Source organism: Podarcis filfolensis, assembly GCF_964270895.1.
Source record: "Podarcis filfolensis genome assembly, chromosome: 3".
NCBI classification, from domain to species: Eukaryota; Metazoa; Chordata; class Lepidosauria; order Squamata; family Lacertidae; genus Podarcis; species Podarcis filfolensis.
The window spans coordinates 50277335-50392291 of NC_139606.1; the positions used below are offsets into that span (position 1 = coordinate 50277335).

At 40.4% G+C, this 114957-nt stretch overlaps 1 protein-coding gene and 1 long non-coding RNA gene across 5 annotated transcripts; one reads left to right on the top strand and one right to left on the bottom strand.

Moving 5' to 3' along the window:
• The first annotated feature begins 19599 nt into the window (after positions 1–19599).
• On the top strand, positions 19600–106712 carry PRDM1 (PR/SET domain 1). Of its 4 annotated transcripts, none has more exons than XM_083608346.1 (9): positions 19600–20310; positions 20993–21104; positions 21712–21751; positions 85135–85384; positions 94864–94983; positions 98679–98928; positions 101501–102546; positions 103176–103304; positions 103543–106712. In XM_083608346.1, the coding sequence occupies exons 4-9, from the start codon at positions 85202–85204 to the stop codon at positions 104116–104118; spliced, it is 2304 nt and encodes a 767-aa protein (XP_083464472.1). In that variant the 5' UTR covers positions 19600–20310; positions 20993–21104; positions 21712–21751; positions 85135–85201; the 3' UTR covers positions 104119–106712. The 4 variants fall into 4 exon arrangements, with proteins under 4 accessions (XP_083464472.1, XP_083464470.1, XP_083464471.1 ...); XM_083608344.1 differs by having other exon boundaries at positions 20214–20310; positions 21688–21751; XM_083608345.1 differs by lacking the exons at positions 19600–20310; positions 20993–21104; positions 21712–21751 and adding an exon at positions 74084–74583.
• Positions 76963–82090, bottom strand: LOC310760268. The gene is made up of 3 exons (XR_014546875.1): positions 81982–82090; positions 78118–78211; positions 76963–77062 (listed from the first exon to the last, which is right to left on the bottom strand). It is a non-coding gene; the product is annotated as an uncharacterized lncRNA (long non-coding RNA).
• Positions 106713–114957: the final 8245 nt, after the last annotated feature.

Consider the following 114957-nt stretch of genomic DNA (forward strand, 5'->3'; position numbering starts at 1 on the left):
AAAATCCTTCAGTGAAATACACCATAAAAAGCTTAAAAATAATTTATGTCTGTGCATTTTAATAAAATATAATGCTTTGAAAAGATTGGTTACATTTTGCCTAGCAGAGAGTGTGGTGCAGTGACCATCAGGTTTTGTTAAATGATTAATGCTATTAAATGATTAAATCTTTTGAAGTACCAATTCCTGCTGAGTATAAACAGAAGGTGAAACACTTTTAAATCAATTACCTGATGATAGTGGAATAATCTTCTTACTTTAATCAAAGCAATTACTGTATGTCAAGGCTATTCATTTAAAAGGTTTCCAGGATCAGACCCTCTCTTCCTCGGGTGCTCAAACTCACACTTTCAGTGATAGAATAAACATTTTCTGTATATTTTCTGCATTATGTCTGAAAATAATAAGTGATATATTCCGGAGAGTGGGATAGCAAATGTATGAGTTCATCTGCCACTAGCCTGGTTGAAAGTATTTTAGCCAGTGTCAAAAGTACTGTGAAATTAGTGCCTTAAGCCCAAAGGGGATTTTGACACGATGACATCCACCCACATGCCACAAGGAAGACTGATTTTGAAACTGAAAGAAGTTTCAAAAGCACTTTTGAATGTGGCATAAGTGGAATAAACTGGTGCACTGAGAAGACTGCAAGGCTGCATACAGCAGCTCACCCACTCATACTTGGGTCAAGTTACCAACAAAATTCTAGCACTGTAGACAGTTTCCTGTGAGCACAATCCAATGAATAAATATCCTAATCAAAATAAGAAAGTTTTTTTTTCTAAAAATCTTTGTGTGAGCCCAAGCAGTTCTTTATTATAGGTATTCCATACATCAGTGCACGTAAAGCAGAGGTGTAGAATCAAGTGGTGCTGCTGATGCAGTTTAAGAGTGAGAGCACAATACAAGAATTACCAGCAATGAATTGCTCATTAGGTGACATGTAGGTGGGAAGCACAAACCAAAATATCATGATGCTCCTACCACTTTTCCATAACTATACATAATGACTTATAATGCAACTGGAAAATTAGCGTAGAGCACTGAACATATTGTGAAGTTCTTATTGCTTGCAATAAATTGCTAACTAACTTTCCCCTGTTGATCTCTTTTTCTTTCTCCCAGGGATCTTGACAAATATTGCCGAGAGTGTTCCTGTTGCAAACTTGTGCTATGGGTTTCTACAGGGCACTGTTTTGCCTCCAAGTATATTTAACAATTTATAAAACAATTTAATCCTCTGTGAAAAGGCTCACCTTGAAAGCATCATCATTAGTGTCTCTTCAATATGACCCCAGTATTTTCTTTAAAAAGCAACTCCTTAAAAAAAAAAATAAAACCATGAAGTGAAGAGATTCGCAAGTGCTGAAACTCCCTGATCTGCCTGCTCTCGCTCATCATCACCTGTTATAGCCTGAAGCATTTGTAACATTCACTAGGATCCCCCCCCCCCCGCGCACACACACACACTGCCAATTACTTACAGCCCAGGCCAGTTTAATAACCACCTGAAAAGAGAAGCGGCCTGCCAGAGAGGCCAGTCACCTTTCACCTGCAGAGCCCTTGTTCCCCTGTCCACCCTGAACCATTAGCTCTCCTTAGCAGAAGAAAACACAGGGGTATATTGTATTCTCCTGAATCCATTCATCAAAGGCAAGGTGGGTTCTCCTCTGTGAAGTGAGGTGATCTATTCTTCTTTCCTATCTCTTACTGTAACCATAGGAACTGCTGAAGAAGTTATTGCAGCAGTAAAATGGCAGGAGGGAAGGACGGGAGTTTCAGTTTCCCAGTTCCTATAATAAGAGACTGAGATCACTGAGAAAAGCAGAGGCCAAACATTTCAAGATCTGTATCTGAACTACCAGTGGTTTCTTGGCTGTTTGCAATTAAAATACTATAAACCTCTTCACTTGCTCCTTCTTCCTTATTTGCAAGCTTGCTTCTGCCGGCACCTGGATTGCTCTTTGTGGCAGATGGCAGGTGGAAGTTCTTGCCTCACTATGTGAGAATGTGATGGCTTTGACAATCTTCTAGTCCCTTCCAACTCTATAAACACCACGCTATACATAGTGTATATAGGCCTGTAGCTTCAGTTTACTGTTTTATCCTTCTGTCCAACCCAGCTTCCTAAAATCATTCCATATTTTATTAACATTCACTCTCTTCCCTTTAATTACTCTGCACATTCGCCCAAACGTATGACAATGCACTGAGAGCAAGATGCAGCACTCTCTGTTTCAAGAGCTGAGACTGACAAGTTGGCTAGCAACATGTAATGCACTTTTACAGCTGAAAATATTTTGGAAGTTAACGATCATATGACAAAAATGTATAAGTTAATGAAGTTGTCTGGAAATTCTTTGGCAGGACACATTAGCAGACATGTCAGAAATTCTTTGGGTTTTCTTTGCCAACGGACTTGCTCACTTAACATGCAAATCAGGCCCTTTTTACACAGGTTTGAGAGGTCTGAACAATTTGGTTTTACCTTGCAATATTCATGCAGGGAAATTGCTATCAGGAATATGCACTCTATTTGCTTAGACTGCTATTTACTACATCGTCCGAAATGAGTTTTTAAAATGGTATAGGCAAACCACTCTTTCTCATAAAAAGTAACGCCCATCAGCTGGATCCAGAGGTTGGAGGGCAGATTCTACATCAGGTATTGACTTGTAAAAAAATATAAACAATCATTTTCTCAATGACAATTTACTTACCAATGGTATGGATGTAGCCATATGGTAAGCCAGACATCTGCAGTCTCCTACAAGTGCTAAGGAACAGCTCACCACACTTCGACCCCTGATTTTAAATTCAGGGAAGCAAGGGAAGTGGCAAGGCAAGGTTTTCTCCCTACTTGGCAGGACAAAACAGTAGTAAAATAGTAGTAATAAAATAGTTAGGCATACACGTGGCTGCATCTGTATGGTTGCCTGTATTCATTCACCCTTCTTTGTGGATGATATATATTCTCCCAGAGCCAATTCACACCACAGAACTGCAGAGAAAAGTACGTGGGCTCAGTAGACTGGGGTGAAGGCAAGCTTGGCAAGGCTGCGAAGTGATGCTCAATAAAGGACCCTCAAAGGTTTGTTATGGATGAAAAACATAACAAAGAAGACTGACTTTCTCTAGCCATAGCTCTGTCGAAAGTGCACATTTGATGTGTGTTTGAGGTTTTTAATAGTGAATTCTGTACTGTATGTTCAAAATGAGTAAAATCCTATGGTTGTGCAACTAATGTGGGGGGAGCTCCTCACGCTCCAGTTAGCGAAAAGGCGCGATCCGAAGACTAAGCTTGGCAATCTCTCCCCTCTCCACCGCCTCCGCTCCCACTAGTCCTTGGGAGGTGACAGCGCGCCTTTTTCCGCCTGATTAAACCAAGCGTCCAACTCGCGTTCTCCTTGATAAGGGGACCCGCGCGCTATTAAGGCCCCTCAAGTCCGATTTCCCGCCCAGGCAGCGAGGCGCCCCTTGATTGGCCGCCCTCGGCCAAGTTTACAAACCTTCAGGCCGCTTAGCAGAGCCGTTCGCTCCGAATCCCTCTCCGCTCTGCCACTTACGTTTCGCGCGAAAAGGTGTAAGGGATTCTCGTCAGCAGCAGGCGGTGAGCGCTATAAACGGCTCTTCCCGCCTCCCACACAAATCGCCCCAGGTCGAGCGGGTCTTTCTTTCCACCCCACGAGCGTAGAATTTTGGCCTCTTCTTGTTTGCTCGCCCCCTCCCTAACACTATTGGTATGAATGACACGGGGCGTGTATTTTCCGTCGCAGGGTTGGACCTTGCTCCGTTTACCAAGCGCTCCTCGCTGTTCGCGCGTCTTTTCCCCGCACGTTCTTAGGAAGGAACGCGGGAAGATTTTCCCGCTTGCCAGGCAATCGCTAGATCAACTTTTCTTTGAAAACAGCAACTGCTACGAGGGGTAGGAATTGCTTCAAGCCGAAAGGCGTTCAAATAAAGCTATTAAAATGATGATGATGATGATGAAGATGATTGGGGGAGGTGCACCGCCCTTTCGAAGCCAGTAAAACACCAGAAGCGCCACTGGGCTGTGGCCCCGTTCAGGCGCTAAACAGGCACCATGTTATGTCAAGGCTGGATTATGATTATACTGTAATTATAATGATGCAACCGAAGGAAATGGACCAGGCCTGGGTGTGCCAGCGGCCCTCGATCATCGTTGTTTCACCCTCCGGTGTCTCTGCCCCGGGTGGGTTGGCCGAAAAAATAGCCCTTGCCACCTCACTGACAGAGGAAGGGCTTGTGTTCAGTCTACCAGACGAGATGACCCTAAAGGCTGCGCCCCACTCGCCCCGGAGCAGCACCCTTGCGATTCCTCTGGCTTGAGACTTGAGGAGATTCCAGACTAGAAACACCGCGTGGCCGGCGCGCAGAGGCGACAGTGGAGATGGGGAGACGGGGGACCAAAGAGGAGGCGGCTTCATCACAGCACTGCCAATAAGCTTGCGGGGGAGGGGGGACCTACCGCGGATGTAAAGCAACTTTCAGGCTTGTTTCCTCATCCCCTGGCGCATCCCGGCCACGAGGCTGAACCAAGGACCACGGAGCCTTGGCGAATCATTGCCACTGAACAATATCGGGGGGGGGGGAGGGCGCAGGCGCGCCCCCTAAATCAAGTAAATAAATAAGTAAATAAATAAAAATACTTAGCTCGGTTCTGCCTCCCCCCCCCTTCCATACCCTGGCTACGCCCATGGATCCGCCGGCGAATCAACTGCGGAGCCGTCCCTTGAAATAGACGGGCTTCTCTCTTCATTTCGGTCCCCTTTAAGAAGTGACATTTTAATGACAACCGCTGGAGTCGTCAGATTGCAAGGGCTTTTGTATTCGCCACATGTTTATCGAGCGCTGTCGTTTCTGTTGCCTTTTAATTAGACGCCAATGAGCAGGCTGATAGAACGGAGGGAGCTCCTTTCCCCCTTCCCCGCCTATTTATTTATCTATTGTATATGGGCGGGGGGAGTAAAGAACGTGATATAAATATCCAGGTTTCACCCATTCTCCTAAAGGCGCCCAAGTTTCTGGTTGATTTCAATGGAAAAGGTTTAAGCAGGTGCCCAGCTCTCTTGTGAATGGGCCGCTGTGCTTGTGCTGTAAACATTTAAGCTTCACGTTGAATAATCCCAAACTGCACCTTGCACATTTCGTAGCCGCGCTATTTAACCCCCACCCTGTATATAAGGCGGAGGGTGATGAGAATAGGATGCACACTTCAGGCATCAGATAAACTGATATATACTGCGAAACTTTTGGCATAATACATTAAGAAGCCACAAAACACTTTCAGTGCAATTCTATATATGTCTACTTAGAAGTAAGCCACAGTGAGTTCCGTGGGAGTTACTCTCAAGTAAGCGCGCGTAGTTAAACAGGTTTAACTCTCACTGAAACTGATGGGACCTTAAAGTGCTTCAGTTTGACAGGATGCCCCAGATGTAATATTTATTATTTTAAATATATATGCCACAACATATGAGAAGGAATAGCCCTAACAATGACTACTCTCCCCGTCCAACTTTCCCGTCTTGCGCCAGACACCTGCAGGCCATGAGGACGTTTTTCAATGTGTTTTTCTATATCGCTGGCAGTGAAATGGCATCCTTTCTGTCCTCTTCGGAGCAAGGCAAGAAGTACAACAGCGCAGCTTTTCTTGATGTTCAACTCCTCATCTGACAGGCAGAATGGGTTTATTCTCGGCTATATCTGGGGAATACTGTAGTTGTCCCCAAGTGAAATATGTTAGCCTGTTACTTGTGTCCATGGAACTATCTAGCAAAAAACGCTGTAATAGTTACATTAAAATACATTTCGCTTGGATTTTCTTTTCCTGATGCAGAGTTCTGTCTGTGCCACTCCGGAGTATGTGTATACCAAATCTTTAAAATTTAAAAGCTGATCCGTGAAAAGATTAACCCTCCCCAGTTCTCTCTCAGCCTGCTTCTGGCGAAATAGGTTTTTTTCCCCTTCCCCACTTGAACCTAAGGCATATTTGTTTTTCTCCTAAAATTGTTTTAGTATAATCAGGGAAGTTTGTAGGATGCGTGGTTCTGCCCTTTCAAAGCATGTTTGCGGGAGAAGGGAGGGTTTTAATCCGGTTTAGCAGGGAAGTGGGATACGTGGGGCTTCTTCTGGGTTATTAAGCAATGCAGAGTTCCAGTAACAGGGATGGAGAATCTCTGAAGAATAAACGCAAACGGCAGAACGATTGTCCGAGTGAAGCGACAGCAGATCCTGCTAGGACGAGATCCAAGCTTGGAAATATGCAAAATAAAAACCAACCCACGCTTTGAAGTTTATCGTATTCCCTCTAAAGTGCTGCCACTCAGCATTCAAGAATGTTAGCAGTTTAAATGGAAACCGTTTCTGCCCGTTATTCTGTTATTAAATCGAGGTGGGGAGACGCTTTGCAATTTCAATAGAAAGGAAGATTGAAATGGCGGGGGTGGGGAGAATCTCGTCATACTGATAAAATTATTAGATAGAATTATTTGTGTGGAGCATCTACTCGCGTTGCAGGGGGTTGGACTAGATGAGTCTTGAGGTCCCTTCCAACTCTGCAGTTCTATGGTTCTATATATTTACCGTAAATTCTATAGCACTTACAGTGCAAAACGGCTACCTAGAATTTGAGGAAAGGGGGTGAGTATTTGTGTAAATTTATACGTACGGTATTGAATTAAGGAATGGAGCTGTGTATGGGTTAAATATATTTAAAATAAATCTTTAAAGAAGGTTAGAAGCTGCAGTATATGTAAACTTTATCGGGAATAAATCCCACGGAAGTAAAGATTAAGATACAGTACTTATGGAACGGGGCAGGGGGAGGTAAATTATGCGGTCGCTTATGGAATTGAGTGTGTCCCTACCTAGTTTAGTAGTAAGATTACCTGCTCAACTTCCTTGGATGGGGTCCCTTTAAGTCATTACATGCTTAATTACAAGTTACGGAGCTGTAAATTTTGAACAGTGTCTGCAGCAAGAGAGAGAATGTGTCAGATCACATGACTGGAAGGAATACCAGAAGATCCTGATGGAGGTCGGAGTCCCGGGAGAAGCCAGGAAAATCCAGTTTTTGGATGCTGTTGCTGCCAGTACCAAGTGGGGGAGGGGGGAGAGACTGCATTCAGCAAATCGAAGGGAAGAAAAGAAAAGAAATCCAAAATCTTATTCCTGTCTGCATAATTAAATAAATAAGATGCACAGGAAATCAAACCAGGCAGCTTCACTGTGCGCGCGACTGCAGCATTGTGAACTGGTTCATAAGCACTTTTTAGGAAAGGCGAACGTGCATCTACGATTACTGTATTACAATCAATGGTGTGTGTGTGTGTGCGCGCGCGCGTATGTTTTGGGTTGTAATTCCCTTTTCAGCCACGGACCTTTGGGACAAAGAATTACATTCTGGCTTCATCTTCTCTGTAAAATGGAAATTTGCTATCGTTAAATAAGAAACAGGTGCGCCGATTAAAATAAATAAATAAAAACCAAGGCACAGTTCGCACAGCTATGTAGGAAGCATTATTAGGAATACTACGCTGGGAGAGAGAGAGAGAGATCGCATTCTTGTGAGATTAAAGATATTGTCCCAGCTAAGTAGAAAGATTAGCCTGAATAGGACGGGAAATGTGGGGAGAGAAAAGGCGTTAAAAGGTGGGAAGTCCCGAACCTCGCCCCTGCCCGTGCGTTGGGTCTTCCTCTAGTCAACTGATCCCTACGAATGGTGCGCGCCATCCCGTCCCCTCTGTCCAGGACACGCGCCGAGCAGCTGTCTGCAGGTTACCTGGGAAGTGGCTAGTGTCGTAGCAGTGACGTCATTCCATTCCTCTCTGGGAGCTCCTTGCCACTCTTTGCAGGCCAGATAAGCTTTTTGCTCAGAGTGAAACGGGGGAGGGGTTGGGGGCAGAGACTTCAGCAGAGGAAGAGAGAGGTTTGCTAAGAATTGCGAGGCTACAGGTTAGCGGTCGCTCTTCTCTTTGGAAAAAGGCCTTTTTATTGCGACTAAAGGAAATGTCACCAACGGGTAAGCAAGCTTTCGAGTCCAGCAGAACTCTTAAACCGTTTGAGTGCTGAGCATCAAGCGGAGCGGGACAGCTGGGTTGGCATTGAAGCCACAAGTTCTACGGTGCCAGATGGGGCCTGGCGATGGAAGTTGCGATGAACTGTACCTGGCAGTTCAGACTTTACGACTGGGAATCTTCCCCACCCCAGCCCCCTGTTAAAACACTCCGTGGGGCTTCACTTTGCCTGGGTTCCCATCAATGGAATGCACAGTCAAGTATTCACTTACACCATTTTAAACCCACTCGTTAGTGTATTATATAATAAACTGCTTGCAGAGTGGCTTACAAAAATCAGCAGTGACATCCCCTGCCCTCTGGCTTGAAATCGAAAAGGCACAAGAAGTGGGGAGGAAACAAGCTGAGGCCACAGTTCTTTAAAAGTTGCAGCTTTTATAAGGACTGGCTGGGGTGGAGACTGCATACTGGACCATCCATCACTGGTCTAGGGGGGTGCATCTGTCAAAGTAATGTGTGAACACTTTCTCTAAGTTACCCGTGACAGTTTCAACAGGGCCAGCCACGCTGCTGCTTTGATCCTGTGCCCTCTCGGATAAGTCTTACAGTGCTCAATGGGGCTTCCTCCCAAGTTCGTGTGCATATGGTGGCAGCTCCGACACTTAAGCTGATTTCATCTGGCACGAAACCGGCTTTAACTCTACGCAGCTTCTGCGATTCGAATCGAGAGAAGAGTCAGGTATAAGAGATCCCCCGCCGTGCCCACCACAGTGGAATTTAGCAGATGCTGCTTCTGCTGCCTGCAGAACACGCTGTTCACGGCATAGTTGTAAAAGCTGAACTGTAACTGGCGCCAATTTCCCATTGTAAAGGCTGTTTCAGGTTATGGCAGTGGCCTTTTTTTTTCTTCCTCCCTCCTCCCTCCCCCCCCCCCCCAATTTACTGGTAGAGGAGCGGAGCTGTCCTGCAAAAGTTTTATGCGTTTATGGTTCTGGAATGGCAGACCGCAAAGAAACTTCTCTCTTGGTCTGGCTGGTGAATCAACCAGTTTCTATTGCAGAAAGAAACAAACCGGCGCTGATGTCGGGAAGGTATATAAGAAGGAATCCCTTTCCTCTCTCCCTTTGAGGTTTTGCTTTAATGATTTTTTAAAAAAAAATCTCTTTAAACTTCTATCAAAAGTGCATTGCTATTAACCGAGAGAAAGAGAAGGAGAGAGGAAGCAATCAAACAATACCATCTTTCAGGGGTAAGTGTGGTAAGTTAAGTAGTCAAATGGAGTTACCCCGGTAAGTAAAATGGAGCTGGAGGAAGAAAGTCCATTCATCGCATTCACTCTGAGTCCATATGACATATTATACAAATCCAATTCCCTGCCCAGGAGCAAAAGTTTTTGAAAGCTATGGATTGTGTTGACCTATTTTTCAAGGCAAGACTTCTTCAGGAAGAACTTCACACAGTTATTTTCCTACAAGTGCTTTCCAAGATTCCTAATACCCTGTGCCACTTTTACTAATGCAACATTAGGGCCTCCTTTATTTAAACGTACAGAATGATAGCAGCATGGGCAAATTACTTTAAAATGCAATGCAGGAGGTGTGAATGGCAGCCAAATGTCTGGAAGCTGACTAGCACCTCTGTCAGTGTACACCTGTGAACTCCTCACCTCAGAAAGGAGCTGCAGAAAAGGGCAGCCCAAATTATCAAGGGGGTGCAGCAACTCCCATATGAGGAAAACGTTTACAGTGTTTGGAACTCTTTGGTTCAAAGAAAAGGCAAGTAAGATGTAACATTATGGAAGTTCATAGAATTATGGCATGGAGAAAATGGATAGAGGAATATTTTCTCATTCTCCTGTCCCACTAGAACCCATGGACAACCAAGGAAATGTTGGAAGACTCAGGACAGACAACAGAATTACTTCTTCACACAGCATGTAGTTAAACCATGGTACTGTGGGACCTCAGGTTACGTACTTAATTCTTCCCAGAAGTCCATACTTAACCTGAAACTGTTCTTAACCTGAAGCACCACTTTAGCTAATGGGGTCTTCCTGCTGCTGCTGCGCCACTGGAGCACGATTTCTGTTCTCATCCTGAAGCAAAGTTCTTAACCTGAAGCATATGTAACCTGAAGCGTATGTAACCCGAGGTACCACTGTACTGTGAAACTATGAGGATTTGTGGAGGACAAGACAATCAATGGCTACTGGTAAGGAAGGCTGTGTTCCACCACGGCAGTGGCGGAGCTTCATGCTCTGGCACCGGGGGGGGGGGGGTGGAGAGCAGGTGGGTGTGGGGCTGGCGCATGTCCTGGGGGTGTGCCGCACCACCCGTAGGGGTGTGGCATGCATCCTGGGGGCGGAGTGCACCGCCTGCGGGGCATGGCACCCAGTGTGGGCAGGGGGGCAGCTGCACCCCACCAGGATCGCGCTGCCAGGGGGAGTGCAATCCCCCCGCACTCCTCTTCCTCTGCCAGTGCACCACTGCTGTTAGCAGTGGTCGAAACTCCCATTGTTCTAGGTGCATTTTGCAACAGGGAATTTAATTAGCGCAAGCAGTTTCTGAGCTCTGGGCGCAGTACTGCGCCTAAGATTTCAGATTAAAACTGGAAGGAAAGGAGGACCTATTTTCTGCCTCCTCACTTCCAGCTACTCTCTGAAGACTGGAGAAGAGGCCCTCCTAAGAATATTAGCGGGGTGGGCTGGGGAAGGACTAGACCATGTGAAAAATGAGCATAATATTTTAGCTGCAGTTCATTCATTTTCAGCTTTGTATTCCTGTTCTAAAAAAGCGTGCCTAGACATTCCGTCGTTGTGCTCGTAACCTAGCTTTAAGGTGCCATTTAGCTCCTAGCTTTCATATCTCTGTTTCTAACACTGGCTGTCAGAGACATTGTGCCTCTGAATGTCAGTTGCTGGGAAGTGCAGATAGACAGAGTGCTGTTGGGCTCATGTCCAGCTTGCAGGCTTCTCAGAGGCAACTGGTTAGCCACTGTGAGAACAGGATGCTGGACTAGATGACATTGGCCTGATCCAGCTCATCTTATGTTCTTCTGCCATGAAGTCACTTGCTTGTTGAATCTAAGAGATTGCACTTCTAAAGGGAACTAAATTGGTTTAAGCAGAGGTATTCTTGTACGATTTAACTTGTTAAAGGTTCTTCTGTGAATCACAGTCATAATTGCTTAGCAGATCTGAAAAGAGAGGCAGTGTTTATACTGTTCTAGTTTTTCTCTTCTCAGACTTTCCCTTAAATTATACAGAACAGGCAGAGCTTCATTTATCACTCCTGAAAATACCATCATCCTTGCCATATGCCCTAAGGGAAGTGTTAAAACAGCAAGTGTGTTTCCTCAGAGTTGAGGTACATGACCTTCTGAGTTGCGAAGCTTAAATGGGCCACTTTTAGCAAAGCAAGATGAAACTTGTTTTGTTTTTTTAAAAACCTACTTGCTCATAGAACCACAATTCCTTAGAGTTGCACCATTTTGTTGCATCCACACTCCTCTGCAGGATAGAGAGCATTTTAACTGCCATAATAAGTGCACACACGAACCTCTGCTCATTCCCTTAAGAGGGGTTTTGCTGAGAGTCCTAGCTTTTTGGAGGGCAGCTGAGATGTCTGTCTTGTTTTATTTCTCCAGATGGGACAAACGCTTTGGAATATTTTGCGAGAACCATTCCCTGTCTTCCCTCACACACAAATATGTATTTTATAACCATTTAATGGCACGTACTCTGGACACTCTGTATGCTGATGCAACATCTTAAATCTGGGAAACAGCTCAGCTAGGCTTGATTACTTTATTGGAGTATTTTCCACTCGTCCCACCTTGATCTGTTTTTGCTCCTCAGCAAAAACCTCCCTCCCCCCACTTTTTACAAGCTGTCAGGTATTACACTAGCAGCTCAGCACTCCATGGGAAACACCATCTTTGCTGAAAAATCACTTTGTATCTGTTATTCAATGATGTTTTGTATTAGCATTTAAACAGTGTTTCCCACTTCAACACTAATCCAGAAGGAAAGTTGTCTTGTGTTTATCAGGAAATCAAATGATGGCGGCAAATAGTATTTAGGGCTACTTCAAATTAATTTCATAATAAGTAAATGGATCATCTTAAAAGAGATGGTGAAGGAACAGAAGCAGACCCTGTCTTTTCCTCTGTGACAAATGGTGACCAGCAGACTATGGTGGAAAAAATATTGGTCAAAACTGAACACTCTGCCCTGAAATTCCACTCATTCAACAATCAGTCTGTTGGCTAGGAGGACCATTTTGCTAATCCACCAGAGCTCTGCCCACTTCAGCACTTAGTCTACTTAATTTTATTTTATTTTTGCTGCAGCCACAAAAATGTTCTGAGAGGCAGAAGCAGGCACCCAAACTGTGGGTTAGCCGCCCCTGGTTTAAAATACTTTAAGGGGTGTAAAACGCCCCTTAGGATATCCTCCTGATATCATAAATTTGTTGCTCACATGATTACTTTTTGAACTGCCCCCCTTCAAGTGTGCACACATGGAAAAGTTATGTCATAGCTGGTTATTCATATGCTGAACAAGAATGCAGAATGATTGTAATCTAGGAACAAAATTCAACAGGATCGTCCAAATCCAACAAAAAATTCTACATGATCCTGTTTATGGTTGGGAGTGATTCGCTGAATTCCAGCTGTTAGTGTAACATCAACATTAGCCTAAAGATTTTTAGAGAAACACAATGATAGTATTTCTTTTTTAAAACAAGGTTTTCTTGCACTCATTGTGATAAAACTAAAAAAGACCCTAGCCATACAAAAAGCAGTGGTTCCACTGCACAACCAGCAATGGAAGTGATTCAGCAAATCTCTTTCTTCCTGTTACACAAAACTCTGAAGCTCACAAACATTCCATTAGCATTCATGCTTTGAAATGGCTATCCACAGAGATAGTTTGTAAATGTATTATAGCAGGGGTCCGCAAACTTTTTCAGCAGAGGGCTGGTTCACTGCCCCTCAGACCTTGTGGGGGGCCAGACTATATTGGGGGGGTGAATGAATTCCTATGCCCCACAAATAACCCTGAGATGCATTTTAAATAAAAGCACATGTTCTACTCATGTAAATACACCAGGCAAGCCCCACAAATAACACAGAGATGCATTTTAAATAAAAGGACACATTCTGCTCATGTAAAAACACGCTGATTCCCGGATAGTCTGCAGGCTGGATTTAGAAGGTGATTGAGCCGGATCCAGCCCCCAGGCCTTATTTTGCCTACCCATTTATTACAGGGGCAGAGCTACCTCTAAGACACTTATTGTTATCAGCATGTGGCAAATTCAGAGTGAACTGGTCCTGAAATGTACCTGAACCGGCAAAGCTTTTTACCTCTGAGGGGATTTCTTAGTTGTAGTGATCCCTGTTCTGGTAACCTGCAGACTGGACTACTGTAAGATATTTTATGTACAGCTTCCCTTGAAGACAATTTGAAAGCTGTAACTGGTGCAGAATGTAGAGGCTGGCATCAATGGACAGACAAATATTACACTAATTGTTAAAGGTCTGTACTGGTTGCCTGTGTGCTCTGAGGCCAATTCAAGGTGCTTACGTTGACATGTAAAGCCCTACATTAAATTAAAAAGATAATGTCATGTCTTAACTTTGCATTGGCATCAGTGCTGACCTTAAGCATCTTTGCAGTTTAAAAGGCAAAATATCAAAAATTAAACACAAATAAATTGTTGAGGTGAGGAAACTTCTGTTCTTTTGAGGTCTGCCTGCAGATGTGTCACTTTTCTCTATGCTGAGAAACTAACCCTGAACCAGTGGAACTGCTTAAGCACGAGGGAAATTTGTTCCAATTAGCAGTCTTGAAACATTATTTTTTTTAAGTCTCTAGTGGTCCTAATTCATCTGCTGTGAATTGCCCTGGAATCTTCAGATGAAGGGCAGAATACAAATTTAATAAATAAAAATAAAATAAAATAAAGAATACCCGAATCAACTAAATATTACTTTCGCTGGGTATTTCCCTCAGTGTGAAAAGTCCATCCAAAATCAATGGTAAGGCAACCTCTTACCAGTGTGAGAGCCAGTGTGGTGTAGTGGTTAAGAGTCTCGTAATCTGGGGAATCGGGTTCGCGTCTCCGCTCCTCCACATGCAGCTGCTGGGTGACCTTGGGCCAGTCACACTTCTTTGAAGTCTCTCGGCCCCACTCACCTCACAGAGTGTTTGTTGTGGGGGAGGAAGGGAAAGGAGATTGTTAGCCGCTTTGAGACTCCTGAAGGGGAGTGAAAGGCGGGATATCAAATCCAAACTCTTCTTCTTCTTCTACTTCTTCTCTGATAAACAACTACATTTCAATTTAATATTTCCAGTCTCCTGCTTTCCTAACTACACACAAACACACACACACACACACAAAGTCAACTGTAAAAGTTAGTCTATAAAGCATTCTGACAAGTATAAAATGATGTGCTCGCCACATCTGAGAGGAGTCAAACTTTCAGTGTGACAGCACCTGTATCTTGGAACTCCCTGCCTATTAATGTTAGACAGGCATTGTCATTGGACTGTTTCAGACACCTGCTAGCCCCCTATTTGTTTCGGTGAGACTATCTGGATATATAATCTAGTTAGGTATAATTATTTTAAAAAGTTGTTTTTATTTGTTTTATATTGTTTTTACGTGCATTGCTAAGGGATTTTTTTTATTAAGTGGTCTAAATAAATAAAAATATTATTATTATTTTCCGGGGGGGGGGGACCTAGAAAAATCCTGTTCTTATCAGTACTGGAGTTTTGGGGGCAAACATAAGGGGTTGTGTTCTGTCTTTTCCTGTCTCAGGCATTACAGAACATGCCTAGACAGCTTCATATACTACGTTATCAAATAATGTAAGCCAAGGTTCTCTATTGTTATAACCAGGTGTCAGTTCTCCTGAAAGTCACTCCTCATTATATTTTGTAGAAAGAAACACTTTTAACTTTTACCATATGGAGAGCTCCCACCGAGACTTTTAAAAGAATATCCTATGTATAATAATCCAGTGTGAATAGTTTTTTTAAAAAAATCTAGCCCTTCTTTCTCCAGTGCTAGAGCCCTAAAATATATTAAACCACCCCCAAACTCTTCACATGATGCCAAACACCCAGCACTTGAAGTTTGGCAGGTTTTGGAAAATAAGGGATTTACTTTCATTCTGCACATCCAGAATCAATGTAACAAGCTGTGAACTGAATAGCCTTCCTTCCACCAACCGTGTGTGTGCACCACAAAAGCTACAGGCTTTCTTTGATGTAATCCCTGCATTACACACTCTTCCTAAAAGACACATGCAGAGAAATCCTGTGTAAGTAAGCAGTGGTGCAGTGGAGTACTGGAGCAGGGAGGAGCAAGTATGAAGAACCACCACTAATTTCAAAGCAGGGACAATGCTATCATCTCCTAGGGCATTTTTTTTGCCAATCTTTCGCATGCAAACTAAACCCTTCTCACCAGATAAGCTAAGCAGAGAGAGAGGCAGGGTTAACATGCCACTTTTATTTTGAAAAATTCTGAAGTCCCTTTATTATGACCAACCCAAAAGTCAGAAAATAGGAAGCAAGCTTTTGAGTCACTAGAGCTCTTCATCAGGCTGGATATTAAGCAAGGGGCAGCAGGGAGGAGAGGGTTTCTGGACGGGGGGTGGAATCTGGCATGGTACTGAAACCATAAAGTCTGGACTGGTTAGAAAAATATATCCATTTTTGTTGCATTGTCTTAGAAGGAGCACAGCTGTGGGGGCTGTCATAAAGAATGCCTGCACTTCAGAATTTACAGCACCACTGGTCTGCACAATGTAATGGGCTGTTTTTGGCTGAAATCAATTAGGAACTTCATCACTTGTTTTGAGTTGTCCTGGCTTATGCAGATCTAAGTTTCCGACATCTACGCAATCATAAGCCATGCCTTGGCCTGAAAAATATTTCAGATAGCACTTAATACAAACTGGCATTCATACCTGGTAATATCTGACCATACCTGGTATTTTTGGCACCAGGTGCAGAAACCCTGAGATGGGATGGGCTAAATCTGAAAATCTGTTGTTTTACTCTTGTTGTTTTTGTCTGCTGTTTTAAGATTTTATTTTTTTATTTTTAAAGGATCTCCTTAATAGCTTGGGTCCAGGGTACCTATAGGACTGCCTTCTCCCAAAGGATTCTGCCCATGCCTTAAGGATCTGATCGAGAGGCCCTTCCTTTTATCCGATATGAGCAAATGCTAGTTCAGTTGGGTTACATGCAGTGGCGTAGCGTGGGTTGTCAGCACCCGGGGCAAGGCAAGTAATTTGCGCCCCCTAACCCGTGGATTTGCGCCCCCTAACCCATGGATTTGCCCTAACCCCAGATGTTGCGCCCGGTGCGGCCTGCCCCCCTGCACCCCCCACGCTACGCCACTGGTTACATGAAACTGTCCTTTGAGTTGTGAACCTCCACACATGGAGATGTGTTTGGCACTGGTCTTAACTTTCACTGCTAGACTTTTTCCTAACCTTTACAGTTTAATCTGCTTCTTTTTAGTTAATAATCAAGCCATTTCTGTTGGTTTTGTTTTGCTTGATTGTTTTTTGAACATCGTGAAACAGCCTGGGGCACTACTTTGTTAAGTGGGTGAGTGGAATATAAATTATTCTGATAAATAAGTAATTGCAGTAAACCACTAGAAAGAGTTCTCAGTGAAAGGAGTGTATACATTTAATAAAGAAATAAATCACATGTGCATGTTTCTACCATTGAAATGGGTGAAGCCTAGAAGAGTTTAACTTTGCCTGGATCATGCCCTTTACATTTAGACATGAGAAAGATAGGAAAAGGTGCAATGGCTCACCAAACACCATAAAGCTGGCCTACTGGGCACTTGTATTTAAGGGTGTACTTTTATATAACAAAAGGACATTTGAGAATGCTCAGGTTAATGGACAAATTAACAGTTTAAAGGGAATTCTTGTTCATGCAAGACATAATTATTGTGTGGCACTCCCTGCCACAGGAGACTGTTGGAGCACTATAGAATCAAAAAGAAATTAAAAACATTTATGGGTAGGACTTTTTAACTGCAGTTTCAATAACTACAGGATATAATTTAAGTCTATCAAGCCTCAGCATTCCTGACTTCAGATTGGCCAGAAAAATTATTCTATAATAAAGCATTACAAAACGTATGTTGGCTTTTTTCTCTCTCCCCTTTTAACATGTTACCAGAAGCGCTATTGCTGGCAGCTATCGCAGAAACGGGCAATTTTAAAATCCTATCCTTGTTGAGAGCCAAGGCTTTTTACTGCCTTTGTGTGCTGTACACTACTCTTTTATGTAATGTTTGTGGAACCTCAGAGATGTCTTATTAACTGGCATTATGATTGCCTAGTGTCGCTTTAAAAAGTAAGGAGAGGGGAAATGAGCCACACTTTCTTATGTGTCATCTCCATGCTGTTTTGCAACATCCATAAGCCATGCTTAACAAGAGATGACGCAGGCTCCTTCTGACTATAACTGCTGTTTTTATTATGAGATCCCTGGGGAATGTATGTTGCTGCATGCAGTCGCGTTAAAACCAGAAATGTGAGAGGTGCCATGCCTGACCAGTGCTATTTTGACAGAAGGCTAAGGCTTATTGAAGCAACTCATACTCATGTAATTGTACCCGTCCTCATTGAACAAATGAACCTTGGCATCATTCAATTCATTCTTCAGCCAGAATCTTGCAGGGTAGCCTTAGGCCAGCCCCGGCTCCCTATCTGTAACATGGGGACCATGATACTGGCCTTATGTACAGTTTGGCTTTCAGGACAAAGGCCTGTCTAAATTTGATGGCTGCCATCGAAAAGTCTTCAGAGACGATGCTAGTCTTCAAAGTCTAGCCACAGAGAAGACCAAATGTACTTCAGATGTTGGCAGAGCAGACAGAAGGATTTTAAAATACAGGAAAGCACTTACTGGAAAATGCAGTCTTCCAGATAACTTGGGCTGAAGCCGTGTACATCAAAATCGGCTCTTTGAGCTGTGCCCAGAAGTCACTGTAGTGTTGTGGGATCTATTCAATATAATAATATTGTTGGTTTTCCCAGCCACTCTGGGTGGCTTCCAACAAAATATTAAAATACAATCATATACTGGCTTTCATTTATGAAGTGCAAGTCATGTTGTTTGGAACTATGATGTTGACAGACATGGTGAAACCCTTTAAAATTGGGGTTTTTTCAAAAATAAAATAAAATGTGGTAATCTTTCGAAAAAGTTAGCAGTTTGTAAAACAACTTAGATGAAGCAATGATTTCATTAGGTATATAAGGTCTTACGTTTTGTGTGATTTGTTAAGCGTATCTCATGCAATCCAGCAAAGCATTTCAGCTTCTAAATTATGTTTATCACACCCTTAGGGCATATTGTTTGATAAATTACTCTCCAAAGGGAAAGGAAGCCTTATCCCTATCTGAAGTGTGCATGCACACAAAAGCTCGTACCAATAACAAACTTAGTTGGCCTCTAAGGTGCTACTGGAAGGATTTTTTTTTTATTTTGTTATCCCTATCAAGTTGGTCTTATTAAATGCATTAATTAAACTTCCCACTACTAACATGTCCGTCCCCCCAGCATTTACCATTACTGTCTACCAAGCACTAAGCCTGGGTTTTAAAATTTTCTTTTTCTGTCTGCATTTGGAATACAGAACATTCAGCCTCACATATTGACACTGTAAAAATGCACACATGCCATCACGCTGGCTGGCTCAAGGATCCTATGTAGAAAATTCAGAGGCATTGTGGAATATATGTACTATCCTGCTTCACACAGGTACACTTCTATAAGGTGGGAAGCCCCTGCAAAGTCTGAAGCCTTTCCCAGAGCAGGCAGGGCTAGATACACCTTAGCTGTATACCTTGTAAAAACCCACGAGGAAAAGGAGGGGAGGGGAGATACAGAGATATGGGAGAAGGCCTAAACTATTTCTGACACACACCCCCAGCCATGTTTGTCCGTCGACCAGGACATGGGGTTGGGGTACCTCGTGAGGAAAGCCGCTGCGTGCCCAGCGGGGGTGAAGTAGTTCCCCAAATACAAGGCGAGAGGGACACAAATGTCTCAGGCCTGAATGAAGACTTCGCTCCTCAACAGCCTTGGCAACCAGAGCTCACCTCGACGTACCACTGAGGCTTATTATGTAAACGAAGACCTTCCCCACGCCCGTTTCTTTCCCAAGGAAAAAAAAACCTGCAGTGTCATTTCCCCAGCGAAGGAAACCAACCTACGCTCCCCTCCCCTCCCCCTCCCCCCTGTCTGAATTCCCTCAGGATCAAGCCTGACGAACCAAAGTGAAAGTGAATGAATCAAGTAGCTTCCCCCCCCCGCCCCGCTTCCCCTAAACAGGAAAGCGGGGGGGGGGCGGTTTGAAGAGAGTGGCACGTGACAGACGGGAAACTGCCCAATCAGAGGGGGTTTGGGGAAGGAATGTGGGGAGTGTTTTTAAACTAAAAGGCGAAGAAAAAAACCACCCAACAACAACAACACACACACACCACACACTGTCAATGTTAAGCTGCCGGGGCGAATAGCTAGCTAGCTGGGCGCGTGGCTTGTGCTGCGCGAGCTCGTCCGCCAAGGCTCGCAGCTGCGCCTCTGCCCCTCTTTCCCACACCCCCCGCGCGCACCAAAAGGCTGCTTTGAAGTGCCCCGCTTGTGTGCGTCGCCTCGCTCTTCTCTTCGCCACGCACCCACCCAGCCACCCACGAGGCTGACGCTCGCAGGGGTCCTCTCACGCACGCGAGCACACGGGGGCGGCGGGGGGGGTCTTGTGTGTGCGAGCGAGCGAGAGAACCCGCCTCGTCAACTCGGGAAGCAGAAGGCATGAGAGGGAGCCGCCGCTCGGAGGGAAGCTGCCCCTTCCTCTGAGGAGTTAGAAGGAGGACGCCTCATGTTCTCCACACAAGTCTGACTGGGGCTTCTTCCAGCCGAGATATAATAGAGCCTCTCTATAACCCTCAATAGCCCAGGAGGGAAGCATAGGGACAGCACGGTGCCCACCTCCTGCTCCTCCTCAGCTTCGCCTTTCCCGGTCCTCGCGCGCGCGCGCGCCCACCCTCCGCCTCTCTCCTCGCGCGCCCCGGTCCCTGTCTGCGAGCGCGGCGGGCTGTGGGAGAGCAGCGGCTGCCGGCGTCTTGGCGCGCTTTGTGCGCGATGCTGCGTTTGCCTGCTAGGGAGATGGGGCCGGGGCTTCCTGCTCTTGGGACACAGCCTAGTGGGAAGAGTCGGGTAAGTCGCCCCGGTGGCTGCTCGTGTGGATGCATGATGATGCTGGCATTGCGGGGGGGGGGCGGGGAGGTTGTTCAGCGCGTCTGATCCTGAAGTTAATCGGGAATGGAGGAAAGGCATGGGGCTCTGGGTGGAAGATGCGTGTTTATTAGACTTCCTGTTCGCACGTGCCTGGGAATTCCATCAGGTTCACTCCCGAGCAGACCGCGCTGCACAAGACCGCCTCGTCGGGCAAAGCTTCGAGTTTAACGGACGGGCTGCAAGAATTGTGAACTTAAATACTTTCTGCGCACGTGTGCCTTTTACTTAATTTACCTGTGAATAAGAGACTTGCTTCCAATGGTGCACGCTTAAGATCACAGCCTTCCTTTTTATTTTCACGTTTTTGAATCATCAGGCTGGGTGTGTGGGGGGTTGGTTTTTGGTTTTTAAACATTCCCCTCCCAAAAAAAAAGTATGTCTTCGCGTAAAATCAGCACTAAACCTGTCCAGGGTTATGGAAGTACCTCTTTCCTTCCCTCATCTTTGTCTTTTCTGATTTTTTGGTTTCTAAGGAACCTCTCTCCAACCTGAGTGAAGGTGTGTTTGTGTAACCAGACACTGAGACTTGCTGTCTGATAGAGAATTAACTCAGACCCCACCAAAGCTTACTTTGAATTCAATAGAGGTGTTTGTTTTTCAGGTTTAAAGCTCCAGACCGAAGGGGGGGAGGCGTCCAAAGAATTCACCTGAAGAAGAAACCACCGGGAAGATCTTTAATTCCTTTCTTGAAATCCTACCGCATTTTGGAGCAGGTGGGATGTTTTCTACTGGAGGTGGGGGGCAGGGAAGGATTCCTTTTGTTAAAAAGAAAAAGGAAGATTGATTCAAATGTATTTCACATATCAGATCTGTTAGTTTAGGGCAGTCAACCTCTCTAGGATTAACGTGAGATTTTTGAGGAACCGCTGTTGCTCAACCCGTAAATAAAAGTGGAGATGGTGACACTCTCGTCTGGCTTCTGGTAAAAAGAGAACAAAAACATTTGATTCCTTCAAGGCACCATCCATTCGTGCAGGAGGGTGGAGCATGTGGGAGAGACAAGGAGTTTAACTATTAACCTTTATTGGGAATTTATAAATGAATTTGAGACTTCTCTGGCTTTTCCCATTTTTGTTTGCTCTCCTTGCAAGATTATGGCAGATAAAATTAGTGGCCGTGCTATTTAGGAAATGGAAGACTTTACTGTTGACCAGTAAAAATAATATGTCAACAGGAAACATCCTGTTTGTATTGTTCAAACAGTAGGGAATTAACTGGTTTGAAATGTGAAGTGGGGGCAGGGGGGGCGGATTGCAAAAGAAAGTGCGGAGTGAAAATTATATTTTGTTCTATTAGGATTCTGTTTGCTTTTCCCCTTAGATCATTTGCTTGAAAGCATTAAAAAGAAGATTTGGAAAAGGTAAGACATGTTTTAACCAAAGATTAAAAATCAAGGCCATGTCATGCGGCTACTTACTATCACTGTTAACTTTCTCTGTTTGTTTAGCTGATCTCCTGAACAAGAAGGTGCATTTCATAAGAACAAATTAGCTACAATGTATTTAGCAAAGATGTCATTTCCTTTATTTATGCACATTTTAACACAGTCTATGAGTGCTACCCTTTTCCATTTTTTAAAGAAGTACATAACTGACAAATGGAATGAAAAGGAACACATATTGATTATTGGTATCTTAATTAAAGTGTCCATCTTGACACCTAGGAGTTGAAGTGAAATAAACTTTTCGTTGTGGAAACTTACATGCTCACTGGCTTCAGCATCAGAACTACTGAAAGCTCTAGAGCTGTTCATCAGGGACCAATAAATCATACTTAATATATTTTAATACGAGAGTACTTAACATAGTTGTTTCTAATGGATTATTCAATGGCTGCAGGCTTAGTTAAACTGCTATTGTCTGTCAGTGCATAGGACTGCAGCCAAAAATAAAGTGTCTAGAAAGGTTCTTTAGTAGCTCCTTTGTGTCCTAGTGTGGCAAATCATAACAAATTACATTGTTTATTGTCAGTATATACTGTAAAGATTATCTGTTACATTTTGTTCAGCTGCAGTTAAGTTTCATTCATTTAATTTTGCCTTTACATGGCTGTAACTGCCAACAAGTGGACTCATTTATTGAGCTGAATCACATGGATAATATTATCTATCAAGTCTTTATCATACAGTAGTTGACTTTAATAAGCTGAGGCTGCAGTCCTGTCACACTTCCTTGAAAGTTAGTTCCATTAAACATAGTGGGACATCCTTTTGAATATATATGTGCAAGATTGGGCTGTATGTGACCTACAATCCTATGTGTGCTTACTCATAAGTAAGTCTTAAGAGTTCAATGGGGATTACCGATTTATGAGTAGGTTGCAATCCTATGTACAATTGAGACATTAGCTCAGTTCTAAACTGCCTGCTCAAGAGAATTCAGCTGTAGTTGAGAAGGGAAAAAAATTTAGTCTTGATGCTGTAGCAGAAGATTGCAAAATTATTTGACAAATATGATCTACATGTGATAGTTGAAAAGTAATTTATACTGATGTCGATTTGATTCACTATATTTCTATGCCAATTTTCATTAAAATAAATACAATTTTCAACACTTTTTCCTATTTTTAAAATTATTGTTCGTACTTTTAGATATATTTGCTTTTGGAAACATCCCCCCCCCTTAAAACACTATCCTTAGTAGACTAATATAGGGCAAACAATTGAATATTTATTAATTTGACAACTTAGTGAATGGTGCAGAATATATAATGGTATAAATCTTATTTAACTGGAATGAATAGCAAAATTCCACTGTTTCAGGATTTCAGAAATTAAGCGTTATTTAGGAAGATGCATTGGCTGTGTTAATACAGTAATGCATGCTACAGAAATGTTATCTAATAGATTATATAACAGTTTCTAAGTCACACTTTGACTGAAAAAAATGTAATGAATTACCGGTACCTGCTCAGTTTCATTGAATACATAGCTCAGTTCCCTGCAAGAAGAACATTAAAAAAGGTTGTTTTTTTCCTAAATTCATCTGAGTAAACACAATCAATTTTAATAGTTGTAAATCTTTCAATATTGCTCTAGAGATTGCATTACGTGTGCAAATGTGCATTAACTTGAATAGATTACTAGCAAGTTGCAATGAGCCAATATGGGCTAAATGTCCCATTATTAATCTTTGATGTGACTAGGAAGTAATTTTATTACCACCCAGCTCAATATGATGTGGTCAATCAAACATAACAATATTTAGTCTAACACGCAAGAGTGAAAACTTATCAAAGATCTGCTTGTAATAGAGTACAAATAAATGAAGATGTATAGCTGCTTAACAGGTTTACAGTAGATTTTTACAGTAGGCCTGGGAGAAAAAATGGTTTTTTTGTTTTGCTCTTGTTGTGTGTTTTTTTAACAAACTCATATACAGTGTCTGATGTAATTGGCACTGAAATGCAACCATGTAATTACCAAGGCAAACAACAACAAAAATCCATACAGGGAAATGTAATTGGTATCGTATAGCAGAAGTATTAATTTCAGTCCCTGGTGCTACAGATTAAGAGGTGCAATCCATCTAATTTGGACAAGGCTCAAGCATAAGCCCCTTTGAAATGAACAGAGTTTGTGGTCGGTAGATTGCTCTCTAAGTGATTCCATCTGATATGAATATAAATATCTGATAACTGTGAGTGTAAGCATTGTAATTCAACATAATTTATTTTCTTGGCACTGGAAGGTTTAAATAGCATGTCGATTATTTTCCATCGTTTTCGCTACTTAAAAAAAAAGAAAAGCAACCTGTGGTAAATCGCTGTCACTGAGTATTGGTTTTAGAAGTTGAGCAGCGCTTACTGCTGTGTATCTCTTTTCCCCCGCAGTCTGCCCACCCACCTTCTTTCCTTTTTCTGCTAGTAATCATCTCAGTTTCTTTAAAATTGGTGCCTTTTCCTTCTTGGTTTGAATGCTAAACAAATGTTTGCTTCTCCAATTATTCTGTGTTTGGGTTGTCTTTTCAGTCCACAAGGCATGTGCCTAAGCATGAAACAAGATAGGTACTGCAGTAGTACTGATCCTTTGCCACAAGCCCTAATAATATTTAAACAGAAGTACAATATACTTCCAGATGAGCATGTTAATGGTCTCTGCCATAACAACTTATTAGATTAGCATTGCTCTTAGGAAAGCATTCCCATAAAGGGTTTAAATTATGCTACACTTGATTTTTCAGTTGCAGTGTAGAGATTACAGTACATAGCAGACTTTTTTGGTCTCATCACAAACTGCTTTTGATGCCCCCTTTTGAATTTCAAAAGCAAGTTGGTACCAAACAAAATTAAAATGCCCCGTGGAGCACACAGGGCTGATTTTTACAAGACATGGGAAATGCAGAGGTAACATCCATAAGTGTACATGATTCCATGTGGCTGATGTAAACCGTTCTTAATTGTGGTGCCAGCCCATTGGTTCCCAAACAGTTTATCTCATTATCACTTGAAAATTGCTGAGACTCTTGGCAGACCACATAATGATTTTTCTGCCTGTTGCAGCAATTGCAATGTGCTGTGCAAAATGCTGTATGATTTTTAATAGTAGCATTATTGCTTTTCATTCCTGATATTGAATTCAAATAGCAACACAATAAAATACCATCTAAGAAGCAAAAGAAGTAATACAATTTTAAATCAATAGGAATATTTAATGCCAACATGTGCCACATTCCACCTGAAAGCATTTCATAAACCACAGCTTGGGAACTCCCATTCTAGCCTCCTTGCGTGGTGCGTTCTGCTGCTAGCCATTCCTGGAGGGAAGCCCTGCTGATGCATAGCCACTGCATGCCAAACAACCTTCAAAACCTGCAATATAAATTTGTTTTGAATGGTGGTCCTATGTCCATAGTGTGCATCTTCTCCTTTGGCTTATAGCTTGGTTATAATTAGTAAGAATCACAATTTAGCAACTGATAGCAAATTTTTCAATAATCATCTATTATGGGAAGTTGAAAAGGATTAGATACTATGAAAATGAAAAGCATACTTGGTAGCTAATGTTTACTTGATGGGACAAGAACTGCTGGGATAATATTTACATTAACCGCAGTAGAAATTTTGATTCATAAGTGAATTGTTTTTTTGATTGGCAAGGCGCATTGTAGAAATCTTGCACTTAATCCTTGGTTAGTATCAATTTTCCTAGTTTCATTGGAAGCGATGTATGTAGAGAGAGACTAATATCAGAGTAGGTTAGCCTTGTATTTGTTCTAGGATTAAACTGTTTTCCTTTAATGTATTTGCCAATACATTAAAGTTTTGCTATGATCTTTCAATCTGCATTCCAGAAGCACACAAGCATAAAAGGAGGATTTCCATCTCCCCTCCTCATTCACCTTACCTATGCAGTCGTTGGTTGACTTTTGTTTTAGGCTAAGGCATATGTTGCATTAATCATATCTTCTATAATCCCCCTAAAAGCCGTTCAAAGTTTGTGCCCTCCTTAAAGTCAGACATTTTTAATCACACCTGAATAGTAGCTTCTATATATTTAGAAGTGCTCCAGCCCTGTCTAGTTTACCAGATGTAGGTGCGTTATAAGTGGCTTCCTGATAATACTGTGTTCGTGATTAAAGGTTCCTAAACACTCATGTTGGCAACCCTCTTATTATCAGCTTGTTTGATGTAATGGAGTTTAGGGACTGCCCAGTACATAAGCCTGTCTCTGCAAAAATTTGTCTGTATTAGTTCAGGAAAACATCCTTTTTGAATTGTCACAATCACTATGGGTTAAAATAAATCAAGACTCCCAATTTGTAAACCTTCTGTACTAAGAAAAGTATAGGTCAATAGGAAACAAATGGAGGCATTATTTATTTCTGTTAGGTTTTGAGCACTTGTGAAAAGAATTGTGAAAACCAGTCTTGGCAGTTTAGGATATCTTGTGTTATCTAATTAATGTGTACTTTGATCAATTTAATTAGGGGAAAATGCAAAAGAGAAAGGGTTTTGAAGGGCAAGTGTCTTGTGGGAAGGATATATTATATATATATTTATAATGTGAAAGCAGGTATCACTATCTGCCTTCCTTTTTTCTATTTACCTGCTTTCCTAATAGTAAGTTTTCAGTAAAACTGTAAAAAGGAAAAAATACAGTGTATAATATTACTGCTATTGCAGTACCTGCATTTGAAAAATACCAAGTGGGCAATTTCATGCATTCTTTAAACAAATTATCTGTTTTTGCTCTTCTCATTACCTCCTTTCTCTGTTCTCTTGCCTCTTTTATAGCTACACCAAATACTGTCTGCAGTCTTATATATTATTATAACAATCTTCCATTAACTTTAACATTTTGAAATTTTGGAAAATATGTGCAAGAGGATTTCCCAATATTTGTGGAGTTGCTCTGTTTATAAGGGGGGTGGGGAGAAGAAACCCCAAACAACTTCTTGCTGCCACTGATTTTTCAACAAACAATTGAATTTCTCCTAGCCAAAAACAATAGACCTATAACTACCTATGTCCTGTTGCAATGAATGATACATGGCAAGAGTCTGTTTTTTCTTGATGTGGTAGATTGTTTTAATGATAAATAACAATATAGACTCTGAGATTAATTTTGGCTATTATCAGTCTGTGGTCCAAAAATATTCTATTTCAGGATAGCCTACCTGTGTGTTCCTTGTCTTGAAATAATAAATTTTAATAGTACTAACTCAGACTTCAAAGTCTAGTCCAATGGAATAATTAGATATTTCATATGAGATTGGTGTTGTGCTGTTTGTTTGTTTGTTTGCTTGCTTGCTTGCTTGCTTGCTTGCTTGCTTGCTTGCTTGTATATTCCTTGCATTCCTTTATTGCTTCTTGATGTATGCACATGAAAACAGAATATAACTTTTCTGTGCAAATAAATATTTGCTTATTTCATACATGTCAACATGATGATGTTTGAAAAAGATACTACACTGGATGGAATCCACTTTCTGCCCATTCAATGAAGGTCTTTCAATGCAACAAAGTGTCTTCTAGTAGAATAGGAGGGGGGTGATTTTTGCCTCCTCCTTCCCAGCCTCCCCAAAATCAGCTTGAGAGAATTGTTGGGGAGCTTTCAGGACACGAATGAAGGTGGCATGAAGGAATGCCTAGGGAAGAAGGAATTGGCAGTCAGTTGCTTCCCCTCCTCTGTTGGATTAAAAGTGCATTCATGACTCCAAGGGCATAAGCTGGAATCCACCCATTTTAAGCATAGTGACTGTCAGAAGGCCTGGATCTCACAGAAACAAAATAATGCAAAAAGGATATAAGCCTAACAGATTTCTCTTAACCGTATGATTTAATATCCTCACAATGGGAGTTCAGATTTCTGGATCCGGTTATATTATAAGGTGTTTGAAAACATTGTTTAGTTTCACTTGCTACCTGCCTAGTTGTGGCTGGTGAAGGTGGACACATAAAGCCCAGGAGCGCAGAACTAGCTTCCGAAAACTCAGCATTGTGGGACCATTTCCTAAATATTATGTTCACTTCATAAATCCATGACCTTTTAAAAAAACTGAACCATACTCATCTTGAATTTTTATTTAGCCTAGCAAACTGCAGTAATGTTCTGGTAATGTAATGAATGAGTACTGTAGTCTCACAACTTTGTTGCATTTCTAAAAACCTATTCAGTGTTCAATATCTCTTTCTCTCTCTTTTCAAACATCTCTGACTAAACAAGACCATATGAGTTACAGATAGGTAGCCGTGTTGGTCTGCCATAGTCAAAACAAAAAAATTTTTTTCTTCCAGTGGCACCTTAAAGACCAACTAAGTTAGTTCTTGGTATGAGCTTTCGTGTGCATGCACACTTCTTCAGATATTAGTTATTGGTATGAGCTTTCGTGTGCATGCACACTTCTTCTTTCGTGTGCATGCACACCCCTCCCCACCTTCTCACTATATAGAAGGATCTGGCAACTTCTGTTTCAGTGTATCTGAAGAAGTGTGCATGCACACGAAAGCTCATACCAAGAACTAACTTAGTTGGTCTTTAAGGTGCTACTGGAAGGAAAAAATTTTTTTGTTAAGACCATATGAGTTTAAGATAAGTGGCATGGATTTATATGTTTTACCTATCAATATGCCTTTTGACAAAAACATGTTTACAGAAGATGTAAACTAAATTTGACAGATAATATAAACCATTTGCAATGCTGCTTGCTTTGATAAAGCAAAAGTCTTGAGCTGTGTTCACACATCGTGTTATATCACTTTGGGATGTTTCATGGGAAGTGATTCATAAACAAACAAACAAATGTTAAACAAGTCAAAAAATAGATGCACAACCTGTACACTGCTCATTCACACTAAGCCATAGTTAAATGTGACCTGCGAACTAGGCCTCCTAACTAATAGAGTAATTAAAAAGTCTGTTTTTATTCATAAAGTTTTAGAAATGGTTTACTTTTAATAAAATGTATCTATATAAAAAGGTGTCAGTGTAGTTTACTGATTGTTTTGCTCCTACAAGCAAACAAGATACATTTAAAGAAAATAAAATTTCTATAAAACAGTTTCATAACTGTGCATTTATAAAAATGGTAAAGTATCACATTTATATTGTTTATAGGAATAAAAATATTAAAAGGTCTAAAAATCGTAATTAAGACAAACACAAAATACAATAACAATATACCACTGTCTGAAGGAGTCTCTGAATGAGGAATATGGACCCTTTTTTAAAAAAAAAAAGTTGCAAACGACAGCAATATTGCATAAGTGTTGCAAAAAGATACACCAGAACCTTTCCATTTTCCACTCAACCAGTCCCATAGGAAGTTGGATGGAGGACGGGTTAAGAAAGGGATGCATGTTGTTATTAATTTTAATTTACAGAAAGAAACACCACAGTGTTTCACACAATAATAAAATGGAACAAATTAAATATTTATTTACATGTAGTATGTGCTTTTCATTTTAAAATATAGATAGTGCCTTAGATGTGCTTATTAAAGTGGTTAGCGCAACAAACAGCTTATTTGTCAGACTGAGCTGCATCGCTTTAATTTTGGTCAGCCTTCTGCAATGAAATCCAGCTTAAAAGTGACAATGTGCACAAGATGTTCTTAAGTTGGCCAGGATCCAAAGAACCAACAACTTTTGCATGCTCGCGCATGGTTTCGGCTTGTGTTTTCTGAACAGCACAACTTGCCCTGCCCGCCCCACAAATCCCACATACGCAGCGCAAAACACTTTTGGAACTGAGGGGATTTTCAAATACAGTTGGTGATATAGGTGTATGGGTAGCTTATTTTGTGCCAACCTGGAGCCAAAGAAAAAATCCATAATAATATGTGTTGTCTTTAAGGTGCCACAACTCTCTTTGTTGTCTTTGCTTTTCCCAGGGGAGGGGTGGAAGACAATAATACAACAGGACATGCTCAAGTGCTTGAGTGTGCCTAAAGTATCTTTCTGGATTCCAGCCAACTCCCCCACCCCCTTGACAGCAGTGAGAAACTGATTTGGGAACTTGCAATGAATCTCAATCTGTTTTTCTAGGGAAAACGTGTTATCTAAAATCTGTCTTAACTAAAATACTACGACAGCTCCCTGTGTGTCTCCTGGTCTGCCTATCAAAATTAGCTTTATAAATCATCTTTTTATATAGGTTGTGTTTTATAAAGTGACTTAAAGTTGGTGGATAAGATTTCCCAATGATTCTCCGATGTTAAATCCAGGTACTAGCTTTCTGTCCCCTTTTTGTCATTCAAAGCTGAAGGAGACAATAGGTGGTGTATGGAATTAGAAGCTGCTGGTCTAACCTAAGTGTTTCTTCAAACGCCTTAAGGCATTGTGGATTTATGCAGATTCCTTTTTTTATATAAAAAACATGAAATCACAAAAAATAGTAGGAGGCTGTTGTTCGATTAAAAAAAATTAAATTACCAAAAAAATAAAATAAATACATCTCACCTAAGATAGTAAGAAATGGGGATGACTGTTTCTCCACTGATATTTCTACTTTTTAATTTTCTGTTTAGGCCATTTATCTCTATTGTATTTATAATAAGAGTATAAAGTACTATCCTATTCGTAAGCCTTCAAAAGGAAAAGGGGGGGGGGGGGAGAAAGCCTGACCTTTGTGGTAGGGAAAAGTCATATATTCTTTTCTTTCCATGTTTTTATTTAAAATATCCATTGCCTAAAACAGAAGATTTATTGCATGAGTCTTGGAAAATATGCTATGTTCTTCTTCTTCTTTTTTAACAGTTTGCTTTTTATGGTGGTCCAAGGAAATGGAAATTTACTGAACAATTTTTTTCCAGGGGAGGTAGTTTCCAAAAATATTTTCAGTTAAAGGAAAAGGAGATCCTAGTTATATAACTATTTTTGGTAGTTTGCATATATTGTACAACATCCTACACCAAAAGAAATGTTGAATCAGATTACTGCACATTCAAAGTAAGAAGCGTATGTATTCTTTGTGGGGAGCCTGTGGTGCTCCAGATGTTCCTAGGACTGTCACCACCTCTGACTGATTGCCGTGCTGACTGGGGCGGATAGGAAGTTCAACAACTTCTTGAGGGCGACAGGGTACCTTCAGGCAGATATGGGATTATAGAACCCTGCTCCCCACCCCTTCCTGTAATGGGTTTTAAATGGGCATGCATGCAAACTTTGCACCAGGGCATTACAAGAAAAAGGAGGCATGTGTGCACCTCCCATATCTTCCTCCAGTCTACCCTTTCTCCTTGGTCAACAAACAAGTATATTGTGGGTAGAGGAATGGATGCAGAAAGTGGACTCCTAGTCCCACTAACCTCCCTTCTGTATGCTGTGGTGCTCACTCACATGAACATATTGAAGCAAGCGGAAGGAGCAGGCAGAAATAATTTGTGTTATGTATGAAAATCTTTCTATTTATCAGCACTGTCCTAGCACCGATAATATATGTGTAGCAGTAAAAAGGTAAAGGACGCCTGGATGGTTAGGTTCAGTCCAAGGTGATTATAGGGTGCAGCATTCATCTCGCTTCAGGCTGAGAGAGCCAGCATTTGTCCACAGACAGCTTTCTGGGTCATGTGGCCTGCATGACTAAACCGTTTCTGGTGCAACAGAGCACCATGACAGAAACCAGAGCGCATGGAAAGCCCTTTACCTTCCCGCCGCAGCAGTACCTATTTATCTACTTGCAGTGGCGTGCTTTTGAACTGCTAGGTTGGCAGAAGCTGGAATAGAGCAACGGGAACTCACCCTATTGCGTGGATTCAAACAGCCAACCTTCTGATCGACAAACCCAAGAAGCTCAGTGGTTTTGACCACAGTGCCACCCGTGTCCCAGTATACTGTACCGTGTAGAAGTACCAGTGGGACCTGCTACAAAATGTTTTTAAATTAGTCCACACTTGGCTATGCACTTTGTCTATGCATTTCACATGTGAATATTGAGTTTGCTGTTGATGTACAAGACATCAGGCTATGTACAGCTTTTCTATGAATTTGAGGTAGTAATGTAGAGCATCCTTCTCCCTTTTTCTTTTTTGGTCCTGCCACAGAGTCTAGTCATACAAGTTTTGGCACATTTTTATATTGCTTCAAGTGAACACCAGAAAAATCAAAACAAGGCCTGGGAATTGGGACTAGCATTGCTGCACTAAGGTGTGAGGACATTTTTGGTATAGAATCATAGAATTGTAAAGTTGTTCTAAAATAACGTGTGTTCGGGTAGACCTTTTAAAAGAAAACCTGTATGAAGTGAAACATGTTACAGTACGCTGTTTGAATTCCATGGGACTGAGAGGAGAGGAGTTCCAGTTAAGATGCATGGAAGAATCTTCCCCCACTGCAGAAAGCGTCTGCATGTTTCACACAAGTTTCAATATGTTTGCATAGTTACCAAGCTACTCATTGTTCATTTGTAGTTCATTGGTCCACTGATAGCAGTAAAACAGAAATGAGTTCACGTAATTCTTGCAACAATGCTGTAAGTCAGTATTGTTACTGAGGCTGAGAGATAGTGCCTTTCCTTTGATTGGAACTAGGATTTTCCTGATTGATAGCTCAGTTGCTGAAACGATACTCTACACTCTGTGTTATTAGTCAGGCAGCATGTTTTTATACAATAAGGTATACGTTGAGTTAAATCCTACCAAGTCATGCTAGCAAGTCTATTGATTTTGATAGGTCTTTGTTTATGGCTTTGCTGAATTCAACCATATGATTATTTGCTGCCATAGAAAGAGAGAAGGGAATGTTTTTGCTGCAGTTATAACTATTTTAGGAATGCACACCTGTGAATCTATAATGCAGAAGTAGTTTTTCATGTATTTTTATTCTCAGTAATTATAGTCAAAGCCTGGAAAGTGTTGCTGATGTGGAGGGGGTGGAGAAGGAGAATGGGGCTACGTAGCTTATCCACCCTGACCTTTCAACTTTTCTCATTGTTAGCAAGCTTTCACTAAAAGATGGTCATAACCAGAAACCAGTTGTGCAAGGATTTCCACCCCCCTCCTCTTCAAAGTTCTATTATCTAGTGTGGGTTTAATCAATTCAGGATGGAGTAGACTGACGCACGATAAGAAAAAAAGAAAGGAGAAACTGGAAATGAGTATTTCATAATCAAATTCTTTAACTAGCTAATCTTTCAATCAAAACTAATGACATTGAAAAGGTTGATGAGTTTAACTAACTTATATTGTTAAGAGAATTTTTTCTTTTATAAAAGTAGACCTAAAACAAAACCACCAGCAAGACCACCCCGCAAAAATCCAAACAGAAACAGATGATTGCTTTCCAGTTTTCTTACAGCTTGCAATAAAGCATATTGTGAATCAGTAAGGCTTTTAGCACTCCATGCAAAGCCTTAATTAATCACAATGCTCAGCTTATGTATATGGCTATGTTTAATATGTGGGGTGGGGAGAGAGAATGCAATGGAACACAAGCAAAACTGAACTTGGAACTATCAAAAACATCATTTAGTATTTTTACAAAATTAATCGTAGAGGGTATTTGTCCTTTTTAAACAGCGTCTACTTTTTCACAGCAATATAAGTTCACCCACCCACCCAACTCTCACACACATTTTGCAATGGCTTTAAGGCCACTTTGAATCAAGATGTTTTTATCGGATGTAAATGGGTGTGGCCCCACAGAAGTCACTGAGAGTGAATTGTCCCCTGATGTCAGCAATAATTTTGTCCTCATTCAAATGTTTTATTTTTCATAAATAGACATTGTACTTAGATCAACACTGAATGCATGGGGCCACACTAAGCACTTGTTTGCATTTGCTTTTTTGGGTGGAGGGATCAATTCCAGTCCAGGCTGGGGAAAATAATTATAAGACTAAGAAAAAATTATTCTCCAGTGACTCAAGGTATCAACTAATAGTTCTAATTAGACAATATTTTGGATAATGACAAACTATTTGCAGTATTCGACTATCAATAATGTCTTTCCTACTTGTCACGTACAAGAGAATTCAGCAACCCTCTAATAATAATAATAGGACGTGGTCCTTTAGCAACTTTCTCTTTCCCCATGGATAGTTTACGTTGCAGACAGGAAATAAAAATTCTTGTTAGTGAGAAAAGGCAACTGTTGCTTTTCTTTTACTGAGAAATTATTCAGACTGACAGAATCAAGATTAGCAATCTGGTCTCACTTTTGTTCACCTACTTTCCATTGAGTGATGTCTTGACTTTCTCTTGTCATTACTTGTTTCAGTCAGGACCAGTCCTACCTTTAGGCACACTGATACCTAATGGTAAGAGGAGCAGCACAATGTTGGAGGACAGAACTATGTGTGCCACATGGCCTACCCTGTGTCTCTTGCACTATTCTTCTTCCCACAAGTGTGGTAGAATATGCTGTCCTGTCAGCAGTATTTTATAAGATATTCAACTGCCAGCCTAGTCAGTTTCTGCACATGGAATTGGAGAAGGCTGCCACCTTGTCTTTGACTTCAGGCAGCAGCAAAATGTCTTCAGCTAGCTCTGGTCTCCATTGGGCAATTTTTCACACCTACTATGTACTACAAGTGTAGTTGGTGGCCATGAGGCTCTTTTTTTAGTATGAACATTTAGAAGCAGACAATTAACTGCAAAATTGTGTTTGAGACATTATTGAGCATAGTTCAGTAGTCAACTGTGCTTTTATGCTCTTTCATTTGTTGTCTTTAAAACTGGTTTTATTTTAAACTGACAAAGTGACCTAGCCTGATACTTATTCAACCAACAACTCTAGTAAGCACTAGATTCGCAACAGATAATATTTGGGCAGATCACCTTGCCTGTTTTCATTTTTATTGGAACTCTTTATTCCACAAGGTCCAGCGGTCCTTTACCTTTACTGAGAAAAGCTTTAAAAAGCTTTGAGAGCTTCACCTGCAAGTCTCAAGAGGCATTGGTGCTTGTCTTATCTCCTTGTATTTATACTTCCATTTCCCTGGTGCATCACCTGTGCCTAATTCTGTGCACTTTGCTCCCTGGAGAGTCAACAGTTTTGCAGCATCAGACGCTACAAAACATTGAGTGTCTCACTCTGATTCCTCACGCTTATTAGTATTGTCTGAAAATGAGCTTTCCCATTCACCACTAGACACTTGTACAGTGGTACCTTGGGTTACATACGCTTCAGGTTACATACGCTTCAGGTTACAGACTCTGCTAACCCAGAAATATTACCTCAGGTTAAGAACTTTGCTTCAGGATGAGAACAGAAATCGTACTCTGGCGGTGGAGCGGCAGCAGGAGGCCCCATTAGCTAAAGTGGTGCTTCAGGTTAAGAACAGTTTCAGGTTAAGTACGGACCTACGGAATGAATTAAGTACTTAACCTGAGGTACCACTGTACTTTGTTTTGTGGAGGAGGAAATGCAAGAGTTTTAGGAAAGGGAGCACACTGGATCAGGCCCACCTAATCCAGCATCCATTTCTCAGAGGGACAATCAGATTCTGTGGGAAGCTCACAAGCAGGATATGAATGGAACAGTACTCTGCCCAACTTCAATTTCCAGCAAATGGCATTCAGAACATAAAGCATCATGACTAGTAGCCATTGATAGATTTAAAATTCACAGAGGATAAGGCTATCCAAGTTGGTAGCCATCACATTCTCATTGGGAATGTATTCCATAATTCAACTATTCACTCATAAATGCAGGTTGACCGTAGGAATTCGTTTTCAGTACTAGAACTGATCTGAGCTTGTAATCTTTTCTTACAGAAATCCAATCTGAGTTAGCCTACTTTAAAATTTCAGCAGCCTGGTTTAGTTGGGAAAAGTCATTTTGTTGATGCTATCATTAAACAAATAATCCAGAGACCAGTTGATACAGATCCCTCTTCTCCCCACCCTTGGTCTAGGTAGGATATGTTGAGGTAAAGCATGTGGAATTCTCTCCTCCATATTGTCTACCACCTACATTCAATCATTCTTTAGTATATTGTTCGCACAAAGCTAAAGTCTGTCAGCTTTTCCTCAGCCCTCTACTGGTAAATTTCCTCTCCCCCACACTTTAAATACTTATGTGTGATTTTTCTCTCACAATGTAAATGCAGTAATCTTTTGGGAAAAGTAAGAAACAGTCTGTAATTTGCTATGAGTCAAAAAGGCTCTTTAACAATGAGTTATTAAAGACTGAGTGCTATCGTCTCTTTTTATCTTTGCAAATGAGATTATATATTTGATTGGAACAACTGGTCTTTAAAGTACTGGCTAGCTGTGTCTACTCATCCAAGCCTCTTGGTACAAAAAAAAAAGTTGGTTTAAATTCTATTAATTTAAAGTAATTCCCTTCAGTGGTTTTAAATGTCAAAGAATCATAGGTTTGTATACTCTCTTGATCTAGTCTGTGGAAAACATCTGAAGGCCTGAATTGGGAAAATGAGACTTTTTTACTTCCTCTCCATGAGTAAGGGTATGTCAGCCTTTGCCAACTGATGCACTCCAGATGTTTCAGACTACAACTCTCATCATCCTCACCACTATGGATGTCCTGGTTGGAGATGATGGGAGTTGTAGTCCAAAACAACTTGAGGGCACCAGGATGATGAAGGCTGGCAAATGTGTTGTTTGGAATGTCAAGTAATATTACAGTTGATAATGTAAAAACCAAAACCAGAATTTCTCAAGTTAAATGGATGGGAAAGCCCCAAAATGAAAATGAATATCTAGTATTAGAAACAATTTAATTAAAATCTTTCCATTTAATGTTTACATTTAATCCTTTTTCTGAAATGTTTATTGTTTCCAAAGAAGTCATTCATAATAAGTTTAAAGCTTCATAGTGAGGGTGACATTGTGTGCAGGATATTGACATTCATGTCTCTGTATCTCTTGTTTAAATAACTGAAGAAGACTTTTGGCCACTTTTCAGCACACCACCTTATCAAAACTCCATTTCCATGATTGATGAATCTCAACTCTTGTTGGGAGAATGAAGTGTTCAATTACCTTGTGTTCATGTGTTAATGAAGCAGAAAGTGGCTTAAGGGGGTTTCTTTTCACTACAGACGCCTGTTTGGTTATGCACATGCTGCTTTCTTACGTTTTTTCTTCTATGTCTCTGTCTACACTCAAGCGGAGCCCTTAATGGGTAACAGTGGCAAATCTGTCTGCTTGACAACAAGCCTATCAGCCTTCTTCAGCTCAGCAGGAACAGCAGTGGCCTGTAATTAGTGGAGCCATCAAGCAAAGTGTTTGGTTTAAAGTGATTTCTTTCTCTTTCTTTTTTAAGCAGCAACTTTATATAAGAAAACCAACTATGTTCTTTCTCATTTCCATGAAACTATCATCAGTGCCAAACCTTTTAATAAACCAAAAGAATACTGTAGTTATGAAACTGATAATTCTAAGGCCTCACACATAATAATACAAGTTACAAAGGCGTGATATTCTTAGCATATTTTGTTGCAGTTTATGAAGAACTCACCTTATCAGATTATCAAATGCTCTTATTGTCAGGAAATAATAGTGGCTCTGAAGAATGGACATCCTTCAATATGTGATAATGGCATTTGTGATGGCATTTATCTTCTGCTGATAAATGTTCAGAGTATATGCAAACACTTGGTATCATATTTTTTATTTTTAAATTATTAATACATTTACACCCCACCTTTCCTCCAAGGAGCTCCTGGTGACATACATGGTTCTCCCCCACCCAACTTTATCTTCAACACAACCCTGAGAGATAGGTTATGCTGAGAGGCAGTAGCCGACCCAAGATCACCCAGTGAGCTACATGGCTCTCGGATTTCAGCATATTTTCTATACATTACTGGGATATAAAAAATGGAACACAGAATATAACATATTGGGTATACTTGGGTATACGATTTATTGGTAGACATGTTGCTCTCAGTGGAAAATAAATTAGATTATTTTTCCTCATACACAGAAATTTAGATCTGTATGTTCCAACTGTTTATTTGGTTGATGTGTGCTACAGTTCTTAAATATACATGCTAAAGAGTAAGTTTCATTGAACACAACTGAGAGTTACTTCTCAGCAGAAGCAGCGCCTACCTATCAGTCACCTGATGTCATAATGACGTCGGGTGAGATACCTGTCAAGAGTTCAAAGCCTATTGCTGTAACTGCCTGTCAGCTGATGTATGATTACAGCAACCGCCTTTGAAGGTGAGCTTCCAGCAACAATCAGCTGATTGGTTCAGAAACTTTAGCTGGTGCAGAATTCAGAGGCCAGGTTGCTTACTAGGGCAAAAGGTTTGAGCATGTAACATCAATCCTGGCCTGTCTGCACTGGCTGACAATTAGTTTCTTGTCCCAATTCAAAGTGCTGGTTTTGACCTATAAAGGTTTAAATGGCTCAGGACCACGACACCTCAAGGTCTGCCTCTCTACATACAAAATAACTCAGTGGTTATAATCTGAGGCCCCTTTCATGTGCTGGACATAAGGTTCAGAGGATGGCAGCACAAGAGCAGGCCTTTTCTGCAGTGCCTCCCTCTTTGTGGAAGGCTCTTCCCAGGGAGCCTCACCTGGCACCTTTGTTACATATATTTAGGCACCAGGTGAAAACATTCCTCTTCTCTCAGGCCTTTGGCTAATTAAACATCCTATGGCCTTTTACACTTGGGGAGGATATTGTTTTTGGTTTGTTACTATGGTATGTATTTTTGTGTTTTTATATTGTAAATGACTCTGTGATCCTTGGATGAAGGGCAGTATAGAAATTTAATAACAAGCCAGCAAACAAATAAATATTTCAATGGGGTTTGCCGCATTAGCACAAAACAGTTCGCACTGAAGCACCTTGCTAAAATGGTGGGGAGCTCTGCTTTAGCAAGTGTTTCAGTGCAAACTACTTTGCACAAATGGAGCAAGCCCTGTGAAAGTGCAATTTGCCAGTTGACAGAGGGTATTTGTCTCGAAAGAGGCATGCTCTTATTAGTCCAAAGCTGTTTGCATTGATAATACTTGCTAAAATGGAACTTTTTTAATTTTCAAGGAATAAAGCTCTGTTTCTGCAAGCAGTGTCAGTGCAGTCTGCTTCAAAACAGAATGGGGGGGCCTCCCTAGTGCAGATGACCCCCCTGTCAGCTGATGGGAATCTCCACTTGCAAAAGAACAGTGAGGAACTCAGTCTAAGCTCCTGACTGTTCAGTTGAAGCTGTATCCATATTTGCCCCACCCTGACATCAGGTATGATGGCAGGTGTGTGGTAGTTGGGTGTGGTTTGGGGGAAATGTCCTCATGGGCTAAACTAGGACATCTGCCAGCCCTAATTAGGACCACTGGCAGAAGGTTTCCCACCTTTGCTGTAGAGCAGGGTCTTATTGGATTGTTCATAAGCCTTTTGTGCTGGTCTTACCTGGTGAACTGGTGATTGCTGCCCTATGGAAAGCAGTTCAGATATTCAGGATGTTAGTGTAGCTGTAAGTAGAGAGTATTGTGTCAACACAAAAATCAATAGTATCAGCAAATATCACAGTCTTTTTAAACTCTGGCCTTGTTTAATACAAAAAAGTTACATCTCCCAGCACTTCCCAAGTTTAACATTTTAAAAATTACTCTGTCAATGCTACTGCAGATAAGGTTCATAATTATTCTACACATATGACAAGGAGTGGGGCTGTGGCTGAGCCAATGTGGGTTATACAAGCCCTGCAAAGTAAACCTGTATACAGTGGTACCTTGGGTTTACATACGCTTCAGGTTACAGCCTCCGCTAACCCAGAAATAGTACCTGCCTCAGGTTAAGAACTTTGCTTCAGGATGAGAACAGAAATCGCACGGCAGCACTGGGAGGCCCCATTAGCTAAAGTGGTACCTCAGGTTAAGAACAGTTTCAACTTAAGAACGGACCTCCAGAACGAATTAAGTTCTAAACTGGAGGTACCATTGTACTCATTTTGCTAGTAGTAGTTCGGAGTTGGTGTAGTTTATGATAACCTCTAAATGAAGTCCTCTGTTGTTAGCCTAGGGTTTGTTTGTTTTAGGGTTTCATTGAGAGTTTCAGTGGTGAGTAGAACAGCATTGTCTGGATGCCAGATCTCCCCACTGAGAAGCAACAGAGTGATAGACTTAGAATACAAGTTTTTTTAAGAGGCCAGGCCTTCCTGCCACTCAGTCACCAGATCTAGCAACCATCAGAACTGTTCTCTAAGCCCTACTTGCAAAGGAAAAACAGAGAGCTTACTCTAGTTATGTTTGCTTATTTATTTACTTCCCACTCCCTAGAAAAAATATTGCAGACACCCATGTTTACAGTGCCTGCTCATTACTAAGTTCCATTGAGTTCAATGCAATTTACTGTCAAGTAAGAGTGTATACTATTCTAGCCTTAATCAATCTTCCTCCATTCGTTTTAGCAGCAACTGTGGGTAAAGGCCATGACTTCATTTCTTTGAGATTCAGGCAGCCGATACACTTGTGATTCTTTTGCTTTCTATAGAAAAAGCTTAAACAATAGCAAACAAAATAAGAGTGCTTTCGAGAATTGGCAAACACTGCAGACAGAAGTCTAGCAGGGTCTGTGGTGCTGCTGTTGTTTTTTTAAAAAAAATATATTATTGCCTTGAGCGCCTAAGCAGTTGTTTTTCAAAATGTTGAAGAGAGCCTAAGATCAGAGCACTGTCTAACTTATTCTCTTTTATAAAGTAGTTATCACTAGATATCTATCTGATTTGGATATAGTATCTGAAAATTGTGAACCAACTCCCAACAGTTTCTAATAACTTTATTTATAGTGAGCCATTATTTAAACATGTAAAATAGTTTTCCACATGGCATATATACTTTACCCAGTAACAGCAAGTTGGTTGTTACATCCGACAGTGTTAAATTTCCCTTAAGATTCAACCTGTTTCTTTCACTGCTCTCAGCTCCCTCAATCAGAATCGACATGAAGACAAGCAGTGATGGTTGGTACTGTGTTTTGTCTCTTATCTCCTTTAAAGGACATGTGAGAAGTACTTCAGCTCCCTCAGCTTTTGAAGCAGACCCAACCTTGTTTGTTTTCAAATGAAGAGTTCATTTTGCCTCTTTCTGCTTCTCTGCCCACCCCCCACTACTCAATGAGTGGAAGAAGTGCTTGTTACTTAGCTACTTCCAAAGCAAAACATTTGAAGTGAAAGATAAGATTTATTGTAACCCATGCTAATAACAACCACGCATGCCCTCAGTTTGTGTGTGTTTGTGTGCGTGTGTTCATGAGTTCATTCTGGAATTGACTGTAACTACTGTGACTTCAGTGACCTCACCTTCTGCCATCCCCTTCCCCCTCCTCCCAGCAAAATGAATCATTTTAAGAAGCAGCCTATATTTAGCACAAAGAGTACAAGGAAGTTCATAGCAGGCCTTCTTCGCCACTAGGACCCTGTGCAAATGCCCTCTCTGGCCATGGTGATGAATGGTACAGCATCTCTGCTCAAGCCGCTTTTTGAACTCCAAAGGTCACTTGCAGGCACACATCCTCTCTTCAGAATGAGACCCTGAAGGGATGTTGATTTAGTGACATCTTGCAAGGAATGACCCTTCCGATCAACACTGATAATACTGTAGCAAGGGTGACATTAGGAGAGGGTCACTGGATTTAAATGAGAGAAAACAATGGTTGAACTTCATAAACTCTCCTTAGGCTAAGGATGCTGATAGCGCCTGGCAGGTGTTAAAAGGCGATTCTGGATTGCATATATCATGTCTACAGCAACTCCATATCTCTGCTGTCTCACAGAAGTTAAAGGTTCTGTAGTGGGTTAGTAATGAACCTGTTGAATGCTGGCACCAAATAAATAAATAAATAAAAATCCCCTGGTTTACAAATATTCTCATTATAGCTAGGACCAGATTTCAGGAACCCACAGCACAGCGGCCCATGACATCCAAAGAGCAGCATATGTTAGGGGTAGCAGGTCTGGCATCAGCTCCTGGATCAGCATGAGGATACTGGAGCACACCAGGGTTGATGCTGGTCACCGCAGCATCTTCTCTTCTCTACTTTTTAATTTTCTTTATTTTTAAAATGCAATTAAAAAAAAAAACAAAAACAAAACAAAAATGGGGTGCAGGGGAGAAGGAAAAGTGAAATATCCACTGCATTACCTTGCATTATGTTCATGCAATGCTGGATACAACCACAATGTACAGCTGAAATGGAGCCAGTGTGGTGTAAGTGGTTAAGAGCGGTAGTCTCGTAATCTGGGGAACCGGGTTCGCGTCTCCGCTCCTCCACATGCAGCTGCTGGGTGACCTTGGGCCAGTCACACTTCTTTGAAGTCTCTCAGCCCCACTCACCTCACAGAGTGTTTGTTGTGGGGGAGGAAGGGAAAGGAGAATGTTAGCCGCTTTGAGACTCCTTAAAGGGAGTGAAAGGCGGGATATCAAATCCAAACTCTTCTTCTTCTTCTTCTTCTTGAAATATCTGCCCAACCTGCCCTTCCCATTTACTACAGTTTCATTTCCTTCTCCTTCTTCTTTTGTTTCTCTTGTATCTGGTTTTTAGATAGAAATGTGGTTTGGATAGGGACCTTTCAAAGTGCCATGCACATAGGCACTGCTGCAGCAGCATTGTTCTTAATGGTGTTTTATTGTTGTACACCACTCTAGTATATAGAACTGGAGTCTTTTTGTTTTTTTAATGCTTATAAAGCTCTGCCTTTTTGCATGCTGTGCATATATTAAAAGACAAGACAGTCTCTGCATATAGGCTCACAATCTAATGGACATACTGTAAAAAGAATGAGGAGGAAAGACTTGACGGATAGGACCAGGTAGGCATTCTTCATTGACCTGATGTCCATCCTGAGAGACAGGGAATACAGTCCCCCAGCACCTCTAAGCAAGCTCCCTAGTGGGTGCCATTCTGCAGTCCTAGGCAATATTTATTTTTTTACTTCCTTCATTTTTATTTTTATTTTTTATTTCATTCATATCACCGCTTGATTGTAAAAACAACAACCCTCAGTGGTTTATGAAAAGATAAAACAATAAATATGCCTTTATACAGTGAAAAGCAAGGTGGATTCTTATTTTCCTACAAAAGGGTTATATCTCCAATATTAAAACGAAACCAGTCAGTTCATCTGGTAGCAGCTGTCTAAAATATGAGGCAGATATCTTGCCACCTAAGGTCTTTTAAACTCAGAACTGAAAATTGGTCCTTTTGCAAACAAACCAATCAATCTACTATGGTGGCCTTCATTCCAGTGTAATGATAGACCCATCCCCATTTGGAAGCAGTGTAACTTATTTCAGAGTAAATATGATTAGAGTTGGGATACATTATTCTTAATTGCTTTTTTTATAGTGTTACACAGAATTCTGTGAAGAGCCTATGGGGCCTTTGGCCTGTGAATCATGAAATTGGCCTAGAAAACTGCAATATGCAAAGGGAAAGCAAAGACTACCATGGGTTGCTTTGGGAATGGCAATTACCGTAGTTTATAGATTTCCTATTGTTACACATGTGGTTACCTTCACATGGATTGCTAGGGACAAATAATAAAAACAGCATCTCAGGAGAGATGCACTCAGACCAGTAGAACACAGTACTTTAGTTTGTTGTCCCATCAAGTTCTTTCCTTTTGAAAAAGATGACAATTTGTTGTTCTTAAGCATTTGTATCTAAAACAGATATGCGTGCCCTTGTGATTCACCTGTAACAAATGCAAAACAAGGAAATTAAGTAAGAGCTCAGAAATGAGTGGATAAGCAAACAATTCACCACATCTGTGGGAAAAGATGAAAGCACGAAGCTATAATGGGACCAAACCGAAGAATCTAAACAAGATACATCTCAGAACTGCAGTAAAAGTAATTTCAAAGAACACAATGTTCGCAGCAGACGTCACGACTGAACAATAAATTATTCCTCAATATGACTCCCACAGTTTTCCAAAGTCCAAATCTTATTCCAAAGACGAGTCTCCCGTGCCCACGTTCAGCAGTGGACTTCTTACAACTGTTTCAGTTCTCATTAAACTGATTTACTGGACTCGCTGGCTCTGTTCAGCTTCAGTTTATTCCTACTTTGTTTAAAATTCGGGAAGTGCTGGGGAGGAGGGCACAGGACACTAATGGCTGCACTTGTGCAAATGGAGTGACAGCTGATTTATTACAAAGGTTATAAAGGAGAAGTATTAAGTGTGTTCCATTCGGCATGGTAAAAGACATCCTGCACAATGTCCAACAAACCCTGAGAGCACTGTTTTGTTAAAAGAGAGAGAGACGACGGTGAAGGGGGGGGCAGCTCCAACAAATATGTGCTCTTCTTCTTTTGAGCAATAATTAAGATTGTAAATCACAGGCAACATGAAACAACTGTATCCGACAGAACACGGACAGTTCTGGAGTTTTGCTGTGCTTGTGTGATCAGTCTGAATACCTACACTGAAGCACTAATGGGAGGGCAAACTTCAAAGAGGTATTTTGGCATGAAGGGGAGGCCTGTGAGACCATTACATGGATAAAGCTGTAAAATAAACTCCTCCATGCAAATTGGGCAGGGAGGGGGAATGGGAGGTTGAAAGGTTTGTGAGGATCCAGAGATTTTTCCTCTTTAAAGCACGCAGTAAGTTCTATATTTATTAATTCTTTATTGTAGGACCATCTTTATTACAGTAAGGAATAGACAGCTGAGAATAAAAGTTGGGTTAGGCACCTTTGAAATTAAGTTGCTCATTCAGGTAGCCTGATAATTTAATGACTTCTAAAACATTAAAATGTTTATCTTGTTTGTGTTGGTTCATCAGTTACTTGACTAGAGGGGAAATATGGCCCATTTTTAAAAAGGACAAGGCCTGTTCTATCAAGAATCGCTGGCTGAGTTAAAAACAAGTCACAATACTATACGTATATGAACCATGCTGTTGACAAACAGCAAGCACAGTGCTATGAGCAGTTAATTCAGATGCAGCTTGTTTTCCAGAATGGAATATTTACAGCATTAGATGCAATCTCCTCTTTAGGTTGCCCATTTCTTTTCGTTCCTTTGGATGCTTACGATCTGCACTGAACGTAACTTCAGACGCAGCCCATAGTACTGGGTATTGGGGTTAGTTTTGCTTCAAGTGGAACATTCTGTCATAACAAAGATGTTCTCTCTTTTGTTTTGTTGTACCGTATGTTAAGTGAAGGAAGGGGAGGAGAATTATAAAGGCAAATAATTCATTAAAAATCTGGAATGATTTATGGTTACTGCATCGAATTTGTGGGTTATTCACTACATGCACACACAACCACCCTTCCACTAGGCCTACTTTGTAGTTCTGTCTCCTTTAAAGAGCCACACAACAACACCTTTTAATGGTATCTGTTGAAGAGCACAAGAATCTCTTAAGAAGTGCATAGGGTTTGACGTGTCCTACATTAGCTAAATAGCAATGTTTTGGGTATGGTTGCTTTCTTAATACAGGTTTTTAATTCAGGAGTTAGAGCAGGGGTCAGCAACCTTTTTCAGCCATGGGCCGGTCCACTGTCCCTCAGACCTTGTGGGGCGGCCAGACTATATTTGGGGAGGGATGAACGAATTCCTATGCCCCACAAATAACCCAGAGATGCATTTTAAATAAAAGGACACATTCTACTCATGTAAAAACCACGCTGATTCCCAGACCGTCCGTGAGCGGGATTGAGAAGGCGATTGGGCTGCATCTGGCCGCTGGGCCTTAGGTTGCCTACCCCTGAGCTAGAGTATGCCATGGTTTTGAGGATCAGGAATGTGCCACAGGTTCCTTATTCTTTCTATATTATGTGCCAATTCCTCCATTTCCATGTTTTCTCTAACTACACTTTACCTTTGTTTTCAAATTAGGAAGATCATAGTTTGCAAACCTGATTTCAAAACACAGTTTGGAGTTTAGCATTAACCAGAGTGTATATCCAATTTAGATGTTATAATGAATCATGGCTACTACAGATGAAACCAGGAAATGAAAAAGAGAATTGGTTTGAAGGATTGGAACATAATACCTGCATTATGTTAATGTGTTGTCTCATTGCTGCTACCATAATGTAGCAGGGTCTCCTACTTGCTGCCTATGGGCACCACACTGCCCTCAGCTATGCCCTTCTAAATTTTAAATTGAAGATGCATTACATTTTATTTCGTTAACAATTTCGGTGGAGGAAAGGGGAATTACATACCTACTTTTCTGTTTAAACAACACCTGTATTTTGAGGGAAAGTAGGTCATTACTTGCTTCAGGAAGCTTCCTTTCATCAAAGTTATTTTTTCTTGCTAATATTCTAGATTCTTATCCCAAGGAGAAATGCTTTATCTATATGTCAGAAAAAGGAAGCTTTATTTGATAAAAAAAGATAGAAAAATACTTGTATGTGTAAGCCTACAGAGGCTTTCTTGGAATACTATGATGAACTTGCTGATTTAAAAAGGGAAAGTGCAAGTCAGTTTCCTCTGTTTCTCAATACTTTCAAAAGGGACACAACTGTGTGTCGCATTTAGTTTTCAACTTTACCAGCAACCAAGTTTTAGCACTTTATTTGTTCTGGCAAGTTTGTTTTTATGCTAGCAGTTTTGCAAAATAATGATTGTGAGAGTAGGGCTAGTATAGAAAGTAGATATGAATGTTTCTAATCATTTGTATATACGCAGTGCTTTTTTTCTGGGGGGATGCAGGGGTACGCATACCCCTAAACATTTTGTAAATCTAAGTTTGGCTTCATTGAGGGACAGTATTTCAATACGCGTAGGAAAATGAGAGTACCCCTAAACATTTGTTTTAGGGGGGAAAGCACTGTATATATGTACAGGCAAATCAGATAAATGTAGTGAAAGATATTTTCAAAAGAGTTTGGGGTGATGCTAAAAGTGCTACCAAAGCTGCAAATATAATTTCCATTAATAAACAGAAGTGTTTTTTTGAGGGGGGGGAAATGCCGGATTTAAGGTTGCTGAGTACATAGCGAGAATCATCCTTCTGATCCTGTGAATTGGCATTGGTAACATTTAAAGGTTTTGTTTGGGTTTTTTTGCCGTTTTTATCAGCTTTGTTATGTCCGTTCTTCATACTCCTTAACCAGTACATCTTGCAGTCTCCCAAGTTTTTCCATATGAAGTCAAGGGAACCCAGCTGAATCACTGAGGGTTGCTATGTTTTATCATCTGTACAATTTTTACTTTAAAACTTTTCAACTAAGATCATTCCCTTTGTGCCCAGTGACACACGATAAATGAGCTAAGCTCATTTGGAAAAAAGCTGGAAGAGAATATCAGTTCCGCACTTGGTTGCACTGCCTTTGCTTATAATCTGTTTGCCAGTCTTCAGATGCTAACCAAGCCCTTGTTTAATCTATTTCCCTAATGGCAATTAAGAAATGTTTTCATTTCGCTGGCAGAGGATTGTCAATGAAATCCCTTGGCTGTTTGCACTCCTTCTCTCTGGGTACTTAAAGGTGCCCAAGTAATTTTTCTCTCTCTGCCTCCTTCCCCTTTCCCCTCACTTAGCCTTAAGGCATCCAAAGCATTCCCTGTATGTTTAAGCAGCAGCATGGAGTGAGGAAGAAATGATTAAGCAGCTGAATGTTTAAAATCCAACTAAATGCACCGATTATTATCTGCTTAGGGCTTTCTTATCTTGCACTGTGTGGTGCTTAATGGCAGGCCCATTGTCTTCAGCTCAAATGCATTAATGAAGTAATCAGGGCAGCAGGCTGATGTCATAGGCGGTTGAAAGGTGACCTGTTGGACCGATTTCACTTACTCCACCCCTTTCTCAGATTTTTCCAACTAGTTCAGTAGGCGGGTTAGTATTTTAAGCAGTTAAAAAAAAAAGTTAGCTGGGTTGCATTTGTGTGTCTGGTAAAAGGATTGAAGAGGCTCGTAGATATCCTGCTTAAAAGATGTACTCTGCTTCTGTTCTACTTTCTCGCTAGATAAAGACTCTTATCCGCTTCCAAGTAGCTCAGTGTGAAAGCAGTCTGCCCTTATTCACACCTGTGGTAGCTGCTGGCCAATTATATCCTGCAGCCTGTGCCTTGACCTGTGTAGAAGGTGAGGTTTGGTTTATGTATTGTCATTTTGTTGTAGATATTTAGACTGCAACCCTATGCCCAATGAACTCTTAGATCCATTGAACTCAATGGGGCTTTTGGATTGCACGGTACACTATACAGTAATAGATGTTAGAACTTTGTGAAAGAACTTGTTCTGTTTTAATGAGCGTTTTCTTTCTATACCAATAGCTGAGATTTAAAAATAGTATTTGCATAATGGTTAACTGTAAAACGTTCAATATTAAAAATCTGACTTGATGTAAAATAATATTTATTTAAATAGCCCATCATCATCTGTTTGTCTCTGAGGTTAACTTGGCACCATATTATGCAAATCTACGTAATATGCCAAATCTTTAGTCGAATAATTTATTATGTTTCAGTCTTTTAAAATCTGTTGCTCTTTGAGAGAGATCACCATCTCCATGTTTATAAAGATAGGCATTATTGAAAGTATTATTCACCCTAATTTACCTTTAACCCTTACTTGTGGCCTAACAGAATACTGTCTTAGCTCATGTGAAACAAAATGCCTAAAGCTTGATATGTATAGTGTTTTGTAATGTCTTTCTAAATGAAATAGGCATGAACATATTGATTGGATAAAACACAGCTTCACTTGCATGCTTGGAAATCTTTTGAGTGCATTATATGAAACAAAAACTGTTTCTATGGTTTGGAACTGAAACAAAAGTTAAAAACTGGTTCTACCAGAAAGACCAGGTAGCAGAATGTGTGTGTGTGTGTGTGTGTGTGTGCGCGCGCACACGCAAGTGGATATTGGAGTAGAATTAAAAACATCCTTTTTGCCTTTGAATGAGAGAGTTTCTGTAGCACACATTTTCTCTGTCTTTGAAACATCGATCTCAGGCTCTTCTACCAAAAGGAATCCACAAGGATTCATTTTACAATCTCTATAAACATTTTTAAATCCCAAAAAGTATTCAAAACTTTGTTTATAGCTTGCTTATGTGATTTATAATAGAACATATGGCAAATAAAGTATTTGGGTGTTATGTCAATTGCTGCAATTGTCTACATTCTAAAACACGGTTTTATATTAGCTCCACTGATTCATTCCATTCATTTCCCCCATGCAAACTTTTAGATTACTTCTATGGTTCTGCATTTGAAATCAAATGAAAAAGCTGTATTTACTACAATGTACATTTTAATTTAAAAATATCAGAGTTCATCCCTCCTAGCATATGAGAGAAACAAACCATAGCTTAGCATTATGGACAAATTGAGGATTTTGATTGTTTTTAGTCCAATGTCAAGAACAAACCTCGGCTCCAGATCATAGTTCCGAGCAAAACAAACCACAGCCCTTTGTTATTTCATAGTGCTAATGCTCAAAGTGTTCACTTTGGATACAATAAATTCAGATTCAAATTCCTGCTTAGCTCCACTTCATACTACAAGTGTACTGCTATGATTAAGGAAATCGCAGCAAACTTTAGTCATCTACATTTGTTTCGTTTACATGGTATTTTCAGCTAATGACAATAGTGCAGAGAGTAAAATTAGCCACAAGTAATTATTTGCATGCTGGAGAACAATACAGCAGCTTCATATATTAAAAAAAGAAAAAGGCTGAAAACTGTGGGACGTTTATAGCTTTTCAAGGGTGCAAACTACTTCTGCTGGCTCTGACAATTTCCTTTTGTTTGTATGGAGTAACTCTCAGGCAAACTTAGCTTCTCTTAAGTTAACATTTATTTCCTTGCCATTCAAATGAAAGGAAGATAGCACTGATCAAATCATGTGATAATTTGAAGGGAAAAGTGCTAAGCTGCCCCCACCATCACCCCTTCCTCATTTGTCCTGATGTTGATTGTGAGTTAAATAAAAGAGTGTTGACACTGAAATTACTTTCAAGTCTGGAAAATTTAATCAGCAAAGACCTTGGTAGCTATAAATTTGTAGTAGCAGTCCCTAATTTATCTTGTAATTCCGTGACAGGACCTGAATTGCCGGTATTTGGCCAGATCACTTCAGCAGACAGTTAATGAAAGAAGAGAGGGAACATGAAGGTCAAATGCACCAAAATCTTTTTCAACGTACCAAACGCCCCACTCTTTCTTTCTTACTATACCACATTTTGATTTATATGGGCTTGAATCAAAAGATCTATCTGCTATTGGGGGGGGGGGCCTGTCCACCAGTTTATTTCCGTCTTCAGCTGCAGCTATCCTTTCTGCATTGCATACTGTTCTTAAGGATTCCTGACCCTAGCTGCAGCCCCAAAAACATGTGTGAGCAGACGTGCTTCCACCTATGGGGGGGATTTTAGATTTTAATTTACAGTTGCTTCATGCCCAATTGGTTTCCACTAGAATGCTTTGATGAGATAGTGAAGTAAAGTTGAAAATTTTGAAGCATTGCTTTTACTTTGGAAAAAGTAGCAGTGCTAATCTAACGTGACTGATGTATACATCAATCTGTCACATTTCTTCCATACTTATTCATTCAAAGGTACTAGGCAAGACCCAGTGTTTGCTAGTTTGTTGCCCAGGGACAGATTTGCTAGACATGAACGAATGGTAGGATTAGCATTTTGGTAGCAAGATGTTTATCATATTCACTGTCTAGTATCCTGCTACTTATGGCTGAGAAGCAAGCATGAAACAACTAAAAAATGCTTACCGCTGTGTTAGTAGGTATGGGCAGGTAATCTCTTTCTGTTGTTGTTTTTTTTTAAATCATGGACCATTAACAACAAGGCAATTTGGAAAAGAATAAAAGGGTTTTTGCTGCTCTTGAAAGGAGAAAGTAAGGTTAAGTAAAGATCTAATGCATTTATTGTCAGTGCTGTCAGTCTTATGATTGAAATGATTATGCCAGTTTCTGAAATCAGTAAAAATATATTATTGTGAAGTAGCTGGTTGCTGCCAATAGACACTACTTTCACACATTATTCCTCAGCAGGGCCCTAATCAAGTTTTTCAGAAGCAGTTTTAATTTAATTTGACCTTCCTAGGATGATCATAGGCCTTGGTAGAGAAAGTAAAGGTGATGCTTGTGTTGCTGTTTCTGATGTAAACTGCTTACAGTAGTTTGAGGCCGATGGCATTATGGTCCCAAGGTTTCCTAAGTTTCATTTAGCATGTCTGAAACCACAGATGTAGAATAGCTGCACTGACTTTGAGAAGACCACTGGGGAATAAATACCTCTTTGGTCGCTGAAGTAAAATAAAGCTCTTTTTGCTTGGGAATATTCCTCAGTCCCTACTGAATCATCAGTTCAGGTGGTAGTAGCACAGATCTACAATTCTGCTGTAAAGGAGCAGGATGATATCTACATTTTTCATCAGTTTGCGACTTCACTGCCTTAATTATTGGCCATGACCACTGACACACTGTCAAGAGAGAGAAAGACAAAGGGCCATGTGTCATGTGACCCTTATATTGCTATTGACACAGGAGACTTTAGGATCCACATTTTAGAGTGAATAGCCACTGCACTGCGAAGAGAGAAGCGTTTGCTCAAGTGCACCATTCTCAATGAACTGGAGTTCATTGGAAGCTTTTTAAGGCTGGAAAGTGAGTATTTAATGCTTATCAATCAGGGGAAAGGGAAGGAGGAATGAAAGTCACTGCTCTTCCTGATTTGATAAAAGGGGAGGGGGAGAATATCAACTTCCTGGTGTCCAGGTTGGATTCTTTAATCCAACATTGTTACATTTTCTTCTCCTATATCACGTACACTGTAATAGATTCTCATGTGACAGTGGGATACATTGGAAATAAGCATAGAATGGTACTGCTAGTGCACTTTTAAAAAGACATTGATGGGTACTAAATTGGTACGCATGCGTCATATATTTGTCTCATCCACTCCCTTTTATACATAGTAGATGGATGGAGTTCTAGTGTAAAAAGAAATATACAGGAGCGAAACAAATGGAAAGTGACTTTTCAAAGTAGGCATTTTCTGGCATAAGTGGAATTATTTGTTTGCTAAATGTAATAACGCAAAACTCTTTTTAGTATGACTGGAAAGTGGTAAGAGCAGGGCATAACTTGTGGGACCAAAAGACAGGGAACCAGTATTGTGGTTTAGTACTGTTTAAAATTCCTTTTAACTTTTATTCTGGATTGAAGGTCTGCTAGCCAACATTCTTTAACGTATGTAAGCAAACGGGGGTTTTAAGTCGAAGGTTTTTTTAGGAAAGGTGCAGATATTTCTATGTTTCATAGGATTGCTTTTCTAATGCAGCTTTAAAAAAAAAAGTATACACACATCAGAATAATTTTTATTGCTGCACATGTTTGTCTGGTCCATTTTCTGAGCTTGAAGCTGATGTAATGTCTTCCTTAGAGTCTGAATTAGTGTTTCTAGGTACTGTATTGTTCATTTCTCAAAAAAGGACCACCCTCAAACCTTTGTTGAATGAGGTGTAACTGCTGCTCCACTGACAGAAGGGTAGACCCACTAACAGGACAGCACTTCAACTGCGAATGGCCCATCCACATATCTGTTAGAAGCTCCACAAGTGTAGATCTCCTGCCAGTATTCTGGGAGAGTATGGCAGGGCAGCTGAAGATCTGCAGGGCCCTAAGCCCTATCAGTTTCCCCAAAGTATTATGTTACACCAGCCCTGAAGCTGTTATTTTTAGTTCCCTCCCAATGACTGCAATGAGCCAGCAGTAGCCCCTCCACAGAATCTCACTACTGGAAGATTTTATGGCTTTTTAACACCCCAACAGTATATCTATTTCATAAAATAAATAATAAAATAAGATTTCTTCAGTTAGGCAGCAGCCCTAGTAATCCCTGCTTCAAACATGAAGGTATATTTCTACTCTTCACAGGGAAAATTGTTCTTCTGTGTGATTCCTATTTCACCAGCCCCAAGTAGTTTGTCTGAAAGGTAGAATTAATTAATGCCCCAAACAAAATACAACTGTACATTACTCATGCGTTTTGAAAATGTGGATGGTATTAAGTACTTCAATTCAATCCCCCCCTTTTTTTTGCCTGAATCAAAATAAATTACAGTATATTCATTTGCTGGGGAGACCGTACGTGAAAACAACAAATGAATCTCCAGCTGCAACTGATGATTCTCTCCTGTCCTGTATATGCGCCTCTCATTTCTTTGGATCTCATCCAGTATGGGCTGTTGGCAAAACAAGAATATTTCCACACTTCACATTCAGTGTTCCTATCTTCTTTTTAACTTCCCCAATTTTATGGTAGTTTCAGCTGAGCTGATATGGATATCCTTGAAGCAGACAAGGTGTCTTCAGTTTGAACAGTGAACCCAGCTGTAAGGAGGCATGTTTGGTCAGTATAAAGTTTTATCTCTAGAGAAACATGTTTTATTGAATGCACAAGGGTCAGAAGGGTAAGAGAGGCAAAAGTATAAGAAAATAAGGCTATTAACAAATTTACTCTTTGGGGAGGGATGCTGGGGCAGTAGGCTAGTCCAGATTTTTTAGTCTATTTTTGGAGTTTTCAGGATCCCCACCCCCACCCCCACCCCCGTTCTGAATGGGAAGACTTTTCTATGTTTAAAGAGAGGTGTATGAACAAGAACAGTGTTTCCATTTCCCCACTATTGCACATTTCCTTTCACATCATGGGAGCATAGGAAGCTGTCTCATTCTGAATCAGAAAGTTGGTCAATCTTGCTCAGTTTCCTCTACACCGACCAGCCATGGATATTCATGTTCTGAGACAAGGGTCCCTTCCAACAGTATCTAAAGATCCTGGGGATTGAACACAGGGCCATTTGAATGCAAAACATGTACTTACTACTCAGCTAACCCCCCACCCCAATTTGTTATGGTCTTTTATTGAATTTGGGGAATTAATTTTGAAGCAGTGTCTGGATGGGTGACCACCTGGGAATAACATGTATGTCACCTCAGGCTCCATGGAGGGAGGAAATATTGAATATCAGTGTAAGAAAACAAACAAACAAACAAACAAATATCAACTTACAATACAGGGCAAATGGCACACAGCAGAACTTGGATATTTTAAACTTGCGCTCCTTCCTCTAGCATGAAATCATTGGGCCAGAAAAAATTTAACATCTGGAAAGTATGTTGATGAGGGAGGGGAATTCTAAACTACTCTTGCCTCTAAGTTATGACTTAGGCTTTTGTCCAAAAACACTCAATTATGATCTTAGTCAAGCATATGTAAAGTTATGCTTTGGCAATTTAGAATTATTTCCCATTAATAAATGTAATGTAGGGTTGGTTACATATATTATTTCTGAACAACATATTTTGTTCCTTGTAAAGATACAAAACCTATTGGCAACACTCCATAGGAATGCCATATGCACAGTTGCATTTAAAATCAATAGGATTTTAACACTTCCCATGCATTTGTCCTATTAATTTCCTTGAAATTTGGTGCACCTTAACTTTCCAAACATTAGACCACAGAGATATTTCTGAACTTAGCAAGATGTAATTTTGTGATTCTAATATTTTGACATATATTGAAACAGGATATTTAATCAGTGTAGCAATACATACCCATTGCATTTAGGAACTGGAGTAATATTCAGGGAATCAAGTCTTGGCTTTGGTATAAAATTTCTGTGTAGTTACACCAGTTGTGATCATTCTGCTTTTACAGCAGGGCCCAATAACAATGACAAACATAGGGGCAGCTTCCAAAAACATAACTCCAGCATCAGATTACTCCTCATCTGTCCATAACGTGCAGTTATAGAAATGTGTGATATGATGTCTTGTTCTGCCCCTATAGACTAGTGTTCAGCTGCTGCTGAAATAATCTGTTGGTTTCCCCCCCCCAAATGCCAAAGGTTCAGCTAACACATCATAAGTATTGTAAGCAATGGCAGTCTAGTTATATTTTCAGTTCAATATAACGTCACTTAATCACTTGATCTGTGGTGCCCATTAAAGAGTTCCTCCCCACTTCAGTATAATGTCCTTCTGCCCCAGGACCTTCATTTTCCTGAGCTGAGAGCACAGGAGTGGAATCTCACATCTCACCTAGGTACCTCTGGATTTCTGAACTCTTCCAGAACTTTTAGCTGAGGAAAGAATCACCCAGGCTTTGGATGAGTTTAAATAAACAGTAGTTAAAAATTGCCTTGCTGAAGCAGGCCAAGGGCCCATCTCATCTAGTGTTTTGTTTTTCGACCATTGGTGAGCTAATGGTTTCTGCAAGGCTCACATAATGGTGACAACCATTGTCTGCTGTTTGACTTTACTATACTGTTAGTAAATTGGCTATCATCATCATCACCATTCTTTTTAAAAATTATATTTCACCTTATTTTCAAAAGAAACAAAAAATTAACAACATACAATATTACAGCATATGTTCAGACGTAAAAGATAAAGGTAAAGGACCCCTGACAGTTAAGACCAGTCACAGATGACTCTGGGGTTGCAGCGTTCATCTCGCTTTGCAGTCCGAGGCAGCCAGCGTTTGTCTGCAGACAGTTTTTCTGGGTCATGTGGCCAGCATGACTAAGCCGCTTCTGGTGCAATGGAACACCGAAACTAGAGCAGTGCACAGAAACACCATTTACCTTCCCGCCAAAGCGGTACCTATTTATCTACTTGCACTTTTTGGCGTGCTTTCGAACTGCTAGGTTGGCAGGAGCTGGGACCGAGCAATGGGAGCTCACCCCATCACAGGGATTCAAACCACCGACCTTCTGATCGGCAAGCCCAAGAGGCTCAGTGGTTTAGACCACAGTGCCACCCGTGTCCCTATGTTCATACATAGTAACCCCCAATTCCAAACCCAGTCATTGAGCCCTAACCCACTCATGAAATAAATTAGAACAGCTAGAATACAAGTTAGAACACCTGAGGCCAAAAATTAGGCTAAGTTGCTGGTGTTTTTCTATGACAACACAAATTAGTCTGGCATAGTTTAGGCGGAACACTGGACATGGGGGTTGATATTCATGCTTAGTGCAGTTTTCACTTGTAAACCCTGCCAGAGTGCCTTACTTGATGCATTATATCCTGGGCAGGTAGAAATAAATTATTATTATTATTATTATTATTATTATTATTATTATTATTATTCTCATTGTGCTCCTGAATAGAGAATGGGTAACCCTGATGACAGGCTGCAGTAAAACTGCGCAGGAGTTGGAAAACATGTTAACGAGTATGTATGGCAAGAGAAATTTAACCACCATGAAGCTTAGTTAACGATTAATGCTAGCTGCTTGAACCTGTGCTTCTAAAGCAAACATTGCCAGTGTGGAGTTAGATGAGCAGTGTTCTCCCCTGTGCTCAATGCAGGCTGAGATGCTGTGTGTATATCTGTCATCTTTTGAGAAAGAGAGAAAACAGCAGCAGTGTATCAGAAAGTCTTTTGCTGCCTCTTCAAATGCATGCAGGAGGCATCATATTACTAAGACTTGCTATTTTCAAATGAAGAAGGAAGGGTGGCCTGGTGAGGTGCCCATTGTATATGTCTTGAGGTTCATAGGGTAACTGACCTGACTTACCCAGCTGTTGTTTTGCTTGTTTAACTGACTGTTGCCCGAGCAGGTGCTGGTGCAGCGAGAAGCTGCTTAGGATAGCTTACATACTTTTGCTTTCACACTTCAAGGAGGAAAACGAAGAGAATGCTAGTCGAGTACATACTTCGTACAGACAGTCACTGGCCCAGTTTGCACTTCACGTTAAACCGTAGTTTAAAATGAGCTGTGTGTGTATGTGGGTTTTTTTAGAAGATGTTGCACTGCTGGTACTTGACTCCTCTTTGTCTATCAAAAGATAATCTAATGTTTGCTGGAAATGTGGGGGAAGCAAAGTGGATTAGATACATGTATAGTGGACTTGTAGGAAAATCAGAAGTTTTGAGGGGGGAATGTTAATGTAATGATTTGAAACATTGTAATTTAGTGGAAAATCTGCTGACTAAATGAAGCCAGTACTAACCAAATTGCATACTCAAATAATTCCAACCAAGCAGGCAGGAGTGGTTTAATAAAATATGGTATACAGTAGAACCTCGGGTTGCGAACATGATCCATGCAGGAGGCATGTTCGCATGCTGCGTCTACGCATGTGCGTGATGCACTTTGGTGCTTCTGTGCATGCGCGAGCACCGAAACCCAGAAGTAACCCATTCCAGTACATCTGGGTTCGGCGCATCCGTAACCTGAAAATGCACAACCCACAGCATTCACAACCCGAGGTATGACTGTATTTACATGATGCCTTACTTGCTTACTGAGCTTACAGAGGTGGTATGATTAGGAAGAAAGATGACAGAGCAAAAGAACAGTTTGAGAGAACATGGCCTCCCTTCACTGTTTTCATGAAGCAGTAGTTTAGTCTGGAACCATTTATAACTTTTTCACTGCTGGTATAAATCTGAGACTATATATGATGTGAATGAACAGTGTGTTGCAGCATGCAGCTCAAATATTCCCAGGGGTTTCCTCCTGCTGCTGCCATGCTGGGCATGAAGAAAAGCCAGTGCTTGTGTTGTTGTGTTGCCTGAAAGTAGGCTTGTACCGGTATTTTGTTTCCTGAAAATAAACCTTGGTTGCTATCATGGGTTCTTTTGGCGGAAACAAACCATGAGCCCAGGTTCAAACTACACAACACAAGAGCAGCAGAAGAAGCAGGCAAGGAATACCATGGGAACTTTCCAAGAGCATGCACCAGCATGCTGCATTTTCACATCAAGCCAATTTGTTTAAAACTCTGCTTTCATGTGATATGTGAACCAGACCACTGTAGATGACAGGGAGCTGTGGAACAGCTGCCAGAGAGTTGACTAGAAGCCTATCAACTGGAACATAAAGTGCCCAACTTGTAGTAACTGAATTGGTTTTCTGAATTGGTTGGTTTGTATCAGAGCCCAATTTGAAGCGTGGTGTTTAACCTCCAAAGGCCTTAACATCTAGGACCAAGATACTTTGGGAACTGCCTTCTCACCAAACACCAGCCCAACTTTAACCCTAACCCTGTACTGTCTTAACCAAAGATTCAACAAATGGGTGAGAGATAAGACCTTTAAAGTAGTAGCACCCAAAATTCAACCTGATGCTACTACTCTACTGTTTTAAATGTTAGGATTGTTAATTCTTATTTCTTCATTAAGTTACACTCTACTTTTCTATAATACTTTCCTATTCAAAATGGGCTTACAAAGCATGGTAAGCAGCATAAAGCAATTGAAATAAAAGATAAAAATATAATTAATGATCCTACTATCTAAAATGATTAGTGTGTTGCAGTACTCAACAAATTTAAGAGTAGAGAATAATAATAATAATAATAATAATAATAATAATAATAATAATAATAATAATAAATTTCAAAATCACTTAAGGCAGGATCCAAATATCTCTTTTAAGCATACCCAGTAGGATTTTTTAAAACTTTTTGTCTCCATCATTTGCTTTTGATTGCAAAGAACAAAGTTTAGACTATCCATGAAAATCATTTGGGGGTGAAAAGTTACTTTTCTAACACTTTTATGACAATTTTATCAGTTTCAGTGTACTTCCAAATATTTACAATGCTTTGCCTGGGGGGAAAGTACACATGAAATCTCAAACTCTCATACCTAGAGTATTAATGCCAAAGACTGTCTGGAGTACAAAGGTTATAAGGTGCATGTTTAAAGAGTCTGCAGAATAGAAGGCCAGGGGCCATGCTGCCAAGTTGTTAGATTCATGACAGGACAGGGGCTTCGTTGCAGTACCTAAAACTGAATAGAAAGAGAGTTTCAACAGACACATTGGCCTGGTTAGCACATAATGCTAAACCATGGTTCATTAAACCATAGCTTAACATTATGACTTGAATTTATGTGTGAACCCAGCCTAGCAGATTACTTATGGTTACTATGATTAAAGGTCACTCATTAACCAACATTTGCAGTTGGTTTATAAATCTTAGTTAACACTAACCATAGCTTAGTATTACTAGTGAACCAGGACTTCCATAACTATGTTTAAAGAGACATCATCACCCAAAAGCTACAGAGCTGCAAATGAAAAGTGGCAAAAAATAAAATTAAAAAAAAAAATCAAATCCAACTTCCCTCTGGGCTTGGCTGCTTTCACTGATGCTCTTAACTACTGTATTCTGTGACATAATTAACTAAGGTTTAAGTGATCATCCGCTAGACACCTTAGCTTTCGCTATGGTTCATGGTCAGCTTTAGCTGTGGTTAACATTAACCATGGTTTAGTGTTAAGTGCAGACCAGGCCATCAGCTACCATTATAATGTGCAGCATTCAAAGACCCTGAACATGCTGATGTTAGCATGAGCCTCTCTGAAGCCATGTAATTTGAAAATGAAAGTAATAGAAGGAATAATAAAGATTTGCCCTTCTTTCTTTATCTTCTTTATTATTACAAAATATATAGCCCATTTTTTTACATATAGGTGTCCAAGGTCAGTATAGCTCTGTTACTGAACTGATCCCAGAGGCAGGATTTTCCATAACAGAATATACATGAGGCAGCCCACGTGAAAAACATTATGTCAGAATATAAAACACATGTGGCTTCTGCAGAAAAATGTTATATTGTTAGAAGGAACTTGTTATTCACATTTATTTTTAGTTAAAAGCTTTTTTCAGTTTCAAGTTTTGAGGAAACTAAGCGTGCTGGCCAATCAAGGACTAATTCTTAAGGGGCTGCTTTGTGTCTCCCAGAGACTGCCAATATCTGTTTGTTGAGTGATGCAATGGTTTGCTGATTAAACAGCTCACCATAGGGTTTGGGGCAAAAACTGTGGACATTTAACCAATTTGAACAATTTATTGCTGTAATTGAAGGGTTTAGTTGGTGTTTATTAACTAACCTTCCTGCTATGTTTACTAACTTATCATGAGAATAACCCTTGGCCCTGACTTTTATTTTTTAGATTTTCCGTAGGTAGTATGGATACTTAAGTTGTCAGTAGTCAAGGTCAGGATTTCATATAATCCTGTTTTTCAGATTCAGAAGAATTGCTGGCTTTCCCCCTCAGTGGGAAATATATAAATATTATAAGATATATGTTGCTGCAAAAAACTTTCCTTCTACTTTTAGAAAAGCTTGTCGTTTTTCTTTCTGTCTTTCTTAACATAGACGTGACATCTGAAGGGTAGTCTAAAACTCACACTGTGCCACTGTGTTTTCCCTTTATATAAGATTTGTAACCATTCCTGTCCTAATCATCGTTAAAATGGACTCGTAACTGGAAGAATGGCATTATTGCTGTGTTGTACAGCAGGAGCTCCAATGAAATGTCAGAGGCACAAGTCGCTTCTAGCACAGGTCTATTCAATATAACAATATGTGCTGGTGGCAATACCAGCCTACTTTCTCCCTCCCTTCTTCAAAAGCTGTTTAACTAGAACTAATTGACCATTCCTAAAGTGCAATTAGCAAGGATATTAATCTATTTTTGACAGGTGTGGAAATTGGTTTCTTCTTGCCTATTCAGTAGACACTGAATCTGAGTAACCATGCGAAAGTCTGAAATGTTTCGCCTTTTACATTCGCACTGGATATGTCAAAACTGAATACTGTAGACCATGTTTGTCTGGTCTGATCAGCCATAGAGAATCAGGCCAAGAAAATAAATACACTTGGAGTTATCATAACAGTTGAAATAAAATGTTTTCACTCATCATTTGGAAAGAGAATAAAAATATTAAGAGTTTGGGTTTTCTTCGTAAAAAAATTTCTAACATTTTCCAGTTTTTCCTTTTGGGCAGGGGGTGGGGGGAGAGAGAGACAGACGTTCCTCAGTTTCCCATGTGTTCTCTCACCCTGGTCCCACAAGCATCCATATCTCAAGAATTTATCCTTAGAACTAGACAAGGAAATTTGTATTTCCTCCTTTAATTACAAGGAACTTTCACAGTACATGAATGAAACACAAAGCCTACCCCAAAGACATACATCTGTTTTACATAAGAGGAATGCATTTAGGAGTGTGAGAAATTGCTTAAAGATTATCTTGATACTAAGAATATGCAGTTTATTTACTTTATAATTATGCAGGGTTTGCTTTTGAGAAGCCCTCTATAATTTTCACTACTTAGTCAAAGATGTATAATAAGACATCAATTGCTATAGGCACCCACCCCAGAAGGAAGACATGAGACAAGTTATGGACTGAGCTAGGCCAAAACATAATTAAACATCTGCAACAGTGGTATTAACAAAGGCCCCCTAAATATCCTGACTTCCTATGCAGGCCAATCTGTTGTTGATCCTCAGAGAAGGAGGAAAACCATGGAGTCCTCCCACTCGTATTGTGAGTTCGTCTACCTGGCTCAGAAAATGAAACAGAGCTAACATCCCCATTTAAATTTCCTTGAAGTGGTTACACCGCTGAACTGCTGTTGCTGAAAGACTTCATTATGTCCAGGGGTCCCCAAGTATTCCAGATCCAATGAGATTGCTTTTAGGATCTCTATTTCACACACACACAAAATTCAGGATACTCATCAATGACCCAACCTTCCCTAACTTTGCAGAGTCTCTGTGTATATGTGTGTGTATGCATATATGTGTATTTTAAACAATTTTTTAAAAGAGAACTCAGTGTTGTTATATGGTGTGCTCCAAATGTTATACATGGCTGATGTATACTTATTAATAATCTCACATACTATAAACCTGTTCACCTACACTTCACTGCTTTGACTTGCAAAAGCTACAATGTTGCATGATTATTTTGACAATTGAGCCCCTTCAGTAACTCCAGACCACTCCTGAGGAATCAAGGCCAGCTCCCAAATTTGTCCTCAGCACAATACAACCTAAGCCTGGCTGCCAACATTCACATTTCACTAGCATTGCAACGGCTACCTTCATGCACATCTAGTTTATTTTTAAAAATACAGATCCTGCTTGCTTTATGTGAACTTCGCTATACATTAATTACAATTGAACCTGCCTGACAATTGCTATTTGTGTTGGAAGTAGAATCACAGAATTGTAGAGCTGGAAGGGACCACAAGTGTTATCTAGTCCAACCCTCTGCAACGGTAGGAATCTTTTGTCCAACATGGGGCTTGAACCCACAACCCTGTAAATCACCCCATGGATGGACAGCTGTCTGTTGAGGATGATGTACCTATGAATTTCCTGCACTGAATAGGTGGTTGGACTAAATGACCTGTGAGACCTATTCCAGCCCCATGAATCTTCAAAACAGGGACACTGACAGAATAATAGAATACAGCAAAATGCACTCTGTGTACCACTGGGGGAAGTAGCTATTTGCTGTAAAAGTAAGAGGTAGAAGAAGAATCATAGATTCCTCTGTCTTTCATTTTGCAAGTCAAGAGGAAATGACAAAAAGTAAAAGCAAATGAAGATGGATGAAACGCCAAAAGGGTGAAGGGGATTCTCCTGTACAGGGATCAAGAATTGACTCCTGGGTCACTTCAGCTGTTCCTGCTCTTTGTGGTGTGTGTTTTTCAAAAGGCATTTCCAGAGGGCCACTTCCTGATGGTAGCTGAGGCAAAGACCTTTAAAACTTTGTCTATAGGTCATTCAGAGGTCATTGTAAATTGAACTCAATATCTTTGATAGGAGGGAAGCAGAAAGCTCTAGGGAACAAACCTATTTTACATATCATGTTATTTTTGTAAAATTAGTTGGGTTGGTTAAAGCCAAATTACCCTTATCAGGTAAAGGAGGACATGTCTTCAACTTCCAGGTGGGAGAGATAATTGGTACACTTTAGCAATGAAGGAAGCTCAGTTAATATCTAGTTTTCTGCAGGTTGTAATAGAATAAAATGGATAAAATTATTCTGTACATGGTTTACAAAAAAGGGAAAATGTCATCATTGGAGGAAAATAATTGTCTTTGAGAGAGAAAGAACAAATTGGTGTTTAATGAGCAAGCTCTGCCTCATATACCAAAAATTTCAAAACACAGAAACATATCTATATTTCACGCCAGCACTCTAAACATACTTGCTACAAAGTAGATCACATTTCCATAATATATACATCCATTCAGTTAATCTCAGATTGCATTAAAATACTAGCGTAGATATATGCAGAATACAAATGGTTTGAATCTGGACTGCTCTCTGCCCCAGCCTCTTCCTGCTTACTAAATCCTGTTGCCTCTTCAGCTTCTGACACCTCCTCCTCCCAGTCTGTCCCCTCTTCTCCCTCTGACCACTCATTATCACCTCAACACAAATCCCCTGGCTCTGAGACACCTCCACTTGGGGGTCCCCTTGGGGGTTGCTCAGCTGGCACCCCCCCTCCACATCCAGCCAATCCATGACAGCTACAAGAGAAAGGAGGGCATTTGCAAAAATTGCTTGCCCTCCCTCCTTTTGCTAGAAACAAATATAGAATTGTTCTTGCTAGAAAGAGATTATAAGCTATGATATCTTCTGCGTGGTCTGTGAAGTGGGTTTAAAAAAAAGTCCCTTAATTTTCCACAGTACCTTGAATTTAGGTACAATAACTTGATTTCAATGAATAGAGGTATGGCTTGGGTGCGGGGGCTACTGCGCTGCCAGCGTTGCTGCCACTGCTGATGCCAGGCGTCTAATGGGGCCACCTTGAGCAAGTCCGGTCAGGTGGGCGGGTGGGCGGGCAGAGGAGATGGGGGACGAGGGCAGTGGTGCCAGGGCCGGTTTCCAGATAGCCACGAGTCTGGCAGAGGTAAAGAGCTTGATGGGTACTTCAGAGCAGGCGCTGCGCCTCATCCTGTCCATTTTCATGGGATTTCAATTAATAACTATGAGGCCCATATTTCTAATATTGCATAATACCAATGACGGACTGGTTTGTGTTACTCAGGGCAGGGGTGGGGAGATGAAAGGCTAGAGATACTGTCCTGACTAAAAATAAGGGTTTCTTTAAAAAACCAAGAAACATTTGGCATCAACTGGAGGCTGGTTTAGGGGTTATTGTCCAGAAGGAGACAATACGTGTGATTGTTTTCTCTCCGGAAGCCATGCCCAGGTGGTGAAAGTTAAGTATTGTTGCTCAGATAAGGTCTGAAAGCAGTTTTCCTGGATGTCTTCCTTGCCCTTCTGTCAAATGGTCTCTATGAATGCAAAGCTGTGGACAGACATAGACCAGACCTATTGACAGCTTTTGGAGGTGGAGCAGCGAGGACTTTGAGCCTGCATTTTGGATACGACACTACTTCACATTTCTGACTAGAAATCTAAACTAGAGATGCAGAGATCACAAGAGACAAGTGGCTTGAATTAGGAAATTGCCTTTGCATCTGTAATACTGAGAGCATCCTAGCTGCAGTGCTTTTTTCTAAAAAAAACAAATGTTTAGGGGTACTCTCATTTTCCTACTCCTATTGAAATACTGCCCCTCAATGAGGCCAAACTTAGATTCACAAAATGTTTAGGGGTATGCGTACCCCTGCGTACCCCCAGAAAAAGCACTGCCTAGCTGTATGTGAAAGGGTATTATCCTAGAATGGTTTCTTTAAATGTTAACTTTTATGTTTGCTGCTGAAGCAACATGTATAGAGAAACAACTGCACACAGCAAGCCTCTTTAAAAGATAGGGGGGACCTTGTTTATATATCTTTGGCTTTCAGTATCAACGGCAATTTACATGTACTGCTCATAAGCTGTGAATAAATCTGCATTGAAAAATATTGTAGAACTTTGTAAAATCATGCCTTCTACCTTTCAGTCTACTAGCATTATATTATATCACATTACACATTTCAAATTGGAAATGCTTTAATCAGCCTTTATAACTGTCTTAATAGCATAATTGTTCCAATTTTATGAGAAGGAATTGTTACCTAAAAAGATAACTGCTGTGCTCAGATTTGCATTTCCTTGTCACCACTTTTTCTGAGTGAAAAAGTATTTTTTCTATCCACTCTTTTTTCTCGTAGTGAAAATGAAAAGTGTGTGGCTTTACCATAGCCAGGATTATATATAAGTAAATATAGATTATTATTATCACCATCATCATTTTATAGCTGAACCTAATGATGAACAGGTATTGTTCTTATCCTCATTTATAAACCTGAAATTAAAGATAAACTTTATATTTTCAACAGTGCCCACTTGAATATCTATTTTTTCTTCTCGCATTTGGCTTTATTGAAAATATAATTGTAGTATTTAACACTTCTGAAAAGAATTACAATTGAAAACTTCCTCCTATTAACAGACAAATACTATAAATGCAATACCAACAGAGGCTTCTTTCCCCATGTGCTCTAGGCCTTTTCAAATTTCTGTAGCGCATTTTCTGGTTTAATCCTTTTGGGGTATTGAATGTTCAGTTTATTTATGATGCTATATATCTCTGATACATATTCAATACTTAAAAGAGAGCAGTGAGATTTTTAAGATGATCCCAGAGTGATGAATAATACGCTCGTTTGCTAAATATTTGTGATCTGATTTTTATATTGAGTACTAATAGTTATTAAAATTGGTTCTTTAAAGAGCATGTGATTACAAACCTCAGGAAAACAAATATTTTTGTTGGGCCTCCTGCCCAATAATCTCTTCCAAATATTATTGCAAATGATTAGTGTGTGTGTGTGTGTGTGTGTGTGTGTGTGTGTGTGTGTACAAATGAAACAATAAGCCTTCAGAAAGAGGTTATAATAAAGAGAGATTGTAAGAGTTTATTATTTTTGTAGTTTTGAGACCATGACTTCCAAAATCAAAGGCCTGCCCCCCAATAATCCTAATGGATTGACTTCCAAAATTCCTTGGATTTGTAATGCTGGACTTGTTTCTCTCTGAGGCTTAGCTGGATTCCCTGCAGATAGATTTTCAGGTTTATAAACTGTAATACCACTTAGTCCAGCTGTAAATTTGTGGTGAATGACTTGATATAACATTATAGGAAGAGAGCAGTTTTACCTATAAAAGTCCAGTGTATCAAATACCAAGGGAGCAGGAACAGGGAACGGACTTTTCAATTAGTTGGCTGTGTGGCCTGATTGAACAACTGCCCTGTGGCTAACAAAGCTTTGTCTGTAGTATCGGCTTGCTCCTCGTCCAACAGGGCAAATAGAGTGATTCTGTGATTGGTCATTAATGGGCTAGTCATCGAGTGGAGGTTTTGTTCTTAAATGGGGGCTTTGTCTTATCCCTGCTGTTTAAGCCCCCTCCAAGCACTCCTCACCTGTCATATCTGTCATACATTTAATTCATCACGCTCTCTGGTCAAAAGCTACACTGATAGTATCAAAAGCAAAAGAGGGGGATTCTTATAACTTTAGCGATCAAAGGAGATTACCAGGCAAATAAGATTTTAATGAAGAAGGAAGGTTTGTGGAAGGACAATTTACTGCATTGTGATTCAACAACTTGCATGTTTTTTAAACTCGTATTATTAAAACTCACCTGCAATGGTTCAAACATCCAATCACTGATAAATCTGCTGCTTCAGAGAAAGACATGTTTGTGTTTTCATTTAGACTTGCAAATTTTGTTTGCTGCTAAAAGAAAGAAGTCTGTATACATATTTCAAACACTGTATTTAAATATAACAAATTTGGTAGAGTTTGCCTTACGCCACATATTTATCTCAACTCTAGATTAAATAAACCCTACTGGGGAATTATTTGAATGCCAGTACAACCCTAAACACTCTGATTTGTAATCATTTCAGATGCAAAACAGATGGAAATTTGCCAGTTAAAATCATTGATTGATTTGGGCACAAGGTTAGTATCAAGAACATAATACTATGGTGGGCAAAGGTCCACTATGCCGTATTTGTAAGGCTATATATCACATAAATATTTATTGGGTCAGGGCCTGGTTAAAGACTATTTTCTTATTTGTTTACAAGAGAACACATCCTCAGTGGTGGCGCCTTGTCTTAAAATTTAATGACCATTGCACTAATTCAGTTTTCCAACTGCATTTAAAAAGAAAAGAAAAACACCAGTCTGAATAGTAGAATGCTAACAGTTTGGGCTTTTTGCTTTTTCATTTGGCAATTTCAAAACCATTGATGGATTATCTGCAACAGATGCTGGCGCTGCAGAAGGTTGAGTGCAGCCCTGAATTTTCAGAGTCATTGGGGGGGTGGGGATCAATTAATTGCAAAGATATTAAACATAAAACACAATACAGAGATTCAGTAATTATTTAATCTCACTGAAGTATCATTCCAAATGTGTGTGTCGGCAGAATTGTATTTTATTTTTACCTTAAAGAACTGCCTTTGGGGTTGGAGAAAATTATCAGTTTTGTCTATCACACTGTAAATATAAGAATAATTATATCACCACAAATTTGATTGTATTGTGGCAAGTCACAAGTACAAGCCAAATCAACAATAAATGGGTGACAATCTTCAATCCTGTAGCTAGGTTTCACACATCCAATCATTGATGATTTCACCCCAACAGAAAGTCAGAATTGGACAGAAAATGGGTTCAGAGTAATTGTCTATACTAGCAGAACTGAAATATTCCATGTCTGAAATTAAAACCTGCAGGATTACTGTCCCTGCCTATAGTGCATAATGGCAGATAAGGCAACAGGTGACAAATGGTATGGTGTCTTGGATGTCTAGTATCGGCCATTAGCACAAGGACAGGGAACATACTGTAGTCTGAGGGCCACATTTCCTTCTTTTTTAAAAAAATATATATTTTATTAAGGGTTTTCTTGTTTTACAGTGTAAGTGTAATGCCTCGTATTTTTTTTTTCTTCTTCCATGTAACATTTTTACAAATCTGTTTCATTTGATGAGGCATTAGGGAGAGAAGAGAAAAAAAAGGAAAAAAAAGAAAGGGGGTGGAGGGAGGGGAGATGGATGGGGGTGGGGTCGGGTAGCGGTGTTTCTGTTATGCTTAATGTATGTAGAGTTTGGTGTCAGCGTGCTTGTGTTGTTCACTTGTGTTCCTTTGGTGGCCACATTTCCTTCTAGCCAACCTTCCAGGAGCCTCATGTTAGTGGTGTGTAGGGCCATGAATGTTAATTCTACATTTGCACAGTAGGATTGTTTCTACACACACTCACATGTCCAAATAGGCAACGAAGAAACAGTATCAGAGTTCAAGGACACATTTGAGTTAAGCATAAATTCCCAATACAGAAGAAAAGCAGGACTAACGGGGAGAAGCAACAGATGGGGGGGCGGGTGTGGCCTGACAGAGAGGCCTGAATGCTGCATTTTGCCCTCGGAACTGGGGTTCCCCATCCCTCCATTAGTATTTTTGTGCGCACAGAATATAAGCAAGTTTTATTGGAAATATTAAGTGCAGTTTTAATCAATCCAAAGCAAATTTTATTTTAGCATAATCTGAATAGTGTGAGAAATGCAACAGTTTGTGACCCTCCTGTGACATTCGGTTAACACTGGAAGGTCCAGGCTAGCCTTCCCCAACTTGGTGCCTTCCTAGATCCTTTAAATGACAATTTCCATCAGCCTAGCCATCAAATCCCTACTTGCTGGAGTTCATTGGAGTTGTAGTCCAAAGCATCTGGCTGGGGAAGGCTGACCTAGGTTATATGAGAAACACCCACGATATGGCTCCTTTGTGCACCAGAATTGCAGTATTTCCTAGGAAATGGTAATTATTGAGAAAACGTGTTTAGCTTTTTTGATTTGACCTATTGCATAGTTGAGTAAGATGACAGATAATGCTGGTCCTGATACAGAGATGCAATCAGAAGACAGCGAAACCGCCGACATTTTCAAGAATTTCCTCTCCCCACCATTCACTGCTGATCAAAAGGATAGTATTTTGAGAAGGAAGGGGAGAACAGTGAATCATGCATGCCTACCTGAGTCCTGCATTTTGCCATCCTTCCTCATTTACCCCCAGCCCTTTAATGACTGCAGTGCAGATGAGCTTAACGTGCTGAGTGGTATCTTGAAATTATATATATATTATTACAGAATGCCACCAATTCCACTAAAATAGCTTGCTCATTGACTGTGCTATGTACACTTCATTCAGTTAACTGAAAGAAGCATACCTCTTCATTTAACTTAAAAAGCATCCTGGAGGTATAAAGTATAAACTCAGGAAAGACATGCATGCATGCACAGTATTGAATTGTAGCTGGTTAGAAGCTCTCCTGTTTAATGCTGGCGAAGCCTTCCTTTATCTCCATACAATATGTATAGTAGCACCATCTGTTGAACTATTAAAACATCATCCTAGCTTCTCACATTAAGAGCTCAGTCAGTGGCAATACAGGGTGCTTCCCGAACTGCCTTTTTAAAAAAAATATTAACTCTTTCCGTCTTACTTGCCAATACAAATAAAACCAGGCCAGTCAAGAAGCTAGGAAATGTCATAAGAAAAACAAAGGAAAGCCCATATAAACACACTGCAGTCACAGGACAGAACAATCCGCCTTGTTTATATCAACAAAGCTAAGTTTAGTATATTAATGTCTAGTGGGAATATGTTTTCAAATCACTAGCTCTTCTGTGAAAAGAATCTTTGCATAAAGTGAACGGTCCCTTGAAAAAGAAAAAGAAACCTCTCACATGAAGTAGTGTACAAGACAAGCTAAGCTTTTCTAGGTGCAAAAGTTTTATTTCAACAGTAAAGGGAAATGTCCACCTTGCACAGAATAGCGCCACTGTGACCAAACTTGGTAACGTGTCGGCTCCTATTTCAGGCTGTACTTTTTTAACTGTAGGAGATATTTGATAAAGGAAAGAGAGGGGCGGGGAGGGGAGGGGTGGGGGGGTGGAGAGAAAGAAAAGAAGCAAGCTCTTCAGTGACGCGTGCGGAGCACGTGGAAGGTAAATCCCCTAATTCATTCTATTCTTCCAGCATTCCTTGGCGGGTAGCCAAGCTAAATATTTCTGCTGGATAAAAATGTGCTGTTGTACGCAGCAGCCCTCTCTTAACTGGACAGCTAACTGTGGGAGAAGGGGGGCTTCTCCAAGCAGATGACGAGCCAACATGTGTGCCCCTTTATCTATTTATTTATTTATTTTATTAAAAGGCGAGCTTTATGGGCTGTGATTGGATTAACAGTGAACCCTGGAGAAAGAGGAAAAACAAATTGGGAAACGGGTTTAGCACCCCCACCTTTTTGTCATCTTCTTTCGGGATTTCCTGGCTGGCTGCCACCTTGAGTCTATTGAATGTTCTTTAGATAAATCAATTAAAAAGGCTTTAATATTTGGGTGATTGGAGCACAGCATATGGGCTGTGGTGCTGGTGTCATGCGGTGCTTGCCGTTAATTGAAATGATTAATAGAAGTGTTATTTTCCTTAAGACTAATTGACGAAAATAATGTAATTGAAAGCATGGTCGGCTTCTCCTAAATGCTGTCGAATCCTTCTGGATAACCCATGTCCATCAACCATTTCCTGAAACTAGCAAATAATAGAAGTTTTTTAAAAAAGATCACACAATAATTGTTGTTCTGTTTAACAATAAACCTAAAAGAGTGGGTTTTTTGTATTTCTGTTTCAATTAATAATTCCTTAATTGACTTGCATCATGCATTTAGTGACTTTTAATTAATGAAATTAATAAATCAAGTTATGTGGTTTGCTTGCATCGTGCCAACGAAGACTGAGTTTTCTGTGGCAAGCTAAGTCTTAACATTCCTGTTTCAGTAGTACAAGCCTTTGTGCTTATGAAGCCACTGCTGTTGTGTCATTTCCTAGCGCTGCATTTCAGAAACTGCCCCCAGACAACAATTCCGCCTTTGAAATCTCATGTCCTGGAAAATCCGGACGTATGGCAGCCCTACATTTCCTGGCAGCTTAACATGTAGGCCAGAGTATTTCAGCTGGCCCTTAACCTCTGTGTCATGCATTACATCAGCATGGTCAGTCCAGTCTTTTTGAACTTACTGCCAGCTCCACAGTGTGTGTCTTGCCTTGATTCAACATTCCATTGTTTGCAGTTTGAACACTTACATGCTTCGTTTACCCCTAGTGTAACAGCACAACATATCGGCCAAAATCTTCAAGCATTTCTGCATGGCTACTGCAGAGTTTTTAATTGCTCCTTCTCAGAAGCAGCTGCTTTTTCCACCCTCCCACAACTTTTGCTGCATAAGCAAATTTCAAAAACAGTTTTTGATTGGCGCATTCTGTTCCTGTTCTATGGTTTGTGTATGTAATATTCTACCACTGTTGAAAGTTTAGGAATGGGGTGCTAATGATTTTTTGTGCTGATAAATAATACTATTCAGCTTGTCATTTTTCCTGGTGGGGAGATCAAGGCAAGAGACAGAGTAGTGAGGCATCTTTCTCAGCTTATATACTAGTGGCCAGGCATTGCAACTTCTCCTTGAAATATCCTAACCCTTTTATAAGTGATGGTGTCCTTATATACCTATGTGCAGAGGAGAAGCAAACATGTGATGTATCTGCTTTCCTCCTCTGCCGTAATCTAGATCCATGTAGGAAAAATGTTGTGCATGATAGAGATCTCTGAGGAGCTGTCATCCAAAACACCTGGTGTGCGATTCTGTATGCTATGATGTAAGTGCAGAAGCCCAGAAACAATCCAGTGCATGGTTAATACAGCAAATAAAATATACTGTATGAGGAAAGAGTTTTCTTCCTCAAGGCTTTACCTTCAGAACTTGGGAAACTTTTGTAAGCTTGGCTCAGCTGAGGAGCAGGCATGCCCTTTCAGGCACCACAAAATCAGCCAATGTAATCCTTTGTTACGAAACCCAGGCAATTGTGTGGTTTACATGATAGTGTCGGTTTTAAAAACTTCCCACACATTTCCAGTCTTTTTTTAATTTTTGGTTTAAAGAAGCTTTTGTATCATCAAAGGCTATAACCCCATTGAACAATGTAGCCTACTTGAATGACTGAAGTGGACTGTGGAAGGAAGTCTTCAGGTTAGTGGTTGTTCTATGCAACTAATTCTAGCTCTAGACTTACTTGCTACCAATTGCCTGGCTTGTGGGAAGGTGCAAGTAAGAATATTATGGTGCACTGTACTTTTCATATAGGGAATTTTGAGGAAAAAAATGTATTCATAACAACATTATTTCAGAATATTCAGCATGCACTAATATACAACTGAACACTATAAAATGTTTGCCATAAAATTATTATTTTTAATAATTTATTTTATTTTAATTAGGTTTGAGGGTTGGAGGATATTGTGTCTGTGTGGTGTCCCTCAGACCTTGTGGGGGGCCGGACTATTTTTTTCGGGGGGGGGGAATGAACAAATTCCTATGCCCACAAATAACCCAGAGATGCATTTTAAATAAAAGGACACATTCTACTCATGTAAAAACAGGCTGATTCCCAGACCATCCACGGGCCAGATTTAGAAAGCTATTGGGCCGGCTCCGGCCCCCAGGCCTTAGTTTGCCTACCTATTGTATAGACGTGTTACTGAGGAACTGCTCTGAGTTAAGTTAGTCGGACTTACCCTACAGATTTTATTAATTTATTTTATTTCTGTATATAATCATTCTGTCTTATGAAGCAGTCAACAGTATAGATATAAGCAGCGGTGTAGCTAGCCATTCAGGCACCCAGGGTGGCTCGTTGGCATTGTGCTGGAGAGAGCCAAACATGGGGGCGAGGCAAGCTGCCCACTGGGCAGGGCGAGCCAGGGCAGGGCTTGCTGTGTGGAGCCTGTAGGGTGGCTGAAGGAGAGGTGGTGGGCAGAAGCAAGCCCCACACTGCCGTTTCGGGCAGTGCAGAGCCTTCAGGCACCCAAGCCACTGTGTCACTTCCAGGTGAGACGTGGCTCGGGTGTACTGCAGGCCCCGCAGTAAGTGCCACCCCCCATGGTGTGGCATCCAGTGCTCCCTGCCCCTCCTGCCCCCCTAGCTACGCCTCTGATATATGGACATATGTCAGCTCATTGTTTACTTTAAAGCCTTCGTGCTTCATGCTACTGGATGGAGAGGCAGGGTAGAAATAGAAAAATAACAGTTAAATTCTTTGGACATGACATGGCTTTGCCCTTCACATCTTATAGCAGCACTCCAGCTCTTCAGGGGAAAGTGCCTTACCTTCTTTGTCCTCACTCCAAAGTTGTTTGAGTAAAGCGGAAAGCTTCATGCTCATCCCTGCAATTCAAACACCTCACCTTACCTGAGATGGCCGGTCTGACGAGGCCAGTATCTTTTTAAAGCAGGATGGGGAACCTGTGGCCCTGCAGACACAGGTGCCAACTTAAATAAAATATTGGGGGGCCCAGGTAAGCCCTGCCCCACTCAATCATAAGATGCAGCACACACACACCATTTTATTGGCAATGCCCATCAAGTTTGGGGAGGAAGCTAAAATATTGTATTGGGGGGCAGGGTGAAGGGACCTCTGCCCCTCGGAGTTGGCTCCTATGCCTGCAGATGTTGCTAGACTACAACTCCCATCATCCCTGACCATTGGCCATGCTCACTGGGACTGACTGGAGTCCAGCAACATCTGGAGAGCCACATGTTCCCCACTGCTGTTTCCCACTTAAGGAAATTTAGTCTTCCTTGCATATTCCCCTTTTTCTACCAACAAGTGATCAGAAAACAGTGCATATGGTTTGTATATGAGCAACGTATTACTTATTTCTGCTAATATAAATATCACCAAACGACAAGAGGGAACTGTTGCAGATTGTAGATATACAACACCAGCACCTGTTAACACGAATCTCTGAACATTTTAGGAGAAATGGGGTTGCTGTGATCAGATGAATGTTATATATGTGCAAGTGTGGCAGTACACACACAACTTTCAGCTGTTGCAGTAGTCCTCTGGATTGGGGTCTTTACGTTTTAGGTGAACTGTATTGCAGAAACAGAAAGTTGCCACAAATAGCTGATAGTTTACTGACATTTCTATCAGTAAGCTAAATCCATTGATACTTGGTTTTTGGTTTTGAAACAATTCCTATTAGTCCTGAATCCAATCCAAAAGTCAGGGATGAAAGCAAAGCCCATATTTTATTCAATCAATGTACATCTCAGGTAACTTGAAAAATGTCTTTATTAGGTAGGAAAGGCATCGAGTCTGTGTAGGAACATAATATATTTATTAAGGACACTCTTTCATGATTTTTGTACTTGAGTGTCTTTTTACATTGATAAATAAATGAAAGATTTTAAAAAACTACTCAAGCCTGTGTTTTAATGTCATATTATTATATAATGGAAAATTAAATCAGACAAAGTTTGTGCTGGTACCTTCCTTAAGTTATTTGTAAAATGCATATTCTGCCTTTCAAAAATAAAACACTTCCTAAGGTGGTTTACAGGAGTATATCAAAACGCAAACAATAAAATGCAATAAATAAAATTTAAAACATTATGATCATCTCAACACATTATTTATTTTGCATTATTAAATTGTCTGATGTTATTAAACTATTGCAACTTTTCAGTAAAATTCAGTAAAATATAACATATTGAAGCCACCAGAATGAGATCATGCTATCCAATCTCCAACCAAACTGCAAATAATTGCAATAAGCTGTGGCAGAAAAGGTGGGTTTTTAAAGCCCCTGTGAAAGTATCTGTTTAAATATTTTTGATTATTTCCCAAAGGTCTTGGTAATCAGAATTATCAGACCACCAGCCTAAGCAGAGTTTATTTTGTTAATTGCTCTTGTTAAGCCTAATTACTGAATGGGGTGGAGTAGAAGGAAAGGGGTGGGGGGAAATCTTCTCACAGGAGGAAATTCTAAAATCCAAGGCTCAGCTCCAGACAGGGTTAGAGGAGTGTCTCAGTGTGAGAGGTAGAGAGCATGTGTCCTGCGTGTTAATGTGTGCATGCGTGTGCGTGGTGTGTGAATGAGTGAGTGAATGAGTGAGTGAGTGACAGAAGACAAATATACGGACTAAAACCCTGGGATGCATGAACGAAGATTGGAAACCTGTCCTACATGGCTGTTCAAAGGTACTGCTAAAGAATATACTGCATTAGATTAATATTTATGTATTAACAGACTGTGGTTTTAATTGTCTTACAGTATACCTTTTGCTATGTTGTTGTTTTTTTTACTTTAGATTTAAAGAAAACCTCTTGTGTATGCACTCCAGTTAGCTTTGGCAACCTGCATTTGTCTGTTTTCATAACACTATTTCATAACGGAAATTATATGCAACTGTTCAAAACGAATGTCTTTGCAAAGAAAAGGGCTAGCATTTTTTAAAAAAGTTTTCTGTTTTGTTTGGGTACAGTCCCAGTTCATAGCATTTATAGCACTGCATTGCATTCCTCTTTTTTGGTATCCCTCCTATAACATCAGTTTACTTCAGTAAACAGAAGTGCAAAACATAGATGGAAGTTTTAGTAGGTGTTACCTCATGTGTTTATGACCTGAAGTTTTATTGCTTTGCGATTAAAATGGTAGGAATTTGCATCTTGCCTTGTTTAACCACACTTTTTGTGTGTGTCTGCTACAAAAACCTTTCAGTGCTATGCATTAAACAACACTCCCGTTGTACACAAAAGAAAAATGCTACTGTTCTGTGACAAATGAGTGTTTGGGTGGCACGGGCAGTGAGTTACGTGAGTGATTCGTCTTCTGGCTAGCTGGAGATACTGAATAAATGTGTTTACTTTCTCCCTCCTCCCATGGTATTTATACTAGTTAATGTGTTGCGCCAGATAAATCTGTTTCCTGAGTCCATCTTTCAGCTCTGTTCTTTTCCTTCCCGGTTGACAAATGGTTTGAGTTTGACACAGTTTTATCAGCTGGGCCCCTGCTGGGTGCTGCTTGCTTTTGCTTTTATCATGGAAAGTAAATTATTTGCAATATTCTAACTAGCAGTTGGCAGGTCTAATTTCGTATGAACTGCCTGTTGTCTTTTCTTTGCAAAGCCCAGTTGTTATCCTAAATGGAAACAAAAGATCCAGGACATTCTCTATTACAAGCTGTTCCTCCCCCCTCCCCCTTTTTTATTATTATTCGAAAGCACTTCTTCATTTGTTTAGTTAGCTAAAGCTTCATATGTTGAAATATAGGCTGGGCTGTCATTTCTAGTAACCTTATCTATAGTCTCCATAATTTCTTTGTTTAAAAGTATTGTTGTTTCTAGTACAGAAGTGTGGTGGGGAGCCAGAGTAGGATGCAAGTGAAATGGTAAACATAAGTAGGTTTCTTACTTTTTTTTTATTAGTAAGCTTCTATTAAAATAGAGAGATGTGGCTTATTTTTAAAACATTATTTAAAACAAATGGAGATTAGGACTGTAAAAGCATAAGCAGAGGAGTGATGCTTTCCTGCCCGTCTGACTTGGACAACTGAAAGAAGCCAGCGAACGGCATTACTGACAGCTTGACTGGGGGCAGCACAGTGGAACTCTCCACTCTCTGCACATGAAAGTATTCCTGGTAAAACTGTAAATGAAATGTTTTGAGAAGCCTGTGACAACTAGGACTCCAGTCCAAAAAATCCGACAGCAAGCTGTCGCAAAACATTAACCCATGCTGCACGGGGAAATAAAATAAAAGTCTCTTCTGTCAGCTCTGGTAGCATAAGAAGGTAGGGGAAGAGGCACTTAAGAAATAAGAGGGTAGAATGCTGCTAACTTGGAAATAGGCATTAGTTCCAAGATAATTCTCCAAAGTATGTTCAGATGTAAATAAATTTATATAATTTTTAAGACCAGTAGGCATTCCTACAACCATATTTTCTTATTCCTGTGCTGCCAAACCCAGGCACCCTGAAATTATTAATTGAGCTCTGCAAGAGGATTAATTATGCTGTTTTGAATCTAGTAGATGCAGATATACAAAGTTTCCTCTGCTATTATGCACACAAACAAACATAAATAATTACCTGTCTTGTGAGAGCCATATGAAAGGCCTAGGATTCAATTTGCTGAAAGGCAGCACTCCTAGCTCCACTTACTGGGAGTAAACCCCATTTAAATTCAGCACGTCTTTCTTCTGAGTAGGTATGGTTAGAACTGCAGTGTTTGTTAGCATAACAGTGTTCTTATGTATATAGCTTATCGGAAGAATAATGCACTCAAAAAAAACCTATATAATCTAGCTGAACACACACATACCAGTGAATGGATAGAAGTAAAATCTCAAAGTGTGTGGGTGGTGTATGAAAACACACACACACACACAAGTGTAATGTGAAAGTTTGGCAGCCGGTATTGGTCAGACAATATGGCTTGTCATTGTGCATGTGCTCTACTTGTTGAGCTGTTAATAACAAAAAGTACAATTTAATCACAATTTTGCCAAAGTGGCAAAATTGGCTGCTGTTTGCAGATTAGAATATTGTTTGGTGTTACAGAAATATTATCATGGTGCTGAGTTCTGATGTTTTCTCTTTTCCTCTCTGCTAACACTCCTCTGTGCTTTTGGAGGAGGCGGGAAGGGGTGGAGAGAGGTCCAGATGGGAAGAAAACAGGTCCTGAAAAGACCACATAGGAACTAGGTCAGGTACTCTGGAGATTAAAGAAGCATGCTTCATCCCTGTGTGCAGGAGGCAGGGACAAGCAGCACACAATTACAAGGAATTAGAACAGCAACAAGTAGTTCAGATTTATCAGCTTTAATTGTCTATTGTCAGGACAGAGCTGCTCTTGTAGATCAGGCTGCTGCCAGTGCCTTAATACCTCTAATGGACTCTCCATTGTGGGATTATCTCTTCTAGGGGACAGTGTCTTTCTTGAAAAGTTGTTGTTTTGGGAGATGCAAAAGAAGTAAAAATAAAAAAACAAAAACAGGCCTGGCCTTTTGGTAGTCTCCAACACATACACACACACACCACTTCCTTGACATGTTGTCTTCTTAAGGAAGTGAGGATGAAGACCCTTGTGATGCCTTTCTGTCAGCAACCTGTATTCTTTTGCTGGAACTGAGAAACACCTATTTGAACATTAACCTTCCTTAGGTCAACCTTACTCAATGAGCCCCAGTGGGAAAACAATAGCCTGTTGATAATCGAGCAGATAAGCAGAGATGCATCATTATAAAGGGGGAGTGGGAGGGAAGGAGGGCTCTCGGTTCTCTTTGTTTTAAAAGCTTTCCTGGATTTTGCAAAGCAAACATTTACAACATTTGGAAAGAAGGATAAGGTGTCAGCTATTTAATGAGAACAGATGAAATTTTTGTTTTTATACATGCCAGTTTGACTGGATTGAAAGGGTGCAACCACCATTGTCAGATAGGTAGGAAGTGAAAACCACCTCTCCAGAGAATGAGGAAAAGGGATAACTTTCTTAGAGTAAGAAAATGTGATCAATGGTAATGGAGTGCCTTTAGGAATTAAGGCAATCGTTTTCTAAAGAGTATGTTTTGTTGTTTCATTCTGCTTAAGGGTTGGTTTTTAGGAGTAAGTGATGTTCATAAGTGCATTTCAGCTAGGAGATTGTATAATGTTATTTCAAGAGACACTAAGGCATCCACTTACTTAAAAACAAATAGCAATTGCAAAACTCCTTAAGGTCACCACTTATTACTCACCACTAAATGTAATGCAGCCACACCTATTCAACCATTGATCACACTTTTAGTTCTAAGAAGTCTTTGTGCCTGTTCCCTTCCTTTGTTGCCAACCCTGTTTTAAAACAAAATGTACAGTATAAATCATCAGAACATCTTCAATTAATTAAGTCAATTCAATGGATAGAAACGTGTCCTGAGTTCAAATTACTGCTAATGCATGTACTTTGCAGGTGGCTTTGGAAAAGATGCCATATATTAACTTTGATTCTCTATCTGTAAAGAGGGAAGAATATTTGATAGAAGAAGCTATAAAGAAATATTAAGAAGTGTATGTACATTGGTATGATTAATGACTGATTATATAGTCATTACATTAGGATCCCTAATGCCACATCTGCTTGTTCATCCAGTGGGCAAGATTGAGAAAGGAGATAACAAAACTTTACCTGTATTTATTCAGAGCTAACTGGTAAACCTAAGCATTTTCTGTTAGAGTTATCTTGTTTTTAGAATCCCTTTAAGAAGGGAATGAATGTTAAACTAAGTGGAATTTAGCTAGTACTGGGTATTCCAGAATAAGTTACAATGCTTTGCACATTCATTTAGACTCACAATGAGGCAGGAGAAGGGTCGTATATATTATAACAAAGCTAGCTCTCCCCCTGGATTGCTACCTCTGGGACATTTAGTATCTTTCCATGGGTGGAAAGAAAATAGCCAGTAGCATTGTCCCACAAATGCTTGCACGATGCAGGCAACATCTATTGTTGCATAAGTGGACTTGCCCTCATTCTCTGCCCCCCCCCACACTCCCCAAACCAGCTCCAGAGGGCCTCACAACCCCGGTGGTCATCATGCATGATTTGATTTTTCTCATGCAACCCATTAGCACAAGGTGTAAAAAAGCAATTCAGTGACATCTTCCACATCCAGATGGCAGCCTCTGACTTCAATATATGGCAAGGAATAAGATAAATAACGTAGCACCATGCACATTTTTTTCTTTCAAAAATGAGGTGGGTGTTGACACTGCATAATACTAATAATAAACCTTAGGTAAATTTGGAATGCACTCTTATTCTTCATCTAAAAAGCTGCTTTCTCAAGAAAGCATCTTGGAGTACTGTTGCTCTCAAGCTGGCATTTGAAGTGTGCAGAGCATTTTGTTGTTGCCAGATTTGGTGGGGCCTGAAGTGACCAGATTAATTTTCCTCATGCAAGGAAACGAACCATGTACACCACCTTATAGTCCTTGGAAGAAAAAACGGGATATAAATGCAATAATAAATTGGAGGAGAGTACATTAGGATTTGTTTTTTTAAGCATGTCACATTGTAAAAGGCATGCATCGGTGCCTTTATCCTCATTTTTAGGATCATGATCTGGTTGTCTCCCAAATGTTTACAGCCATAACAATGCCAGTATGGAGGAGGAGGAAAATGAAGGGATTTGTTGCTTCTGTTCGCGTGGTCATTCTGTTCCTGACCTTCTTAGTGTAAGAAGGGGGAGGATGTGAAAATAGCTGTGTTTTAATCTTTGGGGCACTTTAAGGCCCCTAAAGAAAGTTTCTCCAGCCATTTTCCAGGTGCATTGCACTCTTGGTTCTGCTACCCCCCCCCCTCCTTTTTAAATGATGTATATGCATAGGCATAAAGAAAATGTTGAAGAAAACAGCAGCTGCAGCTGAAGCTTGAGTAGCATCAGTTTACTGTGGAGCTAGAGTGGCTGATACCATCAAAGGAAGTGGGGTGGGGGTGAAGAGAGAGTTTCTGACATCAGCGCCTGTTGGAGCCATTCATGATTTGCTGCTGGACTGCAAGCTATTGCACACATACAGAGAGAAAGAGAGAGAGAGACCTGTCTCAGAAATGCTGACTAATAAGGTAGTTGAGGTTTTCTGTGAGCAAAGAGGGGAAAATGAAAATGATTAAAAAGTCCTTTTTCTGAAATGAACAACACTGAGACTGCAATTTCTAGATGACAGCACCTACTGCTATGAGAGAATCCTATGCAAAAACAAAAAAACTGCCAGTCAAGTCACTCACACCTTGATAAATATAGGTCCAAGCACACATTTGTGCGCACACACAAGTCATTAAATCATTGGCTGTGGGCATATATAAGGGACAGAAGCTATGTCCTATTTGCCATGTTTAATCTGATATGTTTGCTATGTTATGTGTTCATCTTCACTTTGTTTTGCTGGAGATACTGATATTCTGATCCAATACTTTTACTAAGAAAGACCTACATATGAAGCCTTGGGGGGGGGGAATGTCACTAAAATACTTCAATCCCTTCTGAACAGTCACAGTTAGTGTTATGCAGTTCTTGCAACTCTCCATGATACAGTGGTACCTCGGGTTACAGACACTTCGGGTTACAGACTCTGCTAACCAGGAAGTGGTTGCTCCAGGTTAAGAACTTTGTCCCAGGATAAGAACGGAAATTGCGCGCCAGTGGTGCAGCAGCAGCAAGAGGCCCCATTAGCGAAAGCACGCCTCAGGTTAAGAACCATTTCAGGTTAAGAACGGACCTCTGGAATGAATTAAGTTCTTAACCTGAGGTACCACTGTACACTGATGACAATGTAATCACAAGGCAAAAGGGGCAGGGGGAAGTAGTGTGTCTCATTTTTCATTGCGGCATCACATATGAGCTCCACCTTTTCTATAAAATTTCCTCAAAATTTTTTAACTAGCATACATAGTTTCCTCCCACCCGCATTTTAACTGCTGTGGTAGGTTAGTCTAGCATATATTGAATGGCTGAACAGAGATTGGATCCTAAGTGTCCTTAGTCCTAGTGTAACGCAGGTATGTGCATAGGAGCAGTAACTGCATCTGTGCTCTACAATGGTAATTAATGCTGTGCCGGCAGCTCGCTTATGTACTTTGCTGAATATCATCATTGCCCACACAATAAATGGTGGGCAAACAGTGTTTAGCCTTCCAACGCCCACCGTCATTGTTTCAATCAAATGAAAAGCAAAATAGCTATTTCATGATAGGCAAGAAGAATCACCATTCTTTTTTAGTGATAGGCCAGAAAAAGCCTGCACTGAAAAGTTGTTTGTTAATAATTTTGTTTTTGTAATTTCTGCTTTTTATTTTTAAATTACCAGGGACCTAGAAAGCTCTGAGACATATCCATGTCAAAGTGAGACTTATATCTTGGTATAGTGGGTGGGGTAGACAGCTTCAGTATGACTACGTTGTTTTTCCACTCCATGTGAAGTGACTCAGGCCACTTCATGTTACATGAGTTGCATGTTCACCGCTTCTGTAGGACAAGTTCTGTTGCTTATTAGCAGCAACATTTATAGGAAGCTGTCATGTCAGTTGCCATGGATATCTGAGGTTGCCCATCACTGTAGGACAGTGACATGGTGGGAAGAAACCATGTCAGTCACATGATTTACATGATTTGTTCCCACAGGTGTTATGGGAGCAATAGACAGAAACTGATCTCTGGCCACCCTGAATGAAAAGAGACAACCATCAGCTGTGGGATGGTCATTTTAATTTATACTCCTGATTTGGAGAGCTAGCCATCTGTAACTTCCAGCCATATGATAAAGCTGAGGTTATAAAGATCCCTCCCCAAATCAATGTATTTCTGAGTAGCTACAGGAATGTGTTGGTGTGTGGGTTACCATATATCTATAGGCCACAGACTTACTATGTCAATGCTGAGTATGTTTTTAAGTAGCCTCTATTGTTGTTAATAGTCCTCTGATTCTATCTCAGCATCAGTTAATTACCCAAGTCAAGGTGGCCAGATTTCTTTGCTTTAAACAAATGTTTCTTCCTACTGCATATCCAATTACCTTTATACCCATCAGCGTGATGCCCTTACCACCTTTCTTGTGGAATTACGTACCAGTAACAGTTAAGCCAGGACACTTGTTTGGCGCTGTTGTCCTACTTATGTCCAACGGTATGAGTACTTCTCTATTAGAAGATGCCAAAGGTCTTTACACAGATATGTACTATTCTCAGTACTGCGTCACCTAGAATGACATATAATCCCTTTCACCTTCTTCTGTAAGAACTTCAGGAGGGTGATGGTATGGTGTATGCACCAGACAGAATGGACATTTCTTCGAACAATGCAGATTTCCATATAGACAGGTAGTTGTTTTGCATTTTTATAGCAAGTCAAAACAAGTTTCTGCCCACGTAAGAGGAAAGGCATGATAATAATAAAACATGTCTGCTGATGTGATGTAAAAAGGAAAAGTAGGAGACTTGTCCTTTGGTGAACTGACTGGGTGATGTTTGTAATATTGTGAGTGACTATAATTGGAACTATGCATCATCATAACTGTTGTGAGCTGAAGGATTCCTCAATGAAGACAAGGACCACTGAAGGAAGTTAGGCATCTGGTTTGTTTGGTAATGAGAAATAGGAATGCAAGGTCTGTGCGCTTAATAATAAACAAACAGGACACTGTATGCCATCATCACAGGATGTCCTTCCTTCAAGGCAATTCACTAACAGGGAGAGGAGGAAAAAGAAACAGCACATGTTCCTCTTAATTATATTCACACCAATACTTCTTTGATCAGCAACATGCTCCTTAAGTGATTGTGTCTAATGAAAGCATCACTGATGGAACTTTTCTTTCTGTTAGCATATGACCCATTCTCTCTTAAAGCAGGGACAGGCTTAGTTTCCACTTTGAAATGATGCACTTTTAAAATACTGCAAAGTTAAGGCTGAAATCTTACATTCACTTACCTTGGAGCAAGTCCTGTTGGACTCAGTGGGGCTTACTTTTCAGTAGACATGTGTAAGATTACCTTGTAAAATATAAAACTACTCAGAATTGTAAGAAAATATGCAACCTGGAGAACAATATTGTTGTAAATACTTTTTTTGGAAATTGTAAGCATGTTTGTTCGAAAAATGCCCAGTTAAAATAAACAGATTTAAGCACTAGGTAATAGTTTCTAGTGTTACACCACCAAATGTTTGTCCTTTTGCATGCGAGTTAAGCTGGATGCCAGCAGAATGTTAGCAGGCATACGTGTTAACAGGAAAATCTGTATTGGTGTGATCTGCTGAAAGGAAAAATTCCTTCTGACTGGATCAGAGTTTCATTGGATATACCTGTGTGAGTTACAGGTATAGCCCCACCCCCTGCTCTTGGCAGCCGTGACTGTGAGTAAATCAGATGAGTGGCTAATAGGAAACCTGAAACAGGGAGGAGAAAGGAAGAGTCTGTTTGGTTAACACAGACTGAAAGTATCGTAACATTCAGCCCTCCAGTGTTTCAAAGAAGTTGAAGCAGTAAGTGCAGCAGCACCTGTCTGACAGTAAAGACAGAGCCAGAAGCAGAAGCAGAAGCAAAAGAAGCTAGCTCTATTGGTATTACTTGAACCCGGCCAGTGGAAGAAGTAATGTTTACTCTGTAGATATGTGTGAGACTTACCTGAAACGTCGTGCTGCCAGCTGGAATTATTTGTGGACTGTACCTTGGTAAGAAATTTTCTTCCTACTCCTGTCCGGGAGACAGATGATTTTAGCACTCTTTTGAATGGAGACGGCAAACCTGTTAAGGTTCTCCTTGGAGACTTTCTCTTTAAGTTCGAGAGACCTTTGTTTTTATGATGATTAATTCTTTCACTGCTAGTGGCAACTGCCGGTTCACTGAGTTTCAGTATTAGTTCTCTTGTCATAGCCTACAAAGTGGTAAAGGTATTGTTCAGATTGTACTAGGATTTGATCTCATCAAGCCCATTAAAAGCACCGTATGAAGAACTATTAAATCTGCTCAATGCTGTGAGGAAGTGTGGAATTAAGTTGATAACTTTGTTCTTCCAAACACTTCATCTTCTGAAAAACACTTCTTTGAGTTGGAAATATGACCCTGCTTTACTCAGATACAAATGAAAATCTCTGGTAGGATTAGCAGTACAATGCTGGAGCCTAAAGCCTTTGTTTTGGAAAATGCTGTAGTTTAATCCAGTAACTTTATACCTGGGGAAACAAAGTGATATGTTAACATTATCTTTTTAATGGGTAAGTAAAACTTAATTCTGTAAGTGTGTTCTTCAGATATTTAGTTTTTCCACAGAATACTATTACTCCACTTCTTTGAAAATATGTTCTTTTCTGAATGAGAGTAGAACACAAATAGTATGTGCTAACATTTATAGGAACCCTAAAAAAAAAAAAATTCCTGATATTGTAGATGGGAAACTGAAGCAGAGGGGAGGCTTGCCTGTGGAAAGAGAGTACATGGCTGAGGTTTGAAATAGTGAGCCAATGCCATACAGCATATCTAATGCAGTTCAATCCCTATATTGATGGTAGATTTTGCACTTTGTATTTAATTCTGTTGGAAGGCACAGAAAACAATACTACTGTATTTTTGTCTCTTTCTGATCCAAGTGAATATTTCAAGTTATTTCAGACTGGCTGTTTTCAGACTGATGTTGGTAGGATACAGTCTCCCTCAGCTGTCTATGTCAGAGGATAAGAGGATGTCAATAGAGGGGAGGGGAGCGTTGTTTTTGAAAGTTGTTTGTGTGTTAGAAGCCGGTGGGAAAGTTCAGCCTTCCCCATTTGGAAAAGGCAAGCCTGTGTTCCGCTCGTCCAACGTGCACTTTCCATTTTTAGCCCATTCAGACGCAGACAGCAGTTCCTTCCTTTTCCTTTCCTTGTTTATGACACTTTTCCAAGGCAGCTTTTCCACAGGCTCTTTTGCACACAAAGCCTTGAATCTGCAGATTCATCCCCCCCACCCCTACCGTTCAGATACTGAGGGAAGGTTCTAAAGAGGTGTGCACAGGTGCTGTTCTCAGACATGCTTTTCCTATTACTTTTTGTGACTTTGTTATTTTTACCAGCCCCAGCTCTTGAAAGCATTCCTTCAGGGAAGGCAGCTCAATTTATAGGGTATAGGGTATATGGTGTCAGTCCTCAGCTATCCCACTAATGCCATCTATTTGCCATAGACAGCATTTAGGTCACAATGCTAGAGGTGCTGAGACAGGAATGGGAAGTAAATTTTCTTTTCTTTTCCAGGCTGCCACACTGTGTAGCTCGTATATTGTGAATCCCAGAGCAGTGAAGAAAAGGACCAGAGTTGATAATGAAAATGGACATGAAGGATGCTGACATGACTCTATGGACAGAGGCTGAATTTGAAGACAAGTGTACCTACATTGTAAATGATCACCCCACGGAGCCCAGCACAGAAGGCTGCAATGTAACCCAGGCTGAGTCTTCCTTGCCAAGGAACTTGATTTTCAAATATGCAGGACATGGCAAAGAGGTAAGAACATGTTTGCAAAGGATGATTCAAACCTGGTAGCCAGATCACATTGTTCTTGGAAGTGGGTTTGTCTTCTTGATTTCTACATTCTTTAATGTTTGGGTGACACGGCTTTCCAAGGTTCACCCCTAGAAATACACCTGTAGAAAATACCTTCTGCACAGGAAAGCATAAACATCTCCAAACTGCCATAAATCGACTAATGTCTGTGTTGCTAAATAGGCAAGAATGTTACTTAATTTAGGAATGGAAATTTCTAAAGATTATATTGTAGATTCGGGTTCTAAGCATACCTATCTGTAGGAGAGAACAATATTCTCTACTCCTAGATCAGGTAGTGAAATACTATGGTTGCATTGAAGTGGGTTGCTTTTCCTTGAATTATTAGACAAAGGTTTTTTTTTTAATAGGCTTATTGTATCAGTTCTTTATGGGGTTCCAAGAAGAAAGGATGATGTTAAGGCCAGGTCATTAAATAAGTAGCCTGTATTTATGTGACTTGTTTATCTAGGGCAAGGCACCTTTATTTGTAGCTGGACGCACAGGTATATTTCAGTCCATGTCTCTGGAGTGGGTACATTCTTTGTTGTTGTTTCAGAAGGGCTGGAAAAAATTATCCCGGATGAGCAATTGGTTGCCTGTTTATTCCTTCATATAGAGTAGCTATTATAGCTAGGCGTGAAGTTCAGCTAGTTAATAATGGTAGGGACGGCCCATCATTTTTGTCCCTGTCCTGCAACTTGTGGTGGAACAGCTATAACCTGTGCTGCTACTGTGGCTAAATAAACTGACCACGGAGCTAAGGGAGGGTGTAAATTCATTCCTTTCTAGTTATTAAATGTATCCTCCTACAACAAACAGCATGGAAAGGCTTGCATGTAGAAAGGCGACCAGAACTTCAACTGATACAAACTGGATCCGGATGTCACAGTTTTGGGGAATGACCAGGAAACCTGTAATAGGCTAGTTATCTCTATGGACTTGCATTATTTCACACTCCCATATAGCCCAATTAAATGATTAGCTATGAGAAACAGAATTAGAAGCTTTAAAATGTACCTAGTATATACCATGCACATGACTTAGGTGGGGATACTGTAAAACTCTTGACAAATGGCACTTAATTGATCAGCCTAAGCATCAGCTAATATGTAGGAAGCAGCTAACATCATTTTTCTGTGATAGGGTGGCCTCGCTTGCTTGGTTTGATCTTCTTTGCCACATCACAAGCTGGCTGAAAAAAACTTTTTTAAAATTGCTGGCTTTGTATTGGCAAACATGTGTAAATAATGGATTGGATCCAGAGTTAAGCACAGAGCTAGCTGACATTCCTGCTTGCCATTGCAACCCACCCCCCTGCCCCCAAAAATGCTTCACCAAGAGCTCTGAGCCTCTGCTGAGTGGGATGGACTGTGGGAGAAGGGAGGTCCCCCAAAATCAGGCAGAAGCACCTTCCACTTGTGGGAGTTCCACTTATGGAAGGTACCATGGCATGATTTGGGGGAATCCCCCTTCCCCCGTAGTCCGTTCAGCAGAGGCTCCTAATCCTCAGTAGAGCTTTTTGGGGTCTGGTGGTTTGCTGTAGGGAATAGGAAGTCCAGCTCCCATTTACTCTTTTATATACGCTTAACTCTGAGAATACTGGGTTACATATCTTACTACACACAGGTCTGGAACTACTGCCAAGGCTGTTTTGAACAGTACTTTAAGTTCTTGAAATGTTTGTGGTTGTTTCTCATAATTAACTACTTATCTGGATTCTTCTCAGGAATTTGGATAGCCAGTATCCTCATTTGATTTCATTATAGTCTCCTTTGACAAGTGAAAAGTTAGCAGAAGGAAATACTTATTCTTCCTTGATTCCATGCCCCTCACACTCCCTTTAGAATTGAGATATCTGTAACCTTCTTCATTATGTGCTGCCACAGATTTAACTATGTTTGGGGCCTTTACTGTGTTCCTTTTCACATTATCATAATTGTCATTTGATCGGCAGGGTGGGGTGGGGGGCTAAGATCAAGAGATGGTGAGTTGCCCAATCTTGTGGCTAGCCCCAGATCAAAATCCAATAATCTGTTTACTGGTCTGGATTTCAGCTGATTCATTAATGGAAAACAAAAGAAGAGAAACTTGCTCTGCTTTCAAGAATAATGCCAATATAACTCAATAAATCTAATACTTACTCCTCATTTACAAAGAAATGGTTGGAGAACAGCATCTTTTAGACGGGTGTGGGCTAAACAAAGCTTTTGGTAGATTTTGGTAGGCTTAATTTGCACAAATAAACATTCTCTGTCATAATATTTTTGAGAGATTACTCAAATATCACCTCATGTAATTATGTAAGTAATGAGCTGATTTAATGGAGAAAAACATGCTTATGAAATATTAATGCTGTCATTTACAGCTGTAGTTTAGAGTAATGTTCCGAGATACACCTGTGTTGTGTATGTGCACCTGCATGTGCTTGGATTGTATTTTTTTACTAATCCTAGAACCTCACCTTTGCATGAAGGCTTGTCATATGCTTGGAGATTATGTAGTGGTATCATTTTAAAGTGACTGACTTCAGTTCTTATTTTTTGAGGCTTTGTTTATCTATATAGGAACATTCATTGTAAGGTATATTCAGCTGTTTGATCACAGCTAAATAATTTAATTCAAGTGAAATTGGATAAGTTGTTGGACATATGATCTGTGTTGTAACTACTCCTAAATCTTATTTATTTATACTATTTCTATGACACCTTTTGGGTGAAGCTCCCCAAGTGGTTTCTGGTTGTTGTTGTTGTTGTTGTTTTTTAAAAAAGATCAACGATAAAATACTGAAAGCAGGCTAGGGGGTGCGGCGGGGTGCGGGGGAGCTAATACACATTAAAAAGCCTGGGTAAATAGATGTTTGCCTTGCCTGCAAAATAAAACAGAGATGGGACTAAGCAGGTCTTCTTTGGGAGAACACTCTAAGCCAAGGCTGCTATGACAGAGAAAGCTCTATTGAGGGGTCATCATGAAGAACCTACAGAGTAACTTCCAGTGAGGACGTTAATACCTGGATAGAATCATGTGGGAGAAAGCATTCCTTTGTGTTATTTTATGTCCCACTATTTAAGGCTTTAAAAGTCAAAGCCAGCACCTTGAATTGGGTCCAGAAACCACTGCAGCTATTTTAAGAGTAGTGAGATGTGTTCCACACACATTGCCCCAGTATACCCTAGTTGCCGTATTTTGTACTAACTGCACTTTAAGAACTGTCTTCAAAGGTTAGCCCACATAAAACACATTTTATTTATTACATGGCATTTACATCTTACCTTGGTGCACATTGTTCTCCCACTCATCATTAAATCCCCACAACAACCCCATGAATTAGGCTAGGCTGAGAAACAGTGTTAGATTTTTATATACATAAAATTTATCAAGGTGGCTTGAAGAAAGTCAGCATTTAAACCTTTATATAACGTAGTATGCTGACCTGTGCGCTAAACATCCATCACTTACGTGCCTTCTTTATTTATAAAAGGATAGCTGCTAATGCTGTTGCTATGTGTATTTGTGAAAAGGAAACAATAAGAAAACATTTCCTCTCGCTCCACCCTTCTAAAAAGAATAAATTATAGGATGTAGGCCCTCTTTTCAGCTGCATCATTCTTTCAGTCACCGTAGCTGAAAAACAAAAGAACGAAAGTTTTCATTGTTCAAAACAACATGCTAAGTGAACAAGTCATCATGGTAATACTGGGGAAGTGGAAGTTAAATTAACAGGGAGTTAAAATTAAATCATTCTTTCTCGACACCTGGCTGTCAATCCAGTTCCTACTTGTTTGGTTAAGTATTGTTTGATTCGGTATTATGTTAGGGCCCACTGAAATAGTAATAGCATGTGTGTTTAACTACATACATACTGCTCTTGATGGCAGTTATTTCTAAAGCTATTTTTAAGAAAGAAAGAACTCTTCAGGAGACATATTCCCATTTCTTTCTCCTTAAAAATAAAAAAGAATTGGAGAGAAAACTATGGGGTACCATTTCTTGTCCAGAGGCTCCCATTACGTCAGGTTGTGCTCTATGGCACAGGCGAGTGACAGAGACAAATGTAGTGAAATAGCTGAAAGGTCAGGGATGCCCATAAAGTATCTTTGGAAGTGGCTTCTGTCAGGACAGATGAAGAACGAGAGAACTGAATCTTTTCAACTGCACACTGAAGTGTTTATAGAAGGCATACAGTAGCTCCGGCAATAATTCATTAGGACCCTGGTCAGTTCCAACAGTTGTTTTCTTCCTGAGTTCAGAAAATGTGTCATCTTTTTAAAGGGCCTTTTAAACACCACTTGAGTAAAGAAGTAATTCTGTAGCTTGTATACCTGAAGTACTAGTAAAAGCACAGCAAGGATCTTCTTACAAACCAGGATGAACTGAAATATTAGGGGTCCTGTTGCTTTCTGATAGTAAAGAAACAGCTGCCTCTCTCTTTGTAGTTAGCTTTCAGCTGACTGTCACAGGATGACGCTGGTGTCGTTATGCCACATACCATGTTAAACTCACTAGGCAGGGGAACACGTTAACTCCACCTTTTAGTGCTATGGAACTCTGGCTTTATATACTTCAGGTATGTAATTCCTACGCACTGAGGGAATAATTGGGTAGTATTTAAGTGTAAAAATATTTCGTTGGGAGAGGTATGCATGTTTCCAGGTGTTGATGTCGCGGCTGTATTTTTAGAGCAAGGATAAGGAAACTGGCCCTCTAGATGTTGTTGGACTTCAGTTTCCATCAGCCCTAGCCAATAGTTAAGGATGATGAGACTTGTTGTCCAGTAGGATCTGGAGGACGACTAATTCCTCACCCTTGCTTTGGGGGGGGGGGGAGAAAATGTGCCTATCTGTTATCATTGTAGGTAATGTTAAAGTGTAACCATGTAGTGAACTTAAAAAAAATATGCTATAACGATTGACATGAGAATCTGGAAGAAAACAGATGCCAGAGAGGGGTTTTTAACATTCATAAGAGCCACCTATATAGTTTTAACAGGGTCTGTCATATATTTGATCTCAGTTTGTACAGTGTCATTTATAAAACAGGTGTGCCTAATGACACCTTGTGGACAAGTGTGAAATGTCAGTTTATGCCTGGAGTAGCCAATAAGGCCTAATTAACTTCAATTTCTGTCTTTTGGTTTGTAATGGGAGTATTTTTCTGGTATTTGTGTACAACCTAAGGCCTCTATGATGACTAATAACAATAATATGGTCATGAAATAGGCCAATTCATCACGATATGAACTTTCTTGTGAACCCCAGCCAAAGTCTTTTCCCCAGTTTGGGCAGAAACTTGGGTGTATACAGAAGTACTGTAACATTCAGAATCTCTGTTTTAGTACTATAAGCTTTTCCCTGTTGTTAAATCCCTAGAAACCACAATTTAGATATAGCTGTTCTAAAATATATTTGTTAAAACGTCTGCTTAATTACTGGTTAATGAACTATGACAATATTCTGCATATTGTGAAAGAGGTACGTGCTGTTTACAGTAAATATTGTAGTAATAAGGTATCACAGAAGCTAGTAAAATAGGCCTTTGCAGACAAGACATTTTTCATGCAACTTTCTAATGCACACTTTCCAAGCCCTGGATACACTTGTATTGCTTTTCCCTCTCAGAAAGCACATCTGATGATACTGCCTTGCCTTCTGGAATGCCATGCAACTGTAAAGGGCACCTGTTGGTTACTGCCCTCGAAGTGAATGGCAAAAAGTGGCACAGCTTTCTCTCTCTCTCTCTCTCTCTCTCTCTCTCTCTCTCTCTCTCTCTCTCTCGTTCTCCGTTCTCCCTTTTCTTCTTCAAGCAATAATATACCACCTGAGAAGCTTTTATAGGATGGGATTTTAAAAAGGAAAAAATATGGGAAGGTTGTGTATTTCGTTTCTGTTTAGAGTTTGCACCCTTCAGGCAGTATGGTCCAAACTGGCAAGGGTTCTGAGCAAGATGCAAACATTCTACTCTGTCCTCATTTCCCTTGCCATCAATAGGCTTAACTCACCTATTTGCTGCCTATTTCCTCCTCCACATGCACACACTATGGGAATAGGATATCACACAGTCATCTTTCCAAAGGGCATAGTGCAAAGTATAAAATACTGTTGGGGCATGCATGCTTTGAATGACTGTACAAAAATCCCCAAACTGTTTCTATTTGACAAGTTCCAAGTAATACTGATTCCTAGACGTTCTGAAAACCTCAGTATACTTTGAATTAAACTTAAAAGATATCAGAGTGTATGTGTGTGTGTGTATTAACTGCATTAAGAGCAAAGACCTATCTTACGTTCAAACTGCAAGTACACGTCGTATGCTGGCTGTGAACTTTTCTTGAAAGTTTAACAGAATGTAAATCAAGAAAGATGGGGAAAGCAAGAAGAACATCTGCCTTTTTCACCTCTCTATGAAAAATGCACGGGAATGACAAAAATAAACACAGTCATTAGGCATGTTTCTACTTGTTTTTGAAAGTCCCTGTTCATTCTGTTTTCAGTGCAGATGCACAACTGGTTTGACTTAAAAAAAAAAAGAAAGGCTTTGAAAACATACATGAAACAATAGCTACAAACTCTCCAGTCAGAGTCATGGCAGGCAGAATCCTACATTTCAGTGTTTGTTCTTGTTCTGTTCTGTTAAGGGTATTTCCACTCTGCCGACATAAACTGCTTTAACAGAGAATGCTAGCAATTGTAGTTTTGCAGGAAGGGGAGGGACTTCTATCAGAGAAGTCTCAGGCATCGTGCAACTACAATTCCCATAATTTTTTAAGAAGCCATACCAGTAAAATTATGTTTCTGTAGTAGAGACAGGGCCTCAAGAGTTTAGCTGGTAGACTGTGGAGTATTTAGTGGGGTGTGTGTGTCAGCACAAAGAATTGGCAAAGCAGGCAGGCAGGCAACAGTATGATCAGTTGAATAATGCTAATTATAGACTCAAGCATCTCGATGTCCTTTATCTGAAAACGTTTAGTATAACATATCTGAATACTTAAGAGATGTGTTCGTTTCTGAATAAGTTCTTCAAAGACCAGGTGGAGGATAGTTACAGGCATGGGAAGGATGCAGAAAGTTAAACCTTGTCTGCCTGCCCATGAAGCAATAATCCTTTCCATAAATAAAAATAAAATAAAGCAAGAGAGTTGCCTCCGGTCTTCCAGTATAAAAACAGTAGATAGTTACTGTGGCTCAAAAGCTAGTTAATTTTGCAAAATATTGAATATATTACATTCACTAATAATTGCACACTGTAATTTAAGTACAGTACTTATATTACAGTAGACTTGAGTAAAGGGAGAGGCCATACTGGGATGTTACGTTGTAGTTAATATGCCTATTTTCAAGTTAAGTACAGTGGATCCATAATGCAATTTTGTCCTTTCATTATTTTGGCAGACATAATGAAACTGGTTAGTAATGTGAGAAGAACATGACTCATTAGCTTTAACATGAATGTTTACTAAGTCTGTGGAACAAATGTCTTATATTCATCCCCCACTTTCCATTCAAGCTGCAGACACCAGTATTTTGAAGTCCTTATTCATGTTTCCTAGTTTACTGACTCTGTTGGTATATACAATATAGAGAGCAAATTAAAATTTAGCAGGCTTAGTGGAGGTGAAAAGAATGAGAGGAAAGCCCCTTTACTTAAGCACTGTATTGTAAAGGAGATACTGACAGGCATGCCTTTCTGATAAATAATGACCTTATTCCTGTTTTGGGGTGCATGGTTTAATTACGGGTAAGGAGGAAGCTGAAGTGCTAGTATATTTTACACTTCCCATAGTGACTCTGTTTTTCCTTGATCATATCCACACCAAGAAAGTTAAAGATCTGCATCCAAAGGTGATCAGTGACTATACTATTTAGATTTAAGACACATTTGGTGTAAGATTTATTTATGCTCACTGGGTAGAGCACATTTATTTATTTCAACATTTATATACTGCCTTTCACTGTAAAACAACAAGGAGTTTACAAGATAAAAGCAACAAAACAAACAGACATTAAAACAGAAATACCACTGATATTCTAATAGAGCGGTTATAAGAAATCGCTTCTCTGAAACGACCTCACAAATAGATATATCTTCAGGAACTGGTAGAATACCACCACTGCAGATGCCCACCATGTTTCTAAGGAGAGGTTATTCCACAGCATGGGGGCCACTGCAGAGAAACCCTTTCTCAGGTCACCACCAGATGCATTTCCAATGGGCACAGTGAAATTGGAAGGGCATCCTTCTACGATCTCTGTGAACAGACTGAAATGTGTGGAAGGAAGGAGGCACTCTGTCAGAGATCCTGGTCCTAAACATTTCAGGGCCTTACAAGTCAGTGACAAAACCTTACATTTGGTTCAGTAGTGAATTGGCAGCCACTGCCTTTTAGCACAGATGCAATGTGTGCCTTGGGGGAAGCTCCACTAAGTATCCTAGCTGCCACGTTTTGCACTAGCTGCTGATTCCATACCAACTGTAAAGGCAGTTTCATATAGAGCACATTGCAATAATTCAACCCAGAGGCTCCTATTAGTGCATGGGTGACTCTGCCCAGGAAAAAGCATAGCTGGTACACGAGCCAAAAGTGGTAACCAGCACTCTGGACCAGCAAAGTCACCTGAGCCTCCAGTGACAAAAATCAAGCAGCACCCCAAGCTATAAAACATCTACTTCAGGGATGTGCAACTCTAGCCAGGCCCAGATCCTGAATCCATGAACCACTCACCTGCAGAGCCTCCATCTTGTTAGGATTCCACTCCAGCTTTTATTGGCCCTCATCCCGCCCACCAACGCATCCAAGAACTGGTTCAGGACCTGCACTATGACACCTGACTCAAATTAACAGAGAAACAGGGCTGGGTGTCATCAGAATTCCAGGATTATAAACATAAATATGTAACTAGCAAGGTAGATTTCAAATGTCATGTCTGCAGGCTTTATTGGTCTCTATTTCTCTACAGAAATTTCATTTTTTAATGGGTATTATAGCATGTGATAATTGCATCTCAATGTCGCATTCAAGTTCTGAGTTCATTTCTTCCATGCAAAAATCAGGCAGTTAGACCATTGGTCACCAGTGTTTCTCAGCTTTTTCTCTCTCTAATCTCCTAAGGCCACTTTTATAGTTCATTCACGTATAAGATCTTTGAGAGTGAGCCAGTACTCATGTCATACTGTCAGGTGATCACAGAAGCAGATAAACAAATTCTACTCACCTTTGCAATGCTTTTTGGTATGTGTTATTTCCAAAAGATTATAGTTTTGCAACATCACTAAGTGCTGAAATAAATGCCACTCTAGAGACAAAGGAGGGTGGGGGATCCCTTGCCTATACATTGACTGCTTCCCTGTAATAACAATGTAGGGCACTTTTGTATCAAACTGTTTTTCCTGTGTGAATGCATAAACTTACTTAAATGGTTTGACGTGTGCTCTTTTCCTTTCAGGTTATTGGAGTTATTAGCAAAGACATTATCCCCAAAGGAACACGCTTTGGACCCCTGGTTGGTGAAATCTATACCAATGGCACAGTTCCTAAGGATGCAAACAGAAAATACTTTTGGCGGGTAAGTAGAAAAAACTAATGGTTATGGGTAAATAGTTCATTAAATAAGCACCACTGAAAAGAAACCACACTTCAGTGTTGACACCTGCTTAAGTTGTGATGGTTGAGGTGGCAATATGTTAACAGAAATACAGGTGAACTGAGTGAACATACGCTGAGTGAAATACAACCGAGTGAACTGAGAATGATAGAAAGCATCTTTTTTTATTTGTCCTACAATACATCATTGTTAGATCAGATTTTTTTAAAGCCTGCTGATTCACAATCCTATACAGTGCCAGTTTTTTTAAAAATCATCTATCCCTTAATTTCACTATGAACCTTACCCTAGGATGTTTCTCAGACTAATTAGTAATATTTCTCAATCTTGTACTCTGTGATGAATTACTTTTTGAAGTACTGAACTATTATAATAAGCTATTTGTTTTCCATTGCACAAGTTAGTAGGGCCACTTCCTAAAATGCTGCCAAGCCTGTTGTCTCAAGATGCCCTTATTTAATAGTTGTGATAAAGGGAAATAGCACCTCCTGGCTGGAGTACTGGGCTTGTACACTCACTGACCAGATAGTTTTGAGCAAGGCCCTGTCTCTTAATCCAGGGGAAGGCAATATGGTGCCCTTCAGATATTGTTGGACTCCCATCTTCCAAGAGCTGCAGCCAGCATGACCAATGATGGGAGCTGTAGTCCAGCAATATCTGGAGACATAATGTAGGCTACACCTGTCTTCATCTAACTTACCTCACAGGATTGTTGTAAGGTTAAAAATTCAGAAGTTGTTGGACTACAACTCTCACCATCCATGACCACTGGCTATGCCGGGACTGAGTTAGAACGGAAACACATCCAGAAAGCCAGACATTCCCCATCCTTGGGCTAAAATATCAGGTACATGCCTCTGTAATGCCTTAGGCAAGATGTCACTTCTTAGCGCAATAAATATTATAAAAAGAATTTCGCTTTAAAAAAACAACAACAACACACACCATTCTTTTTTTTAAAGGCTGCAGGAAGAAAATTACCGAAGACACGAGTGTCTAATGTCAAAGCTGTCAGGTTTCTTCCATTCTAGAGGCTTACTAAAGTATACCAACTTCAATCCACTTTACCCAACCCAATCCTTCAACAAAAGGGCTGCATTCCAAGTACAAATAAGTTTTAATTTAGCATTCAGGGTGGGGGATAGTTGCATAGCTTAAACCTTTGTGTGGTGGCATCAGGAAACTGTCCTGCTGCATCTGAGCGTTTGCCACGTATCAGATCATTCCAACATCACATGTCATTCTGAAAGCTGTCCATTTAAACACTGTTTCCATGTTTTCCTTTGTTACATCTTAATGATTCAATAGAAACAAGTGTGACTTGATTCTCCGTTCTCCTTAACCATTAGTATTTTTTCAATAAAATACACTTTAAGGAATCTCCTGCACTGGGAGATGCCAGTTAGCATCTGTCATCAAGTCCTTTCAGTGCTCACATCAGGAGAACTAAAGAAGGGTGCAGGGCTGGCCCTACCATTAGACAGAGTAAGACAGCAGCCTTAGGCGGCAATTGCTAAGGGGCAGAGAGCAGCAGTGAGGTGTTGAAGGGTAGACTTTTGTATGCCATGCGTCAGTACATGGAATGGAGTAGGGTGCCATTTTTTCCTTCATCTCAGGCAGGAAAATATCGTGGCCTCACCCTAGAAGCATGCATGCTTTCAGACTAGTCATTAGCACATTTAAGTAATTAAACAAATCTTACAAGAGGATTCTGACTATGTAACAGGATGTTATTCCAGACTTTCATTGAGGAAGCTAACATCATGCTTGTGTTATGTGCCTTCTGAAAAGTCTTGGTATTTACTTTTGTTTATTCTTTTGCTTCACACACTCTCCAAGTAGAAAAGGTTCTTTCCTAAGGGCCTGAAAACAGTCTTGCACATGCAAAGGAAATTGTGGAAGATAATTTCCCACATGTCATATAAAAGACATCCTGATTTGGCTGGCAGGAACAGGAACATCTGTTGTATGTAAGCATAAATGTTCCATTCAAAATATACCCTCTAAAAAGAGAAGGCATGAATATGCTGTGCAAACTCCAGGGTGATGTCATTTCTTGTAATTGCTACAGTATGACTCAGCACATTTTTAATCTTCCATACGATACACGGAAATCTGGTGAGGTGGCAAAATAAAGTTTTATGAGGCCATTCGATCTTACTGCAGTGAGATGTGTGTGTTTTGAAGAAAGCAATACAGTAAATTCTACTAGCTCTGGAAAGATGACTGGAAGTCACTTGGTCTAACTTCGGAAAGTAGTTTCTATCTGTAATAGAAGTGTACATCAATGGAACTCAGTTCCTGGAAGCTTGCAAATCGGAGCTAACAAACTCCTCTTGAGTGCATAATTCTTCAGGCTTTGTTCCATCTTTCTCATAACAAAAACACCGCAAAATCTCTCAAGCTTCTTTGATGAAGCCACATGTATTTCCTCAGCCTCAAATGACAGGAAGTAAGAAAGTGATTCTGGTGTTTACTGCCTGTGTTAAAAGGCCAGCTTTTGTTGCTGCTTTTTTTTAATGACTTCTCAGTCGATTCTTACATCAAACAGCATTCAGAAGAAATTGAACGTGCATGTCAAAAAGCACAGGGAAATGGTGCAACATTGCATTCGGACATGAGAAAACCAAACTGAAATTCTATCCCAGCCATTACACTAATCTATGGCACTAACTTCATGGGGATTTTATTTTTAAGTAAAACGAAACAGGAATGCATATTGTCACTGGCCCAGAGCCCTTTGGAACAAGGCAGGAAAGAGGGGGGAAATAAATATTTCCTATTTGAACATGATGACTTGTGAAACTTTTTTTAAAAAAACCTCACAACCTTATAGTTACCAGTTAACTATAGTTAACTGTGCCATAGTTTCAGTGGTAAACTGAAAGCAAGGCTACACTACAGTCTACAGGTACAGCCTTGTCAGGAGTTTTCTATATTCACTTTCATATTCTCAGATGCACACTGGAAAACAAGGATATATCGAATCAGTACATTATTTGTTCTTCTGTCACATGCTGTAGAGTTCTATTTTCTCAAACATACTAGCTGAGAGAGAAAAATATTTCTCTTGCTGTCACAATCTGGCCCGCTTCCAGATCTCCTGTTAGTTATATGAAATACAGTTCACTTTACCCCACCAGCCCTTTAACAAAAGGGCTACATTCCAAGTATGCTCAAGTGTCACTTTAGGACTTTGGGGTGGTTGATATTTGCGTAACTTAAAGCTTTGGGTGGTGGTGGTAGGAAACGGCAAGTAAAGAGGCCATGGGGGGGGGGGCGGGAAGACAAGGGCAAGGAATTGGTTGTGACATAACCATGCTAATCAGTCTTTACAAAAGTGACTCACCACATTATTGCAAGCACACAGTCAGACCTTAAGTCAATAATACCACCCACTTGTTGACCAGCAGTCCAAGAGTCTTAAAGCAGAGGCGCTGAATACTGAACTTTTAAGTAGCATGCTTTCATTTGAATGCTAAGCATCAAAATACACATCGCACCAGAAAAAAAGTTACAAAGCATATTCCATTTGGATCATCTCCTACAGTCTATAAAGGGTACTTACCATCCACTAGTATATTTCATTGCCTTTTTTTAAAAAAAAGGGTTCTTTTCCATTTATACCTTACATTTCTATCTTCCATTCTCTGCAGATATATTCTGGTGGTGAACTTCTCCACTTCATTGATGGATTTAATGAGGAAAAGAGCAATTGGATGCGTTATGTAAACCCAGCACATTCTGTTCAGGAGCAGAACCTGGCTGCTTGTCAGAATGGAATGGATGTCTACTTTTATACTATCAAACCCATACCACCTGGTCAGGAATTGCTTGTGTGGTATTGCCGGGACTTTGCAGAAAGGTTACACTATCCTTCCACTGGAGACCTGGTGATGAATATAAGTAAGTAGATTACAGCAGATTTGCATGCAAATAATGTCTTTTGCCAATGGGGTGTGTGTCTAAAATATGCATTATACCTGCAGAATGGGCCAAACTACACACAAAATTTATCATGAAGTTTGCTATAATTTAGGGCCTTGACATGAGAAGATAGTAGCTTTCCCCCCACTGCAAATTGAAGGCTGTAAATTGGGGGCCTTTAGCTGGATCAGGACCACAGGGATGACACCCTCCCGGTAACCAGAGTAGGTCACCCAGCACACTCATGGTGGTTCTAGATCATGGCCAAACACTTCAGCAGAATTTGTTGTCAACGTAATTTGTTTCTAAATGGGTCATGAATGATGTAACGATAAACATCATCTCCATTCTTAGCTTGTCTGGAAATTCTTTTACCTCAGAACTTCTAGGTTCTCATTCATCTCACAAAACAGATGCCTTATTTAGAACAAAAATGTGAATCAGCATTATTAAAATCCACTACTCAAAATGTTCAGCAGCATTTACTCAAGAAATTACTCTGCACGCCCACAGCTATTTTTCAAGGTCTCAGGGGAAAGAATTAGAATTAAATCTCTCAGGCAACTGTTAGGAGGTCCACAAAAGAAAGGTTCTTTAAACTAGATCTGGGCAGAAAACGATTCACTGTACATTTGCCATTTATGTTGTTTCATTGAGCACTAAGTGGCTATACTGCTAAAAATACCCCTCAGATTGGGTGTAACTTGTGATGAAGATATGCTAACCTCACAGTTGATCTGTATGTATTAAGACAAGGAACAGCATTTTTTTGGCATAGATGAAAACTCGTAGAAACCATGGCTTAAATTTAGTTTATGAAGTCTGTGGAGTGGGGGGAAGCAGGTGCTTTGTGTAGGCGGGGATGTAGGCTTAATAGGGATTTTTGCACAAATGACACTGAACATAAAGCATATTGTGAAGGGACCACAAAAGACTCACTTCAGTACTTCACTGCATGTAGTGTGAACATACTGGACCAGTATGTGAACCAGCAGAAATGTGCTCTGGTTCCTGTAACTTATCTAGGAGTGTTGTGTTTCTCTCTCATATTTATCTTGGTGTGTGTGTGTGTGTGTGTGTGTGTGTGTGTACCACCACCACCACCACAAATGACAATTTTAACTTCTTGCCTTTCTGACAAGACTTTGCCAGAAGGCTGATAGGAGCATGGCAGACTGTCTGTCTAATAGTTCCACATCTATCACTCCATTCTTCTGCTATGCATGTGGGCATACACACATCACTTTTCATCTGTTCCTCTGATATGTTCCTCTGAATTTTTTTCTAAGTTGCTGGCTTAATGAAGAGCTAGCAGATCAAAAGCAAAAAAATAAATAAATAGGAAGATAGGAATAGGAAGGAACTCCCCCCCCCCCAATGCCTCTAGGAAAATGTGGAACTAGCAAACTTTAGACCAAGTGTTGTGTAGTGGTTAGAGTATTAGACTAGGGCATGGGAGATCAGGGGAGACCTAATCCCCACGCAGTCTTGAAGTTCATTGGGTGAATCTGGGCCAGTCACTTACTGGCCCACAGGGTTGTTGTGTGGATTACTAGGTATGAAGCCTAATTCAAAATGTTAGATTTTGGACAAAAGTAAGACTCACAGTAATAACTGAATCAAGAAGTTCAATGCTATCACTTTTGGGGTTATATATCACACTACATGTGTTAATTAGTTTACCAGTGACAGTATATTTGTCATTGGTAAATTAATCATGACTGTTTCTTGAGAATGGTATTTTGGCTCACTACAAGTTTTAATGCAGTTAGCAATGTTGAAGCAATTATCACCAATCTGCTACTGTAAAAGGTGTGCCTACTTAATATTTTTTAAACTCTGATTATCACTGATTGTAATTTTTGCATCTTATTACCATTCAGTTCCCACCTTACAATTTTCTCTTTTATGTTTACCTGCCTAGTAAGATTTCATTTCCTGCATCTGAGGAAGTGGGTATGAGTCCACAGAAGTTCATGCCATAATAAATTTACAAAATTATTAGCTAAATCAACAAAGTCTTTAAAGAACAACAATAGTCTTTTTTTGCTTTTAGTAGCACCTCTTGTGTGTCTCATCCATAGTTCTGTTATTCATGCATGATTGCAAGGCACTCAGTCACCTTTAAAGTGACGAGTGTTGAAACTTGTTTGTTTTCGTTAGAAGCAGTCGAGGGAGCTGGAACAGCCAAATCCTTTTGCCTTAGAAAGGTATATAGTAAGCTGCCTTGTTATCTACAAAGTATGCATCAGGTGCTACTGTGTTTTCTGTAATCAGTTTAATCCAATAATATACAAGAAAGGTGAGACTAGAACAAATGTAGCAGAAATGAACTGATTGGATCATGATAAACACCCAGGATTTAATAAGCAGCTACTGAGTTTATTTGAGTTTAATGCTGTGCTAGTCCACCAATGCAAATACCTAGGAATGACTATTTATATGTGTGTTTTATATTTATATGTGTGTTTTAAGGCAGAGGCTAATGACCAATGTCTGTAAATTGTCTTTATTGGCCTTAAAAATTCATTGCCTTGTTTTTATATTTCAGCACAAAGCCATGTTAATCCAAAGCAGCCAGCTAATGACAAAGATGAACTTTATCTAAAAACTGTTCCCAGAAGAGAGCACAGTGTGAAGGAAATCCTGAAAACTGATTCCAGTAATCCCAAAGGAAAGGAATTATTTTATAGCCACATTTATCCACATACTCAAGAAAAAGACTTGGAGGGCTTGAGAAAAAATTGTAGTCCTGAAAAGCCTTTCTATCCTCGTATTGTCTACCCAATCCGACCACCCATCCCTGAAGATTACCTGAAGGCTTATAGGATTGAGAGGCCAAGTTACATTGCCCACTCACCTATCCAGTCTTCTACCACACCAAGCCCCTCAGCAAGAAGTAGTCCAGACCAAAGTTTGAAAAGCTCAAGCCCTCACAACAGCCCAGTTACAGTCTCACCCCTAGCTTCTATGACTCAAGAGCACAGAGAACCTTATCCTTACTTGAATGGACTCTATAACTCAGAAGGATTAGGGGCATATTCTGGGTATGCACCTTCAAGCCATCTCCCACAAGCCTTTCCCTACCACAAATTTTTGTTACCACCATATGGCATGAGCATCAACAATTTCAACCTCTTTCCAAGGATGTATCCTTTCTACAGCAGCCTACTCAGTGGAGGAAGCATCCCCAATCATATGCTGAACTCCTCTCCAGGACTTCCAAGTTCCTTGCCATCTGATGGAAGCCGACAGCTGCTGCAACCTGACCATCCAAGGGACTTCCTCATCCCTGCACATAACAGTGCCTTCTCTATCACAGGGGCAGCTGCCAGTATGAAAGACAAGCCATGTAGCCCAACTAGTGGATCGCCCACAGCGGGCACAGCAGCCACTTCAGAACACATAATGCAACCTAAACCTACCTCAGCAGTGTTGGCTGCCACCAGCAGTGAAGAAGCCATGAATCTTATCAAGAGCAAGCGAAACATGACTGGTTACAAAACCCTCCCATACCCACTGAAGAAACAGAATGGGAAAATAAAGTATGAATGCAATGTCTGCTCCAAAACCTTTGGTCAGCTCTCTAATTTGAAGGTAGGCCTTTGAAGAAAATATCATTTCTAGACCTATGGATAAACAAACAAACAAACAAAACCCCAAACCAATCTGGTTACTGTCTCTCTGGAAAGTCTTTCTTAAGCACCTGTTTCTTCTAGGCTTTAATCACCTATGTTGGTTTTAGTATAGTATCTTGATATTGTGGTAATAACTTTTGAGGTTTAATAAACCTTTGAGGTTTAATTACCTTTTGACATTTTCAAATGAAAACTCCCTGCAACAATTGAGCAAGTTGATTTTAGCATGTAGTGGACATAATCTTTCCATTCTCATTCCTTGTGGGGCTTTTGTTCTGATAACTGCTAAGTGAGAGCATCTATGGAATAGTCAGATTTAATTTGTGTTCTTTGTTGGATCATCAATAAGTGCAAAATGTCCCTAGAAACTTAGAGAACAGTTCCACTGCTGCGTTTTTTAAAAACATACTTTTTAGGGAGCCTTTTTTAAAACCTATCCAAGTTAAATGTATATTGTGTAACTTTGGGCAAAAGTAATAAAAGGAACAGTGCCTGGTATTTTAGATACTCAATAATTAGATTAGGATATTTAACACACTATCTTGGAAGCTATTACGAAAGTATAATAAATGTTCTGTTCCTTAAAAGGTTCACCTTCGAGTACACAGCGGAGAAAGACCATTCAAATGTACTACTTGCAATAAAGGATTCACTCAGCTGGCTCACCTCCAAAAGCACTATCTGGTACACACAGGAGAAAAGCCCCATGAATGTCAGGTATGTCACAATTAGTATATAATGAGATCATGACTTGGGTGCAAAGTAACATTGACGCAGACTTGAGCACACAACTGGAACACACAACTGGTTGTGGTTTTCTAAATGGAGATAAATGAGAAAGTAAAAGAATGGATGACGCTTTTTCGGAATTACTTATGCTTTTCTATTAAATGCATTTTCAAAGAGCAAACTACCACCTTTCTTCTAAGGTTCTCATTCTCTCCCCCCTGATCAGGTCTGCCACAAGCGATTCAGCAGCACGAGCAACCTGAAGACCCACCTGCGGCTACATTCTGGAGAGAAGCCTTACCAGTGCAAACTTTGCACTGCTAAATTTACCCAGTTTGTGCACTTGAAACTGCACAAACGGCTCCACACCAGAGAGCGCCCGCACAAGTGTATCCATTGCCACAAGAGCTATATCCACCTTTGCAGCCTCAAGGTCCACCTGAAAGGCAACTGCCCTGTTGTCCCTGAACCCACCCTTTCGACAGAGGACCTCAACCGGATCAATGAAGAGATTGAGAAATTTGACATTAGTGACAGTGCAGACAGGCTGGACGATGTTGAGGACAACATTGACATGGCATCTATAGTAGAAAAAGAAATACTTGCTGTGCTTAAACGAGAGATGGAAGGAGCTACTCTTAAAGCATCGCTGCAGAGGAACCTGGGAAATGGGCTGGTTTCCTCAGGATGTAACCTTTATGAATCATCAGATATGTCAATTGTGAAGTTGCCTCAAGGTCATCCACTACCTCGGGTACCTATAAAGGTCAAGCAAGAAGCAGTTGAACCAATGGACCCTTAAATGCTGTGGGGTGTGCGTGTGTGAGAGAGAAGTGAGTGTGTGTACACATGTGCATACTTACATGTGCATTCGTATGTATGGCAAAGTGGTTTGTGTTGTTTTTTAATTTATGACTTGGCAAGTCAGGGTGCCTGTAGCAATTGCTTGTATATAGTGTCAATGCTGCAAAGCAATCTTGGCTTACAGTAGTTTATCTTACTCCATTTGAAAGAAGGAACTCCAAAGTTGTATTCTCAGGGCATGAAAAGAGGCAAGGACTGTGTATTACCTCTGCTACTTCCAAAAAAGACAATCTTTTATCCATAATCATTTTCCAGTAATAATTTATTATGCAATTTACCATTAACAAAGCAATAGATAGAAAATATTCACAATGATAGGAAGTTTCATTATAAGGTTGAATATAAGTGTTCATATATATATATATATATATTGTCTTGTGGCCATTCTTTGTATAATTTCTTCCTGTGCATCTGTTTAGCAAATAAAAACCAGCAACCTAAGATTGATGGGGAAGCAAAGGGGGGAATGTTACATTCCTGATTTAGAAATTAGGTTTTTGTTTTGCCAAAGGTAAATACTAGAGTTTCCTCCAGTTAGAGCAGTGCTGTATAACTGAACAAAGTGGGTAGAACTGTGAAATTTCCCCAAAATGTATGCAGCAGCCAAGAGGAAAACGTCATACTGGTATAGGCATAGAAAAGAGTGATGCGATGATTTTCTGTCTACAGTACCTCAATGTCTAAGATGAATAGGAAAGTAAAATCATCTGCCAGAAATAATGCATCAAATAGGTTTTCTAAACAAACATGTTGCATACCTTGACATTGAGAGCAATAGTATTACAAAATTACTTATTTTTTTCTTCTCACAAACTGTTTGTATACATATGCAAGGAATAATATCCCAAAGATGCTGTCCGAAAGGAGAGTATTGCTGAGATTTTTGCCAGTGAAGTACTAGGGGGGAATCTGATTCCTAGGCTCCCCCGGAAAAGATGTGCCAGATCTCCCCCAACCCCATTCCCTCTATCTACTTTCCTTGGGTAGAAGTTGCTAACAAAGTCCTTTCTTGGCATACTTTATTGGTTCCCCACTCTTTCCCTATATGACTCAAGATCTCGCTCAGTATTTGTATTAGTACGTTTTGTGGTTAATTTAATTAAAGATAAAAAGGGCATTGCAAAGTTGCTGAACAACAGTTACCTCATTGAGTGTGTCCAGTGGTGCAGAAGATGTTGTTTTATCTAATGCTTTGCTACTTTAGAGAACAAACCAAAATGTGCAGAGGAGAAGATAGAAGGCACATTCTTTTCTTTTTTTGTAAATCTTTTTTGTTTTGCTAAGCCCAAAGATACCATGTCGGCATACAAGGTGTAGCAAAGAATACATGTATATTTATAGATATTTATGCCAATATACCATGTATGTGTGTGCATGCGTATATTTTATACCACTTAAGTTTGTGAGACAAACCTTATAATGAAATCTTACTTGCATAGCTTGCTTCACCTTCCAAAGGTATGACTTAACAGCCTCCAGCCCATGCTACTGTGCTAAGGAAATCAGTAATTTAATTCCGAGTCTTAATCCTCTAAACCATTACTCACAAACAATTTGTCCACATATTATAAAATTCCCACAGAATTCTGTGAAGATTATGTGGCTGAGTCTTCTATCCCTCTCATATTCTTGCGGAAGACACTTGTCTGTGGGGGGGGGGGACACATTAAGAAATCGTTGCTGGGGGAAAAAACAAAATCTCACTCACCTATGTATGGTATAAATATAATACAGAATGGTAATTTGTTTTTATTGCGCAGTCTGTTGACTGGATCAATAAATAGATTGATTGAGATAATACAGATTGGTAAAGGGTAGGAAGAGCTGTTTAAAATGTCGAGTGAAGTCTGCCATTGTTTCCTCTGCTTCTTAAAAGGTGATCGCGTGATCACATGTACGTAACGGAGGGAAAAAATAACAGCGTTGTTACACCCTGTTCTACTGTGTGTATATACATTCCTATCTCAACATAGTCTTAAAGAGTTAGACTGTTTCAGAAATGATATCAATCTAATGCCTTCTTATTTAAGATACCAAACATATCTCTGGTCTAAAAGTAGCTCAAGGAAAACTTTAAATATAGCTTTTTTGAAGGAAGGGCTACTGTTCATTACATTTCTGCTCCCGTAAATTGTGAGGCAAACATATTTAAATGTAGCAATGTTTCATAAATGTAGGATTTAACTGTAGGATAAACCAAAGTACCACTACTATGACTGGACACACTGTTGCTTTTATTAATTGCCTATAGTGCTTTCCTGTATTTGATACAAAATTTTACAAAGATTTATATGCATCAGCTTTAAAATTTGCTTCCTTTATGTCCAATCTTCTCCTCTCAGTTTAGGACCTTTACATGTGAATGTAGCAACAATCAGTGTTGTTTTTTTTTAAAGAACAGGCTCTGACCAAAGTTAACAGGCTTTTTACTTTGCTAGAACAAACTATCTTATGTTTACGTACTGGTTTACATTGTTATTTATGTGCAAAAATGTCAAAATGTAAATTAAATATAAAATGTTCATTGCTTTACCCAATGAGTCAGCTCCATTTCTTAGATAACTTGTGCTATTTCATTTCCACTTCTCAGTAACATAAGGTATATGACAGGTGAAGAACGTTTCTCAGCCGGATGGTCACATTACCTTGTGGGGGAACTTCCTGAAGCCACATGCCACTGGGTAGATGAGACCACAGACAAAAGTGTGCAAAGCCCTGTAGCAAAACTTAGAGGTTTCCCCACATAGCTCTGTCCAGGCAAACATAAGGCATTGTTATAGTTTTTATTTTATTATTTATTGATTTTGTATACCTCCCTTCATCTGAAGATCACTGTGTGGTTCACAACATAAAAATACAAAATGAGAACACAAAATGCATCACAAAACAAAAAGAAACCAATAACCCTGCTCCCACACACACATTTAAAAGGCCATAGAATGTTAACCAGCTAAAGGCCTGGTTATAGAGAAATGTTTTTGCCTGGCGCCTAAAGATATGTAATGAAGGCACTAGGCGGGCCTTCCTGAGGAAAGCATTCAACAAATGGAGCCACTGCAGGAAAGGCCTGTTCTGGTGTTGCCCCCTCCTGGGCCTCTGGACAGAAGCACCCAAAGAAGGGCCTCAGATGATAACCATGTTGGTTTATAGGGAGTGAGGTGGTCCTTGAGGTACTGCAATCCTGAATAGGCTCCATGAAGTGGGTGAGGGTGTTAAAAGACACTCATGTCAATGACGTGAGCCATTTGGATGTTCCAGAGATCGACCAGGGCTTTGACAGAAGTGCCAGTCATATCAACTGGAAAATCCCCCAGAGCCATCTGGAAGCCTACTGGATCCATCAGCCCCCACACAACTGGACAGAAAGCCTGAAGAGAGAAAAGAAAATTTCTATAGACCACAGCAACTCTCCCTCCCCAACCTTCAAGTCTGACAAAGTTCTGAGTACCCAGGTGAGACCAATTCCACCCTGCTTACTCACCCAGGTCTCGGTGGTACAGGCCAGATGGGCCGCCTCATCCGTAATCATATCATGGAGGTGTTACTCAGAGCCAACCTGGCATTCAGCAACAGCAGCCGCAGACCTGAGGGCTGGCTGATAGGACAACCACAATTCCCCAGATTGGAGGAGGGTCTGTTCAAAGACACATTTCAATCACACACAAAGGAGGGCACATAGCAGGGCCCTTTTCCAGGACACTCCATTCCATTCTTGCCACCTTGAGGCTTCCACCACTCTGCCCCAAAACAGGCACTCAGTCTGACTGCTTGAGCATGGTCAGTCCTCATCGGGCTGTTTTGGGGCATCAAGTTGCTTCTTTAGGTTTTTAACTTAAATGATGTTTTCGTTTTTCAATTTCTGCAAACCTTGGGGTTCTCCTGTGCATGCTGATGCCACCTTCCCCTCCCCCCAGTAGCCCCATTTTGGCTTCATTGCCATCAGAAAGAGCACTTGAGTTTGCTATTAGTATATACAAGGGAGAGCCACAACAAAACCTTGCAGTGTGGAATGCGCTTCCACTCAGACTTTCAGCCAGCAAGCTATTTCCTTTGTGAGGATATACAATTCCATGTTCTCTCACTGCTTTTCCATTCTCCCCTGCCGCACAAAAGACACTTGGGGATTTTTTGGGGGGGGCATTGAACATGCTCTGCTCTTGTTAGGCTGAATTTGGGTTCCCTGCCACCCACCCTCACCCTTTATGGGCTTTGTTTTTCTAAAGCATTTTGCATGTTGACAAACCGGTCTTCTGATAAAGCCACTTCCGGCCTGACCAGGAGGTGGGGTTGCAGGCTTCACGCCCACTCCACGTGAGCGGGGGCTGGTTTCAGCCCCCGCGAGAGCAGGGGAATCCCGGCCGCGTCATCCACCCAGCCAGCCAATCGGGTGGCTGGAGGGCATGGCCTGCCCTATTTAGGGCCAGCGCGGCCGGGGCTCACCCTCTTTTGCCGGCTAGCCCCCACGTTTTCCCACCCTCCCTCCCTTTAGGTAGGTTTCTGACTTTGCTATGGACTTCGGTCTGTCGCCGCAAGGGGCATGGTAGGAATATTTCCCAATTGGCAATTTACAGCCATTTGGTTTTTTGCCTACCTCGTAGCAACTCGTCACAACTCCTCGGCATTGGCGGTTAGGCATTGGTAAGAAGGGGTTAAGAGGATGTGGGGGGGGAGGAACGCCATCACCTCCCCCCAGTGAACGAAGGGTGGTCCTATAAAGGACTCCGGGGGGCATGGCCCTGTCCAAAGCCTATGGAGGTGTGGGCCTAAGGCACGCCCCCGAGCGGTGACCCTGGGGAGCTCCTAGTTGACGTGCCTCAGCAGGAGACGTGCCTCTATGGTGTTAACCCTTCCCGTGTCTCCAGCAAATGGGCTGGAGCTGGATAGTCGATAGGACCAATGCCTAAGCCAATGCCTCTCATTCCTGAATTCAATAAAGTTGTGGCCTTATTCACCCATTTAACCTTAAATTATGGTGTCTGGTGTCTTTATTTATCTTTGGTGGGGGGCGGGAACTCGCCACGCAACTCTGCTCTTGGTTATGCATTGTGCTTAAGTACTATAGAGTCCAATGGGCTTTCAGCATGCCAAGCTTCTCCAAAATTGTATATTTTCCTTTGAGAGGGGAACATTTGGAAGTTGTTACATTAGATACCTAAAGCCACTGTGTCTCTGTATTGCAGTTTGTTTTCTACCTGGACAGCAATAGTCCCATATTCTGCATGCCAGACAAGTCCCGATATATTTTAAAGAAATTAGATGTGAATACAAGCTAAGTCTCAGAGAGTCACGAAGCATTCTTACTTCCTTCCCTCTGCACCAGTCTCAACTGCATAATAAACGGGACTTTCCCCACAAAGCTAATTCCACATTTGCTATTTCTATCAGCTAACAGCAGATCTAAAACAGGATAGGCCATGTGGCATCCTTTCCTATCTAAACTGGTAGAGGAATAATGTTCCTTTTCATATTGAGACACTCAACTCCGTATGATGTTTTAAAAGTATTCCTCTGTCCTCTTAAATTCATTTAAACATCTGTCTCAGGAATTTGAAAAACTGCCAACACAAAACTGTGGAGTTAAGAAAACCAGAACACCTTTGTCATAAATGTGCCAAATGGTGCATGTTATACTCCTATATTCTACAGGTTTTTTATATAAAAAAACAACACACACACATACACAGGTACACATACACACACACACCTGAGATTAACCATTACCACCATAAATCATACTTCATTACTTGGCAAAGAGAGACATTAGTGCTGGAGAGTTATGTCCTGGGGTCACTTGTAAGCTTTAGAAGATGTTTCATAAAACACATTACAGTCAAAAGGCAAAGTGTATTAGAGCCAGCAATTTCATCAGGCTGCAATGGGCCAGCAGCTGCTGCTTTTGCTGTTCTGTCAAAACTGAAGCCAGTTCCCTCTGAGAACAAAATCCACTGCTCTTCCTAAGATTAAAAGAAAGCAATTAATAGACTGATTGGACTTGGAAGGAAACACCCAGTATAAGCAATAAACACTGCTGATAAAATTAAACCCTGGCATTATCAATTGCCTCTTAACACTGCTGTAGGTTTCTACAACTCTCATGGAAGATTCTTTATCACAGTGCTGTAATAAAGATGCTTACTGGTTTTATAGATGCTCACTTGTGCTTTGCCAGTTATTCCTTTTTGGAAAGGAGTTTATATACCAAAGATCTGGGTGCTGTAAGATGGAAGGCTGTTGAGCATACATGGTGTCCTCAAGCCCCCTTTTGCTGGAAATAAGCTACACATCATTCCTGCCTAGGGAGGAAAAGGAACCCACAATCTTGCTAGAACAAAGAGGACCGCCATGCCAGCCCCTACTAAAGGAGCTTTATACACAAGTGGGATAGTAGTAGTTTTGTGTGAAAAAGACATGCACAATAGGCATTTGAGGGCAGGTTGGGAACACAGGGTTGTATCCAATGCTGGCTGTACTTAGCAGAGCCATGGAAATGAATGAACACGACTAACTTAAGAACCATTAATTTCAATGGGTCTCTTTAACTGGTAAAACTTAACTGGAGAAAACCAACAGTATTAGCAAGGCTACCAGACCAGCAGCAAATTTGTAGCAGGAGGAGTCATCCATATTAGCCACCCTTGGGTTTCTTAACAGGCAGCCTCTAGATTTTTTGGACTACATCAGCTCCAACGAGCATGGCCAAAACATTTAGAGAGCACCAGGTTCAGGAAGGCAGTTATAGAGTATCTTTCAGCGCAGCTCCTGAGAAAACTGAAATGAGAACTCTCTTTTCTACTGAGGTAAAGAGTACCACAGTTGCTTCATTGAGAGTTTGCTCATTGTTTATCCTCTTTGTGCACTCTTGCCTATCAAATGGTCAATGCAAAATGAAGCCAGGCAGCCCCATGAAGCCTCGGTGCTCCTCTAGATACAAATAACTGACAGAATTTGCCTCATTTTTAAACAGCTTCCCCATCACCACCAGTAACAAACACACACACACACACACACACACACATTATTCAAGGCCCATCTGAGCAGTCTTATTTGGCCCAGTTAGAAGAAATTTGTTTTCTCAAACTGTCAGCAAATTTGAAAGGTGGAAGGGTACATTTTTTATTATTAAAAAAAAGTGAAAACTGGGCTTATGAACAAGCAGTTAAAATGCTGTGTGGTCATGAGGTTTTAAAACACTCTTTGAGTCGAGTCATATGGAGAATTGCTTTTGCAGGACCTTTGAGCTAGAGTGCGAGGCTCGTGTTCTAACCTCCCTTTACAAAAATGAGTGCATGTCGTCTCTGTGGGTGTGAAGTATCTTTGCTCTCCCCTACTGGCAAGTTTCATTTTGATTTGCCTTCAGAAACCCTGAGGACAATCTGTGCTTGACTTATCACCACAGAATATTGACAGCATGACTTCATCACAGATCCGCCCAGCAAAACCTAAAGTGCCTTTCTACAATAAAATTAAGTGAGTCAATAAAGTCAGTCAGTTTGCCAGAAGCTGCCTTGGAAGGTGAATTGTAATATGGAACCAAAGTGCCTTTTTAGTGCTCTGCCAAACTTCCAGCAATATTCTACCTTTTCTCTTAACATTGGTAACAACCAATGATGAGTAAGGAAACATCCTAGTAAGCCTTGTTATCACCAAAACTCAGTGTATTTTTCAGTGGGCAAGAATAGGAATGCTGCCCTGTGCACTGGGCCTTAAGACATTAGTAGTAGTTGTGGTGATTGCCGTTGGCATCTGTCTGTCTCAGGAGACAATTGAAAAGTGTGCCTTCAGAGGTAAACTCAAACTGTTGGAGAGTTACAGTGCCTGCTGCTGGGGCAGATGAAGGTATCTGGTTGCTGCTACAGGTGCATCATGGCATTTCTTCTCTCTGCACTCCTCCCAGCGGTCATTCATTCTCTGGTAACTGCTGTAGATACACAATCTGTCTGTCCCCAGGCACTGTATTCGCCTGCAAGGGTTAATGTTGCCAGCCTTCAGGTCACGTTTGTAGACATCTTTGTAGGGTAGATTTGGTCTGCCAACAGGCCTAGTGCCTGAAACCAGCTCCCCATTGAGATTTCTTGGGAAGTTTGCCATCATCCATTCTGTGTACATGACCAAGCCAGCGTAGACATTGCTAAGACAAAAGTGCAAACATGCTGGGAATGTGGGCTCAGAAAAGCAAATCTTTGTTTGCTTTCTTGCCAGGTGATGCCCAAAATCTTCCTGAGGCAATGCATAAGAAAGGCATTGAGGTGTTGCTCCTGGTGGGTGTAAGTGCCCACAACTCACTTCCATAAAGCAGTGTGCTCAACATGCAAGCCTGGCAGACCTTCATCTAATAATAATAATTTCCATCATCTGCTTCTCTTTCAAACTGAGGTCCCTACACTATGATTCATCAATGATTTCTTTATCTGGTTACTCTTCTTCACATTCTTCCAGTTCAGGAAACCACCAGTAGGTTCATTTTATCCCAGTTCTGTTTATGGGAACTGGTGGCACTTGAGATGTTTCTTGAGTTCCAGTTCCCATCAGTCCTAGCCAGTGTGGCCAATGGGTAGGGAGTTGGAGTTCAACAACATCTGGAGGGTCAGAGGTTCTCCATGACTGGGATAGGGAGAGAAATAGGAGCATGTAAGTATTGTCTGTTTCAACCTGCAAAGGTTTTGACTCAATCAGATTGTTCCAAATTCAATCAGTGCATCTCCCATAACTTGCTGCTGAAATCCTGTAGCTTTTTAAACTTAAGTGTTTAGTTTAGGCCAGGGTTTAGTTTTGTCTTCTTGGGCTTTAGTCCCTCCAGATAGCAATAACGTAGCAGCACTGGGAAAGCATCACAGAAGAAACTAAAGCAGAGGGAATCCACCAGCAATGCACCAGTATTGTGCCAATAACATGTTGCAGAAGATACCTGCAAGAAAACACCAGTCTGGAGGGAGCCCTGGACTTCTTCCGTACAGGACAACTGCTGCTAGACTTCTTGGGGATCTTAAGCAAACTTTTCAATGCTGATTGAAGTGAATATTGAAGAAGATTTTGACTCTCAGGCAGTGAACTGGGTATTTTCATCTTTTTTAGTTCTACATATGGGCTCCAGGCTGAAACAGACACTGTCCTCCCTCCATTCCTCCACCCCTCCATCACTTCTCCAAAATGCATTATCTTCACATCAAAACTACAGCTGGTCCTACAACTCATCCCAGAGAAACTTATTATCTCTCATCTGTTGCCAGAAATACTCCACGCCATTAGAGGACTGGAATCTTCAAAAATGTGCTGAAACCAAGTGGCCTATCACTTCATGTAACTTAGGAACAAATGGGTATTGGACTGGACACTCATCTTTGTTCCTGCTTCAGATCTTGAACCACTCAAAGAAATAAAAGTTACATTTTCTTCCCAAACCAGAGATCATAGCACTGTTCTTTGAGAGGATGATGAAAGGGAAACTTCTTTTTGCATTACTCGATTTTGCCTGACATGATATAACGAAATTGGAGCATCATTTTTTATTCCTACATATATTTGCCACTCTTGATGATTTCCAAATGCAGACACCTATGCTAATTTATTCACATGTTCATTCTGCATTCTGCGCCTATGAACTTGGATTACACACACAGATAGAAAAGAAATCTCACATTCCTGCAAAATTGGAGAGGCAGTATTTGAAACAAGCTCTTGCTGACAATTCTAGCAAGCAGTTCTTTTGACAATTAGAAACTTCCTCTCCAGTCATACACCCTGAACAGCAAAAGCAACATCCCAGTTGCCACTCATCAGCTTTGGAACTAACTTCCTCCAAGTTTCAAAGAAGCCAGCACAATGCAATGTAATATGCTTTTATTTGAATGCTGGGTAAGTATGTTGATGATGCATTTGTGAATGTTATGTACCCTGAGCTTTTAGGAATAATGTGTGCAAAAATCCCAAATTAAAAAAAATTACTGAACAATAACAAAGAAATGTATGGCAAGGGTAACAACAACCATTAATTGCACATTCTCAAAGGCAGAATAATTGTGTGTCAGACTGGCTCGGTAAAACTTCCTCTCTACCTACCCTCAGCATTTTGTTACCTTCAAACCAAGTGTGTGATTGGTGAGGCAAACAGAAGATGACCACACATTTTGTTCTCTCACATTTGAAGAGCAATAACTATCAACCCTAGTTCTATGCTCAGAATCTCTTAACTTCATTCATAAGCTTGTATTGAAAGTGTGAGGGAAGCTAACCCTTTTCCCCACTCTTGAACAAGCTCACTTTTTGAGGAAGGCATGGCGGTTAAAGTGGTCTAAGAGCCATCTAATCCAAGTGAAGTGATCTCAAGTAGGTGGCTTCAGAGTTGCCTTTCCCCACTCACTTCAATTCTCTGTTTTCTGGCCTTTTACAAACTGATGTATTAATACAAGTGGTGCAACAACTCCAGTCATTTATCTTCCATTAGTTTATCTTGTAAGTTTGACCCTGAAGTAGGACTCAGGAGTAGAAATATTACACATGGAGATTGCACCCATTTAGCACCATTTGTTTTCTTCTCCCAGCCTCACTTGCTCACTTCTATGTGTGAGGGAGAGGATAATATAAACAGAGTGGAGCTCTTAAACAGATAGGTGCTGTGTTCACTTCTGCTCCAGGTGTTATTGCAGTGACACACAGTGAGTGTTACTGCATTAACTGTCAGTTGACAGTACACCCTGTACACCCACACAAACACAAATTACTCCTACCATGGTGACCTTGTCAGTATTTAGTAGGCCCTGGTGTTTTGTTTTGTTTTGTT

Excerpts from the sequence above, each read along its gene's own strand:
- PRDM1 (XM_083608346.1), top strand. The coding sequence starts at position 85,202 with ATGAAAATGGACATGAAGGATGCTGACATGACTCTATGGACAGAGGCT. Across the intron at positions 102,547-103,175 it reads GTCAGCTCTCTAATTTGAAG|GTTCACCTTCGAGTACACAG; the intron begins GTAGGCCTTTGA and ends GTTCCTTAAAAG. Across the intron at positions 103,305-103,542 it reads AAAAGCCCCATGAATGTCAG|GTCTGCCACAAGCGATTCAG; the intron begins GTATGTCACAAT and ends CCCCCTGATCAG.